We start from the raw sequence: 144,179 nt of genomic DNA on the forward strand, positions 1-144,179 counted from the left end.
AAATGCAAATCTCCAGATTCAGAGATAGTTTCTTCCCAGCTGTTATCAGACAACTGAACCATCCTATCAACAATGAGAGAGAGGTCCTGACCTAAGTCCTACCTCATTGGAGACCCTTGAATTATCTTTAATCAGACATTACTAGACTTTATCTTGCACCAAACGTTATTCTCTTTATCCTGTATCTGTACACTGTGAATGGCTTGATTGTAATCATAGATTGTATAGTCTTTCCGCTGTGGATAGCACGCAACAAAAAAAGCTTTTCAGTGTACCTTGGTATCTGTGACAAGAAATTAAACCAAATTAAACTAAAATCTTACAGGCCTGATCAAGGACATAGTGTGAAGTTAGAGGAAAACATTTCAGGAACCCTGGACTAGATATACAAATCATCATTAGACACAGGTGATTGCTGGAAGACTGGAAGATATAGACAATAGACAATAGACAATAGACAATAGGTGCAGGAGTAGGCCATTCAGCCCTTCGAGCCAGCACCGCCATTCAATGCGATCATGGCTGATCACTCAATCAGTACCCCGTTCCTGCCTTCTCCCCATACCCCCTCACTCCGCTATCCTTAAGAGCTCTATCCAGCTCTCTCTTGAAAGCATCCAACAAACTGGCCTCCACTGCCTTCTGAGGCAGAGAATTCCACACCTTCACCACCCTCTGACTGAAAAAGTTCTTCCTCATCTCCGTTCTAAATGGCCTACCCCTTATTCTCAAACTGTGGCCCCTTGTTCTGGACTCCCCCAACATTGGGAACATGTTATCTGCCTCTAATGTGTCCAATCCCCTAATTATCTTATATGTTTCAATAAGATCCCCCCTCATCCTTCTAAATTCCAGTGTATACAAGCCCAATCGCTCCAGCCTTTCAACATACGACAGTCCCGCCATTCCGGGAATTAACCTAGTGAACCTACGCTGCACGCCCTCCATAGTAAGAATATCCTTCCTCAAATTTGGAGACCAAAACTGCACACAGTACTCCAGGTGCGGTCTCACCAGGGCCCGGTACAACTGTAGAAGGACCTCTTTGCTCCTATACTCAACTCCTCTTGTTACGAAGGCCAACATTCCATTGGCTTTCTTCACTGCCTGCTGAACCTGCATGCTTCCTTTCATTGACTGATGCACTAGGACACCCAGATCTCGTTGAACTCCCCCTCCTCCTAACTTGACACCATTCAGATAATAATCTGCCTTTCTATTCTTACTTCCAAAGTGAATAACCTCACACTTATCTACATTAAACTGCATCTGCCATGTATCCGCCCACTCACACAACCTGTCCAAGTCACCCTGCAGCCTTATTGCATCTTCCTCACAATTCACACTACTCCCCAACTTAGTATCATCTGCAAATTTGCTAATGGTACTTTTAATCCCTTCGTCTAAGTCATTAATGTATATCGTAAATAGCTGGAAGACTGGAAGATGACTTATGTTGTGCCTTTATTTAAGAAGGGATGCAAAGACGGAACTACAGGCCTGTGAGCCTAACATCTGTGGTTGTCCAGACTGCACTTGGTCTCGCCGAATTATAGGAGTCCACACCGAGAACAATGGATACAGTAGATGAGGTTGGAGGAGATGCAAGTGAATCTCTGCCTCACCTGAAAGGACTGTCAGGGTCCCTGGATGGAATTAAGGGGGGAGGTACAGGGATAGGTGTTGCATCTCCAGTGGCTGGGGAGGGGGTGGTTTGTGTGGGAAGGGATGAGTGAACCAAGGAGTTGCGGAGGGAACGTTCTCTGTGGAAGACAGAAAGGGGTGAAGATGGGAAGATGTGAGTAGTGGTCGGATGTCATTGGAGGTGGCGAAAATGTCAGAGGATTATGTGCTATATGTGACGGCTGATTGGGTGAGTGAGGACTAGGGGGACTCTGTCCCTTTTCAAACTGGGAGGGGGATCAAGAGCGGAGCTACAGGATACTGAAGAGACACATGTGAGAATATGTTAGAAGAGGGGAACCCCAATCCCCTAAACAATGAGGACATCTCGGATGTCCTGGTATGGAACATCTCATCTTGGGTGCAGATGTGCCGGAGACGGAGGAAATGGGAGTAGGGGAAAGAGTCTTGGCAGGAGGCAGGGTAGGAAGAAGTGTAGTCTAGATAGCTGTAGGAGCCGGTAAGTTTGTAATAAACATCAGTCGATAGTCTATCTTCTGTGATGGCGATCAAGAAAGAGGAGGAAGGAGTCGGACATGGTCCATGTGAATTTGAGTGTAGGATGGAAATTGTTAGTGAAGTTAATGATGTCCATGAATTCGTCATGGGTGTAGGAGGCAGCCCCGATGCAGTCGTCAATGTAGCTGAGATAGAGTTCATGGATTGGGCCAGTGTAGGCTGGAATATGGATTGTTCGACATACCCTAAAAATATTCAGGCATAGCTGTGGCCCATATAAGTGCCCATGGGTCTGCTTTTGATTTGGAGGAATTGGGAAGAGATGAAGGAAAACTTGTTGAGAGGAGAGTGTTTGTAGAGGGACATTGGCTGGTACTGTGGTCGAGGAAGAAACGGAGGGCTTTAAGGCCTTCCTGGTGGGGGTTGGAGGTGTAAGAGTGACTGAATGTCCATAGTAAAGCTGAGGGAATGGGGGCCTGGAAAATGAAGAGTGTGTGAGGTGTCTTGGACATAGGTCAGAAGGGTATAGAATAGAATTAAAATAGAATATAGAATAGAGGGTTGAGTATAAAAGTTGGGATGTTATGTTACAGTTGTACAAGATGTCGGTGAGGCCACACTTGGAATATTGTGCTCAGTTGTGGTCACCCTGATATAGGAAGGATGTCATTAAGCTGGAAAGAGTGCAGAGAAGATTTATGAGGATATTGTCAGGACTAGAGGGCTTGAGCTATAGGAAAAGATGGGCAGGCTAGGTCTTTATTTCTACGAGCACAGGAGGCAGACGGGATCTAATGGCTGTGCAAAGCATCAATGACCTGAATGTAGTGTTAAATGATGATCAAAGTCATTAAGTCATGTCTCTCAACAACCTCACCACTGTGCGTGCCATTTTTACTCTAATATTACATAACTTGATTAAGCGCCAGCCATTTTCTCTATTATTATGTTCCCCACTCTGAAAATGAATTTTGGAAGCATAGTTATTAACAACATTGTTTTAACAACCACTAGATTTTGTCCTGCCTCCCATCAGTCTGAAGAAGTGTCTGAAACGTTACCTATCCATGTTCTCTAGTGATGCTGCCTGACTCGCTGAGTTACTCTAGCACTCTGTGAAAGTCACCAATCCATGTTCTCTAGTGATGCTGCCTGACCCGCTGAGTTACTCCAGCACTGTTTTTTATTTTGTTGTTAACTAGCATTTGCAGTTGCTTGGGTGTTCGTCTTGTTTACTGCCACAGCGTGGCTGGCCCATTGAAACTTGGGAGTGAACTTTGAGGGAGGGCCGGGCTGCATTGGGATGCGGGTGCTGGGCAACCACCAGCACGCTCCCGATGCTGACGCTGCTCCCGACGCCAACGCCAGCAAGGGGGCACTTGTCCGCCCACTGTTGGAATATTGCCAGACAATATGGGACCCTCACCAGAAAATAACATTGACACCCTTGACAAGGTTCAGGGGCATGCAGCACGGTTTGTTTGTGACGACTATTCAAGACAGTCAAGCGTCTCCAATATGTTAAATCGCCTTGGAATTGGCTGGGAGTCGCTGGAGTCAAGACACACCAAAGCCCACTTATGTACTGTCTACAAAGAGACCCATGGCATCATCCCCAGTAACATATCTCACTTCATTCAATCCAATACCAAGAAATTTACAAGACAGTCCTCAGGTCACTTCATTTATACTAGAATTAGAGCAAATAAAAATAGCTACCTACAGTCACTATCCCAGATGGACTATCCCAGAGTGGAACATCCTTCCCAACACCGCCAGATGTGCCCCAACCTTGTCACTCTTCAAGTCGCAGCTCGACAACTTGGACATGGATCATCATCTCACCAAACCTGCCCACATAAACATCTAAATAACCCTTTTGTAACCAGTACCCACGCCAGCGAAACCTGCACCAGATGGCCCAGCTGTTGGCGGTTGTGCAGCAGAAAGCAGAAAACAGTCTGAAGAAGTGTCTGAGACGTTACTTATCAATGTTCTCCAGAGATGCTGCGTGACCCGCTGAGTTACTCCAGCACTGTCTTTTTTTTGGTGTTGTTAACCAGCATTTGCAGTTGCTTGGGTGTTGGTGTTGTTCACTGCTCCAGCATGGCCCATTGAAACTTGCACTTGCAAGTTTGAGGGAGGGCCTGTATTGGGACGCGGTTGCTGGGCAACCACCAGCGCGCGCGCTCCCGACGCGGTCCACGGTCTACGCCTGGCGTCAGCATGCGCGATGACGTCGGCGCGCCGCGGGCGGGGGTCGCCATGATGATCGCGGTGAGGAGCGGCCTGTTCCTGGGGGCAGCCGGCGACGTGGCGCAGCCTCGCAGTCTCCCGGAGCGCGGCATCTCCCACGTCCTCACCGTGGACTCGCAGGAACCGCCGCCTCTCGGGGACGTTTGCGCGAAGTTCGTGCAGGCGCTGGACGATCCGTGCACCGACCTGCTCAGCCTCCTGGACGAGTGCGTGGGCTTCGTGCAGCAAGGGGCGGCGGGCGGCGCCGTGCTGGTGCACTGGTACGGCAACCGCATCCGACCTCGCTGCCCCCCGCAGGGCAGGGCAGGCCTGCAGCACACACCCATCCTCGCTGCCCCCCGCAGGGCAGGGCAGGCCTGCAGCACACACCCATCCTCACTGCCCCCCGCAGGACAGGGCAGGCCTGCAGCACACACCCATCCTCGCTGACCCCCGCAGGGCAGGCAGGCCTGCAGCACACCCCCCATCCTCGCTGCCCCCCGCAGGGCAGGCAGGCCTGCAGCACACACCCACACACCCATCCTCACTGCCCCCCACAGGGCAGGCAGGCCTGCAGCACACCCCCATCCACGCTGCCCCCCGCAGGGCAGGCCTGCAGCACACCCCCCACCCCCCATCCTCGCTGCCCCCCGCAGGCAGGGCAGGCCTGCAGCACACCCCCATCTTCGCTGCCCCCCGCAGGCAGGGCAGGCCTGCAGCACCCTCATCCACACTGCATTCACAGCCGGCAACCACAGCTTGGATCCAATAAGCCGTTGTTCGCAGTTGCAATTCCAAAGTTTCAATGCTTTCAGAAAGCAGTCATTTTCAGTGTAAAAGCTTCCACGAATTCAGCCGCAAAACACATTGCTGAAGTGTTGATGTTGAACCGACAATAAAAGACGGTCTCAGTGAACTGATCCCGTTTATCCGGTGGTTTCCACTTCTTGATGAAGAATGAGTTCAAAGATGAAATCTTAATCCCTTTCAATGGACAAATATCTTGCAGATCATTGATGGGTAGCTATTATTAGACAAAAACAAAGCAAGAGTATTTGTCATGTGTAGTGAGATACAAAATACAGTTTTGCGTGCTCTTCAGGCATCTCGCATACACGAGTTAAAGTCACCAAACATGAGTATAGCAGGTAAGGCAAAGGAAAAGAAATGCAGTGAAGAATACGGTGTTACAGTTACAGAGAAAGTAAAATAAGGGCAAGGGCAGCAACGAGATCAGGAAAATTGAGAAATTATCCTTGGGTTATGAGAGGTCAAGAATCTGATAACAACAGGGATGAAGCTGTTCTTGAATCTGGTGGCATGTGCTTTCAAGCTTTTGAATCTTCTGCCCAAAGGGCGAGGGCAGAAGTGAGAATGATCAGGGTGTAAGTGCTTCATGATTATCTTGGTTGCTTTCCCCCAGGTTATGTGAAGTGAGGATAAGAGTGATGGGGAAAGGTGTGCAGGTAGACTGCTTTGATGGGCTGGTGCAAGGACAATACTGCAATTTCTTGCTTTCTAGGGCAGAGCTGTTGCCATGCTTAGCTGTGATGTATCTTAATAGGACGCTTTCTATGGTGTATCTGTTGAAAGTGGTAAAAGTTATTGGAGTCATGTTGAATTTCCTTAGACTTCTGAGCAAGTGGAGGCATTAGTGTGATTTATTGGCTGTATTGTCGATGTAGTTGGACCAGGTCAAATTGCTGCCTTAACACTGCTCTGCAAGCTCTCTATCTCCTTTCTATACTCTGTTTTGTCATTGTTCAAGGTCTGGCCCATTACAAAGATGTCATCAGCAAACTTGCAAATGAAGTTAGAGCTGAATATAGTCGCACTGACGTGCGTATAGGGAGTAGAATAAGGGGTTGAGAACCCAGCGTTATGGAGTACCAATGTTGAGAATTATTGTGGATAATCTTTTGTTGCCTGTTCTTACTAATTGCAGTCTATGGGTCAGACAGTCAAAGATCCAGTTGCAAAGGGGATGCTGAGATTTAGATTCAGGAATTTAGAGATGAGTTTGTTTGAAATCATGCTGTTGAAGGAAGCTATCTCTATACTAAAACTCTCGTTTGCTTGTTTGTTCCTGAACTACAGCCAGGGAGGGGAGAGGATGCTGCACCAATGCAGGAGAGGTTGGATCCAACGGGTCCACTTTGTCTAATAGTCAATAAATGGGAGTTTGACATAGATGTCCTTGTCCAGGTGCCACAGAAATGAGTATAGGGCCAGAGAAATGCCACCTGCCACTGACCTGTTGCGGCGGTGGGTAAAATTGCAGTCGATCTAGACTGCCTGGGAGGCAGGAGTTGATGTGACTAGCATCGCAAAGCACTTGATGATGATGGATGTCAGAGCCACCAGACAGTAGTCATGAAGGCTTGCTACCTAGTTTTTCTTTGGCACCAGGATGATAGAGATCTTTTTAAAGTAGGTGGGAACCAGACTAGCAGAGGGGGAGGCTATAGATGTGTACAAATACTCCTGCTATCTGATACACGTAGCTGCTGAGGACACGTCCGTAGACTCCATCAGGCCCTGTTGTTTTCCATGGATTCACTCTCAGGAAGACTGCTCTGATGTCCACAACCGTGACTGTAGGTACAGGTGCACCTGAAACTGTTGGGGCAGGTGATACTATTTCACTGACTTTCTGTTCTATTCAAACCTAGAAAGCACTGAGCTCGATGGGGAGGGATGCGTCATTATCAGTGATACTGCTTGACGTCACTTTGTGACATGATGCAGCAGGCAAGCCTTGCCACAAGTGACGGGTGTCCATATGGATATTCTGGAACTCAAGTTTGATTAGGAATTGTCTCTTGGTGTCCTTGATAGTGTTGCAAATGTCATTTCCTGTGCTCTGGAGCTACTTTTAAAAAACACTCAAGAACTGCATACAAAACCAGAACAAAGAATCTTGCTGATAAATAGAATTTGATACGTACCTTATTTGGTCATTTCACCACAGTAGAACTATGTCACCCCTGGGATGTGATGGGGCTGGACTATCATATTTTCTGGACCATTGGATACTCCAACACACTTTTCTTTCACTTTTTTAAAATCTTTAATGCATTTAGCAGTGAATCCATTAAGTATAAGGACTGGGAAATGTAACCTGATGAGTTTCATCTTTCAGATTGTATGTTATAACTCTGGTTACAAACCTACCCATGTTCCTGATCCCTGTGTGTTCCTAAGTCTGACCCCAGCTCCAGTTTCTTGTGCAACCCACAAGCTGGTCTCACCCTTCAGCCACCCAACCCACTTGCACTCTCTGGCTCACATCAGGGACCAAGGAGTGAGATAGATGTCGAACCATCGAAAGGATTGCTGATGAGCAGAGTTAAAGGGAAAATGGCAGAGACTTAGTTGAATTATGTTGCAGAACTTTTAAGTCATAGTAAAATTATTTTGTTTCACAGTCATGCAGGAGTCAGCAGAAGTGCCGCTGTGGTAACTGCTTATATCATGAAAACTGATAACCTGAGTTTTGAAGAGGCATATAGTAAACTTAAAGCCATTAAACCAGATGTCAGGTAAGGTTGATGTAATCACATAAGTATCCATTTTATTGCTATTTTAATTAATTTTGGGGGAAAGATTATAAAATGTTTTGTGTCTTCCGTTTTTAGGATAAATGATGAGTTTGTGAAGCAGCTAAAACTGTATGAAGTAATGGGCTGCAAAGTGGATTTAACAAGTGCTGATTACAAACAATATCGACTTCAGAAAGTCACTGAGAAGTACCCAGGTAATCTGTCACTGCTGTCAGCCAGATTTGGGCACGTACAAGAAAATCATTCAAATCATGAGATGATTTAAATTGCCACCTAATTATTTTACGTTTTCTATCTCAAATCTGCTGTCTTATTTTTGCTAAATTGTAAAATTAGCTCTTTCATTCAGAATGTAGCAGGTGTCCGCATTAATGGTGCCTAACAGCAGAGGTTTTTGCTACTTAATTTGCATTAAGTTTCTTGTTTTCATCATTACACTCATGGTTTTGAACAAAGCACATTTCCGCACCCACTTCTCCAATTTCTGTAACACTCACATTTGTGAACGTTATTTCACTTGGCCTCTGACTTAAATTCTTGAATATTTTGCAATTAATAATTTCGAATTCTCAAAATGAAGTTCTTTGCATGGCTCATTAAGCCCTCTCTGTCCTATTTATTTCACCTTGTGGATTCAGCAATATTTAACAACAGCACGTAAAAACAGTTACTTTGTTCTTGTCTTACAAACCAGAAACTTTTAATCCTGCCATCTAATCATTCTTCAACAAACAGCATGAGGATCATAAATGATCCTGGTCTTAAACTATAAAAAATATACACTTACATGTGACAAAAATCAAATTATATTTTATAATGTATGTAACATTAGGTTAATGTGATTCATGTTTTTTGTGTGCAAGAAAAGTATTTCAATTGTTTGTAAATACCATTTTGTATATATGTAGAACTCCAGAATTTACCAAAGGAATTATTTGCATTGGATCCCATGAGCCTGGGGGAAACCAGCGAAGCAATCTACAGGTGCAGAAAATGTAGGTGAGTGGAATTTCTTTGATAATCAGACAACGCTGAATGATTTTAGGCAATAAACCACTTGAGCATCTCCAAATATTCTTTGGGCTCCTGACTGATCTGTGCCCATGTGTCTTAATACATTACATACCAGAAATCTATCAATCGCAGATTTAAAAATTATCATCAACCCCATGTTCGCATTCATTTGAGGAAGTGAGTTCCAAAGTTCTACCGCCTTTGGCATGTAGAAATGTTCCCTGGCCTTCTCCTTGGAAATGTCGCTTTCTGATGTTTAGAATGTGGCCATTAGCCTTAAAACTGCAGAAAATATCCCTGTCCACCCACTGTATCATTTCAACTTAACATGGAGTCATACAGGGTGGAAACAGGCCCTTTAGCCCAACTTGCCCACACCAACCAACATGTCCCATCCACATTAGTCTCACCTGCCTGCGTTTGGCCCATATCCCTCTAAACCTGTCCAATCCATATACCTGTCCAAATGTTTCAGAAATGTTGCAATAGTATCTAGCTTAACTTCCTCCTCCGGCAACTCGTTCCATACACCCGCCAACCCTTGTGTAAAAAAGTTACCTCACAGGTTCCTATTAAATCTTATCCCCCTCACTGTAAAACTGTGTCCTCAGGTTCTCGATTTCCCCTACTCTGGGCAAGAAACTGTGTCTACCCGATCTATTCCTCTCATGATTTTGTACATCTCTATAAGATCACCCCTCATCCTCCTCTACTCCAAGGAATAGAGTCCTAGCCTGCTTAAACTCTCCTTGTAACTCAGGCCCTTGAGTCCTAGCGACATCCTTATAGATTTTCTCCATGCATTCACAAAATGTCAAAGGAATGCATTAGGACATTAGGACACCAATACATGGGGTTTGGGTTTTTCTATGCACTCTCTCCAGATTGACAGCATCTTTCCTATAACATGGTGCCCAGAACTGAACACAATACTCCAAATGCAAGGTCAACAGCGTCATGCCAGCCTCCAGTCTTCCGGCACCTCGCCTGTATTTAAGGACGACTCGTAATTCTCAGCCAGGGCTCCTGCAATTTCCTCTCTAACTTCCCACAGTGTCCTCGGATATATCTGATCAGACCCAGAAGATTTGTCTACCTTCATAAGCGTCAGGACATTCAGCACCTCCCCAACTATAATATTTACTGCTCTCAAGACACTTCCAGTGACTGCCCCAAGTTCCTCCGTCCTCCTGTCTTTCTCCATGCTAAAAACAGAGGAGAAATACTCATTGAGGACCTTGCCCATCTCCTGTGGCTCCACACAGAGTTGACTACTTTGATTCTTGAGGGGTCCCGCTATCTCTTGCCCTTTTTACTTTTTATGTATTTGTAAAATCTCTTGGGATTATATTAATTATATCTGCCAGAGCTATCTCCTGTCCCCTTTTTGCCCTTCTGATTTCTGATTGCTAATGCTCTGGGCATTTAGCCTTTTTGATTTTTTTGTAACTGACATGTTGGTGGACTGCCACTATTTTTAGTATTTCATTATTTAAATTGCATTCTCCTCTCTCCTTTAGGATCCAAATGTTATGACCTTGCACTTGTCTATATTGAAGTCTAGTTGGCATTGTTTTGGGAATTTACTTAATCTTTTCCATTCTTTTTGTATGAATCACACAATTTCAGCCAGCAAATGTCCATTTTGTTCAAATGAGTTTGGCCAGTCTTGATGCTCAGTATGAGCCCCATACTTTTTCATCTAATCCTTCTCATACAAATATTGTGATGTTGTTAGACGTACTAAAGCTATAAACTTAACAGTTCAATATCATTAAACCTTTCATTTGTGCAAAGACTATAATTTTAGTTATTGTTACCATTTTCAGTGTCAAATATGTAGATGATCTTGGTAAAGTTGCTCCTTCCAAAATCTAATTTCAGGCGTGGTTTATTTCGTGGCTCAAGTAATTTGACTCATGTACCTGGAACTGGACCGGCAGCTTTTGGTCGCAAGAGATTGACTCAAACCGGACGTGGTGATCAGACTAAATGTACATCCTATTTCATTGAACCAGTGCAATGGATGGAGCCTTCACTACTTGGTGTTTTGGATGGACAGGTAAGGCACAACAGATAGATAACTATCTCTAATAGCTCCAAGTATGTATATTATAATACATATGGGAGTATATCTGCGCTATACACTTTGAGTTGGGAATATATAATATATACAATGTGTTGGCGACCAAACAAAAATAGATACCTGGAGTTTTCAGTATGAAATATTAGATAATTTAAGTTGACCAATTAACAGTGTAGATTATATTTGATAATCTTACGTTAAAGTACATCCAGTATAATTCCATTAATATAGTTGAGTTACTTTGACGAACTCATTTCAATGTGATTTTTGATGCAGGAAATCAAAATCAGTGGATAAATTACAAATATACCTTTGAAATATCAAAATTTAACAATTAAAAATATGCTTCCAGCATGTAAGCAAGATAAATGTGGATAAGTTATTAAAAATGATATACTTAGTACTAAGTAAAAGATGTAAAGATACATATCGATTTATTCACAAAATGCTGGAGTAACTCAGCAGGTCAGGCAGCATCTCGGGAGAGAAGGAATGGGTGACGTTTCGGGTCGAGACCCTTCTTCAGACTGATGTCGGGGGTGGGACAAAGGAAGGATATAGGTGGAGACAGGAAGATAGAGGGAGCTCTGGGAAGGAGGAGGGGAAGGGAGGGACAGAGGAGCTATCTGAAGTTGGAGAAGTCGACGTTCATACCACCGGGCTGCAAACTGCCCAGGCGAAATATGAGGTGCTGCTCCTCCAATTTCCGGCGGGCCTCACTATGGCACTGGAGGAGGCCCATGACAGAGAGGTCAGACTGGGAATGGGAGGGGGAGTTAAAGTGCTGGGCCACCGGGAGATCAGTTGCGTTAATGCGGACCGAGCGCAGGTGTTCAGCGAAGCGATCGCCGAGCCTGCGCTTGGTTTCGCCGATATAGATCAGTTGACATCTAGAGCAGCGGATGCAATAGATGAGGTTGGAGGAGGTGCAGGTGAACCTCTGTCTCACCTGGAAAGAATGTTTGGGTCCTTTGATGGAGTTGAGGGGGGAGGTAAAGGGACAGGTGTTGCATCTCGTGCGGTTGCAAGGGAAAGTGCCCGGGGTTAGGGTGGTTTGGGTAGGAAGGGACGAGTGGACCAGGGAGTTGCGGAGGGAACGGTCTCTGCAGAGAGGGGAGGGGATGGGAAGGTATGGCCAGTGGTGGGGTCCTGTTATAGGTGACGGAAATGTTGGTGGATGATATGTTGGATCCGCTGGCTGGTGGGGTGGAAGGTGAGAACGAGGGGGATCCTGTCCTTGTTGCGAGTGGGGGGATGGGGAGCAAGAGCGGAGCTGCGGGATGTAGAAGAGACCCTAGTGAGAGCCTCATCTATAATGGAGGAGGGGAAGCCCCGTTTTCTGAAAAACGAGGACATCTCGGAAGCCCTAGTCTGAAACACCTCATCCCGGGCGCAGATGCGGCGTAGACGGAGGAATTGGGAGTAGGGGATAGACTTTTTGCAGGGGACCGGGTGGGAAGAAGTGTAGTCCAGATAGCTGTGCGAGTCCGTGGGCTTGTAATAAATGTCCGTCACTAGTTTTTCTCCTGTGATGGAGATGGTGAGGTCCAGAAACGGGAGGGAGATGTCAGAGATAGTCCAGGTATATTTAAGGGCAGGATGGAAATTGGAGGTGAAGTGTATAAAGTCAGTGAGTTCTGCATGGGTGCAAGAGGTAGCACCAATGCAGTCGTTGATGTAGCGGAGGTAGAGTTCGGGGATGGGGCCAGTGCACGTCTGGAACAGGGATTGTTCGACGTACCCGACAAAGAGGCAGGCGTAGCTAGGGCCCATGCGAATGCCCATAGCTACGCCTCTGGTTTGGAGGAAGTGGGAGGAGTCAAAGGAGAAGTTGTAAAGATATATGTAAAGATACATATGTTTGCTAACTCTACGATTCTGGATATTGAAAATATTTATTATCTGCTGGTATTAGGATGATGGTGCAGATTATGTTTTTATGTCTACATTTTTAATTTATTGATCCAAATTTACTCATGCCCATTTCCTGTCCTTCAGCTTTCAGCATGATTATTTGTGAACAGGAAAGTAGCCTGAATGGTGTCATGTCTAGCTTGGCAGACCACTGTCACCTCTCCATCTCACGCCAAGTTTCACCAGACGGCTTCCACGCTTTTCTGCCTCTACAACAAAATAACTTAATTTCACTCTCGTTAGAGGTTGAAGCTTGACCCAAACCGTGTGTGTATTAGTGTCAGAGTAAAGTATTCCTTTGACGTTTTGTGAATGCTTGGAGAAAATGGCAGAATAGAATAAAATGAGAATCAATCTCATTAACTTCAGATGGTCCCTGCTTTCCCTCTCTATCGCCTCCCCTTCCCAGTTCTCCCACTAGTCTTCCTGTCTCCGACTACATCCTACCTTTGTCCCGCCCCCCAGGGCCATTTTTACAGCATTATGGGCCCCCGGGCAAAGCAGTGTACTGGGGCCCCTACCGTTACTCTCCCCCACCCCCCTTTCCCTACCAGCCCCCCCCCCCGTCGTGCCGGCAAAAAGCACTTACCGAAAAGCACTTAGCGATGGACTTAGGGTGCTACATTGTTGCGAAAAGCACTTACAGATCACTGTGAGAAGCACTTAGGGGCCGAAAATGTTGCGAAAAAAGCACTTATTGAACCTACATTTTTAAAGTAGTATTTATTTATTGCAAGTCACTTAACATACACAGATCAACATGGGGCCCCTATGCTCGTGGGGCCCCGGGCAAGTGCCCATCAGGCCCATGCGTTAAGACGGCCCTGCCGCCCCCTCCCCTGACATCAGTCTGAAGACCCGAAGCGTCACCCATTCCTTCTCTCCAGAGATGCTGCCTGACCCGCTGAGTTACTCCAGCATTTTGTGTCTCATTAACGAAGTGTCTGTATCTACCTGAGAAACGAAGGCCAGATTCTTTGGTCTCTCTCTGGGTGTGTCTCACTGGCGGTGTACTAAATCTGTGCACAGATACCTCGAATGAACAAGTTGATGTCTAAGTCGACAGAACCTTGCCCCCCTCCCCCCCCCCCCCCCTGCCCTTGGCTATTCATGCTATCCAAGCATGTCAGCACTAAAATCCAATACAAGGTTGCATCAGCAAGCATGGTGTCAGAATGTACAATAACCTAGTTCTACTGTGTGATCAGTCTGAAGAAGGGTATCGACCCAAAACGTCACCCATTCCTTCTCTCCCGAGATGCTGCCTGACCCGCTGAGTTACTCTAGCATTTTGTGTCAACCTAGTTCTACTAGCTGGCACATTTATTTATCACTGTTGCTCACTTTTGCTGACACAAAGTAGAGAGAGTCGTGGCTACCAGATTTACCCAACCCGAAAGCACCTTTCTTATTGACCATTCGACCAAACATACACCCAGCTGACATGAATAGGTGTTGTTAAACTTTTCCAAACTTGCATTAGCCAGTTCAGATGGTCCACCTGTGATCATATCATCATATCATATCATATATATGCAGCCGGAAACAGGCCTTTTCGGCCCTCCAAGTCCGTGCCGCCCAGCGATCCCTGTACATTAACACTATCCTACACCCACTAGGGACAATTTTTTTTTTTTTTACATTTACCCAGCCAATTAACCTACATACCCGTATGTCTTTGGAGATAATCCCTTGTCCAAAACTCGTAGTGTCTCATATCATTAACATTTTACAACAGTTCAACTTGGAGGGAAAGGTGATGGAACTAAACACTTGTGTGGTGTCGCTTTAGTATTGCTTAGATGAATAAACATAGAAAATTAACATTTCAGTAAATGTGGGATAATTTCTGTTTTGAAGATGCTGTGTAAAACCAAGCTATTTTGCAAGTTTCTAAATCATATACTGACCTTGCATCTCCTCCTGCTGACACTATTTTTGATTAGCAATTCTGCCCCAGAAAGCTTATTTTGACCCTTTGCCCACAACCTGGTCCAGAGCTGTGCCTGTTGTTCCTCTTGCAACAGATGAGCTGCTATCTATATACCTTTAAGGAGATAAATAACCTTGGTACCACAAGATGCCGTCTTCCCTGGCACAGAGAAAGAAAACTGGAATTATTCCGTGGCAAAATTGTTTCTGGTATCGGTGCAGAAGTGAAATACATGCAGCAGTGGAGGAGAAGATTGTGAGGGGGAGTTCAAAAAGGGTTGGAATTTGAAGGTTGAAAGCAGATCGATATTATAAAGGATCATTATGGGACTGAAATAGGAAAACAGCGTACGTCAAAACCTAAAATAGTTTAAAGTAGTTTTGAATATGTGTGCATCCTATGGAATTGTCATTTATTGCACTTAAGAACTACAATGCATAGGAAAGTTGCACTGATGGCAACAAAGATGGCCTTGCAATCAAATTCTGTTCATTTTCCTCCCCCCAAAAAAGCAGTAAACGTTGTTTCCGAATGGTTGATTACTGGCTATGGTGCACCGTATAACTGTCGGTAAAATTGAAATAAGATGTACACTAATTGTTTTCCACATTTTCATGTTTTTTTCCTAGTTGCTTTGCCCAAAATGCAACTGCAAGTTGGGATCTTTTAACTGGTACGGTGATCAGTGTTCCTGTGGACGTTGGGTGACTCCTGCTTTCCAGATACACAAGAATCGAGTTGATGAAATGAAACATTTAAATCTCGCCAGTGTTGAAAATGTAATTAGTTGAATAATACACCTGTTTGAATGTACTTGCAAAGCTGGTTAAGTGAAGAAAAGTTTACTCCTTATTTCATCTTAACTTAAACAGCATAACCTGATCAAAAAAAGGAAATAGCGGCATTACTTAGGGTAGTTAACATATTTCCGGCAAATATTATCTAAATATCCACCGTTGTACTGCAAACTATTTAAATATGTATGAAGGAACTGCAAACTATTTTAATAAATGCACCAAGAATTGTTTGAAAAAAATACTTTAAGCAGTTATAGTTTCATATTAGCTCTTGATAAATTTCAAATGGACAGCTTTGCAGTACCAAAGATTAAAATGTTTCATCTTTCATGATTGAAACCCACAGAAACAAACGCTGAGGCTGTCAATGTTATAAAGATAATGAAGCGGGTGCATCTGAAGCCTCCGTAAGTGCAGTTAATTTTTGTAAATCTTGTAAACTTGCTGTCCTGCCCCTGTACAAGTTACATTTCCATTTTTGGGTGTGTAGAGTTTAACAATATATATACAAGGTGGCACTGCAGTGATGTGTACACCGGAATCATCTGTTTAATCATATACTTAAACTACCATCTTCAGACCGAGAGGCAAAACTACAATTATTGAGCCAACCCCATCACCAAGTATAAGAAATTTTTCATATTTATTATATTACACAGAAAATGAGTTTAAATTGTGTTAAACTTTAAATGTGTTTCCAGCAGCAGACAGTGCACATTATTGATGTGGATCTTGCAATATTTGTGCTACTAATAGAAAACTATTCATTAACATGGCCTTTCATAAGTAGTAATAGTGTAAAGAAACATTCACAAAAATTTTTTTGGTAAAAGGTAAGAGGACATGTTGAAGAATTAACCAAGTCACATCTTGACCATTGACATTTGCAACCTGCAATAACACTACGAGTAACCATATAACCATATAACCATATAACAACTACAGCACGGAAACAGGCCCGTTCGGCCCTTCCAGTCCACGCCGACCACTCTCCCTGACCTAGTCTCCTCTACCTGCACTCAGACCATAACCCTCTAATCCCCTCCTATCCATATACCTATCCAATTTACTCTTAAATAATAAAATCGAGCCAGCCTCCACCACTTCCACCAGAAGCCCATTCCATACAGCCACCACCCTCTGAGTAAAGAAGTTACCCCTCATGTTACCCCTAAACTTTTGTCCCTCAATTCTGAAGCTATGTCCCCTTGTTGGAATCTTCCCCACTCTCAAAGGGAAAAGCCTACCCACGTCAACTCTGTCCGTCCCTCTCAAAATTTTAAAAACCTCTATCAAGTCCCCCCTCAACCTTCTACGCTCCAAAGAATAAAGACCCAACCTGTTCAACCTCTCTCTGTAGCTTAAGTGCTGAAACCCAGGCAACATTCTAGTAAATCTCCTCTGTACCCTCTCCATTTTGTCGACATCTTTCCTATAATTTGGCGACCAGAACTGCACACCATACTCCAGATTCGGCCTCACCAATGCCCTGTACAATTTCAACATCACATCCCAACTTCTATACTCGATGCTCTGATTTATAAAGGCAAGCATACCAAATGCCTTCTTCACCACCCTATCCACATGAGATTCCACCTTCAGGGAACAATGCACAGTAGTGGTACAATGGACAGTGAGGAAGGATATCTAAGATTACAACAGGATCTAGATCAGTTGGGAAGGTCGGCCAAGAAATGGCAAATGGAATTTATCTCTGACAAGTGTGAGGTGTTGCACTTTGGTAGGTATATCAAACCAGGGCAGGAGTTGCACAGCAAGTTATACAGCCCTGGAGAATATTGCAGAACACAGATCTGAGAGTACAGGTGCATCTATATACTAAAACTCATTTGTTTGTTTGTTTCTGAACTACAGCCAAAATGGTACACGATAGTGCGACAATTTTAGGCCTACCTTACTGTCGTGCTAATGGAAGAAATTTCATTGAAATTGGTGTTAGATTTTTATAAGTTATTCACATTTTAAAGTTTAAATCTATCTCCGAGGGAGGGGGAGGAGGGAGGATGAGGGGGGATGGAGTGGGAGGGGAAGGGGAGGGGGGGATGAGGAGATGCTGCACCAATGCAGGAGAGGTTTGGGCCCAACGGGTCCACTTGGTCTAGTGATTCCCTAAAAATGGTGGAACAGGTGAACAGTGTGGTTAAGACGGCCTTTGAAATGCTTGCTTTTATTGAGAAGGATATTGAGTACAGAAGTTGGGGCATCTTGATGTGGGCGGCACAGTGGTAGATTGTTTATGGCAGGTTCTGCCTTTTCATTGGATTGGGGACAGGTGATCATGCAGTCGCAACTTGGTTCAGGGGCACGTCAGTCTGGTTTAGGCTAGAATTGAACTCTCGCGAGCAATGGTCATGTTTTTATGTGCTGGAGTTTGTGGCGTGTTTATTTGCGCCTTATTTTCCCCTTAGCAATTTGGCTGGGTATTTTGGATTTTTTTTTTACAGCATGTTCTGCCTTTCTATTGAATTGGGGACAGTGTGGTGATCATGCTGTCTCAACGTAGCAACAAACTGCACTCATCTACAGCAGATTGTTACTGCTTCGTCTGGAATACTGTGTGGCAGAATGAGCCTTCCCCTTGTGAATGATAGCTGATGATGTGGTTGAATCTATTTCCAGGAAGTTGGAAAATCCATCACAATGCTGGTTTTTATCTTCGGCTGCTCGCATTACCCTAGATCCATCCAGCACCTCATGTTCAAACGCAGTCGTCTTCTGCTCTCGTATATCCACAGATCTGAACACATCACCTTTTTGTGTGAAGTTTTTTACTTTGATGCCAAAGGATGCATGATCTAACATCTAAGCAGTAAGAGAAGTAAATTGCAGATGGACTTCTGCATTCATTCCTGGCTAGTTGGGGTGGCACAGAGACGCAGCAGTAGAGTTGCTGCCTCACAGCGGCGGAAACCCAGGATTGATCCTGACAACGGGTGGTGTCTGTACAGAGTTTGTATGTTCTCCCTGTGATGGCATGGGTGTTCCTCCCACATTGCAAAGATGTGCAGATTTGTAGGTTAATTGGCTTCTGGAAATTGTCCCTAGTGTATAGGTCAGAATTAATGTGTGGTGATCATTGGTTGGCGAGGACTCAGTTGGCCATGGGGCCTATTTCCATGCTGTTTATCTAAACTAAACTAGTTAAATAATTTGTCAGCCGTTTCCCAAATCGGATGAGTGCATGTACTGTTGAATTTCTCCTCTCGATGATTTTAGTGCACCTACTTTGAAAACCCATCCTCAGCAAAACAACTCAACTCAAACGTAGAAGTGCCCAGCGGGAACTCCTGTTGCTTCTCTGGCCACTACCAGTAGATGCATACAATTCTTGAGGGTTGTATTATGGTGTTCCTACCTACAGATTCTTCACCACAGCTCTGCAATAGATCTTTCTTATTTCTGACATGTGACTGTTTATGCTCAACAAATACGAGAAAGTTCCCAGGACTTGGCCTGAGCTATAGAGAGGTTGAGCAGGCTAGGACTCTATTCCTTGGAGCACAAGAAGATAAGTGGTGATCTTGTAAAGGTGTACAAAATCATGAGAGGAATAGATTAGGTAGAAGCACAGAATGTCTTACCCAGAGTAGGGGAATTGAGAACCAGAGGACACAGGTTTAAGATGAGGGGGGAAAGATTTAATAGGAACCAGAGAGTAACTTTTACACATAAGTGTGGTGGGTATATGGAACGTGTTGCCAGAGGAGGTATTTGAGGCAGATATTATCGCAACGTTTAAAAAACATTTGAACAGGCACATGGATAGGACAGGTTTAGAAGGATATGGGCCAAACGCAGGCAGGTGGGACTAGTGTGGATGGGACATGTTGGTCGGTGTGGACAAGTTGGGCCGAAGGGCCTGGGTCCATGCTGTATGACTCTATGACCACATCTATGACTCTTTTTCATGCTCAACCTGCTTTCTTTGTATCTAGCTCCTTGTTTTTGCTTTTAGTAAACTAAACTTTGCTGCATTTTTCATTTCATGTTTGGGTCACATTATAAAATGTCTCTGCTACTTTACAAGATGCATTAAGTTTGGTCTAGAGCTTCACAGAACATTCTGAAATCTGACAATGCCTTATGCCAGGAGATGGCGCTAGAAGCTATTCGCCAGCGTTCAGATTGTGTGGATTTGCTGTGAACATGCAATAGTCATAAGGCCAAACAGCATGGAAACAGGACCTTCAGCCCAACTTGCCCATGCTGAACAAGATGCCCAATCTACACTAGTTTCACCTGCCCACATTTTGCCCAAATCCCTCTAAATGATTCCTATACATTGCAGAGAATGACAATGACATTGTACACAACAGGTACACAAGTTGAGCCGAAGGGCCTGTTTCCACGCTGTATGGCTCTATGACTAACTATCTGTCCATTGGTAACAGTATTTTGCTGCACCTCTCTCTCATATATTCCATGTATGTATATAACAGAGAAGGTCAAATTGCCAATCCAGTTTATGCTCGGAGAACAATCCCATCCCCTACTAATTTTCCCTGTCGCCTACATTCCCCAGTCTCACCAATTCTCCCGATTCTATCACTCACCTATAGATAAGGGATATTTACAGTGGCCAGTTAACCTAACAGCCTACACTTCTTTGGGATGAGGGAGGAAACTGGTGCACCTGGAGAAACCCCACACAGTCACAGGAAGAATGTGTATATTCCATCCAGGCAGCAGGGAGATCAGGACTCCAAGTGATGTGGATTCCTTGTCTTGCCCATCCAGCTTTCTTCCCCACACTCCCCCCCCAGCACCCTCACACAATCAGTCTGAAGAAGGTTCCCGATCTGAATCGTCACCTATCCATGTTCTCCAGATGCTGCCTGACCCGCTGAGTTACTCCAGCACTTTGTGTCTTTTCTGTAAACCTGCCTCTGCAGTTCCTTGTTTCTCCCTGGATATCAGGGTGGATTTTCGCTGTGTGACAACTCCAAAGAAAATGAAGCACCATCCTTTGTATTGTACATAACCTTTTGTGGGCTCGCTGGCACCTTGACTCCATCAAAGTCAACAGTACAAAGTAAATTTACAGAAAGGTAGACACAAAATGCTGGAGCAACTCAGCGGGTCAGGCAGCATCTCCGGAGAGAAGGAATGGGTGACGTTTCGGGTCGAGACCTTAGGACCCTAGGTCTTGACCCGAAACATCACCCATTCCTTCTCTCCAGAGATGCTGCCTGACCCGCTGAGTTGCTCCAGCATTTTGTGTCTACCGTCAATTTAAACCAGCGTCTGCAGTTTTCTTTCCTGCAAATGTACAGAAAACTGGTTTTAAGTGTCGAATAGGTCAGGAGGACACATTATTGGTAACCATGCAAAATGCAAGATTCAACTGTCAGCTTCTTATGCCAATGTACCCAGATTTGTTTCTGGTTTCTTGGGTTTTGCAATGATTCACCTAGAGGCAAAGATTCTCCTGGAGCATCACCCCTACATCAAGATAATCAGTGGGAAAAGACTGTGTAACATCCTCAAAAAATTTAAGAACTTACAGAAAAGCATCTCCACTTTCAATTTTCTTCATGGTGGCTTGGAAGCTATGAAAAGAGACATCAATTACACAATTCGCCACAACTTCAAATGGTCAGTACAGCCCTTGGTAAATTGAGGGAAAGGTTATTTGAAAATCAAAAGCTTAAAACTCTTGATTTACCATGCAGCAGAGATCCCTGGCCTTGTCTATGCTTCTGAGATCTGGTGTACCCATAAGCAGGCATCTTGAGCTTTGCAGAGATACCATCAGAGCTGTTTATAGAATCTTATGGGATCTTATAGAAACATATAGAATTATAAAAGGACTGGACAAGCTAGATGCAGGAAAAATGTTCCCAATGTTGGGGGAGTCCAGAACCAGGGGACACAGTCTAAGAAACAATGGGAGGTCATTTAAAACTGTTTTACAAGTGGATTGGTGAAAAGATTCACCACTAGCCTTTGTCCACCCATCTGCCAATCAAAATCCTCACCTGTATCCACCTATCGCTGCCAGGCTATGGCCCACCCCCATCTCTGATCCAGCTTTCACCCCCGACTACAATCAGTCTGATGAAGGGTCCCAAACTGAAAAGTTGCCTATCCATTTCCTCCACAGATGCTGCCAAACCCGTTAGGTTACTCCAGCACTTTGTGTTTTGAGAAAATATTCAACAATATAGTCAAATGCAGATAATACAAAAGTGGATGGTTTTTCAGATAGTGAAGATGGTTGTGAAAAATTGCAGCAGGATCTGGATCGATTGGCCAAGTGGGCTGAGGAATGGTTGATGGAATTTATTGCAGAGAAATTTGAGGTGTTGCAATTGGGGACGTCTAACATGGGCAAGACCTACACAGTGAATGGTAGGGCTCTGGGGAGTGTTGTAGAGTAGAGGGATCTAGGAGTGCAGCTCCCTGAAGGTGGAGTCGCAGGTAGATCGAGCGGTCAAAAAGGCTTTTGGCACATTGGCCTTCATCAGCCAAAGTGTTGAGTATAGAGGTTGGGAGGTCATGTTGCAGTTGTATAAGACGTTGGCGAGGCCACATTTAGAGTTTTGTGTTCAGTTCTGAGCACCGTGTTGTAAGAAAAATGTCAAGCTGGAAAGGGTACAGAGGAGATTTACTAGGATGTTGCCGGGACTAGAGGGTCTGACAGGTTGAGAGGGCTGGGACTCTATTCCTTGGAACACAGGAAGATGAGGAGTTAGCTTATAGAGGTGTATAATATCGTGAGATGAATAGATCAGGTAGATGCACAGTGTCTCTTGCCAGAGAAGGTGAATAGAGGACCAGAGGACATAGGTTTAAGGTGAAGGGGAAAAGATTTAATAGGAATCCGAGGGGTAACTTTTTCACACAAAGGGTGGTGGATGTATGGAACAAGCTGCCAGAGGAGGTAGTTGAGGCAGGGATTATTGCAACATTTAAGAAGCAGTTAGATAGGCACATGAATAAGACAGGTTTGGAAGGATAAGGACCAAATGCTGGCAGGTGGGACTAGTGTATCTGGGACATATTGGCCAGTGTGGGCAAGTTGGGCTGAAGGGCCTGTTTCGACATTGCATCACTGGAGTGGATGCAAGTCACCCCGATGATGAGGGTCTGCCTGAGAAGAAGATAATTGCGATACAGATCCACCCAAACTGACCTAACTCATGTGCAGGAAGGAACTGCAGAAGCTGGTTTAAACCAAAGAAAGACACAAAATGCTGGAGTAACTCAGCGGGACAGGCAGCATCTCTGGAGAGAAGGAATGGGTGACGTTTCGGGTCGAGACCCTTCTTCTGACCTAGCACATGTTCATCGTGCCGGTATCTTATAAAATAATTAACAACAAATGTATTTATGCCCAGCATATGTATTTTATTAGAATTGTATTCACAAATTATGTCAATCAGGAAAGGTATGAACTAATCAGTGACAGATATGCAACTATCTTATTTAATATTTTTGTATAATAATATCAATTTGTGTATAACTTTGAAAAAATACTTTAAATGGCAGTAGCTTCATAAATAAATTGCAAACAATATTTAAACTTGCACCAAAAATCTCTTATTTTCATCGTTATTACAGTGAGGGATATCACAACTGCGAGTGGAGTCTATTCCAGTGTCCATAAAATATTAATATTACATTAACTTAATACCATTTTTGTTCTATAGTGGAATCCCAAACTAGCTTGTTTATTACAGTCAGTTATCATGTTATCAAACTGCATGGGCTAAATGCAGCTTTGTTATCATTCAAGTTGTTCAATATGGATAACTTTGAAGCAAAAGATGAAGATCAACTGTGTTGTCTTTCTTCACTCCAGATTATTTGTGCCTAATTTTTATACTTCATTATTTCTTAATAAATTAAAGGATCAGGAACAGATAATACAAAACCTATCATCTCTCCAATAAAAAAAGTGCATTTAATGAGCTCATGAATTTGGAAATGAGAATTGGCTGCAGGTTAACAAGACAACAGCACAACATAACAGAAATATGGAACTACATGGATAACAAAAGCTCACAAACTGATGCACACTGTCAGTGCAGTAAACCCGATGAAACAATTAGATAGATCTATCACATTTCAGATAATAATTAAACACATCCCATTGGGAGGAAATAAATACTTTAGTAATAAATATTAATTGCACACACATTTATACGTCAATATGTACAGAGACAGTCAACATTGTGGAATGTAGCAACATATTCAACGGCCTTGTGCAGTTTCACAACTTCCTGAGAGGACCCAGCACAATTATTTTTGTTAATTCTGTTGACACTAAGGAATTTTACATGCCTTGCCATTCAGTCCGTTCTGTACTTTGCCATCTTTATTACGAGTAAATTTAATCTTTTCATTAACCGGGGTTGTACATGATTTATGGGAACATAATTGCTTTGGATTCTGTTGAAGGTAGACATCGCAAAACTTAATATCTGATGCCATGCGTTTATATATCCTTGATCATGCCATTCGAATTGTCAGCCATTAATTCATTCACAATTTTAAAATATTGGGATTGCCAGGAGGGGAGAAAAAGCGGGCAAGAGTTGGGAGTTAGGGAGTAAGTGAGGACATTGTTCCAAGTTAGACATCATTGCTTATAAGCATGCTTAGACAGCCTATAGGCTGTCTTCTCACACTCATTGAACGTGAAGTCACAAAAACTCTAAAGGCAGCTTTAACTTTAAAAATGTATTAAATAAACTTGCCTAAGTCCATTATCACAGATAATTAGTTACCTCCACCTTTGGTGGCTTTGTCTTTACGATTCATCTCCATGATGGAGCACAAATGTAAACAGATATAGTTAACATCATAGCTGTACGTATCAACACAGCACACAATGCAAGGTTGTGCTGAATCAAATTTGGCAGCATATCCAGTGATCTGACAAATAGTTGCTTGTGTCTCCTTTATATGGAGGTCTGGCATTATCAGAATGCCCATTATCAGAATCTCAATTCCGGCTATTTTATTTGCTACAGCAACGCCCATAAACATTGTCCTGGGGCTTAATTCCATGAAAGAAATCATATAACACAAGTCTATGGATCGAGGAATGATGGGTTGTACAGGAAGCTCTGCTGTTTCACCCATGTTATTTGACAGTCAGAAAAATGAAGGATGTATTTGAACGAAGATTAAAGATGTTGTGTTGAGCTCTCCAGCAAAGGAAATCCATCCATTCATGATGTTGTACCGACTAATTGCAATTCCAGTGATATAAGAAAATATTTCCTCAATCCTTTCATTTCTGGTCATTCTTTCAATGAAGGTATGAAAAGCCTGAAAAATAAAATGTACGGCACAATTAGAGGTGCTGGGACTGCCCTGGATTCTTATATCTTTAGAATCAAAAAACCGAATCAGCTTTAAACTTAATCAGAAACAGTATGATGGTGGCAATGTGAATATCTCACTAATAACGTGCAACTGTGATGAATTAAACACAGGTCACCCACCTGAGTAATGTTGTCACTAGACTTCTTCATTCAACTTGTAAGTACCTGATGTTTTCTGTGCTTCTTTGCTGTAAAGATAGGAAATTAAAAAACTTTATTAGCATTAAACTGGAATTCATAAATTTAGTGAGGCATAATCGATTTCTACCCTGGCTGTTGCCAAGACCCAAGGACCTGAGCTACAGGGAAAGCTAAGATGTCATTCCTTGGCTAGGACTTTATTCCTTGGAGTGCAGGAGGTTGAGGAGTGATCTTGTGGAGGTGTATAAAATCATGAGGGGAATAGATAGGGTGAATGCATAGAGTCTTTTACCCAGTGTAGGGGAATCAAGAAACAGAGGACATAGGCTTACGGTGAAAGTGGTAAGTGGGTAGGAATCTGAGGGGCACGTTTCTCACTCAAGATGGTTGGTGGGTATATGGAATGAGGAGGTAGAAAAAAAAGATACAAAGTGCTGGAGTAACTCAGTGGGACAGGCAGCAACTTTAGAGACCGTAGAAGGGTCCCCGACACAAAATGTCACCTATCCATGTTCTCCAGGGATGCTGCCTGACCCACTGAGTTACTCCAGCACTGTGTTTATTTTTGCCAGGGAAGCCATCCTTAGTTCCTGCATATCTCATGACCCAGTGTGAACCAACACCACTGGAATTCTCTCTGATTTCCTTTGCCCAGCTGCTCCTAATGTTCCCAGATGAAACAGGCTGAGTGGCTGAGGCTGGAACCTTCTTATTCTTGGAGTCTCGGTTCCACATTGAATGCTGGCTTTAGCAAATAGTGTATGAGGAAATGCTTTTACTTTCATGTGAAAGGTTTGCTCTTTCTGCTGCAATAAATGCAATCTTATCACCTTGGTAACATAGAGCCACAGATAATACTGAAGAAAACTATGTATGAAAATAATCTTACAACAAGCCAATAAAAAAAAAATCTAGAATTCTTACCTCAAGAGTGAGAACGTTTTTCCTTGTGCTAAAAGTAAAAGAGAGAAAGGAAATTAGTTTTTTTTCCCCCATGGTCAATTGACAGCCAGCTTTGCTTACAGTTAGTTATTCAAATTGTCAGCAAAGCAAACACATTAGATCAAATTAGTTTCATGAGATGGTTTGCTACAGAACAGCATTTGCTCAGAGCCAACATTTTCACTACCTGCAGGTTTTTAAAAAATGAGTGGTACATGAATACCAAATTGCATAATCAACAAGTGTAAGGATTTGTTGGATTTGCCACGAGGTGCCAGATCACTTTCACCAGGCAACAAAAACACAATCGTGATGATCTCGAATTTTGTCCTCCCACTTGGCAACGATAATATATCATCAGTTGGTAGTTCATTATAATTGATTTGTCAGATGCATCAGAATACATTGCAATATGTATGGGAAACCAGATCTTCAGTAAAACTGAAGTAGAGTAGAACACACAGCCGCACTTGTGTGGAATGTGTAGTGTTGACAACGAGGGTTCTTGGTAAGAATCATTTCTTGACATGATTATACTCCAGGGAGCTATTTCCATGCAGTTACTTACTCTCACAATAAAAGGGTAAATTCAATTGGATTCTGCAGTTAAGCAATTGTCAGCCGAGCCCTGGATGTGGACTTGATCCTAGTGAGAAGAATGTGCTTTTCTCCATCCATCCATCCCGCCCTCTACCTCTGTACTGTTTTCTTTTTCATTTTTGATCAACAGGGTGTTTACTCTTTGTAGATTTCTATCTGTGGTACTTCACCCCAAGAGCAGGAAATTCTCATTATTTGTCAGCTCAACCACCTGTTTGTATGCACGTACGATGCTCCGCTAATTAACCGCACTTTCAGACAGTTAGTGGTAGCATGTTAAATGAATGTCAATAACATCATCATATTTGTAGAAAATGTCATTGAATGGTATTTGAGTAAAATTGTACATTTAGTAACTTGTTAGTTAAGCAAGCAAAAAGGTTTTCTTTGAATATGCTCCTTGAGGGTGGAAAAGTGGTGCAGTGGTAGAGTTGCCGCCTCACGGTGCCAGAGATACAAGTTCACAATCCTCACTACGGGTGCTGTCTGTATGGAGTTTGTACGTTCTCCCTGTGACCGTGCGGGTTTTCTCCGCATGCTACGGTTTCCTCCCACAGTCCAAAGACGTACGGGTTTGTAGGTTAACTGGCTTCTGGAAATTGTAAATAATCCCTTGTGTTTGGGATAGTACTGATGTACTGGGTGATCGCTGGTCAGCGCAGGCTCAGTGGGCCGAAGGGCCTGTGTCCATGCTATATAGATAAAGTCTGAAGTCTAAAAGTTGGCCACTCATGTTACAGAGCATGATTTCAATTTCTACAGTTCTTATTGCGTTATACTTAATTCATTGTATCTTTATCAAGATTTTTTCATTTGATTCCCATCCCACTAGTAATTGTAATGTTTACCTTTATCGGTCCAAATATCAGGACTTTTTCTAAAGCAATAAGACTGTCTATTAATGAAATACCTCTCACACAATGAAAGTACTCCAGATGATCAAAGCAACATTATCAAGTGAAAATTGAAGACAAAGTAGTAAGGAGATATAAGGACCAGTGACTAAAAATCCTCATAATATAATGGGTTTTAAGGCATCCGAAAATTCAGCTTCTTTCTCCACAAACAGGGTCTGAACTACTGCTCATTTCCAGTATTTTGTGTGCAAGTTCTGATTTAAGGTAATGCCATTGTTTGAAATACTTGAGCTTTCAGTGTTATGGTAGTTGATTTGATTAGGTCTGTTAGTAATGACACGTTTAAATTTGGATGTGATCTCAAGATCTTGGGGAGTTGTAGGATGGGAGGAGGTCGGGTAGAGGCAAGAACAAACTGAGGAAAAGGAAAGGGTATTTTACTGCTACGTTTTCAGTTATAATCTGGAGACAACTTAGTTCAGAGACGCCAAGAGTAATGAGTAAATGGGAATTTGGGAATTAGTCCAAGTTCAGACAAGGCGGAGAGTTTAGGGTTATTCCAACTTTACGTGGGCTGGAATGAGGGTGGCAGGGAGTGTGTGGGGATAACAGAGTCTGGATGAGGCTTTCAGCAGCCGATGAGTTGAGCAGGTGAGGAATCAACTGTCTTAGCCCTGGGTTGGGTTTATAGTCTGAAGCTGAAGGGCTGGCAGTTAGGAAACAAAACTTGTGCCAACGACAATCATCTGGATCTCACCAATACTTCACTGGGGAATATTTGTGCTCATTTAAAACGCTAGATGTCAGACAAGCAATTGGCATTTTGGAAATTGTGAAGATAGAAGGCTGACTTGGAATTGTTTTTAGTGATCTAACAGCAATGACAAACCATTAAAAATGTGTCTGGGAGATAGTTGTGGCCCCCAAGGTATTTTGAAAGGACATGTCATGAAGTTAAAGGAAATTGGCTGTGAAAAGCTTCTCAATTCAGCAGAAATATCTGATTGGTAATCAAAAATGAATACAGAAAGCCATAAAATAATAAATGGAATATCTGAGACATTATTTACCCTTCTTTCTGAGTTGCCTCGCTATCCAGGCGATCATCATCAAGCCCGAGACACCAGATGCCACAGCAGATGAAATTATTATCGGTGTGGAATTTTCATGAATTGGTTGTGGATTGGAATCTGAGAACAGTCAGAAAAACCAACAATAAATAACTGTTGTAGAATAAACATCATTATTTAATTTTAAGGAATTAGTTCCAGAATGCTCCAATTAATTCTTACCAGCTTAAAGTTCTATCATTAAGTGGCCATGTTTAAAATGAAATGTATTCAACGTACCTTCACAGGTTGGGATTGGCGATGACCATTGCCCAGAGCCATCACATTCTACGCTCACTGATCCATTCAACAAGTACCCCTCCAAGCAGTCAAATTTGCAAACTGAGCGGTGACGTAAGTTGTCCATTGGATGGGAACAATGAATCTTCCCATTTTCAGGAATCTGTAGTACACCACATTTCACAGCTGGAATGAAAGGGGCAAGAACTGAGTACAAATGATCACAGAATCCTTGACGTGCGTAAAATGACATCCGTGACTTTGTTTATTTTAAACCCCACTCTTTTCAGTGCTCCTTTTAAGTCAAGACATGCATTTTAAATTGTGTACATACTTTAAAATAATTTGATATACATGAAACATTTTGCCCAAGGATTGTGGAAAATACATTATCTAATGGGGATTAATAATGGGAAGTTGATGGTACGTGTGTGTACAAGCTGACATGCGTGGTATACTGTATGTAGCTTCAGAGGTTGGAGTGTGCAATGTCCATAGGCCTGTAGCTCTACACTCCAGCTCCTTTGATGGTTTTAATATGAATCATTCAGCACAACTAAAGAAAGAGGTCAAGTTGTATGTGGATTCATCAACAGGGTGGCTACACTTCATGGTGGCTTATTCTGGGGTCTTCAGAATGTTACATGGTACTGATGCAATAAAACAATTTAAATGTATTTACTGAATTTCAGAATCTGGGTGTCACTATAAAGTCAGCATTCATTACAACGGTCTGGTAACAGGTACAACTAGGTCTTGAACATAGTGTTGAGTTGGGCAGCAGGGATGTTGTCTGGCCCCACAGCCTCTACTGTAGCCAGTGCTCTCGGTCATTTCTAGATAACATCTGGAGTGAATCAAATTAGCTTGAGAAAGGTATCTGGAACTGGGGGAATCTCAGGAGGAAGTTAAAACGGTTGAATGGCTGAATATGGTTATAACAGCTTCAGCCTTTAGCACCCACATCAAAAAAAACATGTTGGGACCTTTAATTTATTGCATGCGAGTCTTTGTGAGCAATCTTAAAGCAGATAACTATGACTGAGTAAGTCTTTGAGATGTGGTTAGTTAACAGACTGCTACACCATGCTGAACTACAGGCATTTCACTGCCACACCCAAGATATTGAGCATAGAATAATACAGGTAAAGAGGAAATAAACAGAGTGGTGTCAAAAAAGATTTATATTGACAATAACAACTCTGCAACAAAATAACATGGAGATTATTATTATAATCATTTTGCAGGATAGGACTATAAATAATGCATGATTGTATTGAAATCTAATGACAGAGTCATCCATGGTTTTGTGCATCCTGGGCATGTTCCTGCAACACTCTCCAGCCTCTGTGAGCCTTTGAGTTCAAAGCCTGCAGCTCAGTGGACCTTACACTGTGTTCTCCAGCAATGCTGCCCACCTCACTGAGTTACCCCAGTACTATGTGTCTGTTTTTGTAAACCTGCACCTTGTGTCTCAAAATACCTCAGACTTGCTCAGTTTACAACTCCAAGGCAATGTTTTCATTGAACATCATGATGCAACCATGCAGAAATTTAGCATTGACGAGAGTACATTAATCTTCAGGTACCTTCACAGTGAGGGGCCGCTGCAGACCACTGACCAGTTGCTCCACACTCCAGCTGCTCTGACCCTCGGAGTTCAAAACCGTCGGCACAGCTGAATTCGCACGTTGTGTTGTAACTGAATGGTGCACGTGGTTTTGAGCAGGTCATGGTCATCTGTTCCTGATCCTCCAGAGTTGCACATTGTACAGCTGCAGGAAGCAAAGGAGAATTAGTCAAGTTTTAAACCCAATCAAATATACCTCAGAAAAAGGCACAAAGTGCCAGAGTAACTATGCGGCTCAGACAGTATTTTTGGAGAACCTGGACAGGTGACGTTTCGGGTCAGATATATCACCTCTCCATGTTCTCCAGAGATGCTGCCTGAGTTCAAAGCCTGCAGCTCAGTGAACCTTACACTGTGTTTTCCAGCAATGCTGCCCAACTCACTGAGTTACTCCAGTACTGTGTCTGTTTTTGTAAACCTGCACCATGTGTCTCAAAATACCTCAGACTTATTGATGCTGCTGCATGATTACTATCTCCGGTGTAGTCTGAATAGTTTGGGCTTTGTAGTGTCCTCTTGTCACCACCTGCCAATCTCAGAAGGACACATTGAAACCCACACTTGGTTTTCTATCTGTTTGGCGACTCACAATCCACAACGTTACTAACACCTCCACGTGCACTGACATTGTTTAACAATCTGCCGTGTGGGATCTTAAAGAAAGCTTTCTGAAAATCCAAGTATATTACATCTACTGGCTTCCCCTCTTCACAGCTGATACAATCTCCAATTGATTACTGATTTATACATTTAGTCAAATATGCAATTAGTTTAGTTTAGTTTATTGTCACATGCACCAAGGTACCGTGAAAAGCTTTTATTGTGTGTAACTAGTCAGCGGAAAGACAACACATGATTACTATTGAGCCATCTACAGTGTAGAGATACATGATAAGGGAATAACATAAATAACCTTTAGTGCAAGTAAAGCCAGTAAAGTCCGATCAAAGATAGTCTGAGGGTCTCCATTGAGGTAAATAGTAGCTCAGGATTACTCTCTAGTTGTTGGTAGGATGGTTGAATTGTCTAATGATAACTGGGAAGAAACTGCCCCTGAATCTGGAGGTGTGTATTTTCACACTTCTGCACCTCTTGCCTGAGAGAAGAGGGGAGAAAAGTGAGAGGCCGGGGTGCAGCACATCATTGATTATGCTGATTATGCTAATGGGCCGTGCCTTTGCGATCAATAGTGGAACCATTGATTTGGGCTTTTTTTTCCATTGGAGTTCATTAATCTACAGTTATATTCACAGTGAGGGGCCAGTGCTGAGCAGTCCTGTGTTGCTACACTCTCCAGCCTCTGTGAGCCTTTGAGTTCAAAGCCTGCAGCTCAGTGGACCATACAGTGTGTTCTCCAGCAATGCTGCCCAACTCACTGAGTTACCCCAGTACTCTGTGTCTGTTTTTGTAAACCTGCACCTTGTGTCTCAAAATACCTCAGACTTGCTCAGTTTATAACTCCAAGGCAATGTTTTCAGTGAACATCATGATGCAACCATGCAGAGATTTAGCATTGACTCGAGTACATTAATCTTCAGGTACCTTCACAGTGAGGGGCCGCTGCAGACCACTGACCAGTCGCTCCACACTCCAGCTGCTCTGACCCTCGGAGTTCAAAACCGTCGGCACAGCTGAATTCGCACGTTGTGTTGTAACTGAATGGTGCACGTGGTTTTGAGCAGGTCATGGTCATCTGTTCCTGATCCTCCAGAGTTGCACATTGTACAGCTGCAGGAAGCAAAGGAGAATTAGTCAAGTTTTAAACCCAATTAAATATACCTCAGAAAAAGGCACAAAGTGCCAGAGTAGCTCAGACAGTATTTTTGGAGAACTTGGACAGGTGACGTTTAGGGTCAGGACCCTTCTTTATTTGAAGAAAGGACACTGACCAGAAATATCACCTCTCCGTGTTCCCCAGAGATGCTGCCTGAGTTGGAATAGGAGCAACAAGTAAACAACTGAAGGAACGCAGAAGGTCCTGCAGCATCTGCGGGCCAAAGGGGACGCAGAAGGTCCAGCAGCATCTGCAGGGCAATAGGAACGTTGAGCATTCAGGTCAAGACCCTGCATCAGGTCCTTTCCCACAAATAGATGCCTCAGGTCCTGTCAGTATTCCCCAGCAGTTTGCTTTGTGCGTGTAATCTTCACAGATTAGCCAACTACTGAAAACTGGAGAGTTTCCAAGCTTTCTTGCATTTTCTCATTCATTTTCATGCAAAGGAAGAGCTTCCTTTCAGACGTGAAGTGTCAGCTGACTTAAACTAAGGTAGCAATTGCCACCCAGACGTTGGGCCCTGGGCACATGACCTGGACAATGGGGTGATGGTGGTGAGGGGAATGAGTGAACCCTGCTGCATTTGTTCATGCTCCCTTCTGGAAAATAACATGGTCCAAGACATGAACTTGCCCTCAGTGCTTTGGGATAATAAGTGAAAAGTGACCAGTTGGAGGAAATAATTGATATGACAAGTGCCATATGATAATCCATATGATAATATGGCAAACGCAATGTTACCATTTATTTCAAGAGGGCTAGAATACAAAAACAGGGATGTAATGCCGAAGCTCTGTAAGGCGCTGGTCAGACCACATTTGGAATCTTGTGAGCAATTCTGGGCACCATATCTGAGGAAGGATGTGCTGGCCCTGGAGAGGGTCCAGATGAGCTTTATGAGAATGATCCCAGGAATTAGTGGGTTAACATTTGATGAGCATTTGACGGCACTGGGCATGTACTTGCTGGAGTTTAGATGAGGCGTTTCCACTAGTGGGAGAGTCTAGGACTAGAAGCCATAGTCTCAGAATTAAAGGATGTTCTTTTAAGAAGCAGATGAGGGAATTTCTTTAGTCAGAGGGTGGTGAATCTGTGGAATTCTTTGCCACAGAAGGCCAAATCAATGGCTATTTTTAAAGCAGAGATAGATAGGTTCTTGATTAGTACGGACGTCAGGGGAGAAGGCAGGAGAATAGGGTTAAGTGGGAGAGATAGATCAGCCATGATTGAATGGTGGAGAAGACCTGAAGAGCTGAATGGCCTAATTCTGCTCCTTTCACTTATGACGTTATGACCTTATAATAAACGGCAATAATGTCTCCACTAACTGAAGGAAGAACTGGAATGTAAAACAAAAAATAAGGCAAAAAACTATTTTAATTGAAAGTAATGATTTGTCTTTGATTTGATTTGACTATATATCTCACATAATATATCATGTCTTTTTACACAAGTAAATTCTAACCCTCTATAAAGGCACTTACCATGTTCACACTCTGGTCCATAGAATCCATCATTGCAGAGACATGAGTAATAACCAATGGTTTCTATACATTCTCCATTATTACTGCAGGACTTGGGACTGCATGAAGCTTGAACAAATAACATAAATCATTGCCTGTTAAGAACTTTTACACATACGGAAGAATATCTGTTAGAAGTGATGGTGAACTAGCAAGGCATTTAGTTTAGCTTAGTTTAGTTTAGTGTAGAGATACAGCGCAGGGACAGGCCCTTTGACCCACGAGTGCTCGCCGACCAGCAATCCACGTACACTAACTCTATCTTACGCACATCTTTAATTTTACTAAGCCGACCTGTACGACTTTGGAGAGTGGGGGGAAACTGGAGCACCCGGAGAAAACCCACGCAGGTCATGAGGAGAACGTACAAACTGCTTACAGACAGCACCCGTAGTCAGGATTGAACCCGGGTCTCTGGTGCTGTAAGGCAGCAACTCTACCGCTGCCCAACCGTGCTGCCCAACATTATCGCCGTGAATATTGTAATTTCCAAAATTCCATTTTATCACATTTACAGTGTAATTAGCAAGTATTTTTTCCATGCTCAAATTCCAAATTGGGTCATTCTTAATGGCTATTCTTATGTTTTGTTGCTCATGAAGTTATGCTTTTTTTCTCAGAAAGGACACAATTGATGAATTAACACTGGATTAGGAATGTATGCAAAGAATTACTTTCGCAAAGGTTTGGGATATATATATATATATATAAAACCTTTAGTTTAGATGTGACTCTGAGTTTAAAGATGAATGTGATGAGAATATGAACATCTTTTTATTCTTACCTGTGTAACACAAAGGTCTTTTCTTTTTGCCACAAGCAATATCATTCCATTTCCCTGGATCAAGTTTTCTCTTTATGTACATTTCCACACAATCTTCCTTCCCAGTTTTTCCTACGTTATTCGGTTCACCTTTAGCCCAGTTCTCTGCTTCTTTGTTGAGTGGCTTTGCGGTGCCAACCCAGATCCAAGTATCATTAACTTTCCTGATTCCAATCCAGTAGTAAGACTTTGCAAAAGGAACATTTTCATTCAAATATTTGATTTCTTCTGCATTCTGGATTGCAACCATGTCAGTATATTTTTCTTTACAAAATTTCCTTGCATTATTCCAAGGCATTTCCTCCTTGCTATGATTATAGGTCCAGCCATAGATTCCTTCCACAAGCAGTAGTTCTGTGAGGAAAGAAGAACTCCAATAAATCAGTTCCACTGTTTGGCTCAAGCATTTTCCCCTTTTTTTCATGTTTCATGTTGTACCTCCCAGGTAAATTTCATGCCAAAATCTAAATGCTGAAAATCTAAAATGGAATAACAGAAAATGCTGTAAATACTCAGCAGGTCTGGTTGTATCTATTAGAAGCGAAGTAGACCCTTCTTCAATCTGAAATGTTAGCCGCTTCGCTGCTCATAGATGTCACCTGACCGGCTGAGTAATTCCAGCATTTTTTGTTTTTAATTGATACTAGACGACCCGTGTACCCATTGGGTTCCAGTTGAGACGCCAGCGATCTCAAAATATATATATATATGCATGTTCCCGAAATACAGCCAAAACGGTACACGAGAACGCAGCAACTTGAACAAAACTTGATGCTGCACCCCGCAGGCGAATGGTGAGTAAGGTGCCCCTAAAATTGATGAGACTTTTAGTTATATATAGATTATTGCCATTTTATGGAAAATGTAAGTCTTCTATTTCTGCCACCCATAAAGTTATCCGGAATCTGTTTAGGAGCTAGGGTAAGGTGTTTCTTTCTATCCCAATTGCAACAAAGAAACCCATTCTCTTTCTTTGTGACATGTTTTGATTTTCTGCAGAAGACTTCCCATGGCATTTTTGAATGCAATTTTAGCTTAAGGGCAAATAATGTGGAATACATGTTGGATTGGATGAAAAAAGGATTGGATTGAGACCAAATAAGCTCCATTTAGTATGGCCTTTATAGCCATTAAACAGAGGAATTTGGGCAGATTTGAACCCCTCTCCATATGAAAGTCCTGCATCTGACATGCTGAAATACCAAGTGTATTCTTCTTTGCTAGTTGTCACTGCACCTTGTTAGTATCATAATGCCTTAATCCGTATTTAAGGGAATGGGACGCAGCTGCTGCAATCGCAGTGTTAAAATGCAATACGATATCCTTGTATTTTACATCACTACCATCTTACCAAGTACAACAATGGCGATGAACTGCATTCGACTTCCACTTCCCAGTATTTGTGAGGTTTGTTGGGTGACTTTCATTGCCATTTTGTTGTATCTACAGATAATAAGGTGTGATTGATAATTGTTGTCAATTAGAAATGACGACATCTTAAATGTATATCACAAATTTTACTCAATAACGCATTATGTTTAATAATCGATTGTAAGGCTTAATCTTCATGTATGTCACAAATATGAAATTATGGCATACAATGTTCATATTTCGCAGCCTAGTAGCTTCTGTTACACAATTTCACACAAACATGTTAATGTCATAATTTAAAAAACATGATTCTTCATGAAACATATCTATGACTCAGTCTCCTCAACTCGTAGAGACATCAAGCTTTGGGCTGGAAAAGCCATAGTCCTGACGGGACTTTCCTCCTGAGTGACTATTATTGTACAGAATCATGCTTGCTATTCCCTCCAGTCAGGTACAGCAACCACTAGCAAAATTCTGGTTGCAACCAATACAGAGCAAAATGTAATAACTTTCCAGGTTTTAAGGCCCATATATATTTTTTTAAATTGCATGAGCAAACTAATTTCTCCCTTGACTAAAATTTATCCCTTGAATAAGCAATGGTAGATGAACCCTACAAAGTCTTCAGTTTTCATATGATATATATATAGGCATATATCATATCATATGATATATGCTATGATACCTGGCAGCATAACCTGTGGCTGCTCGATCTGTATTGCTCTTCGGAGATACCGATCTGCTCTAAAGCTGTCATTTGCTCATGGAGTCATAGGGTGATATAATGTGGAAACAGGCACTTCGGCCCAACTGGCCAACATGTCCAGCTATACTAGTCCCACCTGCCTGCGCTTGGTCCATATCCCTCCAAACTTGTCCTATCTATGTACCTGTCTAGCTGTTTCTTAAATGTTGAGATAGTCCCAGCCTGAACGACCTCCTCTGGCAGCTTGTTCCATGCACCCACCACCCTTTGTGTGAAATTGTGAAATATTTCTGTGCTGGCTGCTGGTACTGTTGAGAGTGGGATCCATCTAGGATTTATATTATGAGTCAGGACATATTTTATAGTTGGCTCTGCATTGCCAAATAATTATTTTTATTATAAACCTGTTCCTTATAGCTGGCTGTTTTGCCAAGTGGCTGTTTTGGGTTCATTCTGTCCCAAACAACGATTACTTTGGCAGCAACTCATTATTTCAGAAGAAAAGGTTCTGAAGAGAATCTTATCTGGAGAAAAGGTTTGTCAATGTTATTTTCAGACGAGAAAATTTATGTTGAAGAATAGAACAAAAATTGGATTTAATATCAGATTTTAGGATGACATTGGTTTTGGCATCATAAGTTTCACATTTCCCAACATTGTATCTGTGCCATGAATAGTATTAATCTTATCTCTGAGTGAGTAGGTTTTGTGTTTAAGTCCCACGGTGGAGGTTTAAACACATATATCTAGGCTGGCACCGAGGCAGTGAAAGAGCACTGTGCTGTTAAATGCGTTGTTTCTCAGGTGAGTTGTTGGTTTGAGTTCATGCCTGCTATCTGAAGCAGGTCTCAAATATCCAACACCCGCAATAACCTGCCCAGTGGATATCTTTCAATCGCCATCCCAAATCAATAAGTATCTGATCTCGATTGAATGGGGGAACTTGCTGCGTGTGATTTCAGCACTACTTTACCAAAATAATCACACTTTGAACTGCACCGTAAAGCACTTTGGGGTCTTGCCAAAATATATTTTCTCAAGTGCTGATTGTTACAGATTGGGACTGAGCTAGCTTGCATCAGCATATATGTGGTAACGTGCTGTCGGTACCAGCACATTTGCTCATCACCTCCACAAAGGTAGCAATATCTAACCTGCCATGACCCTCACGTACAAATTTGATTTACTTGGCCTTTTTATATGCTTCCCTTCCGAATTTAAAAAAAAATTTCATTAACTGCAAATCATCTCTTTCTCTGATTCCATTGTCCTATGAACCAAAACTGAACATCCTACAGCACATCGAATAAAAGATAATTTGAAGGAATTGTCAAGTTTTAAGAAATTAGCACGTTATGGTGTCAGTAAAGAATCTTATACTCTTCCAAATATAAGATTTGATAACGTCAACAACTTTCCATGCAGAAAACACAGTAGCCTATATTATGATATAATATATTATGATATAATATATATATTCATAATATCCCAGATCCAGTATCAATATATATCAATATATCCCTTACCAGGTCCCGACACAGAGCACCGCAGTTGATTCTTCGGCTTTGTGAATGTTCACTTGAAGGTTGGATGAACCGAACTTAGTTGTGTCTGTTGAACTGCTGTGGGAAAGAACACTGCCGTTTCACTGTAGCAGGTGGCCTTATATCTTTATTCACAGTTTCCTGTCCTTTTCCGGAAAGTTTCCCCATGTCATGAACTAATTAGAATAAAATGGACGGAACTCTATTTTTAATGGCCAAATGTTTATGGACAGACATCAAAGATTTTATCTGTCGCCTGCCTTGAAAGAGAATTCCCATCAGTTCCTGCGTTACAGATTTGTCCATCTTTGGTGTAATGTTTCAATTATTTAATTTGCCAGTGTAATATGCTTTCCAAAAAATGTTAGCTGTGGTTATGAGAGAGATGCCACAACTGACCAGGCTACCAAAAAACCTTGTTTCACAAGTTCAGCCTTATTCAAATTATGAAGTGACCACTGTGCACCAGTCTTCCTTATCTTTCTCACACCACTTGCACCCCTTTAACATTGCTGGTTGTGCCATTCTCCTTCAAAGCCTTTTCTATGTTTAATGGCCTCGGTTGCTTCCACTTACTTCACGCATATCTGGTCATAACAAGAGAATGGCCTGAAAAGGTGAGTGTGCCCTCAGCTTCACCAGGGAGTGACCTTGGCTACTTATTTCACAGGCTCATTCCGTTCTTTGGTCTGAAGATGTCTCTGGTTCCATTCCTGTTTCTAGTATATCTCACCATCATTCATTGCCCCAGTAAGGTCAAACCATTTGATGAGCTAAGGTTTCTGCTAGTTGAATATTGAGAAGTTATTGCCTTTGGCCCCTATGTTCAATGGCCACCAATTCCATTCCCCTTTCCTACCAGTGTCTCAGGCTGAACGAGGTTGTTTCAATCAGTAATGCTCACGCTCACACTGAGGCAGGCTTCCAGACCAATAATGTTTCCTTCTCAGACAGCCACAAACCATCTACTACAGTCTGGTGGGATTGCTGGAGATCCCCAGACGTGACTTCTTGGGCTTCCTCACATCTCACCATTACAGTCATGGAGTCATAGGGTATAAAGCTATACAGCACAGCAACAGGCCCTTCAGTCCAACTCATCCAAGGTACCTACCCGAGCTAGTCCCATTGGCAAGTGTTTAGTTTAGTTTAGTTTAGAGATACAGCGCGGAAACAGGCCCTTCGGCCCACCGGGTCCGCGCCGACCAGCGATCCCCGCATATTAGTCCTATCCTACACACACTAGGGTCATTTTTTACATTTACCAAGCCAATTAACCTACATACCTGTACGTCTTTGGAGTGTGGGAAGAAACCGTAGATGTTGGAGAAAACCCATGCAGGTCACGGGGAGAACGTACAAACTCCATACAGACAGCGCCTGTAGTTGGGATCGAACCTGGATCTCCGGCGCTGCATTCGCTGTAAGGCAGCAACTCTACCGCTGCGCCACCATGCCACCCTGTGTTTGGCCCTTACTCCTGGGATGGCAATGTCTTCGGCATTTATCTCTGCAATTCCTTTAGGAACCACCCTGTATCGCAGCTTCTTTTTCTCTGATATTTGGCCAACCTTTCAGTCGGCGGTCTTAATATTCTCATCTGGGGCCAACGATTCTTTGTGATACCACTCCTGTGAAGAACCATGGGCCACGTTATCATGTTAAAAACTTTATGTAAGGGCAGAGTGTGGACATGCAGGATAAAACTAATGACAAAGTTACCGCCTGACTTGCTGAGTGTTTCCAGCATTTTCCGCTTTTGATCACCAACACACATTATTATCATTATTGCAGTTCTGTTTGTGGGAGCTTTCTGTGCATGAATTTCCACATTCCAACAATGTCCACACTTCTTTGGGTGCAAACAGTTTTGAGAGATCTTGAAAGGGACGTGGAAAATGCTTTCTAAATGCAAGTGGCTGCGTTCACATGCAAGGCCAAATAATGAGTGTCAGCTAGCAATCATCGCCTTGGCGGCAGCACCATATCCTGCCGCCACAAGCAGGAGTCATTAGGTGCGATGTCAAAATATGAACTCTCGCCAGCTTTCTTCCCTCGCTGAGGTGTGAAGCTTCTGTCGCCACTCTGGCTCAAATGCTGCCAGTGTTGTCCAGGAATCGAGACTGATCTGTGTTATTCATCACAAACAGGATGATGCATTTTCCACCGTGACAATCAAGGAGCTGCCTTTAAAAAGAGCACCTATTGACAGAAGACATTTCCTCTCTTTTATAATCATTTCCACACTCACAGCCAGAAGTGTGACTCGTGACGAGAACTAAAGCTTTTCCAATAAGGAAGGAAAGTGCCGTATTCTGTCCAAAAAAAGGCTTCTGTGCCTCTTCTTGTCAGATAACCTAGTGCCAGAATCGACTAGAAAATATGGGACCGTGCCGGTAACTGACTACTTTAACCCCTTTTGAAGTTAGCACAAGGTTCATATACAGTAAATATTTTTGTTGGTTTTGTATGCAGCAGGTGAGAACTAAATTAAATCAGTATTTACTAAACATGCACTTGACACCAACTGGTTATTCCATGAGCAGCTGATCAGACTCTCTGAAGCTAATGTAACCCGAAAGGGATGGACAGCACCTAACTGAATACGCTGCATCTACACTCCCTACAAAGTTCCGTCAGTATATCCATCTATTCTTTTCCTTCATCCACTTTAGCTTCCCTTAAGTGTATCAAAAGTGTTTTATATAGGACATATACACCGATCAGTCAAAACATTATGACCTGAAGAGCCAAAACATTATGACCACCTGCCTAATATGCTGTTGGTCCTCCGTGTGCAGCCCCATAGGCAGCAGGGTGCGATGCACTGTGTATGGTGACACATTCCTCCCGTGACCACCATTAAAATTTTCTGTGACTTGTGCCACAGTAGACCTTCTGTCGGCTCGGACCAGACAGGATAGCCTTCATTGCCCTCGCGCATTGATGAGCCTTGGGCACCCAACACCCTGTCGCCGGTTTGTGGTTTGTCCCTCCTCGGACCACTGTCGGTAGGTACTCACCACTGCTGACTGGGAGCACCCCACAATCCTTGCCGTTTCAGAGATGCTCTGACCCAGTCGACCGGCCATAACAATTTGGCCCTTGTCAAAGTCGCTCAGGTCTTTACTCCTGCCCATTTCTCCTGCATCCAACACATCAACTTCATGAACTGACTGTTCACTTGCTGCCTAATATATCCCACCGCTTGACAGGTGCCATTGTAACAAGATAATCAATGTTATTCACTTTGCCTGTCAGTGGTCATAATGTTTTGGCTCGGTGTATCATGGGGTCCCAGGTGTTCATTGGAAGCAGGAAGATCCCAAAACATGGCCCCATACATGAACAATGGTAGCAAACAATGTTTCCTACATTCCATTAATGTTTGGAATATTGTGCCTTAAAAAGGAATAGTTTTTTTTTTTAATTACTCAATCAGCACAGGACAAAAGAACAACAGGATGTTATCTGAGACAGATCCCCAATCAAGGGCTCACAACGGGCAAGGCAGAGGTAGCCTTAAGCTAATGCGTAGAGAGGCAGCAGCAGACAGCAGGTGAAAGCAAAGCCTTACAATGCTTCATGATTACAGTGCCCCATACTTAATGAGACACAACACAATTTGTGCTCTCATGGGTCTTGACTCGAAACATTGACAATTCCCTCCACCTCAACCTGCTGTGTTGCTCCAGCTTAAAACAAAGTGCTGGCACAACTCAGCAGGTCAGGCAGCATCTGTGGCGGGAAGTGGAGAGATGACGTTTCGATTGGAACCCTTTCTCAAGACCCAAAACGTCACATGTCCATTTCTCCTGAGTACAAATGTAGATACAAAATACTGGAGTAACTCAGCGGGTCAGGCAGCATCCCAGGAGACAAGGAATGGGTGAGGTTCCGGGTCGAGACCCTTCTTCAGACTGAGTACATCCAGCAGTACATTCTCGGGCAGCCTTGTCTGTTTCAGATACTAATGTCCTCCCAATTTTAACCATTTTATTTCACATGACTGGCATTTCTGAATTTATTTTTAAATATCCGTGTCCAACAAAGGTGAAATGAGCAGAAAAACTATGCAGGGCGCAATTTCAAATCAGATTACATATTTTGATCAAACATTACATTAATTTCCCTTATTTTAATTTCATCTTGTGAAATTAAAACATGTGAAAAGTTCTAAATAAAACATTTCCTGTTATATGTCGTCATGCGATAAATAACTGTAAGTCTGACGTTGTTTTACCATATTAGTAACTTTATCTCAACGTCTGTCCAATCCATCACGCGTATGAGACTATTCATCGGACGTTCAGGCTGTAATGCTTCCGCTGTAGAACAGCATCTCTGGAGCGAAACACCACAATGAGTCACCACCCTTAGGACAGAAAAAGAGGACAGTTCCCAAAGAGATAAACAAATTGCCAGTCAAAATAGATATTTGAGCGTAAGTGAAAAATTCGCTTTAAATTTTTTGTATTAAAATTTTGTAAATTTTAAATATTGTGTATTATTTTATTGAATGTTCACTTAGGGATTCAAGGAGGCGTTTTTGTCAAGTTCTCTCTCTCCTGAGACTTGTTTTAAATCCCACAAATATATGTGTCTGAAAGATAATCAGGCGATCCAAGACGTTGGGGAATAACTTAGCAAGGCCGACGCTCCGGAAAACTGATGACTTCATGAGTGAATTACTTGTCATGAGTCAGAATCAATACAGAGTCAAATAGGCCCTTTGGTCCAACTTGTTCATGCCAAATAAAATATCCCTATATACCAGTCCCATTTGCCTACATTTGCCCCATATCCCTTTAAACATTTCCTATCCATATACCTGTCCAAATGTCTTAAATGTGATTTTATCTGCTCAACCACTTTGACTGGCAACTCGTTCCATATATCTATCACCTTTGTATGGAAAAAGTTGCCTCTCATGTTCCTATTAAATTTTAACCCACTACCTTAAACATGGAACAGTGTAGCGAAAGAACAGACCATTTGGCCCACAAAGTCTGTGCGAACATGATGCCAACCCCATCACTTAACTACGTGCATATAACCCATATCCCTCCATTCCCTGCATATCCACCAAGCATGACATTCGGAGGCTGCAACAAATCGTTCGATCAGTTCAGAAGGTTGTCGGCTGCAATCTTCCCCCCAATGACGAACTGTACACTGCAAGGGCCAGGAAGCGAGCGAGCAAGATCACCTGTTCAGTACTGCCTTCAACCACTGAAGGTCACCTCACCTTCTGTCTCCTTTCTCTGTTCATTTATTTATTTACTTATTTATCTATTTATTCATTTCCCTATGTTCTCAAAATCTCTGTAAAGCGTCTTTGAGTATATGAAAAGCGCTATATAAATAAAATGCATTATTATTATTATTATCTCTGACCCCTCTCACCCTGGCCACAAACTCTTTGAAGCACTTCCCTCTGGAAGGTAGAGGCACTTCCATCTGTCAAAGCAGCCACAGCCAGACATAAAAACAGCATTTTTCTGAGAGTAGTAGCTCTACTCAATAACCAAAAGTCTGTAGTCTCTTTTTGCTCTGGTTTATTTCACTCACATGTTTAAACTAATGCTGCATTCTTAATATTTTAATGTTTTATGCTTTATTCTTAATTGTTTACTGTATGTTCGTGTTGTTACTTGCGAGCGGAGCACCAAGGCACATTCCTTGTATGTGTATATACTTGGCCAATAAACTTATTCATTCATTCATATGCCTAACCAAAAGTCTTTTAAATACCACTAATGTATCAGCTTCAACCATGGGATTGATAATGCCCATTTGAGAAACATAGATTCTGCCACATTGGCATTTACAACGGGCTTCTGCCACCTTGGCATTTACAACAGGCTTCTGCCACCCTGGCATGTGTAACAGGCTTCTGCCACCCTGGCATTTACAATGGGCTTCTGCCACCCTGGCATGTGTAACAGGCTTCTGCCACCTTGGCATTTACAACGAGCTTCTGCCACCCTGGCATGTGTAACAGGCTTCTGCCACCCTGGCATTTACAATGGGCTTCTGTATCACCCAATGTTGTAAATGCCATCTCAAAAAGCTCTTTCTCTACTTTGGACAGTTATTGGCTGGAGATTCCCGAAAGTCAATGGAGATGTTGTATTTTTTGCCTTTGTCTCAGGTAAGCTCTTCCTGTTAAGTGAGCTGACAATCGTATTAGTATGTTTTCCCTGAGCCAAAATGGAATCAATATGTTCAGGGACTGGAGTGGGAATAGGTTTCCACGACTGGTCTCTGATGTTGCAAGTTAAGCTGGACTTTCAACGGCTCATAGTCGACTGTTTCATAATCCTGGTCGTCTGTCCCTGTCTTTTCCTGAATTTCACTTTTTTCCCAGCTGGGACTTTCCGAAACAATGGGCTTAAAACATTTCTTGAAGAACAAAGTCGAGCAAATTTAATTTCAACAGTCTGTGGGGAAATGACATCAAAGCTTGTTTATTATAATGTAATTAGTCATCGCCTCTGAACAATCATTTAAGAATCGTCTTTTTTCCCTGAGGAAGAGTGATTAGTAAAATCCCAGTAAAAGACATAATGTGCTGGAGTAACTCAGCGGGTCAGGGAGCATCTCTGGAGAACATGGATAGGTGACATTTTAGAGTGCTGGAGTAACTCAGCGGGTCAGGCAGCATCTCTGGAGAATATAGATTGGTGACATTTCACAGAGTGCTGGAGTAACTCAGTGGGTCAGGCAGTATCTCTGGAGAACATGGATCGGTGACGTTCCGGGTTGGGACCCTTGAAGAAACATGTGTCATTTTTTCTAAACAAGCATCTGCAGTTCCTTGTGTAATATCTCAGAACAGCTACATATAAGGCCGTAGCTGGGCGATTCTGATGTGGTCTCACATGCAGTATTAGAGTTAGACAGCACAGAAACAGGTCCATTGGTTATTGAATCGTTGAGAGCCCATCTAGCAACACTTAATCAACTCCACCTAGATTCTACCACTCACCTGTACTTGAAAGGCAATTTAGAACAACTAATTAATGTGCCAAATCAAATGTCTTTAGGGTGTGGGAAACAACCAGAGGTCCAGGGAAAATCTCATGTGGTCACAGGGAGAACATGCAAACTCCTCACAGGCAGCATCTGGAATTAGGATTGAACCCTGGTTGCTGGAACTGTGAGGCAGCAGAACTACTTGATATTAGTGTTACCCTAACCTGCACAATTATCACATATTTTTGTGCAAAGTCAATTTTGTTGTACATCGTTGCAGACCAAACCAGAAGCTCACAACAAAAGGGGCTTCTTGTTAAAACCAGACAAAACAGTAGGCAATATGAGTGGCATACTTTGGGCAATAAAATACCTTTCTGAAGCATTTTTACTGTCGAGAAGCTATCGAAAGAAAAATAGATGCTGCCCAGGATTCGTGGCACTGAGATTGTGATCTGACTTTTCATTTCAGTACTTTGGTGGGTTTCCTCTTTTTGCCCTGTGCACCCATCAAGTGAAAGTGCACCAGCAAACCAAAGCTGCACTCAGATAGGAGAACAGAATAGAAACTGTAACTAACTGAGATTGGTACACCTCATTAACCCACAGATGCCACTTCCTGAGGTTGGTAATGCCCATTATATTATCAGAAAGATGCCTAGAACATGATGTGTCCTAAGTCAGTTATGTTTCTTATCAGGATCCAGCTTAGAGATAGTCATAGATATAGTGTGGAAACAGGCCCTTCGGTCCAACTTGCCCACAACGGCCAGCAAGTCCTAACTACACTAGTCCCGCCCGCCTGTGTTTGGCAAAGATATGATGTGATGTAAAAATGTTCAACTCCAAACGTCTCTATCTCCTATGTTTCTGTGCCCATTTCTTCCCATGATATTCAAATTCTGATCATTCTTGAAGGTGCGAGCAAAAGTAATTCCATTTATGAAAACTTGAGTCTAGTCTTTCCTCCATTAAAGAGGAAAGAGGGTGTCTGAGGAAATCAGTGGGTGAAACCTTAAGAACTACTCTCAGATTTAGTCACCGCCATTAGCGTGGTATCTTCAGTGACTTTAGTTTAGTTTAGATTACAGTGTGGAAACAGCCCCTACGACCCACCAAGTCCGTGCCGACCACTATCACCCTTACACTAGTTCTTTCCTGGACACTAGCGACAATTTTACATAAGCCAATTAACCTACATCATTCCAGCCTCACTAAAGAGAAGACGAATCAAAAAGAAAGCTCTGGCTTGGATGAAAGATTACTTCATGCCGAAAGTCTGATATGTACTGTTTTGGGATAATAAGTCCTGAAACATTCATTCTTGTTTCTCTTCCAAGTTAGGAAAAGGAGACGTACAACGAGATCTGGGTGTCCTAGTGCATCAGTCACTGAAAGGAAGCATGCAGGTACAGCAGGCAGTGAAGAAAGCCAATGGAATGTTGGCCTTCATAACAAGAGGAGTTGAGTAAGTTGAGTATAGGAGCTAAGAGGTCCTTCTGTAGTTATATAGGGCCCTAGTGAGACCACACCTGGAGTACTGTGTGCAGTTTTGGTCTCCAAATTTGAGGAAGGATATTCTTGCTATTGAGGGCGTGCAGCGTAGGTTTACTAGGTTAATTCCCGGAATGGTGGGACTGTCATATGTTGAAAGACTGGAGCGGCTAGGCTTGTATACACTGGAATTTAGAAGGATGAGAGGGGATCTTATCGTGACATATAAGATTATTAAGGGATTGGACACGTTAGAGGCAGGAAACATATTCCCAATGTTGGGGGAGTCCAGAACCAGGGGCCACAGTTTAAGAATAAGGAGTCGGCCATTTAGAACGGAGATGAGGAAAAACTTTTTCAGTCAGAGAGTTGTAAATCTGTGGAATTCACTGCCTCAGAAGGCAGTGGAGGCCAATTCTCTGAATGCATTCAAGAGAGAGCTAGATAGAGCTCAAGGATAATGGAGTCAGGGGGTATGGGGAGAAGGCAGGAACGGGGTACTGATTGAGAATGATCAGCCATGATCACATTGAATGGTGGTGCTGGCTCAAAGGGCTGAATGGCCTACTCCTGCACCTATTGTCTATTGTCTTCGATATACACTGTCTGACCCACTGAGTGTTTCAGTATTTTCTGTTTTTGTTACAGGAAAATCAAACCTTCTTTGTCTGATTGTTTTTTTCTAATGCAGCAACATCCAAACATACACTATGAATATGAGTGGGGAAAGCTGAGCAGTATTATGTTTTTTGAGGGAAGTAGTCATTCTGGTTTAATCTTGCTACGTGGTTATCTTCAAACCTCATCGTATCTTCCTGTTATTTTGATTAACGATGAGTTCTTGCAGCATATCTCGTCTTGTTTACCTGCGGTTTCAATTTTCTTCCTGAAAGTGTGCACAAGGGCAGGATATGACTCAGCACTTAAACTCCCACTCCCATTCCCAATCTGACCTTTCGGTCCTGGGCCTCCTCCATTGTCAGAGTGAGGCCCAGCGCAAACTGGAAGAACAGCACCTCATATTTCGCTTGGGTAGCTTACAGCCCAGCGGTATGAACATTGACTTCTCTAACTTCAGGTAGCCCTTGCTTTCTCTCCCTCTCCACTACCTCCCCATTCCCAGTTCTCCCACCAGTCTTACTGTCTCCGACTACATTCTGTCTCTGTCCCGCACACTCCCCTGACATCAGTCTGAAGAAGGGTCTCGACCCAAAACGTCACCCATTCCTTCTCTCCAGAGATGCAGCCTGTCCCGCTGAGTTACTCCAGCATTTTGCATCTGCCTCCGGCAGGATAGAACTACCAGGCCCGTCAAGCCTGCCACATAATTCCATATGATCATGGTTGATATACAGGTGCTCCTCAGCTTACGACGGGGTTCCGTTCTGAAAAACCCATCGCAAACCGAAAATATTGTAAGTCGAAATGCATTGAATACACGCGATCACGTGGCCGGAAGCGAGCTGCAGCTCGCTAAGGAGCGCTGCCGTTTGCACCATCGCAAAGTCGAACTATCGCAAGTGGGAGCATCGTAAGCCGGGGAGCACCGGTATGCTGGCCTCAGCTACACCTCTTGTACCACTTCCCCTTGTCCTCTTTTTATTCATCTTTCAACTATTTAGTTATCTTCATCTCAAGTATAACTAATGATCTGGCCTCTGCCATCCTAAAGGGCAGAGATTTCCAGAGATTCACTATCCTCTTGAAAGATTTTAAATGTAAACACACCAGTTTTAAATGGACGGCCTCTTATCTTGACGCTATGTTTGTTAGTACAGCGCTTTCAGTGCCAGAGACCCGTGTTCAGTCCCGACTACAGGTGCTTTTCGTACGGAGTTTGTACGTTCTCCCCGTGACCGCGTGGGCTTTCTCCGAGAGCTTCGGTTTCCTCCCACACTCCAAAGACGTGCAGGTTTGTAGGTTAATTGGCTTTGTATAAATGTAAATCGTGTGTGTAGGATAGTGTTCGAATGCATGGATCACTGGTCGGCACGGACCCGGTGCGTCTAAGGGCCTGGTTCCGCGGTGTATCTCTAAACGAAACTAAATTAAACTACATTTTATTCTGTTCACTAAGAACTGGGAGCCAGAAACTCTCAGTTGTAACATCCTCTACTAGTTGTATCTCTCCAGCCTGAAACTTGGTAATCATTTTAAAACCATGAATTGATAAGAATCACACACAGTCATAAATAGAGGTAAATAGTTCACTGGTCTTAAAACATTCGTATGGTTAAACTCAAAGGTTTAGGGAACTCAAATAATAAATATATCAGCAGGTTAGACTGGAAACATCTCGAGATCCGTCAAGCTTTCTCTGCTCGCCGGGGATTGTGTTTAAGTAAAATAATTAGATGATCAATTCTTATAAATAAATAGGGCATAAAAATCTTACAGAATTGTTCAAATGATGTTGTTAATGTGAAATCCTTGTCCCCAAAGCCGCAATGACTCATGATTACTCATATTGTCTCATACTATGATTCAGCCCATCGTGTCTGTGGCAGTTCTCAGGTCAATCAATCCCTCCTGTTCCCCCGGTTATTGCCTGTAAATTATTTTCCATCCTAAATTAACCTTTTGTTGTCCAAATACCCACCTGCGTTGTGGGATAAAGGATGTACCGGTGGGCTATCATGGCCAATTAACCCATCAGTACACATTTGTGATGGGGAAGGAAATCGGAGCATCTACGGGGAACCCACAAAGTCACAAGGAAAGGCTAGAAACTCCACCCAGATGACACTAAAGTTCAGGATTAAACCCACGTCACAGGAGCTGTGAGGCAGTGGCTCTACCAGCTGTACCACTGTAACACCATTTGTACAGTGGCACCACCATAAGGATAGCGGAGTCAGGGGGTATGGGGAGAAGGCAGGAACGGGGTGCTGATTGAGAATGATCAGCCATGATCACATTGAATGGTGGTGCTGGCTCGAAGGGCCGAATGGCCTCCTCCTGCACCTATTGTCTATTGTCTATTGTTTTCCTCTTCTGTTTCTCCTAAATAAGTTGTGCATCATGAACTTTCTGTTTTCGGCTTGGCGTCAGCTAGCTGATATTTCAGTATTTAGCTTGGTGTCTCCCCCAGTTTGGTGTTGAACATGGTGGCATTGTTTGGTGTTGAACATGGTGCCATTGTTGGATACCTGACGTGCAAGCTGTCAAACAGACCTGTAACTCTCAAACCTAGAGTTCCAACTGCCTGCGCGATCCAACTTCTGGATCATTTTGACTTCATTTGTTAACTCTCACATTTCCCCCAGCACCTTGGTTTGATCCTTTTGGTGTTGGTCAGCTTCGCAGTTCTGACCTGAAGAAACTCAGTTTGCTTCTTTTGTTTTTTCCCAGCAACTATCTCAAAACGCCAGGTGGAACTCCTGCCTCAGAAAAAACTTCCCTTGATGAGGAATCTGTTCAGCATCTCTCCCAAATTGCCAGGACAGAGATCAGGAGCTGTTGGTGCAAGGCTGCTTGGGGACATGCAATAGAGAAGGCCACATTTTATTTAGCTTTTTGATCAAATCCTGTCTGTGTTGGCTGTTGCTTTTCTGCCAAGTTGTTTCAATGAGGAGAGAGGAAGTCATGCAGGGTACTCTGGAGGATGAAAATAAGAGAGAAAGCCTTGAAGGATCTGCCAAAGTGTCTAAATGTTGGATAACAAGGGGCATTTTCTACTGGATATCTGCTGATTTGCCACACATCCATTGAAGGGCAATATTGTATTCCTTCCCCGCACCCTTGAAAAGTGGCAGGCCCTCAATAACAGAACTGGTGGAATCAGACAGTGGAGGAGGCCAGGGGCGAGTTAGCCATTGCTAGTGCTTCTCCACTCATGGGCCTCGAGCTTGTAATGTCAATCAGCGGGCCATGTGTAGGAAGCAACTGCTGATGTTGGTTTAAACCAAAGATAGACACAAAAAGCTGGAGTAACAGTGGGTCAGGCAGCATCTCTGGAGAAAAGGAATGGGTGACGTTTTGGGTCGGTTCCCTCTTCAGACAGCAAGCCATCTTCATTTGATGCCACTCGTACAAAGTTCTACCAGGCCTACACATAGCAAGGGTCTTGAGTAGTGCAGGTGACTTAAACTGGAAGTGTGAGGCCCCTCGGGTGTTAGCTGAGGGATCTGACTTTGCCTAAGTCGCTGTGAGAGAATTTCCAGAGTCCCCCTTACTGTGACTTGATGTCCTCTTCCAAGTTTTCTCTCTTGGAAGACTCCTCCCCACGGCTACCTCACCTGATAAGCACTTCCTCAACATTCAGCTGGGAATTTCCACAGAGGAGAGACGGCTATTTTGACCATGCTTACGGTAAAGTTAAGAGTTTAGGCTCCCTATGCAGGATAAGACCCTCAGCCTGCCCTCGACTTACAATAATAAGTTGGCAGCTTAGCTGCAACATTTCCACTTGAAATTTTCAGGAGGAAGTTTGGCTTTGATTGCTTTTTATGTGAGAGCACAGATAATCTTTTTTTGCCAACCGTCTGTCTGTCCCTTCCTTCTTTTGTTTGTTTGTATGTGTTAAATGTATGTTTTTAGTGTTCTTTAGCTTGTTTTATGTTGGGAGGGGGGGCAGTTGGGGGAAACCTTTTCTAATCTCTTACCTCGACGGAGAAGAGATTTTTTTCCATATCGTATCTCCGTCCGCACTGCGGCCTAACATCGAGGAGTTGGCGGCCTTTGCTGGAGACTGATTTCGAGAGCTCCACCGCAGTCGCCTGCGGACTTAACATCACGGAGCCCGCGATCCCTTTGCCAGGGATTGACCTCTGAGCTCCACCGCAGAAGTCTGCGGGACTTTAACATCGCGGAGCTCGCGGTCCCTGGTCAGAGACCGACTTCAGGATCTCCAAGTCGCGGGAGCTTCGACCGACCCAAAGCGGAGGCTTCAATGCCAGCTGGGGCAGCTTCGACTGCCCCGACACGGGGGTTTCGATCGCCCCGACGCGGGGGCTTCGACAGCCAGCTGGGGTAGCTTCGATCGCCCAGACTGTGGATGATTTGACTCCCCTGACCGCGGGAAAATAAAGAGGAAGAAGTTTGGACTTTTTTGCCTTCCATCACAGTGAGGAATGTGGGGAATCCGCTGTGGTGGATGTTTATGTTAACTTTTATGTAGTTGTGTGTCTTGTTGCTTTTTTTTAGTATGGCTGTATGGTAATTCGAATTTCACTGTGCCTTAATTGGCACACGTGACAATAAACTGACCTTGAAACCTTCAAACCAAGGACTTATTGTCCTTGTCATGAAATAAATGATGAACATGAATATTTCTGAAGAGTTATTGGGAATTTTGGGGAGGTGTTTATGGCAAAGATAAACTTTTTAAATGCACTTGTGTCCTTAGTGTTTTTGGAGTACACTTTACAAACTTTACAAATAAATTAAAACATTGCCATTTCATCTGCATTTTCCATGTTCCAACAGTGGCAGGATTTCAAACATATTTCCTTCCGTGTGTCAGCAGTGAGCAATATTCCAGTTAGATAATTTTTTTAAATTTGAACAAGATTAACAACAATCTTTTAAAGCATAACACTGTTTTATTTACAGACATGAATGAATTGCCATAATGTTACGTTGTTAGTGATGGATTGCCGATGTCTGTGTGGAAAGTCCTTTATTGCTCAACAGAGTTGAGAGTTGGTTGTTTATTTACTTGTACTTTCCCGGATACGCAGTGGCAAGTGTGATAATATCTAACTCACATTATTCCTACTTAGACCGTGAACAGCACATCAGTAACACAGGAAATTTATGTTGGCTAATGCAGTTCGCATTGGACCGAGGAACGGGTTGTAATATTTAAACTGAGTCAAGTATAAGCACTGTTAAACGAAGGAAAAAGTATCCACAGACCCTTTCTACACATAATTAATAAATTAATCTATTCCCTTCGCAAGATAAAAGCATGGTGGCAAAGGATTAGAGCCACTGGCTACTATTTAGAAATATTTGTCCAACCACTTCTCAGTGGTAGAAGCCAGATACTTGGGTGCACGTTCATCCCAGTCATTGAAAGCAAATATGTAGATGCAGCAAGTATATAAGAAGGCACGTAGAATGCACAAGGAATGTAATGCCTTGTTTTTTATTAATGCAGGCCCCGGGTAAGGTCATGCCTGGAGTACTGTGTGTGGTTTTGATCTCTTTATCCAAGGCTGTACTTTTCGTAGGGAGATTGCAACAATGCTTCACCGTTCCCATTCCAGGATCGTTGCGTGAGGAGAGATGTCAGTATTCGCCAGAGTTTAGAAAACTGAGAAGGAATCTCCCTGAAACATGCAAAATTCTGACGGTCTGAATGCAAGGAAGATAGCACACTGCTTGTTGCTGAGAGCCAGGGGGGCACAGTCTCGGGATACAGGGTAAATTATTGCGGACTTGTTGAGGAGAAATGTCTGCGTGCAGAGGGTGGAGAACGTATGGCATTCTCACTATGAGAGGTACAGTAGCTGAGAACATGTGGCTGAATATTTTTAAGGAGATAGCTTTCTAGTTACAAGTGGCATCAAGGGGTTTGAAGAGTGTGTGAGAATATGGTGTTGAGATGGCATAATCACATCAGGTAGAGGAGCAAGTTCAAGAGTTGAATGGCCAACACCTGCTATTTTCTACATTCCTGTAATTATCCCGATATTGCGGACAATGGCAATTTGAGTCTTGGACCTTCCTGGCCTGTATGGTTCAACTACTTATTTGGAAGAGCCTTTCAATTTGGATGTCTAATGTTGACCTTCAGGCAATGTTTATTAGAACAACGGGATCATCTGCTGAGAGGTCTGTGCCTGATGGTGACATCCTCCAATTCTGTCATTCTGACAGTTAGGAGTTCAAAGGGCAATCTGCCACACCAACAAATTAACTTTTATGAATAATTGATTTTAATAAGGCAAAAACCTATTTAATTTTCACAGGGAATGTAATAGCAGTTTTAATTCTCAAAAGGTATTCTCACATCTTAAAATTCTTTCTAATGTATTATTTGCCAACATTTATTGATCACCTTCACCACTCTTTGATGGACTCAGATGAGGTAAAACTTTTTCACCCAGAGTGTTGTGAATCTGTGGAATTCTGTGCCACAGAAGGCAGTGGAGGCCGATTCACTGGGTGTTTTCAAGAGAGAGTGAGATATAGCTCTTACGGCGAATGGAATCAAGGGATATTGCAAGAAAGCAGGAATGGGGTACTGATTTAGGATGATTTGCCATATATATATATATTTTTTTCATATTTCAGATACAGCGCGGAAACAGGTCTTTTCGGCCCACCAAGTCCGCACCGCCCAGTGATCCCCGCACACTAACACTATCCTACACACTAGGGACAATTTTTACATTTACCCAGTCAATTAACCTACATACCTGTACGTCATTGGAGTGTGGGAGGAAACCGAACATCTCGGAGAAAACCCACGCAGGTCACGGGGAGAACGTACAAACTCCTTACAGTACAGCACCCGTAGTCAGGATCGAACCTGAGTCTCCGGCGCTGCATTCGCTGTAAAGCAGCAACTCTACCGCTGCGCTACCGTGCCGCCATGATCATATTGAATGGTGGTGCTGGCTCAAAGGGCGGAATGGCCTACTCCTGCACCTGTTTTCTATGTTTCCACAGAAGGTGGCTTACCTGCTGAGTGTAGTTTTAGATTTCCACGATCTACAATTTTTTAAAACTTTTATTTTTAGTTTTAATTAATTGGATTCAGATTATCCAGATTTGAACTCACACTCCCAACCTTAGGAGAACAGAAAACTTGTCCAGTAAAATAACATACATGGTGTCAAGTAGTAACTTTGGTACCCCTATGGAAACCAAATAATTAAAATACAGTTGCACAAGATTGTAGCATCAGTTTGGGTGCAATGTAATAGCTGTTTTTAAAGCTGTAGAATTTAAAGTATCCATGTATTGCTCAGTTTATTAATTTAGGAAGTACGACATTTTTTGCTCACATAACTATTTCTTATTTGAGTGGAGTTAACCAAAATTCAGGTACATCTTTCACTGGAATAATTCACTGAGAATATAGCCATGATTTGTTTTCCATGGTCTAACCTTCTTCAGTTGTCACGCAAAGATAAACAACAGATGAACAATTAAACACCACCACCAGGAAGCTATTTGGCGTCTTGGAGACAAGTTCAGTAAATTTATGAACTCTCTGGAGATTTGTCATATACCGTAACAAGATGTCATTTCTTGATGCCTCTTATGTTTTGTTTAGCAATCAAGTCATTGTTCAGTACCCCACCCCGTTTCCGTCAGTTAAGGCTAGTGATGTTTTTTTAACAAGTCCGTCTCTCAAGAGGCTTGGCAAAGAGAAGGAAATAACACATGCGGGAAGCTGTAGTCTTGAAGTGGCTACTGCCACTTAAAATGCCCAAAACACATCTATCAACAGAGAGGGAAGTCACCAAAATACTTCTCTTCCCCTGAGCATTTCTCGAAGAAAACTTACACAATCCAAAAAGAAATTTCCCTGATTTCCAACACAGCAAAAGCTGTAATTCTCCATTAGTTTCTCAAAAATAAATAAACTCTTGTTACTTTAAGTTGTCCGTTTGAATTTAATTCAATTCTCCAAGCATAAGAAGAGCAAAGCACATCAGGTCTGAAAAGCAGAGATTAATCAATTCAACACCAAAATCCAGTCTCATCCAGGCAGTATACAGACAGCATCTCTGGAGAGAAGGAACGGGTGACGTTTCGTGACAAGATGGGTCTCGACCTGAAACGTCACCCATTCCTTCTCTCCAGCCATGCTGCTTGTCCCGCTGAGTTACTCCAGCATTTTGTGTCTGTCTTCGGTTTAAACCAGCATCTGCAGTTCCTTCCTACACATGCAGAGTTTGGGTTTGAAACATTTAGTCGCAGGTCAGATGATGCTCTAGTTTTGCAAGTTGTGCAGGTTACAGACAATAGACATGGAATCAGTTGTTAAAAGAGTTCATTAATGTTCTCAGTGAACTCACTGTTTTCTGGAGCAATCAGTACGCGTTGTCATAATATTCTGTGTTAAATTTTCATTGTCCGGAATTAGAAATCATTTTCTTTGGAAAACTTTCAGAGAATCAGATCTATTCCATTCATGCTACATCACAAGCAACATGAAGAACACGATTTGACCAAATCTGAATTTGGACTCCAAGAAGAGATTGGATTAACTGAAAGTAAAATAGGACAGAAAAAGAATGGATCGTTTGGTCTCTTGTGCATGATCTACCATTGTATGATGATTAATGAATGAATGAATGAATGAATGAATGAATGAATGAATGAATGAATGAATACGTTTATTGGCCAAGTATGTACACACACAAGAAATGTGCCTTGGTGCTCCGCTCGCAGGTAACAACACAAACATACAGTAAACAATTAAGAATAATTGTTTAATAAGTTAAACCAGTACTTTGGATCTGTCTTCACTGAGGAGGATACAAACAATCTCCCAGATGTTCTTGTGGCCAGAGATCCTAGGGTGACAGAGGAACTGGAGGAAATCCACATTAGGCAGGAAAAAGTTTAGGGTAGACTAATGGGACTCAAGGCTGATAAATCCCCAGGGCCTGATGGTCTGCATCCCAGGGTGCTTAAGGAGGTGGCTCTAGAAATTGTGGACGCATTCGTAATTATTTTCCAATGTTCTATAGATTCCGGGTCAGTTCCTGTGGATTGGAGGGTAGCTAATGTTATCCCACTTTTCAAGAAAGGAGGGAGAGAGAAAACGGGAAATTATAGACCAGTTAGTCTGACATCAGTGGTGGGGAAGATGCTGGAGTCAATTATAAAAGACGAAATTGCGGAGCATTTGGATCGCAGTAACAGGATCGTTCCGAGTCAGCATGGATTTACGAAGGGGAAATCGTGCTTGATTAATCTACTGGAATTTTTTGAGGATGTAACAAGGAAAATTGACAGGGGAGAGCCGGTGGATGTGGTGTACCTCGACTTTCAGAAAGCCTTCGACAAGGTCCCACATAGGAGATTGGTGGGCAAAATTAGTGCACATGGTATTGGAGGTAGGGTATTGACATGGATAGAAAGTTGGTTGACAGACAGAAAGCAAAGAGTGGGGATAAATGGGTCCCTTTCAGAATGGCAGGCAGTGACTAGTGGGGTACCGCAAGGCTCGATGTTGGGACCGCAGCTATTTACAATATACATCAATGACTTGGATGAAGGGATTAAAAGTACCATTAGCAAATTTGCCGATGATACAAAGCTAGGTGGCAGTGTGAACTGTGAGGAAGATGCTATGAGGTTGCAGGGTAACTTGGACAGGTTGTGTGAGTGGGCGGATGCATGGCAGATGCAGTTTAATGTGGATAAGTGTGAGGTTATCCACTTTGGTGGTAAGTATAGGAAGGCAGATTATTATTTGAATGGTGTCAAGTTAGGAAAAGGGGAAGTACAACGTGATCTGGGTGTCTTAGTGCACCAATCACTGAAAAGAAGCATGCAGGTACAGCAGGCAGTGAAGAAAGCCAATGGAATGTTGGCCTTCATAACAAGAGGAGTTGAGTATAGGAGCAAAGAGGTCCTTCTGCAGTTGTACAGGGCCCTAGTGAGACCGCACCTGGAGTACTGTGTGCAGTTTTGGTCTCCAAATTTGAGGAAGGATATTCTTGATATTGAGGGCGTGCAGCGTAGGTTTACTAGGTTAATTCCCGGAATAGCGGGACTGTCATATGTTGAAAGACTGGAGCGACTAGGTTTGTATACACTGGAATTTAGAAGGATGAGAGGGGATTATTAAGGGGTTGGACATGTTAGAGGCAGGAAACATGTTCCCAATGTTGGGGGAGTCCAGAACCAGGGGCCACAGTTTAAGAATAAGGGGTAGGCCATTTAGAACAGAGATGAGGAAAAACTTTTTTAGTCAGAGAGTTGTGAATCTGTGAAATTCTCTGCCTCAGAGGGCAGTGGAGGCCAATTCTCTGAATACATTCAAGAGAGAGCTAGATAGAGTTCTTAAGGATAGCGGAGTCAGGGGGTATGGGGAGAAGGCAGGAACGGGGTACTGATTGAGAATGATCAGCCATGATCACATTGAATGGCGGTGCTGGCTCGAAGGGCCGAATGGCCTACTCCTGCACCTATTGTCTATTGTCTATTGTCTACCCATTTTCTGTTCCTGAAGATTTATTTTTTAAATAGATGGTTGTCTCGTGTATGACTGCTGCTGAGACTGAATCAGTTTCCACAAGTGGGGTTCAGGAAACAGGGCAGTTTGCCGCCCGCACTCCCTCCTATTGTCTGCTGTCTGTAGATGGTGCAGTAGTTTAGTTGCTCATCCTGTTCCTTATGTAGTGGAATGCCATGGCCAATTCACCAAGTGATGACGGTTGCGCAGCAGCCCAACGGTAGAGTTGCTGCCATGCAGCGCCAGAGACCCAGGTTCCATCCCGACTAGGGTGCTGTCTGTACGGAGTTTGTACGTTCTCCCTGTGACCTGCATTGGTTTTCTCCGAGATCTTCGGTTTTCTCCCACACTTCAAAGACGGACAGGTTTGTAGGTTAATTGGCTTGTTTTATGTGTAAATTGTTCCTAGTGTGTGTTAATGTGCGGGGATCGCTGGTCGGTGCGGACTCAGTGGGCCAAAGGGTCTTTTTCCGCGCTGTATCTCTAAACTAAACTAAAGCGTGGCCAGGCTTATCGCAGTGCAGGTGGTGGTGTTTGGGAAGCTAATATTCTGACCACCTTTTCTAAGTTTACCATACATCTATTGCTGATTGTGGTACAATTGTATCGTGTAGCCCATCTGGATCATTTGCCTCCATGGACTCTTTGACTTACTTCCTTTTGTCCAGAGCCTTTTTGTGGATGACAAACATCTGGCTTTAAACGAATTGGAGGTTCTTTGGAAAGACGAGAAACACCAGTTAAAGTGCTGCTGCAGCAAGGTGTGGCTGCCAACCATTGGGAGGTGGAAGTGGTGGGCTCCTGTCAGGACCTGACTTTGGTACAGGACTTAGATTTTCCCACCACTCTGTGTTTAGCCATGGTTTTTGTGACCAGTCCAATTGAGTCTCGGGCTAATGGCAAGTCCAAGGAGGCTGGTGCTTGGGGACTGATAGCGATAATAATACCATTAAATATCAAGGGTAGGTGACCAGTCTTACTCTTGTTTAAGTTCGTCATTGCCTGACACTTTCCCAGCACAAGCTTTAACAGGCCTGACCCGAGGGTCCTCTTGGTCTTGTCGCAAATGCGGCATCATTTGCTAGGCAGTTGCAAATGGAGTTGAACACTGCGCAAACATCAGCGAACATCCCCATTTCTGACCTGATGATGGAAAGAGAGTCATCGATGAAGCCTAGGACATTGCTCTGAGGATGTTCTGGGGATGGGATGATCGGCCTCCAACACCTACAACCATCTGGAGTCAAGAGTCAATGTGTGTTTTATTGTCATGTGTCCCAAAACTGAGCAATGAAATTCTTCCTTGCAGCAGCACAACAGATATTTAAACATCGTACTCTGTAAAACCAATAATAAACAACAACAAAAATGTTCAGTATATATTTTTTAAAACAGACATTAGTAGGGAACAAGCTGCTCCTGAACCTGGACGTTACAGTTTTCAGGCTCCTATATCGCCTTCCCGATGGTAGGAGTGAAATGAGAGCGTGGCTTGGGTGGTGTGGGTCTCTGATGATGCTGGCTGCCTTTGTGAGGCAGTGACTCCTGTAGTTCCCTTCGATGGTGGGGAGGTCAGTACCCGTGATGGATGGATTGGATAATACCAGGTGTCACCTGTAGTGGGTGTCACCTGTAGTGGGTATCACCTCGTTGAGGTACCTGGAGAGGGGGGTCACCTCCCAGTGGGTGTGAGGAATGGCATGTGGAGAAGTGTTTTCACTGTCACTCAGTGCTTAAAGGGAGGGTCTGTCACATTAACCGCAAGTCATAAAAACTCTTTAGAAATCCTATGCCAAGCGAGCAGGACACAGATTGAGATAAAAATCTGCAGGAAATTGTGGTTAAAAAAAAATAGAAATGGTGTAAAATTTGATTAATACCTTGAGATGAAACTGTATTCTGTAATATGCCATGTGCATATTGTGTTCATTTATTATTTACATGGAAGATTCTAATGTATATTTTTTCTTTTCTATCAATGGGCCTTTCATGTCAAACTCTGTAAAAAGCATTGGATTCAGAAGGGCATTTCTCAGGCTTGGATTTTGGTTGTGATATATGGTAAGTTTTTATTCTTCTATTTCTCTACAAATGTTGTAATTTTGGCATAGATTATTTTCCTCCAGGAGAGGAGGGAAGTTAACACCTGCACATTTTCCTTCCTCCAATGTTTATGATTTCAAGTCCCATCTAAAGACATGAGCACAAAATTTAGGCTGAATCTCCAGTGTAGTGTCAGCGGGGTAATGCATTTTTGGATGTGGCTTATTTCAGAAGTTGTGTTCTGAGGCTCTGTCCTCTGGCTCAGATGGACATACAAGACTTCAAACAAATTCTTTACAAAAGAGAATGGGAATTATCTACAATCATGATCAATTTTTTACTCTCACAAGAGGAAAGAAAGAGGAATAGGAGTAAATGGCCCTTCTAGCTTGCTTCAGCATTCAATAAGATCCAGGTAGATCTGATGATCTTGGCTTGTCTTCATTTTTTTGTCTAATCCCCATAACCCTTATTTCCCCCAGAGTCATGAATATAGAGTCATGAAATTATGGAGTCATGGAGTCATATCGCTTGAAAACTGGCACTTGGCCCACTGCGTCTATGTCAATCATCGATTATCTATCTCCATACTTGATAGCTCATCCATCGATGATTGATAACCCTTCTCTCAGTCTCAGGGGTCAACTGCTTATCCTGAGCCTAGACTCACTATTTCTGACCAGGAGACATATCCTCACAGCATCTACATTGCCAATTCCCCTCAGAATCTTCCATATTCCAATCAATATGATAGATTATCTGGCATATGCCACGTTGATGGCTTGTGGGAGTTTACTGTTTGGAAATTGGTCTCTTTGTGGTTCATGCTACACCAGTGGCCACAATCCATGAAGAGGTTCACTAACTCTAAATTGCTTTGATATGTGCTGAGATAGTGTAAAATGCTCTATAAATGTAATTATTCCAATATTTCCTTTTTGATGGATTACCTCGTTAACTTTCTCACTTCAACAGACTCTGCAATCACCTCTTGCATTACATACATCTATTTGTTTTTGTTACCATTATCTTGCCGATTCAAGCTTGTTCCCACATTTTAACATCTCGCTATTACATAATGCGTTGCCAATTGAATAATAACTTTCTCCTCAAGTCAGGCAATTCCTCTTCATTGTTTGTAACTTCAGTTTGAAACACTTTCGACACCAGAAAGTTTTCTTGTTAATCAAATGACATCTCAGTACTAGTTGTCAGGCATCCTTCACCATAATTCTCCACCATGGCTGATGGTCTATGGCTCTGTGGTCTATGGTACTTGATTTGTCACAGGTATAGGTACGTGTCACAATTATCACGTTGTCACAGGGGTACAGTGAAATTCATTTTTGTTAACAGTTCAGTACAGGTATCACGATACATAACGACTTAGATACATATCAGATAAGCATCTCAGATACAGTTAAAATGTACAACAGTAGTACACTAATACAGTGCACAGCATCCCCTGTTAGGCGCCATTTTCAGGTCCCAGTTGTTGTAAGTCCAGGGATCTTGATCTGACCATGAAGGTCTGTTGTCCTGGTGGCGTATAAAATGAAGACACATCACGTGGGTCACTTTAAAGACAACACTGCTACTGATGCAAAAATCCTACATAATAACTTTTGGATCGACTGGGCTTACAATGGATGGACTGGGCTTATATTCACTGGAATTTAGAAGGATCTTATTGAAACATCTACATACTATTAAAACTCAGATCTTGTATCAGGATTTGTGTATATATCAGTGATTCCGGCAAAACGGTAAACCGTGGCGCCACGGTTTTTGCACCGCCTTGATCACCAACCTCCCGGCTGACCGGCCGCGATATTTTCATTTAATTTGTTCGTATGTTTTTAAAGTTACAGAGGTTTTAAAGCGCTGCCCCCCCTTATTGAAGTTTCTATAGGGGGCGCTGCGGTGCGGATTTAGTCTTCAGCGTGTGACGTCACAATGGACAAGCAGCTGCTATTGGGTGTCTGCTCTTTACAAATTTACATCTTTTTTTTTTTTTTTTTTTTTTTAAAGGTCTTCAGCTTGTGACGTCACAATGCTTGTGTGAGATGGTAGCAACATTGTTGCGAAAGGCAGCTGATTGTTTTTTAAAGTTGTGTTTTTTATTGCAAGTCATTTAACATACACAGATCAGCATGGGGCCCCTATGCTCGTGGGCAACCAGAGCAAGTGTTTCGAAAAAAGAAAGGGGAGGTCCCCCTTCCCCCCTCAACCCCTTCCTCCCCACTCAATCCCACCTCCATCCCCACTCCCTCCCCCCTCCCTCCAACTCCACCCTTCCCCCTCCCCTCCCACCCCTTCCCCCTCCCCTCCCACCCCTTCCCCCTCCCCTCCCACCCCTTCCCCCTCCCCTCCCCTCCCCTCCCCCCTCCATCCCCCTCCCCTCCTCCCTCCCTCCCCCCTCCCTCCCCGCCTCCCAGTTACAATGGAAACCCTACGGGGACGGGCCCAACGGGGAAAGAGGGGTACTGGGGAAAGAGGGGTACTGGGGAAAGAGGGGTACTGGGAAAAGGGGAGGTCCCCCTCCCTCCCCCCTCCCCCCCTCCCCTCCCCTCCCCCCTCCCCCCTCCCCCCCTACCCCTCTCCCTCCCCCCTCCCCTCCCTTTCCCCCTCCCCTCCCCCCTCCCTCCCCCTCCCCTCCTCCATCCACACCTCCCTCCCTCCCCCTTCCCTCCCTCCCTTCCTCCGGTTACAATGGAAACCCTACGAGGACGGGCACAACGGGGAAAGAGGGGTACTGGGAAAAGGGGAGGTCCCCCTCCCTCCCCCCTTCCCCCCTCCCCTCCCCCTCCCTCCCCCTCACCCCCCCCCCTCTCCCTCCCACCCTCCCCTCCCCCCCTCCCCCCCTCCCCCTCCCTCCCCCTCCCCTCCCCTCTCCCTCCCCCTCCCCTCCCCTCCTCTCTCCACACCTCCCTCCTCCGTCCCTCCCCCTTCCCTCCCTCCCCCTTCCCTCCCTCCCCTCCTCCCGGTTACAATGGAAACCCTACGAGGACGGGCCCAACGGGGAAAGAGGGGTACTGGGAAAAGGGGAGGTCCCCCTTCCTCCCCCCCTCCCCTCCCCCTCCCCTCCCCCTCCCTCCCCCTCCCTTCCCCCTCCCTCCCCCCCTCCCCTCCCCTCCCCTCCCTCCCTCCCCCCTCCCTCCTCCCTACCCCCTCCCTCCTCCCTCCCTCCTCCCTACCCCCTCCCTCCCCTCTCCCTCCCCCATCCCCCCCTTCCCCCCTCCCTCCCTCCCCCTTCCCTCCCCCTTCCCTCCCCCCACCCTCCCCCTTCCCTCCCCCCACCCTCCCCCTTCCCTCCCCCCCCACTCCCCTCCCGTTTACAATGGAAACCCTACGAGGACGGGCCCAACGGGCACACTTGTGCTAGTACTATATAAAATTCGTAAGGAGTCGGACAGGTTAGATGCAGGAAAAACTTTCCCGATGTTGGGGGTGTCCAGAACTCGGGGTCACAGTTTAAGAATATGGGGTAGGCCATTTAGGACTGAGATGAGGAAAAACTTTTTATAGACAATAGACAATAGACAATAGGTGCAGGAGTAAGCCATTCAGCCCTTCTAGCCAGCACCGCCATTCAATGCGATCATGGCTGATCACTCTCAATCAGTACCCCGTTCCTGCCTTCTCCCCATACCCCCTCACTCCGCTATCCTTAAAAGCTCTATCCAGCTCTCTCTTGAAAGCATCCAACGAACTGGCCTCCACTGCCTTCTGAGGCAGAGAATTCCACACCTTCACCACTCTCTGACTGAAAAAGTTCTTCCTCATCTCCGTTCTAAATGGCCTACCCCTTATTCTTAAACTGTGGCCCCTTGTTCTGGACTCCCCCAACATTGGGAACATGTTTCCTGCCTCTAATGTGTCCAATCCCCTAATTATCTTATATGTTTCAATAAGATCCCCCCTCATCCTTCTAAATTCCAGTGTATACAAGCCCAATCGCTCCAGCCTTTCAACATACGACAGTCCCGCCATTCCGGGAATTAACCTAGTGAACCTACGCTGCACGCCCTCCATAGCAAGAATATCCTTCCTCAAATTTGGAGACCAAAACTGCACACAGTACTCCAGGTGCGGTCTCACCAGGGCCCGGTACAACTGTAGAAGGACCTCTTTGCTCCTATACTCAACTCCTCTTGTTAAGAAGGAACATTCCATTGGCTTTCTTCACTGCCTGCTGTATCTGCATGCTTCCTTTCATTGACTGATGCACTAGGACACCCAGATCTCGTTGAACTCCCCCTCCTCCTAACTTGACACCATTCAGATAATAATCTGCCTTTCTATTCTTACTTCCAAAGTGAATAACCTCACACTTATCTACATTAAACTGCATCTGCCATGTATCCGCCCATTCACACAACCTGTCCAAGTCACCCTGCAGCCTTATTGCATCTTCCTCACAATTCACACTACCCCCCAGCTTAGTATCATCTGCAAATTTGCTAATGGTACTTTTAATCCCTTCGTCTAAGTCATTAATGTATATCGTAAATAGCTGGGGTCCCAGCACCGAACCTTGCGGTACCCCACTGGTCACTGCCTCCCATTCCGAAAGGGACCCATTTATCCCCACTCTTTGCTTTCTGTCTGTCAACCAATTTTCTATCCATGTCAGTACCCTACCCCCAATACCATGTGCCCTAATTTTGCCCACTAATCTCCTGTGTGGGACCTTGTCGAAGGCTTTCTGAAAGTCGAGGTACACCACATCCACTGACTCTCCCTTGTCAATTTTCCTAGTTACATCCTCAAAAAATTCCAGTAGATTTGTCAAGCATGATTTCCCCTTCGTAAATCCATGCTGACTTGGAATGATCCCGTTACTGCTATCCAAATGCTCAGCAATTTCGTCTTTTATAATTGACTCCAGCATCTTCCCCACCACTGATGTCAGACTAACTGGTCTATAATTACCCGTTTTCTCTCTCCCTCCTTTCTTAAAAAGTGGGGTAACATTTGCTATCCTCCAATCCACCGGAACTGATCCTGAATCTATAGAACATTGAAAAATGATCTCCAATGCTTCCACTATTTCTAGAGCCACCTCCTTAAGTACCCTGGGATGCAGACCATCAGGCCCTGGGGATTTATCAGCCTTCAGTCCCATCAGTCTACCCAAAACCATTTCCTGCCTAATGTGGATTTCCTTCAGTTCCTCCATCACCCTAGGTTCTCCGACCCCTAGAACATTTGGGAGATTGTGTGTATCTTCCTCAGTGAAGACAGATCCAAAGTAACGGTTTAACTCGTCTGCCATTTCTTTGTTCCCCATAATAAATTCCCCTGTTTCTGTCTTCAAGGGACCCACATTTGCCTTGACTATTTTTTTCCTCTTCACGTACCTAAAAAAACTTTTGCTATCCTCCTTTATATTATTGGCTAGTTTACCCTCGTACCTCATCTTTTCTCCCCGTATTGCCTTTTTAGTTAACTTTTGTTGCTCTTTAAAAGAGTCCCAATCCTCTGTCTTCCCACTCTTCTTTGCCATGTTATACTTCCTCTCCTTAATTTTTATGCTGTCCCTGACTTCCCTTGTCAGCCACAGGTGTCTCTTACTCCCCTTAGAGTCTTTCCGCCTCTTTGGAATAAATTGATCCTGCAACCTCTGCATTATTCCCAGGAATACCTGCCATTGCTGTTCTACCGTCTTCCCTGCTAGGGCCTCCTTCCAGTCAATTTTGGCCAGCTCCTGCCTCATGCCTCCGTAATCCCCTTTGCTATACTGTAATACCGACACTTCCGATTTTCCCTTCTGCCTTTCCATTTGCAGAGTAAAACTTATCATGTTGTGATCACTGCCTCCTAATGGCTCTTTTACCTCTAGTCCCCTTATCAGATCAGGATCATTACACAACACTAAATCCAGAATTGCCTTCTCCCTGGTAGGCTCCAGTACAAGCTGTTCTAAGAATCCATCTCGAAGGCACTCTACAAACTCTCTTTCCTGGGGTCCATTTCCAACCTGATTTTCCCAGTCTACCTGCATGTTGAAATCTCCTATAACCACCGTAGCATTACATTTTTGACACGCCAATTTTATCTCCTGATTCAACTTGCACCCTATGTCGAGGCTACTGTTTGGGGGCCTATAGATAACTCCCATTAGGGTCTTTTTACCCTTACAATTTCTCATTTCTATCCATACTGATTCAACATCTCCTGATTCTGGAGTTGTGAATCTGTGGAGTTCTCTGCCATAGAAGGCAGAGGAGGACAATTCACTGGATGTATTCAAGAGAGAATTAGATAGAGCTCTTAGGGCTAATGGAATGAAGGGATATGAACAAAAAAAGCAGGAACAGGGTACTGATACTGGATGATCAGCCATGATCATAAGGGCCGAATGGCCTACTCCTGCACCTACTTTCTATGTTTTCACTTTACTGCCATGCTGGTGTTAACTTGCCTCTTTCCAGTATATTCCATTTTTTTATTACATGTTTGTTGTTTTCACAGAACTTGTGAGTTGGGAAGGAGTCCAGACGTGGAATTATGAATATTCTCTGACAGAAATGACATGGCCAGCTGCCAGAGAGTACTGTCAAAAGTCCTTCACTGACCTAGTTGCCATTCAGAACGAAGAGGAAATTAATTATCTCAATCAGATGTTGCCAAAAAGCCCAACTTACTACTGGATTGGAATCAGGAAGATTGGTGGTGTTTGGACCTGGGTTGGAACAAATAAATCACTGGGTGAAGAAGCAGAAAACTGGGCTGCAGGTGAACCAACTCTCGGGGGCGAGGATTGTGTAGAAATTTACATAAAAAGAGCAAAGGAAGCGGGCAAATGGAACAATGAACCGTGCACAGAAAGAGAGAAACGGGCTTTATGCTACCTAGGTAAGGCCCAGTTCACCTCTTTCTTTGAAATATATTTAACTTTAAAAATTAGTTACTAAACGTTTACTAAAAAAAAATGGGCGTGCAGTGCTGATTTGATGCCAGGACTGCCAAATGGATCTTAATGGTTCAGCTGTCTCAACCTTCGGTAGGTAATCATATGTTCAGCAGCAGCAAGTACATCCCAGTGACGGTGAGTTGCTGATTAGTTTACATTAAATGGTGAAATAAATGAAGAAATGTGTGGTGTTTTTCAGGGGAGGATAAGGTGGTTTTCATCCATTCAAGATTCAAGAGATTCAAGATATCTTTATTTGTCATCCAAAAAACAAGTTTTTTGAACGAAATTTCGTCACCCACAGTCCAACAATAAGAGCAATAAAATAAGCAAATTACACAACCCCAACCAACACAAAACCCCCCAAAAAGAAACATCCATCACAGTGAGTCTCCTCCAGTCCCCTCCTCACTGTGATGGAAGGCCAGAATGTCTTTTCTCTTCCCCTGCCGTCTTCTCCTGCGGTCAGGCTGTTGTCGTTGCCATGTTCCAGGCTGCGCCGGACGGTGAAATGTCCGCAACGGGCCGACCCAAGCCCCGCTGCAAGTCGGGGCGGTCGGGGCTCCCGACATTGAAGCCCCCGCCCAGCAGAGAAAATTCCGTGGCCTATTTTAGGCCGCGCCGGACGGTGAAATGTCCGTGACCCAAGCCCCGCGATCTGGGGCGGGCGAACACGCTGCCGCTGCCGGAGCTCCCGATGTCGGCATCCACGCGGCCCGAGCCTAAGGCGAGTCGCAGCCGCTCCCGCAGCCTCCGAGAACGGCCGGCTCCGCTGATGGTGAGTCTGATCCGCGGGCTCTGCGAACCAGAGCCCTGGAGGCCGCCAGCTCCAGGAGTTTGGCCGATGGTAGGCCGCAGCAGGAACGGAGACACGGCCCAGAACACAAAGGTCGGGTCTCCGTTCGGAAGGGACAAATATACAATTTTACAGTTCCTCCCTCCCCCCCATACACACACACATAGTACACAACCACAAAAACACGACATCACATTTACAATTAAGACAAAATCCCCCAACAAAAACACAAAGACAAACGGACTGCAGGTAAGCCGCAGCTGCTAGGGCAGCGCCGCCATCTGATGCAACCATGCAGAAATTTAGCATTGACGAGAGTACATTAATCTTCAGGTACCTTCACAGTAAGGGGCCGCTGCAGACCACTGACCAGTTGCTCCACACTCCAGCTGCTCTGACCCTCGGAGTTCAAAACCGTCGGCACAGCTGAATTCGCACGTTGTGTTGTAACTGAATGGTGCACGTGGTTTTGAGCAGGTCATGGTCATCTGTTCCTGATCCTCCAGAGTTGCACATTGTACAGCTGCAGGAAGCAAAGGAGAATTAGTCAAGTTTTAAACCCAATCAAATATACCTCAGAAAAAGGCACAAAGTGCCAGAGTAACTATGCGGCTCAGACAGTATTTTTGGAGAACCTGGACAGGTGACGTTTCGGGTCAGATATATCACCTCTCCATGTTCTCCAGAGATGCTGCCTGAGTTCAAAGCCTGCAGCTCAGTGAACCTTACACTGTGTTTTCCAGCAATGCTGCCCAACTCACTGAGTTACTCCAGTACTGTGTCTGTTTTTGTAAACCTGCACCATGTGTCTCAAAATACCTCAGACTTATTGATGCTGCTGCATGATTACTATCTCCGGTGTAGTCTGAATAGTTTGGGCTTTGTAGTGTCCTCTTGTCACCACCTGCCAATCTCAGAAGGACACATTGAAACCCACACTTGGTTTTCTATCTGTTTGGCGACTCACAATCCACAACGTTACTAACACCTCCACGTGCTCTGACATTGTTCAACAATCTGCCGTGTGGGATCTTAAAGAAAGGTTTCTGAAAATCCAAGTATATTACATTTACTGGCTTCCTCTCTTCACATCTGATACAATCTCCAATTGATTACTGATTATACATTTAGTCAAATATGCATGGTTTTGTGCATCCTGGGCATGTTCCTGTCAATTAGCAAATACCTCATATTAAGACTTCTAAATAGATCCCCCATTGTCATAGTGAGGCCCAGCGCAAGTTGGAGGAACAGCATCTGATATTTCGCTTGGGTAGTTTACACCCCAGCGGTATGAACATTGACTTCTCTAACTTCAGATAGTTCCTCTGTCTCTCTCTTTCCCCTCCCCATCCCAGTTCTCCCACTAGTCTTCCTGTCTCCTACTACATCCTATCTTTGCCCCGCCCCCTCCCCTGACATCAGTCTGAAGAAGGATCTCGACCCGAAACGTCGCCCATTCCTACTTTCCCGAGATGCTGCCTGACCCGCTGAGTTACTCCAGCATTTTGTGTCTACCTTCGATGTAAACCAGCATCTGCAATGTTTTTCCTAAATAGATCGTGAATGCAATAAATCACAGATGCTCTATTTTTAATGCCAGTGAAGCGAGGGTCAAGAATCACCTTGGCAAGTTGGCACTGGTGCTGTCCACTGACCAGTAACAGCACAGTCGATCCTGCTCGCTCCACTCAATGTAAATCCATCTTGGCAGCTAAAGCTGCACGTTGAGCTGTACCTGAACTTTTCTGAGCAGGTCATAACCACCTGGTCTTGTTTCTCCAGATTTTCACATTGCACCGCTGTGGAAAGTCAAGAAGACTTAGTTCAGTTGTAATTCACAAAGCAAGCTTCTGCAGACTGAATGCACGGTATTCCTTCCAATCCTTTTTAATAGTTTGTGAATAGTGTCCTCTTGTCACCACCTGCCAATCTCAGAAGGACACATTGAAACCCACACTTGGTTTTCTATCTGTTTGGCGACTCACAATCCACAACGTTACTAACACCTCCACGTGCTCTGACATTGTTTAACAATCTGCTGTGTGGGATCTTAAAGAAAGCTTTCTGAAAATCCAAGTATATTACATCTACTGGCTTCCCCTCTTCACAGCTGATACAATCTCCAATTGATTACTGATTTATACATTTAGTCAAATATGCAATTAGTTTAGTTTAGTTTATTGTCACATGCACCAAGGTACCGTGAAAAGCTTTTATTGTGTGTAACTAGTCAGCGGAAAGACAACACATGATTACTATTGAGCCATCTACAGTGTAGAGATACATGATAAGGGAATAACATAAATAACCTTTAGTGCAAGTAAAGCCAGTAAAGTCCGATCAAAGATAGTCTGAGGGTCTCCATTGAGGTAAATAGTAGCTCAGGATTACTCTCTAGTTGTTGGTAGGATGGTTGAATTGTCTAATGATAACTGGGAAGAAACTGCCCCTGAATCTGGAGGTGTGTATTTTCACACTTCTGCACCTCTTGCCTGAGAGAAGAGGGGAGAAAAGTGAGAGGCCGGGGTGCAGCACATCATTGATTATGCTGATTATGCTAATGGGCCGTGCCTTTGCAATCAATAGTGGAACCATTGATTTGGGCTTTTTTTTCCATTGGAGTTAATTAATCTTCATGTACCTTCACAGTGAGGGGCCAGTGCTGAGCAGTCCTGAGTTGCTACACTCTCCAGCCTCTGTGAGCCTTTGAGTTCAAAGCAAGTAGCTCAGTGGACCTTGCACTGTGTTCTCCAGCAATGCTGCCCAACTCACTGAGTTACCCCAGTACTATGTGTCTGTTTTTGTAAACCTGCACCTTGTGTCTCAAAATACCTATGACTTGCTCAGTTTACAACTCCAAGGCAATGTTTTCAGTGAACATCATGATGCAACCATGCAGAGATTTAGCATTGACTAGAGTACATTAATCTTCAGGTACCTTCACAGTGAGGGGCCGCTGCAGACCACTGACCAGTCGCTCCACACTCCAGCTGCTCTGACCCTCGGAGTTCAAAACCGTCGGCACAGCTGAATTCGCACGTTGTGTTGTAACTGAATGGTGCACGTGGTTTTGAGCAGGTCATGGTCATCTGTTCCTGATCCTCCAGAGTTGCACATTGTACAGCTGCAGGAAGCAAAGGAGAATTAGTCAAGTTTTAAACCCAATTAAATATACCTCAGAAAAAGGCACAAAGTGCCAGAGTAACTCCACGGCTCAGACAGTATTTTTGGAGAACTTGGACAGGTGACGTATCGGGTCAGGACGCTCCTTTATTTGAAAAAAGGACACTACCAGATATATCACCTCTCCGTGTTCTCCAGAGATGCTGCCTGAGTTCAAAGCCTGCAGCTCAGTGGACCTTACACTGTGTTCTCCAACAATGCTGCCCAACTCACTGAGTTACTCCAGTACTGTGTCTGTTTTTGTAAACCTGCACCATGTGTCTCAAAATACCTCAGACTTATTGATGCTGCTGCATGATTACTATCTCCGGTGTAGTCTGAATACTTTGGGCTTTGTAGTGTCCTCTTGTCACCATCTGCCAATCTCAGAAGGACACATTGAAACCCACATTTGGTTTTCTATCTGTTTGGCGACTCACAATCCACAACGTTACTAACACCTCCACGTGCTCTGACATTGTTCAACAATCTGCCGTGTGGGATCTTAAAGAAAGCTTTCTGAAAATCCAAGTATATTACATCTACTGGCTTCCTCTCTTCACAGCTGATACAATCTCCAATTGATTACTGATTATACATTTAGTCAAATATGCAATTAGTTTAGTTTAGTTTATTGTCACATGCACCAAGGTACCGTGAAAAGCTTTTATTGTGTGTAACTAGTCAGCGGAAAGACAACACATGATTACTATTGAGCCATCTACAGTGTAGAGATACATGATAAGGGAATAACATAAATAACCTTTAGTGCAAGTAAAGCCAGTAAAATCCGATCAAAGATAGTCTGAGGGTCTCCATTGAGGTGAATTGTAGCTCAGGATTACTCTCTAGTTGTTGGTAGGATAGTTGAATTGTCTAATGACAGCTGGGAAGAAACTGCCCCTGAATCTGGAGGTGTGTATTTTCACACTTCTGCACCTCTTGCCTGAATGAAGAGGGGAGTAAAGGGAGAGGCCGGGGTACATCACATCCTTGATTATGCTGATTATGCTAATGGACCGTGCCTTTGCGATCAATAGTGGAACCATTGATTTGGTTTTTTTTTTCCATTGGAGTTAATTAATCTACAGTTACCTTCGCAGTGTGGGGCCAGTGCTGAGCAGTCCTGAGTTGCTACACTCTCCAGCCTCTGTGAGCCTTTGAGTTCAAAGCCTGCAGCTCAGTGGACCTTACACTGTGTTATCCAGCAATGCTGCCCAACTCACTGAGTTACCCCAGTACTATGTGTCTGTTTTTGTAAACCTGCACCTTGTGTCTCAAAATACCTCAGACTTGCTCAGTTTACAACTCCAAGGCAATGTTTTCAGTGAACATCATGATGCAACCATGCAGAGATTTAGCATTGACTCGAGTACATTAATCTTCAGGTACCTTCACAGTGAGGGGCCGCTGCAAACCACTGACCAGTCGCTCCACACTCCAGCTGCTCTGACCCTCGGAGTTCAAAACCGTCGGCACAGCTGAATTCGCACGTTGTGTTGTAACTGAATGGTGCACGTGGTTTTGAGCAGGTCATGGTCATCTGTTCCTGATCCTCCAGAGTTGCACATTGTACAGCTGCAGGAAGCAAAGGAGAATTAGTCAAGTTTTAAACCCAATTAAATATACCTCAGAAAAAGGCACAAAGTGCCAGAGTAACACCACGGCTCAGACAGTATTTTTGGAGAACTTGGACAGGTGACGTTTCGGGTCAGGACCCTTCTTTATTTGAAAAAAGGACTCTACCAGATATATCACCTCTCCGTGTTCTCCAGAGATGCTGCCTGAGTTCAAAGCCTGCAGCTCAGTGGACCTTACACTGTGTTCTCCAGCAATGCTGCCCAACTCACTGAGTTACTCCAGTACTGTGTCTGTTTTTGTAAACCTGCACCATGTGTCTCAAATTCCTCAGACTTATTGATGCTGCTGCATGATTACTATCTCCGGTGTAGTCTGAATACTTTGGGCTTTGTAGTGTTCTCTTGTCACCACCTGCCAATCTCAGAAGGACACATTGAAACCCACACTTAGTTTTCTATCTGTTTGGCGACTCACAATCCACAACGTTACTAACACCTCCACGTGCTCTGACATTGTTTAACAATCTGCTGTGTGGGATCTTAAAGAAAGCTTTCTGAAAATCCAAGTATATTACATCTACTGGCTTCCTCTCTTCACAGCTGATACAATCTCCAATTGATTACTGATTATACATTTAGTCAAATATGCAATTAGTTTAGTTGAGTTTATTGTCACATGCACCAAGGTACCGTGAAAAGCTTTTATTGTGTGTAACTAGTCAGCGGAAAGACAACACATGATTACTATTGAGCCATCTACAGTGTAGAGATACATGATAAGGGAATAACATAAATAACGTTTAGTGCAAGTAAAGCCAGTAAAGTCCGATCAAAGATAGTCTGAGGGTCTCCATTGAGGTAAATAGTAGCTCAGGATTACTCTCTAGTTGTTGGTAGGATGGTTGAATTGTCTAATGACAGCTGGGAAGAAACTGCCCCTGAATCTGGAGGTGTGTATTTTCACACTTCTGCACCTCTTGCCTGAGAGAAGAGGGGAGAAAATGGAGAGGCCGGGGTACATCACATCCTTGATTATGCTGATTATGCTAATGGGCCGTGCCTTTGCGATCAATAGTGGAACCATTGATTTGGGCTTTTTTTTCCATTGGAGTTAATTAATCTACAGTTATATTCACAGTGAGGGGCCAGTGCTGAGCAGTCCTGTGTTGCTACACTCTCCAGCCTCTGTGAGCCTTTGAGTTCAAAGCCTGCAGCTCAGTGGACCATACAGTGTGTTCTCCAGCAATGCTGCCCAACTCACTGAGTTACCCCAGTACTCTGTGTCTGTTTTTGTAAACCTGCACCTTGTGTCTCAAAATACCTCAGACTTGCTCAGTTTATAACTCCAAGGCAATGTTTTCAGTGAACATCATGATGCAACCATGCAGAGATTTAGCATTGACTCGAGTACATTAATCTTCAGGTACCTTCACAGTGAGGGGCCGCTGCAGACCACTGACCAGTCGCTCCACACTCCAGCTGCTCTGACCCTCGGAGTTCAAAACCGTCGGCACAGCTGAATTCGCACGTTGTGTTGTAACTGAATGGTGCACGTGGTTTTGAGCAGGTCATGGTCATCTGTTCCTGATCCTCCAGAGTTGCACATTGTACAGCTGCAGGAAGCAAAGGAGAATTAGTCAAGTTTTAAACCCAATTAAATATACCTCAGAAAAAGGCACAAAGTGCCAGAGTAGCTCAGACAGTATTTTTGGAGAACTTGGACAGGTGACGTTTAGGGTCAGGACCCTTCTTTATTTGAAGAAAGGACACTGACCAGAAATATCACCTCTCCGTGTTCCCCAGAGATGCTGCCTGAGTTGGAATAGGAGCAACAAGTAAACAACTGAAGGAACGCAGAAGGTCCTGCAGCATCTGCGGGCCAAAGGGGACGCAGAAGGTCCAGCAGCATCTGCAGGGCAATAGGAACGTTGAGCATTCAGGTCAAGACCCTGCATCAGGTCCTTTCCCACAAATAGATGCCTCAGGTCCTGTCAGTATTCCCCAGCAGTTTGCTTTGTGCGTGTAATCTTCACAGATTAGCCAACTACTGAAAACTGGAGAGTTTCCAAGCTTTCTTGCATTTTCTCATTCATTTTCATGCAAAGGAAGAGCTTCCTTTCAGACGTGAAGTGTCAGCTGACTTAAACTAAGGTAGCAATTGCCACCCAGACGTTGGGCCCTGGGCACATGACCTGGACAATGGGGTGATGGTGGTGAGGGGAATGAGTGAACCCTGCTGCATTTGTTCATGCTCCCTTCTGGAAAATAACATGGTCCAAGACATGAACTTGCCCTCAGTGCTTTGGGATAATAAGTGAAAAGTGACCAGTTGGAGGAAATAATTGATATGACAAGTGCCATATGATAATCCATATGATAATATGGCAAACGCAATGTTACCATTTATTTCAAGAGGGCTAGAATACAAAAACAGGGATGTAATGCCGAAGCTCTGTAAGGCGCTGGTCAGACCACATTTGGAATCTTGTGAGCAATTCTGGGCACCATATCTGAGGAAGGATGTGCTGGCCCTGGAGAGGGTCCAGATGAGCTTTATGAGAATGATCCCAGGAATTAGTGGGTTAACATTTGATGAGCATTTGACGGCACTGGGCATGTACTTGCTGGAGTTTAGATGAGGCGTTTCCACTAGTGGGAGAGTCTAGGACTAGAAGCCATAGTCTCAGAATTAAAGGATGTTCTTTTAAGAAGCAGATGAGGGAATTTCTTTAGTCAGAGGGTGGTGAATCTGTGGAATTCTTTGCCACAGAAGGCCAAATCAATGGCTATTTTTAAAGCAGAGATAGATAGGTTCTTGATTAGTACGGACGTCAGGGGAGAAGGCAGGAGAATAGGGTTAAGTGGGAGAGATAGATCAGCCATGATTGAATGGTGGAGAAGACCTGAAGAGCTGAATGGCCTAATTCTGCTCCTTTCACTTATGACGTTATGACCTTATAATAAACGGCAATAATGTCTCCACTAACTGAAGGAAGAACTGGAATGTAAAACAAAAAATAAGGCAAAAAACTATTTTAATTGAAAGTAATGATTTGTCTTTGATTTGATTTGACTATATATCTCACATAATATATCATGTCTTTTTACACAAGTAAATTCTAACCCTCTATAAAGGCACTTACCATGTTCACACTCTGGTCCATAGAATCCATCATTGCAGAGACATGAGTAATAACCAATGGTTTCTATACATTCTCCATTATTACTGCAGGACTTGGGACTGCATGAAGCTTGAACAAATAACATAAATCATTGCCTGTTAAGAACTTTTACACATACGGAAGAATATCTGTTAGAAGTGATGGTGAACTAGCAAGGCATTTAGTTTAGCTTAGTTTAGTTTAGTGTAGAGATACAGCGCAGGGACAGGCCCTTTGACCCACGAGTGCTCGCCGACCAGCAATCCACGTACACTAACTCTATCTTACGCACATCTTTAATTTTACTAAGCCGACCTGTACGACTTTGGAGAGTGGGGGGAAACTGGAGCACCCGGAGAAAACCCACGCAGGTCATGAGGAGAACGTACAAACTGCTTACAGACAGCACCCGTAGTCAGGATTGAACCCGGGTCTCTGGTGCTGTAAGGCAGCAACTCTACCGCTGCGCCACCGTGCTGCCCAACATTATCGCCGTGAATATTGTAATTTCCAAAATTCCATTTTATCACATTTACAGTGTAATTAGCAAGTATTTTTTCCATGCTCAAATTCCAAATTGGGTCATTCTTAATGGCTATTCTTATGTTTTGTTGCTCATGAAGTTATGCTTTTTTTCTCAGAAAGGACACAATTGATGAATTAACACTGGATTAGGAATGTATGCAAAGAATTACTTTCGCAAAGGTTTGGGATATATATATATATATATAAAACCTTTAGTTTAGATGTGACTCTGAGTTTAAAGATGAATGTGATGAGAATATGAACATCTTTTTATTCTTACCTGTGTAACACAAAGGTCTTTTCTTTTTGCCACAAGCAATATCATTCCATTTCCCTGGATCAAGTTTTCTCTTTATGTACATTTCCACACAATCTTCCTTCCCAGTTTTTCCTACGTTATTCGGTTCACCTTTAGCCCAGTTCTCTGCTTCTTTGTTGAGTGGCTTTGCGGTGCCAACCCAGATCCAAGTATCATTAACTTTCCTGATTCCAATCCAGTAGTAAGACTTTGCAAAAGGAACATTTTCATTCAAATATTTGATTTCTTCTGCATTCTGGATTGCAACCATGTCAGTATATTTTTCTTTACAAAATTTCCTTGCATTATTCCAAGGCATTTCCTCCTTGCTATGATTATAGGTCCAGCCATAGATTCCTTCCACAAGCAGTAGTTCTGTGAGGAAAGAAGAACTCCAATAAATCAGTTCCACTGTTTGGCTCAAGCATTTTCCCCTTTTTTTCATGTTTCATGTTGTACCTCCCAGGTAAATTTCATGCCAAAATCTAAATGCTGAAAATCTAAAATGGAATAACAGAAAATGCTGTAAATACTCAGCAGGTCTGGTTGTATCTATTAGAAGCGAAGTAGACCCTTCTTCAATCTGAAATGTTAGCCGCTTCGCTGCTCATAGATGTCACCTGACCGGCTGAGTAATTCCAGCATTTTTTGTTTTTAATTGATACTAGACGACCCGTGTACCCATTGGGTTCCAGTTGAGACGCCAGCGATCTCAAAATATATATATATATGCATGTTCCCGAAATACAGCCAAAACGGTACACGAGAACGCAGCAACTTGAACAAAACTTGATGCTGCACCCCGCAGGCGAATGGTGAGTAAGGTGCCCCTAAAATTGATGAGACTTTTAGTTATATATAGATTATTGCCATTTTATGGAAAATGTAAGTCTTCTATTTCTGCCACCCATAAAGTTATCCGGAATCTGTTTAGGAGCTAGGGTAAGGTGTTTCTTTCTATCCCAATTGCAACAAAGAAACCCATTCTCTTTCTTTGTGACATGTTTTGATTTTCTGCAGAAGACTTCCCATGGCATTTTTGAATGCAATTTTAGCTTAAGGGCAAATAATGTGGAATACATGTTGGATTGGATGAAAAAAGGATTGGATTGAGACCAAATAAGCTCCATTTAGTATGGCCTTTATAGCCATTAAACAGAGGAATTTGGGCAGATTTGAACCCCTCTCCATATGAAAGTCCTGCATCTGACATGCTGAAATACCAAGTGTATTCTTCTTTGCTAGTTGTCACTGCACCTTGTTAGTATCATAATGCCTTAATCCGTATTTAAGGGAATGGGACGCAGCTGCTGCAATCGCAGTGTTAAAATGCAATACGATATCCTTGTATTTTACATCACTACCATCTTACCAAGTACAACAATGGCGATGAACTGCATTCGACTTCCACTTCCCAGTATTTGTGAGGTTTGTTGGGTGACTTTCATTGCCATTTTGTTGTATCTACAGATAATAAGGTGTGATTGATAATTGTTGTCAATTAGAAATGACGACATCTTAAATGTATATCACAAATTTTACTCAATAACGCATTATGTTTAATAATCGATTGTAAGGCTTAATCTTCATGTATGTCACAAATATGAAATTATGGCATACAATGTTCATATTTCGCAGCCTAGTAGCTTCTGTTACACAATTTCACACAAACATGTTAATGTCATAATTTAAAAAACATGATTCTTCATGAAACATATCTATGACTCAGTCTCCTCAACTCGTAGAGACATCAAGCTTTGGGCTGGAAAAGCCATAGTCCTGACGGGACTTTCCTCCTGAGTGACTATTATTGTACAGAATCATGCTTGCTATTCCCTCCAGTCAGGTACAGCAACCACTAGCAAAATTCTGGTTGCAACCAATACAGAGCAAAATGTAATAACTTTCCAGGTTTTAAGGCCCATATATATTTTTTTAAATTGCATGAGCAAACTAATTTCTCCCTTGACTAAAATTTATCCCTTGAATAAGCAATGGTAGATGAACCCTACAAAGTCTTCAGTTTTCATATGATATATATATAGGCATATATCATATCATATGATATATGCTATGATACCTGGCAGCATAACCTGTGGCTGCTCGATCTGTATTGCTCTTCGGAGATACCGATCTGCTCTAAAGCTGTCATTTGCTCATGGAGTCATAGGGTGATATAATGTGGAAACAGGCACTTCGGCCCAACTGGCCAACATGTCCAGCTATACTAGTCCCACCTGCCTGCGCTTGGTCCATATCCCTCCAAACTTGTCCTATCTATGTACCTGTCTAGCTGTTTCTTAAATGTTGAGATAGTCCCAGCCTGAACGACCTCCTCTGGCAGCTTGTTCCATGCACCCACCACCCTTTGTGTGAAATTGTGAAATATTTCTGTGCTGGCTGCTGGTACTGTTGAGAGTGGGATCCATCTAGGATTTATATTATGAGTCAGGACATATTTTATAGTTGGCTCTGCATTGCCAAATAATTATTTTTATTATAAACCTGTTCCTTATAGCTGGCTGTTTTGCCAAGTGGCTGTTTTGGGTTCATTCTGTCCCAAACAACGATTACTTTGGCAGCAACTCATTATTTCAGAAGAAAAGGTTCTGAAGAGAATCTTATCTGGAGAAAAGGTTTGTCAATGTTATTTTCAGACGAGAAAATTTATGTTGAAGAATAGAACAAAAATTGGATTTAATATCAGATTTTAGGATGACATTGGTTTTGGCATCATAAGTTTCACATTTCCCAACATTGTATCTGTGCCATGAATAGTATTAATCTTATCTCTGAGTGAGTAGGTTTTGTGTTTAAGTCCCACGGTGGAGGTTTAAACACATATATCTAGGCTGGCACCGAGGCAGTGAAAGAGCACTGTGCTGTTAAATGCGTTGTTTCTCAGGTGAGTTGTTGGTTTGAGTTCATGCCTGCTATCTGAAGCAGGTCTCAAATATCCAACACCCGCAATAACCTGCCCAGTGGATATCTTTCAATCGCCATCCCAAATCAATAAGTATCTGATCTCGATTGAATGGGGGAACTTGCTGCGTGTGATTTCAGCACTACTTTACCAAAATAATCACACTTTGAACTGCACCGTAAAGCACTTTGGGGTCTTGCCAAAATATATTTTCTCAAGTGCTGATTGTTACAGATTGGGACTGAGCTAGCTTGCATCAGCATATATGTGGTAACGTGCTGTCGGTACCAGCACACTTGCTCATCACCTCCACAAAGGTAGCAATATCTAACCTGCCATGACCCTCACGTACAAATTTGATTTACTTGGCCTTTTTATATGCTTCCCTTCCGAATTTAAAAAAAATTTTCATTAACTGCAAATCATCTCTTTCTCTGATTCCATTGTCCTATGAACCAAAACTGAACATCCTACAGCACATCGAATAAAAGATAATTTGAAGGAATTGTCAAGTTTTAAGAAATTAGCACGTTATGGTGTCAGTAAAGAATCTTATACTCTTCCAAATATAAGATTTGATAACGTCAATAACTTTCCATGCAGAAAACACAGTAGCCTATATTATGATATAATATATTATGATATAATATATATATTCATAATATCCCAGATCCAGTATCAATATATATCAATATATCCCTTACCAGGTCCCGACACAGAGCACCGCAGTTGATTCTTCGGCTTTGTGAATGTTCACTTGAAGGTTGGATGAACCGAACTTAGTTGTGTCTGTTGAACTGCTGTGGGAAAGAACACTGCCGTTTCACTGTAGCAGGTGGCCTTATATCTTTATTCACAGTTTCCTGTCCTTTTCCAGAAAGTTTCCCCATGTCATGAACTAATTAGAATAAAATGGACGGAACTCTATTTTTAATGGCCAAATGTTTATGGACAGACATCAAAGATTTTATCTGTCGCCTGCCTTGAAAGAGAATTCCCATCAGTTCCTGCGTTACAGATTTGTCCATCTTTGGTGTAATGTTTCAATTATTTAATTTGCCAGTGTAATATGCTTTCCAAAAAATGTTAGCTGTGGTTATGAGAGAGATGCCACAACTGACCAGGCTACCAAAAAACCTTGTTTCACAAGTTCAGCCTTATTCAAATTATGAAGTGACCACTGTGCACCAGTCTTCCTTATCTTTCTCACACCACTTGCACCCCTTTAACATTGCTGGTTGTGCCATTCTCCTTCAAAGCCTTTTCTATGTTTAATGGCCTCGGTTGCTTCCACTTACTTCACGCATATCTGGTCATAACAAGAGAATGGCCTGAAAAGGTGAGTGTGCCCTCAGCTTCACCAGGGAGTGACCTTGGCTACTTATTTCACAGGCTCATTCCGTTCTTTGGTCTGAAGATGTCTCTGGTTCCATTCCTGTTTCTAGTATATCTCACCATCATTCATTGTCCCAGTAAGGTCAAACCATTTGATGAGCTAAGGTTTCTGCTAGTTGAATATTGAGAAGTTATTGCCTTTGGCCCCTATGTTCAATGGCCACCAATTCCATTCCCCTTTCCTACCAGTGTCTCAGGCTGAAGGATGGCGGCCTGAGTTCTTTCCCACAGGGATGGCGGCGCTGCCCTAGCAGCTGCGGCTTACCTGCAGTCCATTTGTCTTTGTGTTTTTGTTGTTTTTGTTGTCTTAATTGTAGTTGTGATGTGGTGTTTTTGTGTTTGTGTACTATGTGTGTATGTGGGGGGGAGGGGGGGAACTGTAACATTGTAAATATGTGTCCCTTCCGAACGGAGACCCGACCTTTGTGTTCTGGGCCGTGTCTCCGTTCCTGCTGCGGCCTACCATCGGCCCAACTCCTGGAGCTGGCGGCCTCCAGGGCTCTGGTTCGCAGAGCCCGCGGACCGGACTCACCATCAGCGGAGCCGGCCGTTCTCGGAGGCTGCGGGAGCGGCTGCGACTCGCCTTAGGCTCGGGCCGCGTGGATGCCGACATCGGGAGCTCCGGCAGCGGCAGCGTGTTCGCCCGCCCCGGATCGCGGGGCTTGGGTCGGCCCGCCGCGGATATTTCACCGTCCGGCGCGGCCTGAAATAGGCCACGGAATTTTCTCTGCTCGGCGGGGGCTTCAATGTCGGGAGCCCCGACCGCCCCGACTTACAGCGGGGCTTGGGTCGGCCCGTTGCGGACATTTCACCGTCCGGCGCAGCCTGGAACATGGCAACGACAACAGCCTGACCGCAGGAGAAGACGGCAGGGGAAGAGAAAAAGACATCCTGGCCTTCCATCACAGTGAGGAGGGGACTGGAGGAGACTCACTGTGATGGATGTTTCTTTTTGGGGGGTTTTGTGTTGGTTGGGGTTGTGTAATTTGCTTATTTATTGCTCTTATTGTTGGACTGTGGGTGACGAAATTTCGTCCAAAAAACTTGTTTTTTGGATGACAAATAAAGATATCTTGAATCTTGAACGAGGTTGTTTCAATCAGTAATGCTCACGCTCACACTGAGGCAGGCTTCCAGACCAATAATGTTTCCTTCTCAGACAGCCACAAACCATCTACTACAGTCTGGTGGGATTGCTGGAGATCCCCAGACGTGACTTCTTGGGCTTCCTCACATCTCACCATTACAGTCATGGAGTCATAGGGTATAAAGCTATACAGCACAGCAACAGGCCCTTCAGTCCAACTCATCCAAGGTACCTACCCGAGCTAGTCCCATTGGCAAGTGTTTAGTTTAGTTTAGTTTAGAGATACAGCGCGGAAACAGGCCCTTCGGCCCACCGGGTCCGCGCCGACCAGCGATCCCCGCATATTAGTCCTATCCTACACACACTAGGGTCATTTTTTACATTTACCAAGCCAATTAACCTACATACCTGTACGTCTTTGGAGTGTGGGAAGAAACCGTAGATGTTGGAGAAAACCCATGCAGGTCACGGGGAGAACGTACAAACTCCATACAGACAGCGCCTGTAGTTGGGATCGAACCTGGATCTCCGGCGCTGCATTCGCTGTAAGGCAGCAACTCTACCGCTGCGCCACCATGCCACCCTGTGTTTGGCCCTTACTCCTGGGATGGCAATGTCTTCGGCATTTATCTCTGCAATTCCTTTAGGAACCACCCTGTATCGCAGCTTCTTTTTCTCTGATATTTGGCCAACCTTTCAGTCGGCGGTCTTAATATTCTCATCTGGGGCCAACGATTCTTTGTGATACCACTCCTGTGAAGAACCATGGGCCACGTTATCATGTTAAAAACTTTATGTAAGGGCAGAGTGTGGACATGCAGGATAAAACTAATGACAAAGTTACCGCCTGACTTGCTGAGTGTTTCCAGCATTTTCCACTTTTGATCACCAACACACATTATTATCATTATTGCAGTTCTGTTTGTGGGAGCTTTCTGTGCATGAATTTCCACATTCCAACAATGTCCACACTTCTTTGGGTGCAAACAGTTTTGAGAGATCTTGAAAGGGACGTGGAAAATGCTTTCTAAATGCAAGTGGCTGCGTTCACATGCAAGGCCAAATAATGAGTGTCAGCTAGCAATCATCGCCTTGGCGGCAGCACCATATCCTGCCGCCACAAGCAGGAGTCATTAGGTGCGATGTCAAAATATGAACTCTCGCCAGCTTTCTTCCCTCGCTGAGGTGTGAAGCTTCTGTCGCCACTCTGGCTCAAATGCTGCCAGTGTTGTCCAGGAATCGAGACTGATCTGTGTTATTCATCACAAACAGGATGATGCATTTTCCACCGTGACAATCAAGGAGTTGCCTTTAAAAAGAGCACCTATTGACAGAAGACATTTCCTCTCTTTTATAATCATTTCCACACTCACAGCCAGAAGTGTGACTCGTGACGAGAACTAAAGCTTTTCCAATAAGGAAGGAAAGTGCCGTATTCTGTCCAAAAAAAGGCTTCTGTGCCTCTTCTTGTCAGATAACCTAGTGCCAGAATCGACTAGAAAATATGGGACCGTGCCGGTAACTGACTACTTTAACCCCTTTTGAAGTTAGCACAAGGTTCATATACAGTAAATATTTTTGTTGGTTTTGTATGCAGCAGGTGAGAACTAAATTAAATCAGTATTTACTAAACATGCACTTGACACCAACTGGTTATTCCATGAGCAGCTGATCAGACTCTCTGAAGCTAATGTAACCCGAAAGGGATGGACAGCACCTAACTGAATACGCTGCATCTACACTCCCTACAAAGTTCCGTCAGTATATCCATCTATTCTTTTCCTTCATCCACTTTAGCTTCCCTTAAGTGTATCAAAAGTGTATCAAAAGGACATATACACCGATCAGTCAAAACATTATGACCTGATGAGCCAAAACATTATGACCACCTGCCTAATATGCTGTTGGTCCTCCGTGTGCAGCCCCATACGCAGCAGGGTGCGATGCACTGTGTATGGTGACACATTCCTCCCGTGACCACCATTAAAATTTTCTGTGACTTGTGCCACAGTAGACCTTCTGTCGGCTCGGACCAGACAGGATAGCCTTCATTGCCCTCGCGCATTGATGAGCCTTGGGCACCCAACACCCTGTCGCCGGTTTGTGGTTTGTCCCTCCTCGGACCACTGTCGGTAGGTACTCACCACTGCTGACTGGGAGCACCCCACAATCCTTGCCGTTTCAGAGATGCTCTGACCCAGTCGACCGGCCATAACAATTTGGCCCTTGTCAAAGTCGCTCAGGTCTTTACTCCTGCCCATTTCTCCTGCATCCAACACATCAACTTCATGAACTGACTGTTCACTTGCTGCCTAATATATCCCACCGCTTGACAGGTGCCATTGTAACAAGATAATCAATGTTATTCACTTTGCCTGTCAGTGGTCATAATGTTTCGGCTCGGTGTATCATGGGGTCCCAGGTGTTCATTGGAAGCAGGAAGATCCCAAAACATGGCCCCATACATGAACAATGGTAGCAAACAATGTTTCCTACATTCCATTAATGTTTGGAATATTGTGCCTTAAAAAGGAATAGTTTTTTTTTTAAATTACTCAATCAGCACAGGACAAAAGAACAACAGGATGTTATCTGAGACAGATCCCCAATCAAGGGCTCACAACGGGCAAGGCAGAGGTAGCCTTAAGCTAATGCGTAGAGAGGCAGCAGCAGACAGCAGGTGAAAGCAAAGCCTTACAATGCTTCATGATTACAGTGCCCCATACTTAATGAGACACAACACAATTTGTGCTCTCATGGGTCTTGACTCGAAACATTGACAATTCCCTCCACCTCAACCTGCTGTGTTGCTCCAGCTTAAAACAAAGTGCTGGCACAACTCAGCAGGTAAGGCAGCATCTGTGGCGGGAAGTGGAGAGATGACGTTTCGATTGGAACCCTTTCTCAAGACCCAAAACGTCACATGTCCATTTCTCCTGAGTACAAATGTAGATACAAAATACTGGAGTAACTCAGCGGGTCAGGCAGCATCCCAGGAGACAAGGAATGGGTGAGGTTCCGGGTCGAGACCCTTCTTCAGACTGAGTACATCCAGCAGTACATTCTCGGGCAGCCTTGTCTGTTTCAGATACTAATGTCCTCCCAATTTTAACCATTTTATTTCACATGACTGGCATTTCTGAATTTATTTTTAAATATCCGTGTCCAACAAAGGTGAAATGAGCAGAAAAACTATGCAGGGCGCAATTTCAAATCAGATTACATATTTTGATCAAACATTACATTAATTTCCCTTATTTTAATTTCATCTTGTGAAATTAAAACATGTGAAAAGTTCTAAATAAAACATTTCCTGTTATATGTCGTCATGCGATAAATAACTGTAAGTCTGACGTTGTTTTACCATATTAGTAACTTTATCTCAACGTCTGTCCAATCCATCACGCGTATGAGACTATTCATCGGACGTTCAGGCTGTAATGCTTCCGCTGTAGAACAGCATCTCTGGAGCGAAACACCACAATGAGTCACCACCCTTAGGACAGAAAAAGAGGACAGTTCCCAAAGAGATAAACAAATTGCCAGTCAAAATAGATATTTGAGCGTAAGTGAAAAATTCGCTTTAAATTTTTTGTATTAAAATTTTGTAAATTTTAAATATTGTGTATTATTTTATTGAATGTTCACTTAGGGATTCAAGGAGGCGTTTTTGTCAAGTTCTCTCTCTCCTGAGACTTGTTTTAAATCCCACAAATATATGTGTCTGAAAGATAATCAGGCGATCCAAGACGTTGGGGAATAACTTAGCAAGGCCGACGCTCCGGAAAACTGATGACTTCATGAGTGAATTACTTGTCATGAGTCAGAATCAATACAGAGTCAAATAGGCCCTTTGGTCCAACTTGTTCATGCCAAATAAAATATCCCTATATACCAGTCCCATTTGCCTACATTTGCCCCATATCCCTTTAAACATTTCCTATCCATATACCTGTCCAAATGTCTTAAATGTGATTTTATCTGCTCAACCACTTTGACTGGCAACTCGTTCCATATATCTATCACCTTTGTATGGAAAAAGTTGCCTCTCATGTTCCTATTAAATTTTAACCCACTACCTTAAACATGGAACAGTGTAGCGAAAGAACAGACCATTTGGCCCACAAAGTCTGTGCGAACATGATGCCAACCCCATCACTTAACTACGTGCATATAACCCATATCCCTCCATTCCCTGCATATCCACCAAGCATGACATTCGGAGGCTGCAACAAATCGTTCGATCAGTTCAGAAGGTTGTCGGCTGCAATCTTCCCCCCAATGACGAACTGTACACTGCAAGGGCCAGGAAGCGAGCGAGCAAGATCACCTGTTCAGTACTGCCTTCAACCACTGAAGGTCACCTCACCTTCTGTCTCCTTTCTCTGTTCATTTATTTATTTACTTATTTATCTATTTATTCATTTCCCTATGTTCTCAAAATCTCTGTAAAGCGTCTTTGAGTATATGAAAAGCGCTATATAAATAAAATGCATTATTATTATTATTATCTCTGACCCCTCTCACCCTGGCCACAAACTCTTTGAAGCACTTCCCTCTGGAAGGTAGAGGCACTTCCATCTGTCAAAGCAGCCACAGCCAGACATAAAAACAGCATTTTTCTGAGAGTAGTAGCTCTACTCAATAACCAAAAGTCTGTAGTCTCTTTTTGCTCTGGTTTATTTCACTCACATGTTTAAACTAATGCTGCATTCTTAATATTTTAATGTTTTATGCTTTATTCTTAATTGTTTACTGTATGTTCGTGTTGTTACTTGCGAGCGGAGCACCAAGGCACATTCCTTGTATGTGTATATACTTGGCCAATAAACTTATTCATTCATTCATATGCCTAACCAAAAGTCTTTTAAATACCACTAATGTATCAGCTTCAACCATGGGATTGATAATGCCCATTTGAGAAACATAGATTCTGCCACATTGGCATTTACAACGGGCTTCTGCCACCTTGGCATTTACAACAGGCTTCTGCCACCCTGGCATGTGTAACAGGCTTCTGCCACCCTGGCATTTACAATGGGCTTCTGCCACCCTGGCATGTGTAACAGGCTTCTGCCACCTTGGCATTTACAACGAGCTTCTGCCACCCTGGCATGTGTAACAGGCTTCTGCCACCCTGGCATTTACAATGGGCTTCTGTATCACCCAATGTTGTAAATGCCATCTCAAAAAGCTCTTTCTCTACTTTGGACAGTTATTGGCTGGAGATTCCCGAAAGTCAATGGAGATGTTGTATTTTTTGCCTTTGTCTCAGGTAAGCTCTTCCTGTTAAGTGAGCTGACAATCGTATTAGTATGTTTTCCCTGAGCCAAAATGGAATCAATATGTTCAGGGACTGGAGTGGGAATAGGTTTCCACGACTGGTCTCTGATGTTGCAAGTTAAGCTGGACTTTCAACGGCTCATAGTCGACTGTTTCATAATCCTGGTCGTCTGTCCCTGTCTTTTCCTGAATTTCACTTTTTTCCCAGCTGGGACTTTCCGAAACAATGGGCTTAAAACATTTCTTGAAGAACAAAGTCGAGCAAATTTAATTTCAACAGTCTGTGGGGAAATGACATCAAAGCTTGTTTATTATAATGTAATTAGTCATCGCCTCTGAACAATCATTTAAGAATCGTCTTTTTTCCCTGAGGAAGAGTGATTAGTAAAATCCCAGTAAAAGACATAATGTGCTGGAGTAACTCAGCGGGTCAGGGAGCATCTCTGGAGAACATGGATAGGTGACATTTTAGAGTGCTGGAGTAACTCAGTGGGTCAGGCAGCATCTCTGGAGAATATAGATTGGTGACATTTCACAGAGTGCTGGAGTAACTCAGTGGGTCAGGCAGTATCTCTGGAGAACATGGATCGGTGACGTTCCGGGTTGGGACCCTTGAAGAAACATGTGTCATTTTTTCTAAACAAGCATCTGCAGTTCCTTGTGTAATATCTCAGAACAGCTACATATAAGGCCGTAGCTGGGCGATTCTGATGTGGTCTCACATGCAGTATTAGAGTTAGACAGCACAGAAACAGGTCCATTGGTTATCGAATCGTTGAGAGCCCATCTAGCAACACTTAATCAACTCCACCTAGATTCTACCACTCACCTGTACTTGAAAGGCAATTTAGAACAGCTAATTAATGTGCCAAATCAAATGTCTTTAGGGTGTGGGAAACAACCAGAGGTCCAGGGAAAATCTCATGTGGTCACAGGGAGAACATGCAAACTCCTCACAGGCAGCATCTGGAATTAGGATTGAACCCTGGTTGCTGGAACTGTGAGGCAGCAGAACTACTTGATATTAGTGTTACCCTAACCTGCACAATTATCACATATTTTTGTGCAAAGTCAATTTTGTTGTACATCGTTGCAGACCAAACCAGAAGCTCACAACAAAAGGGGCTTCTTGTTAAAACCAGACAAAACAGTAGGCAATATGAGTGGCATACTTTGGGCAATAAAATACCTTTCTGAAGCATTTTTACTGTCGAGAAGCTATCGAAAGAAAAATAGATGCTGCCCAGGATTCGTGGCACTGAGATTGTGATCTGACTTTTCATTTCAGTACTTTGGTGGGTTTCCTCTTTTTGCCCTGTGCACCCATCAAGTGAAAGTGCACCAGCAAACCAAAGCTGCACTCAGATAGGAGAACAGAATAGAAACTGTAACTAACTGAGATTGGTACACCTCATTAACCCACAGATGCCACTTCCTGAGGTTGGTAATGCCCATTATATTATCAGAAAGATGCCTAGAACATGATGTGTCCTAAGTCAGTTATGTTTCTTATCAGGATCCAGCTTAGAGATAGTCATAGATATAGTGTGGAAACAGGCCCTTTGGTCCAAATTGCCCACAACGGCCAACAGGTCCTAACTACACTAGTCCCGCCCGCCTGTGTTTGGCAAAGATATGATGTGATGTAAAAATGTTCAACTCCAAACGTCTCAATCTCCTATGTTTCTGTGCCCATTTCTTCCCATGATATTCAAATTCTGATCATTCTTGAAGGTGCGAGCAAAAGTAATTCCATTTATGAAAACTTGAGTCTAGTCTTTCCTCCATTAAAGAGGAAAGAGGGTGTCTGAGGAAATCAGTGGGTGAAACCTTAAGAACTACTCTCAGATTTAGTCACCGCCATTAGCGTGGTATCTTCAGTGACTTTAGTTTAGTTTAGATTACAGTGTGGAAACAGCCCCTACGACCCACCAAGTCCGTGCCGACCACTATCACCCTTACACTAGTTCTTTCCTGGACACTAGCGACAATTTTACATAAGCCAATTAACCTACATCATTCCAGCCTCACTAAAGAGAAGACGAATCAAAAAGAAAGCTCTGGCTTGGATGAAAGATTACTTCATGCCGAAAGACTGATATGTACTGTTTTGGGATAATAAGTCCTGAAACATTCATTCTTGTTTCTCTTCCAAGTTAGGAAAAGGAGACGTACAACGAGATCTGGGTGTCCTAGTGCATCAGTCACTGAAAGGAAGCATGCAGGTACAGCAGGCAGTGAAGAAAGCCAATGGAATGTTGGCCTTCATAACAAGAGGAGTTGAGTAAGTTGAGTATAGGAGCTAAGAGGTCCTTCTGTAGTTATATAGGGCCCTAGTGAGACCACACCTGGAGTACTATGTGCAGTTTTGGTCTCCAAATTTGAGGAAGGATATTCTTGCTATTGAGGGCGTGCAGCGTAGGTTTACTAGGTTAATTCCCGGAATGGTGGGACTGTCATATGTTGAAAGACTGGAGCGGCTAGGCTTGTATACACTGGAATTTAGAAGGATGAGAGGGGATCTTATCGTGACATATAAGATTATTAAGGGATTGGACACGTTAGAGGCAGGAAACATATTCCCAATGTTGGGGGAGTCCAGAACCAGGGGCCACAGTTTAAGAATAAGGAGTCGGCCATTTAGAACAGAGATGAGGAAAAACTTTTTCAGTCAGAGAGTTGTAAATCTGTGGAATTCACTGCCTCAGAAGGCAGTGGAGGCCAATTCTCTGAATGCATTCAAGAGAGAGCTAGATAGAGCTCAAGGATAATGGAGTCAGGGGGTATGGGGAGAAGGCAGGAACGGGGTACTGATTGAGAATGATCAGCCATGATCACATTGAATGGTGGTGCTGGCTCAAAGGGCTGAATGGCCTACTCCTGCACCTATTGTCTATTGTCTTCGATATACACTGTCTGACCCACTGAGTGTTTCAGTATTTTCTGTTTTTGTTACAGGAAAATCAAACCTTCTTTGTCTGATTGTTTTTTTCTAATGCAGCAACATCCAAACATACACTATGAATATGAGTGGGGAAAGCTGAGCAGTATTATGTTTTTAAAGGGAAGTAGTCATTCTGGTTTAATCTTGCTACGTGGTTATCTTCAAACCTCATCGTATCTTCCTGTTATTTTGATTAACGATGAGTTCTTGCAGCATATCACGTCTTGTTTACCTGCGGTTTCAATTTTCTTCCTGAAAGTGTGCACAAGGGCAGTATATGACTCAGCACTTAAACTCCCACTCCCATTCCCAATCTGACCTTTCGGTCCTGGGCCTCCTCCATTGTCAGAGTGAGGCCCAGCGCAAACTGGAGGAACAGCACCTCATATTTCGCTTGGGTAGCTTACAGCCCAGCGGTATGAACATTGACTTCTCTAACTTCAGGTAGCCCTTGCTTTCTCTCCCTCTCCACTCCCTCCCCATTCCCAGTTCTCCCACCAGTCTTACTGTCTCCGACTACATTCTGTCTCTGTCCCACACACTCCCCTGACATCAGTCTGAAGAAGGGTCTCGACCCAAAACGTCACCCATTCCTTCTCTCCAGAGATGCAGCCTGTCCCGCTGAGTTACTCCAGCATTTTGCATCTGCCTCCGGCAGGATAGAACTACCAGGCCCATCAAGCCTGCCACATAATTCCATATGATCATGGTTGATATACAGGTGCTCCTCAGCTTACGACGGGGTTCCGTTCTGAAAAACCCATCGCAAACCGAAAATATTGTAAGTCGAAATGCATTGAATACACGCGATCACGTGGCCGGAAGCGAGCTGCAGCTCGCTAAGGGGCGCTGCCGTTTGCACCATCGCAAAGTCGAACTATCGCAAGTGGGAGCATCGTAAGCCGGGGAGCACCGGTATGCTGGCCTCAGCTACACCTCTTGTACCACTTCCCCTTGTCCTCTTTTTATTCATCTTTCAACTATTTAGTTATCTTCATCTCAAGTATAACTAATGATCTGGCTTCTGCCATCCTAAAGGGCAGAGATTTCCAGAGATTCACTATCCTCTTGAAAGATTTTAAATGTAAACACACCAGTTTTAAATGGACGGCCTCTTATCTTGACGCTATGTTTGTTAGTACAGCGCTTTCAGTGCCAGAGACCCGTGTTCAGTCCCGACTACAGGTGCTGTTCGTACGGAGTTTGTACGTTCTCCCCGTGACCGCGTGGGTTTTCTCCGAGAGCTTCGGTTTCCTCCCACACTCCAAAGACGTGCAGGTTTGTAGGTTAATTGGCTTTGTATAAATGTAAATCGTGTGTGTAGGATAGTGTTCGAATGCATGGATCACTGGTCGGCGCGGACCCGGTGCGTCTAAGGGCCTGGTTCCGCGGTGTATCTCTAAACGAAACTAAATTAAACTACATTTTATTCTGTTCACTAAGAACTGGGAGCCAGAAACTCTCAGTTGTAACATCCTCTACTAGTTGTATCTCTCCAGCCTGAAACTTGGTAATCATTTTAAAACCATGAATTGATAAGAATCACACACAGTCATAAATAGAGGTAAATAGTTCACTGGTCTTAAAACATTCGTATGGTTAAACTCAAAGGTTTAGGGAACTCAAATAATAAATATATCAGCAGGTTAGACTGGAAACATCTCGAGATCCGTCAAGCTTTCTCTGCTCGCCGGGGATTGTGTTTAAGTAAAATAATTAGATGATCAATTCTTATAAATAAATAGGGCATAAAAATCTTACAGAATTGTTCAAATGATGTTGTTAATGTGAAATCCTTGTCCCCAAAGCCGCAATGACTCATGATTACTCATATTGTCTCATACTATGATTCAGCCCATCGTGTCTGTGGCAGTTCTCAGGTCAATCAATCCCTCCTGTTCCCCCGGTTATTGCCTGTAAATTATTTTCCATCCTAAATTAACCTTTTGTTGTCCAAATACCCACCTGCGTTGTGGGATAAAGGATGTACCGGTGGGCTATCATGGCCAATTAACCCATCAGTACACATTTGTGATGGGGAAGGAAATCGGAGCATCTACGGGGAACCCACAAAGTCACAAGGAAAGGCTAGAAACTCCACCCAGATGACACTAAAGTTCAGGATTAAACCCACGTCACAGGAGCTGTGAGGCAGTGGCTCTACCAGCTGTACCACTGTAACACCATTTGTACAGTGGCACCACCATAAGGATAGCGGAGTCAGGGGGTATGGGGAGAAGGCAGGAACGGGGTGCTGATTGAGAATGATCAGCCATGATCACATTGAATGGTGGTGCTGGCTCGAAGGGCCGAATGGCCTCCTCCTGCACCTATTGTCTATTGTCTATTGTTTTCCTCTTCTGTTTCTCCTAAATAAGTTGTGCATCATGAACTTTCTGTTTTCGGCTTGGCGTCAGCTAGCTGATATTTCAGTATTTAGCTTGGTGTCTCCCCCAGTTTGGTGTTGAACATGGTGGCATTGTTTGGTGTTGAACATGGTGCCATTGTTGGATACCTGACGTGCAAGCTGTCAAACAGACCTGTAACTCTCAAACCTAGAGTTCCAACTGCCTGCGCGATCCAACTTCTGGATCATTTTGACTTCATTTGTTAACTCTCGCATTTCCCCCAGCACCTTGGTTTGATCCTTTTGGTGTTGGTCAGCTTCGCAGTTCTGACCTGAAGAAACTCAGTTTGCTTCTTTTGTTTTTTCCCAGCAACTATCTCAAAACACCAGGTGGAACTCCTGCCTCAGAAAAACCTTCCCTTGATGAGGAATCTGTTCAGCATCTCTCCCAAATTGCCAGGACAGAGATCAGGAGCTGTTGATGCAAGGCTGCTTGGGGACATGCAATAGAGAAGGCCACATTTTCTTTAGCTTTTTGATCAAATCCTGTCTGTGTTGGCTGTTGCTTTTCTGCCAAGTTGTTTCAATGAGGAGAGAGGAAGTCATGCAGGGTACTCTGGAGGATGAAAATAAAAGAGAAAGCCTTGAAGGATCTGCCAAAGTGTCTAAATGTTGGATAACAAGGGGCATTTTCCACTGGATATCTGCCGATTTGCCACACATCCATTGAAGGGCAATATTGTATTCCTTCCCCGCACCCTTGAAAAGTGGCAGGCCCTCAATAACAGAACTGGTGGAATCGGACAGTGGAGGAGGCCAGGGGCGAGTTAGCCATTGCTAGTGCTTCTCCACTCATGGGCCTCGAGCTTGTAATGTCAAACAGCGGGCCATGTGTAGGAAGCAACTGCTGATGTTGGTTTAAACCAAAGATAGACACAAAAAGCTGGAGTAACAGTGGGTCAGGCAGCATCTCTGGAGAAAAGGAATGGGTGACGTTTTGGGTCGGTTCCCTCTTCAGACAGCAAGCCATCTTCATTTGATGCCACTCGTACAAAGTTCTACCAGGCCTACACATAGCAAGGGTCTTGAGTAGTGCAGGTGACTTAAACTGGAAGTGTGAGGCCCCTCGGGTGTTAGCTGAGGGATCTGACTTTGCCTAAGTCCCTGTGAGAGAATTTCCAGAGTCCCCCTTACTGTGACTTGATGTCCTCTTCCAAGTTTTCTCTCTTGGAAGACTCCTCCCCACGGCTACCTCACCTGATAAGCACTTCCTCAACATTCAGCTGGGAATTTCCACAGAGGAGAGACGGCTATTTTGACCATGCTTACGGTAAAGTTAAGAGTTTAGGCTCCCTATGCAGGATAAGACCCTCAGCCTGCCCTCGACTTACAATAATAAGTTGGCAGCTTAGCTGCAACATTTCCACTTGAAATATTCAGGAGGAAGTTTGGCTTTGATTGCTTTTTATGTGAGAGCACAGATAATCTTTTTTTGCCAACCGTCTGTCTGTCCCTTCCTTCTTTTGTTTGTTTGTATGTGTTAAATGTATGTTTTTAGTGTTCTTTAGCTTGTTTTATGTTGGGAGGGGGGGCAGTTGGGGGAAACCTTTTCTAATCTCTTACCTCGACGGAGAAGAGATTTTTTTCCATATCGTATCTCCGTCCGCACTGCGGCCTAACATCGAGGAGTTGGCGGCCTTTGCTGGAGACTGATTTCGAGAGCTCCACCGCAGTCGCCTGCGGACTTAACATCACGGAGCCCGCGATCCCTTTTCCAGGGATTGACCTCTGAGCTCCACCGCGGAAGTCTGCGGGACTTTAACGTCGCGGAGCTCGCGGTCCCTGGTCAGAGACCGACTTCAGGATCTCCAAGTCGCGGGAGCTTCGACCGACCCAAAGCGGAGGCTTCAATGCCAGCTGGGGGAGCTTCGACTGCCCCGACACGGGGGTTTCGATCGCCCCGACGCGGGGGCTTCGACAGCCAGCTGGGGTAGCTTCGATCGCCCAGACTGTGGATGATTTGACTCCCCTGACCACGGGAAAATAAAGAGGAAGAAGTTTGGACTTTTTTGCCTTCCATCACAGTGAGGAACGTGGGGAATCCGCTGTGGTGGATGTTTATGTTAACTTTTATGTAGTTGTGTGTCTTGTTGCTTTTTTTTAGTATGGCTGTATGGTAATTCGAATTTCACTGTACCTTAATTGGCACACGTGACAATAAACTGACCTTGAAACCTTCAAACCAAGGACTTATTGTCCTTGTCATGAAATAAATGATGAACATGAATATTTCTGAAGAGTTATTGGGAATTTTGGGGAGGTGTTTATGGCAAAGATAAACTTTTTAAATGCACTTGTGTCCTTAGTGTTTTTGGAGTACACTTTACAAACTTTACAAATAAATTAAAACATTGCCATTTCATCTGCATTTTCCATGTTCCAACAGTGGCAGGATTTCAAACATATTTCCTTCCGTGTGTCAGCAGTGAGCAATATTCCAGTTAGATAATTTTTTTAAATTTGAACAAGATTAACAACAATCTTTTAAAGCATAACACTGTTTTATTTACAGACATGAATGAATTGCCATAATGTTACGTTGTTAGTGATGGATTGCCGATGTCTGTGTGGAAAGTCCTTTATTGCTCAACAGAGTTGAGAGTTGGTTGTTTATTTACTTGTACTTTCCCGGATACGCAGTGGCAAGTGTGATAATATCTAACTCACATTATTCCTACTTAGACCGTGAACAGCACATCAGTAACACAGGAAATTTATGTTGGCTAAATGCAGTTCGCATTGGACCGAGGAACGGGTTGTAATATTTAAACTGAGTTAAGTATAAGCACTGTTAAACGAAGGGAAAAGTATCCACAGACCCTTTCTACACATAATTAATAAATTAATCTATTCTCTTCGCAAGATAAAAGCATGGTGGCAAAGGATTAGAGCCACTGGCTACTATTTAGAAATATTTGTCCAACCACTTCTCAGTGGTAGAAGCCAGATACTTGGGTGCACGTTCATCCCAGTCATTGAAAGCAAATATGTAGATGCAGCAAGTATATAAGAAGGCACGTAGAATGCACAAGGAATGTAATGCCTTGTTTTTTATTAATGCAGGCCCCGGGTAAGGTCATGCCTGGAGTACTGTGTGTGGTTTTGATCTCTTTATCCAAGGCTGTACTTTTCGTAGGGCGATTGCAACAATGCTTCACCGTTCCCATTCCAGGATCGTTGCGTGAGGAGAGATGTCAGTATTCGCCAGAGTTTAGAAAACTGAGAAGGAATCTCCCTGAAACATGCAAAATTCTGACGGTCTGAATGCAAGGAAGATAGCACACTGCTTGTTGCTGAGAGCCAGGGGGGCACAGTCTCGGGATACAGGGTAAATTATTGCGGACTTGTTGAGGAGAAATGTCTGCGTGCAGAGGGTGGAGAACGTATGGCATTCTCACTATGAGAGGTACAGTAGCTGAGAACATGTGGCTGAATATTTTTAAGGAGATAGCTTTCTAGTTACAAGTGGCATCAAGGGGTTTGAAGAGTGTGTGAGAATATGGTGTTGAGATGGCATAATCACATCAGGTAGAGGAGCAAGTTCAAGAGTTGAATGGCCAACACCTGCTATTTTCTACATTCCTGTAATTATCCCGATATTGCGGACAATGGCAATTTGAGTCTTGGACCTTCCTGGCCTGTATGGTTCAACTACTTATTTGGAAGAGCCTTTCAATTTGGATGTCTAATGTTGACCTTCAGGCAATGTTTATTAGAACAACGGGATCATCTGCTGAGAGGTCTGTGCCTGAGAGTGACATCCTCCAATTCTGTCATTCTGACAGTTAGGAGTTCAAAGGGCAATCTGCCACACCAACAAATTAACTTTATGAATAATTGATTTTAATAAGGCAAAAACCTATTTAATTTTCACAGGGAATGTAATAGCAGTTTTAATTCTCAAAAGGTATTCTCACATCTTAAAATTCTTTCTAATGTATTATTTGCCAACATTTATTGATCACCTTCACCACTCTTTGATGGACTCAGATGAGGTAAAACTTTTTCACCCAGAGTGTTGTGAATCTGTGGAATTCTGTGCCACAGAAGGCAGTGGAGGCCGATTCACTGGGTGTTTTCAAGAGAGAGTGAGATATAGCTCTTAGGGCGAATGGAATCAAGGGATATTGCAAGAAAGCAGGAATGGGGTACTGATTTAGGATGATTTGCCATATTTTTTTTATTTTTTTTCATATTTCAGATACAGCGCGGAAACAGGTCTTTTCGGCCCACCAAGTCCGCAGCGCCCAGTGATCCCCGCACACTAACACTATCCTACACACTAGGGACAATTTTTACATTTACCCAGTCAATTAACCTACATACCTGTACGTCATTGGAGTGTGGGAGGAAACCGAAGATCTCGGAGAAAACCCACGCAGGTCACGGGGAGAACGTACAAACTCCTTACAGTACAGCACCCGTAGTCAGGATCGAACCTGAGTCTCCGGCGCTGCATTCGCTGTAAAGCAGCAACTCTACCGCTGCGCTACCGTGCCGCCATGATCATATTGAATGGTGGTGCTGGCTCAAAGGGCGGAATGGCCTACTCCTGCACCTGTTTTCTATGTTTCCACAGAAGGTGGCTTACCTGCTGAGTGTAGTTTTAGATTTCCACGATCTACAATTTTTTAAAACTTTTATTTTTAGTTTTAATTCATTGGATTCAGATTATCCAGATTTGAACTCCACACTCCCAACCTTAGGAGAACAGAAAACTTGTCCAGTAAAATAACATACATGGTGTCAAGTAGTAACTTTGGTACCCCTATGGAAACCAAATAATTAAAATACAGTTGCACAAGATTGTAGCATCAGTTTGGGTGCAATGTAATAGCTGTTTTTAAAGCTGTAGAATTTAAAGTATCCATGTATTGCTCAGTTTATTAATTTAGGAAGTACGACATTTTTTGCTCACATAACTATTTCTTATTTGAGTGGAGTTAACCAAAATTCAGGTACATCTTTCACTGGAATAATTCACTGAGAATATAGCCATGATTTGTTTTCCATGGTCTAACCTTCTTCAGTTGTCACGCAAAGATAAACAACAGATGAACAATTAAACACCACCACCAGGAAGCTATTTGGCGTCTTGGAGACAAGTTCAGTAAATTTATGAACTCTCTGGAGATTTGTCATATACCGTAACAAGATGTCATTTCTTGATGCCTCTTATGTTTTGTTTAGCAATCAAGTCATTGTTCAGTACCCCACCCCGTTTCCGTCAGTTAAGGCTAGTGATGTTTTTTTAACAAGTCCGTCTCTCAAGAGGCTTGGCAAAGAGAAGGAAATAACACATGCGGGAAGCTGTAGTCTTGAAGTGGCTACTGCCACTTAAAATGCCCAAAACACATCTATCAACAGAGAGGGAAGTCACCAAAAGACTTCTCTTCCCCTGAGCATTTCTCGAAGAAAACTTACACAATCCAAAAAGAAATTTCCCTGATTTCCAACACAGCAAAAGCTGTAATTCTCCATTAGTTTCTCAAAAATAAATAAACTCTTGTTACTTTAAGTTGTCCGTTTGAATTTAATTCAATTCTCCAAGCATAAGAAGAGCAAAGCACATCAGGTCTGAAAAGCAGAGATTAATCAATTCAACACCAAAATCCAGTCTCATCCAGGCAGTATACAGACAGCATCTCTGGAGAGAAGGAACGGGTGACGTTTCGTGACAAGATGGGTCTCGACCTGAAACGTCACCCATTCCTTCTCTCCAGTCATGCTGCTTGTCCCGCTGAGTTACTCCAGCATTTTGTGTCTGTCTTCGGTTTAAACCAGCATCTGCAGTTCCTTCCTACACATGCAGAGTTTGGGTTTGAAACATTTAGTCGCAGGTCAGATGATGCTCTAGTTTTGCAAGTTGTGCAGGTTACAGACAATAGACATGGAATCAGTTGTTAAAAGAGTTCATTAATGTTCTCAGTGAACTCACTGTTTTCTGGAGCAATCAGTACGCGTTGTCATAATATTCTGTGTTAAATTTTCATTGTCCGGAATTAGAAATCATTTTCTTTGGAAAACTTTCAGAGAATCAGATCTATTCCATTCATGCTACATCACAAGCAACATGAAGAACACGATTTGACCAAATCTGAATTTGGACTCCAAGAAGAGATTGGGTTAACTGAAAGTAAAATAGGACAGAAAAAGAATGGATCGTTTGGTCTCTTGTGCATGATCTACCATTGTATGATGATTAATGAATGAATGAATGAATGAATGAATGAATGAATGAATGAATGAATACGTTTATTGGCCAAGTATGTACACACACAAGAAATGTGCCTTGGTGCTCCGCTCGCAGGTAACAACACAAACATACAGTAAACAATTAAGAATAATTGTTTAATAAGTTGAACCGGTACTTTGGATCTGTCTTCACTGAGGAGGATACAAACAATCTCCCAGATGTTCTTGTGGCCAGAGATCCTAGGGTGACAGAGGAACTGGAGGAAATCCACATTAGGCAGGAAAAAGTTTAGGGTAGACTAATGGGACTCAAGGTTGATAAATCCCCAGGGCCTGATGGTCTGCATCCCAGGGTGCTTAAGGAGGTGGCTCTAGAAATTGTGGACGCATTCGTAATTATTTTCCAATGTTCTATAGATTCCGGGTCAGTTCCTATGGATTGGAGGGTAGCTAATGTTATCCCACTTTTCAAGAAAGGAGGGAGAGAGAAAACGGGAAATTATAGACCAGTTAGTCTGACATCAGTGGTGGGGAAGATGCTGGAGTCAATTATAAAAGACGAAATTGCGGAGCATTTGGATCGCAGTAACAGGATCGTTCCGAGTCAGCATGGATTTACGAAGGGGAAATCGTGCTTGACTAATCTACTGGAATTTTTTGAGGATGTAACAAGGAAAATTGACAGGGGAGAGCCGGTGGATGTGGTGTACCTCGACTTTCAGAAAGCCTTCGACAAGGTCCCACATAGGAGATTGGTGGGCAAAATTAGAGCACATGGTATTGGAGGTAGGGTATTGACATGGATAGAAAGTTGGTTGACAGACAGAAAGCAAAGAGTGGGGATAAATGGGTCCCTTTCAGAATGGCAGGCAGTGACTAGTGGGGTACCGCAAGGCTCGGTGTTGGGACCGCAGCTATTTACAATATACATCAATGATTTGGATGAAGGGATTAAAAGTACCATTAGCAAATTTGCCGATGATACAAAGCTAGGTGGCAGTGTGAACTGTGAGGAAGATGCTATGAGGTTGCAGGGTAACTTGGACAGGTTGTGTGAGTGGGCGGATGCATGGCAGATGCAGTTTAATGTGGATAAGTGTGAGGTTATCCACTTTGGTGGTAAGTATAGGAAGGCAGATTATTATTTGAATGGTGTCAAGTTAGGAAAAGGGGAAGTACAACGTGATCTGGGTGTCTTAGTGCACCAATCACTGAAAGGAAGCATGCAGGTACAGCAGGCAGTGAAGAAAGCCAATGGAATGTTGGCCTTCATAACAAGAGGAGTTGAGTATAGGAGCAAAGAGGTCCTTCTGCAGTTGTACAGGGCCCTAGTGAGACCGCACCTGGAGTACTGTGTGCAGTTTTGGTCTCCAAATTTGAGGAAGGATATTCTTGATATTGAGGGCGTGCAGCGTAGGTTTACTAGGTTAATTCCTGGAATAGCGGGACTGTCATATGTTGAAAGACTGGAGCGACTAGGTTTGTATACACTGGAATTTAGAAGGATGAGAGGGGATCTTATCGAAACGTATAAGATTATTAAGGGGTTGGACATGTTAGAGGCAGGAAACATGTTCCCAATGTTGGGGGAGTCCAGAACCAGGGGCCACAGTTTAAGAATAAGGGGTAGGCCATTTAGAACAGAGATGAGGAAAAACTTTTTTAGTCAGAGAGTTGTGAATCTGTGGAATTCTCTGCCTCAGAGGGCAGTGGAGGCCAATTCTCTGAATACATTCAAGAGAGAGCTAGATAGAGTTCTTAAGGATAGCGGAGTCAGGGGGTATGGGGAGAAGGCAGGAACGGGTTACTGATTGAGAATGATCAGCCATGATCACATTGAATGGCGGTGCTGGCTCGAAGGGCCGAATGGCCTACTCCTGCACCTATTGTCTATTGTCTATTGTCTATTACAGTTTAAATGTGTGAGTGAAATAAACCAGAGCAAAAAGAGACTACAGACATTTGGTTATTGAGTAGAGCTACTCACTTAACTCCAAGCCCTTGGTCAACAAAAGTAGGCTCTGTTTAATGTGGATAAAGAGATACTCACCTGACTTCCTGACTCTATTTGCGGGTGAGTTTCTAGATTTTCGTCTTTTGACAGTAGCCCATAGTTGTCTTTTCTGCTGAGTCTATTTCCCTTTAATCACATCAAATGAAGAGGAGGACAGGCAGTACCTGTGGGGAAAGATAGGGAATTGAAGGTTCAAAATAATGGCCTTTCGTCAGAACTTGGAAAAGATCAATGGGTCTTAAGATGTGGAGGAAGCAGGGGAGCAGAGGCCAGTTAATGGCAAAAGCTGGAAGAGATGACAAAATGTGTGATGGTGCTAAACAGGACAGTGCAGATGGAAGGTAGTGATGACAAAATGTGTGATGGTGCTAAACAGGACAGTGCAGATGGAAGGAAGACACAAAATGCTGGAGTAACTCAGCGGGTCAGGCAGCATCTCGGGAGAGAAGGAATGGGTCACGTTTCGGGTCAAGACCCTTCTTCAGACTGATGCATTTTGGTGCAAATGGAAGTTCTGCTTTGGTTTTACTGGAGCATCGGAATTAGGACTTTGCGCATTTTTTGCACGAGTATTTATTTTTTCATTTTTGTTTATTATATATTATCTCTGCGTATTATATTTACATGCCTTTTATTCTGCCTCAAGTAATAATTTCATTATTTTGTTGTTGGTACATAAGATAATTAAACACTTGACTCTTGACATGACTTGACCCTTGTCTGAAATTGTCAGATATCAACCCTTCCTTCACCCCTGCTTTGACCAATTTTATGGAAATAACATTTATTTTATGCCATTACCAATTTGCACAATCAAGTTGCTCATCCCAATGTTTGAATAGAAATCAGCAGAATATTTCTGTCAACATCTACAGATATTAGGGACAGATAAACGTTTTAAAATATTGCACCTTTCATCAAGGTTCTGAACCTCAGCGATCAGGAATGAATTCAGGATATTATTCTTTCTGAATTCGACTTTCTTTGCTTATTATTTTTTTAAAGATTCAAAGTACGTGCTGCAGTCTCCGTTACATAGCAGCAGCTAAAGGTATCGCACCATATTTCTATGCATTCATTAACGGGCTGTCAGCAAACTTTGCTTGATTAAATATGTTTTTAAATGTAAAAGATTTACTAATTGACTCAAATTGGTATTCAGTAGCAAAAGCGAATTATCCGCATTGAGAAAAAAAAAACTGTCCCCTCAGGTTTTGCAGGATGTTTGCTCATCAGAGAATTTGATGTCAGTCAGGGAAGTTACATTTGTGGGTTGAAACTACAAACGCAGAGAGCCGCAGTGCTGCACTGCACAAACAGACTAAAGAACATGAAGCTCGTATAACTATCAAAACATCAGCGACGAGAACAACTAGAGAGAAGAAAGCAAAAAAGAAACACAGAATTTTCCTAAAATGGTAGGTTATGTTATTTTATCTTTTACCCAGTGAAGAAAGCGAATGGAATGTTGGCCTTCATAACAAGAGGAGTTGAGTATAGGAGCAAAGAGGTCCTTCTGCAGTTGTACAGGGCCCTAGTGAGACCGCACTTGGAGTACTGTGTGCAGTTTTGGTCGCCAAATTTGAGGAAGGATATTCTTGCTATTGAGGGCGTGCAGCGTAGGTTTACTAGGTTAAGTCCCGGAATGGCGGGACTGTCATATGTTGAAAGACTGGAGCGACTAGGTTTGTATACACTGGAATTTAGAAGGATGAGAGGGGATCTTATCGAAACGTATAAGATTATTAAGGGGTTGGACACATTAGAGGCAGGAAACATGTTCCCAATGTTGGGGGAGTCCAGAACCAGGGGCCACAGTTTAAGAATAAGGGGCAGGCCATTTAGAACAGAGATGAGGAAAAACTTTTTTAGTCAGAGAGTTGTGAATCTGTGGAATTCTCTGCCTCAGAGGGCAGTGGAGGCCAATTCTCTGAATACATTCAAGAGAAAGCTAGATAGAGCTCTTAAGGATAGCAGAGTCAGGGGGTATGGGGAGAAGGCAGGAACGGGGTATTGATTGAGAATGATCAGCCATGATCACATTGAATGGCGGTGCTGGCTCGAAGGGCCGAATGGCCTACTCCTGCACCTATTGTCTATTGTCTATTGTCTACCCATTTTCTGTTCCTGAAGATTTATTTTTTAAATAGATGGTTGTCTCGTGTATGACTGCTGCTGAGACTGAATCAGTTTCCACAAGTGGGGTTCAGGAAACAGGGCAGTTTGCCGCCCGCACTCCCTCCTATTGTCTGCTGTCTGTAGATGGTGCAGTAGTTTAGTTGCTCATCCTGTTCCTTATGTAGTGGAATGCCATGGCCAATTCACCAAGTGATGACGGTTGCGCAGCAGCCCAGCGGTAGAGTTGCTGCCATGCAGCGCCAGAGATCCGGGTTCCATCCCGACTAGGGTGCTGTCTGTACGGAGTTTGTACGTTCTCCCTGTGACCTGCATGGGTTTTCTCCGAGATCTTCGGTTTTCTCCCACACTCCAAAGACGGACAGGTTTGTAGGTTAATTGGCTTGGTTTATGTGTAAATTGTTCCTAGTGTGTGTTAATGTGCGGGGATCGCTGGTCGGTGCGGACTCAGTGGGCCAAAGGGTCTTTTTCCGCGCTGTATCTCTAAACTAAACTAAAGCGTGGCCAGGCTTATCGCAGTGCAGGTGGTGGTGTTTGGGAAGCTAATATTCTGACCACCTTTTCTAAGTTTACCATACATCTATTGCTGATTGTGGTACAATTGTATCGTGTAGCCCATCTGGATCATTTGCCTCCATGGACTCTTTGACTTACTTCCTTTTGTCCAGAGCCTTTTTGTGGATGACAAACATCTGGCTTTAAACGAATTGGAGGTTCTTTGGAAAGACGAGAAACACCAGTTAAAGTGCTGCTGCAGCAAGGTGTGGCTGCCAACTATTGGGAGGTGGAAGTGGTGGGCTCCTGTCAGGACCTGACTTTGGTACAGGACTTAGATTTTCCCACCACTCTGTGTTTAGCCATGGTTTTTGTGACCAGTCCAATTGAGTCTCGGGCTAATGGCAAGTCCAAGGAGGCTGGTGCTTGGGGACTGATAGCGATAATAATACCATTAAATATCAAGGGTAGGTGACCAGTCTTACTCTTGTTTAAGTTCGTCATTGCCTGACACTTTCCCAGCACAAGCTTTAACAGGCCTGACCCGAGGGTCCTCTTGGTCTTGTCGCAAATGCGGCATCATTTGCTAGGCAGTTGCAAATGGAGTTGAACACTGCGCAAACATCAGCGAACATCCCCATTTCTGACCTGATGATGGAAAGAGAGTCATCGATGAAGCCTAGGACATTGCTCTGAGGATGTTCTGGGGATGGGATGATCGGCCTCCAACACCTACAACCATCTGGAGTCAAGAGTCAATGTGTGTTTTATTGTCATGTGTCCCAAAACTGAGCAATGAAATTCTTCCTTGCAGCAGCACAACAGATATTTAAACATCGTACTCTGTAAAACCAATAATAAACAACAACAAAAATGTTCAGTATATATTTTTAAAAACAGACATTAGTAGTGCAAAGTCAAAAATAATGGCCCCAGGTCTCTATAGTATTTGGAGGTTGTAGTGTTTAACAGCTTGTTGGTTGTAGGGAACAAGCTGCTCCTGAACCTGGACGTTACAGTTTTCAGGCTCCTATATCGCCTTCCCGATGGTAGGAGTGAAATGAGAGCGTGGCTTGGGTGGTGTGGGTCTCTGATGATGCTGGCTGCCTTTGTGAGGCAGTGACTCCTGTAGTTCCCTTCGATGGTGGGGAGGTCAGTACCCGTGATGGATGGATTGGATAATACCAGGTGTCACCTGTAGTGGGTGTCACCTGTAGTGGGTATCACCTCGTTGAGGTACCTGGAGAGGGGGGTCACCTCCCAGTGGGTGTGAGGAATGGCATGTGGAGAAGTGTTTTCACTGTCACTCAGTGCTTAAAGGGAGGGTCTGTCACATTAACCGCAAGTCATAAAAACTCTTTAGAAATCCTATGCCAAGCGAGCAGGACACAGATTGAGATAAAATCTGCAGGAAATTGTGGTTAAAAAAAAATAGAAATGGTGTAAAATTTGATTAATACCTTGAGATGAAACTGTATTCTGTAATATGCCATGTGCATATTGTGTTCATTTATTATTTACATGGAAGATTCTAATGTATATTTTTTCTTTTCTATCAATGGGCCTTTCATGTCAAACTCTGTAAAAAGCATTGGATTCAGAAGGGCATTTCTCAGGCTTGGATTTTGGTTGTGATATATGGTAAGTTTTTATTCTTCTATTTCTCTACAAATGTTGTAATTTTGGCATAGATTATTTTCCTCCAGGAGAGGAGGGAAGTTAACACCTGCACATTTTCCTTCCTCCAATGTTTATGATTTCAAGTCCCATCTAAAGACATGAGCACAAAATTTAGGCTGAATCTCCAGTGTAGTGTCAGCGGGGTAATGCATTTTTGAATGTGGCTTATTTCAGAAGTTGTGTTCTGAGGCTCTGTCCTCTGGCTCAGATGGACATACAAGACTTCAAAAAACTACTTTACAAAAGAGAATGGGAATTATCTACAATCATGATCAATTTTTTACTCTCACAAGAGGAAAGAAAGAGGAATAGGAGTAAATGGCCCTTCTAGCTTGCTTCAGCATTCAATAAGATCCAGGTAGATCTGATCTTGGCTTGTCTTCATTTTTTTGTCTAATCCCCATAACCCTTATTTCCCCCAGAGTCATGAATATAGAGTCATGAAATTATGGAGTCATGGAGTCATATCGCTTGAAAACTGGCACTTGGCCCACTGCGTCTATGTCAATCATCGATTATCTATCTCCATACTTGATAGCTCATCCATCGATGATTGATAACCCTTCTCTCAGTCTCAGGGGTCAACTGCTTATCCTGAGCCTAGACTCACTATTTCTGACCAGGGGACATATCCTCACAGCATCTACATTGCCAATTCCCCTCAGAATCTTCCATATTCCAATCAATATGATAGATTATCTGGCATATGCCACGTTGATGGCTTGTGGGAGTTTACTGTTTGGAAATTGGTCTCTTTGTGGTTCATGCTACACCAGTGGCCACAATCCATGAAGAGGTTCACTAACTCTAAATTGCTTTGCTATGTGCTGAGATAGTGTAAAATGCTCTATAAATGTAATTATTCCAATATTTCCTTTTTGATGGATTACCTCGTTAACTTTCTCACTTCAACAGACTCTGCAATCACCTCTTGCATTACATACATCTATTTGTTTATGTTACCATTATCTTGCCGATTCAAGCTTGTTCCCACATTTTAACATCTCGCTATTACATAATGCGTTGCCAAGTGAATAATAACTTTCTCCTCAAGTCAGGCAATTCCTCTTCATTGTTTGTAACTTCAGTTTGAAACACTTTCGACACCAGAAAGTTTTCTTGTTAATCAAATGACATCTCAGTACTAGTTGTCAGGCATCCTTCACCATAATTCTCCACCATGGCTGATGGTCTATGGCTCTGTGGTCTATGGTACTTCATTTGTCACAGGTATAGGTACGTGTCACAATTATCACGTTGTCACAGGGGTACAGTGAAATTCATTTTTGTTAACAGTTCAGTACAGGTATCACGATACATAACGACTTAGATACATATCAGATAAGCATCTCAGATACAGTTAAAATGTACAGCAGTAGTACACTAATACAGTGCACAGCATCCCCTGTTAGGCGCCATCTTCAGGTCCCAGTTGTTGTAAGTCCAGGGATCTTGATCTGACCATGAAGGTCTGTTGTCCTGGTGGCATATAAAATGAAGACACATCACGTGGGTCACTTTAAAGACAACACTGCTACTGATGCAAAAATCCTACATAATAACTTTTGGATCGACTGGGCTTACAATGGATGGACTGGGCTTATATTCACTGGAATTTAGAAGGATCTTATTGAAACATACTATATAAAAGTCGTAAGGAGTCGGACAGGTTAGATGCAGGAAAAACTTTCCCGATGTTGGGGGTGTCCAGAACTCGGGGTCACAGTTTAAGAATAAGGGGTAGGCCATTTAGGACTGAGATGAGGAAAAACTTTTTATAGACAATAGACAATAGACAATAGGTGCAGGAGTAGGCCATTCAGCCCTTCGAGCCAGCACCGCCATTCAATGCGATCATGGCTGATCACTCTCAATCAGTACCCCGTTCCTGCCTTCTCCCCATACCCCCTCACTCCGCTATCCTTAACAGCTCTATCCAGCTCTCTCTTGAAAGCATCCAACGAACTGGCCTCCACTGCCTTCTGAGGCAGAGAATTCCACACCTTCACCACTCTCTGACTGAAAAAGTTCTTCCTCATCTCCGTTCTAAATGGCCTACCCCTTATTCTTAAACTGTGGCCCCTTGTTCTGGACTCCCCCAACATTGGGAACATGTTTCCTGCCTCTAATGTGTCCAATCCCCTAATTATCTTATATGTTTCAATAAGATCCCCCCTCATCCTTCTAAATTCCAGTGTATACAAGCCCAATCGCTCCAGCCTTTCAACATACGACAGTCCCGCCATTCCGGGAATTAACCTAGTGAACCTACGCTGCACGCCCTCCATAGCAAGAATATCCTTCCTCAAATTTGGAGACCAAAACTGCACACAGTACTCCAGGTGCGGTCTCACCAGGGCCCGGTACAACTGTAGAAGGACCTCTTTGCTCCTATACTCAACTCCTCTTGTTACGAAGGCCAACATTCCATTGGCTTTCTTCACTGCCTGCTGTACCTGCATGCTTCCTTTCATTGACTGATGCACTAGGACACCCAGAACTCCCCCTCCTCCTAACTTGACACCATTCAGATAATAATCTGCCTTTCTATTCTTACTTCCAAAGTGAATAACCTCACACTTATCTACATTAAACTGCATCTGCCATGTATCTGCCCACTCACACAACCTGTCCAAGTCACCCTGCAGCCTTATTGCATCTTCCTCACAATTCACACTACCCCCCAGCTTAGTATCATCTGCAAATTTGCTAATGGTACTTTTAATCCCTTCGTCTAAGTCATTAATGTATATCGTAAATAGCTGGGGTCCCAGCACCGAACCTTGCGGTACCCCACTGGTCACTGCCTCCCATTCCGAAAGGGACCCATTTATCCCCACTCTTTGCTTTCTGTCTGTCAACCAATTTTCTATCCATGTCAGTACCCTACCCCCAATACCATGTGCCCTAATTTTGCCCACTAATCTCCTGTGTGGGACCTTGTCGAAGGCTTTCTGAAAGTCGAGGTACACCACATCCACTGACTCTCCCTTGTCAATTTTCCTAGTTACATCCTCAAAAAATTCCAGTAGATTTGTCAAGCATGATTTCCCCTTCGTAAATCCATGCTGACTTGGAATGATCCCGTTACTGCTATCCAAATGCTCAGCAATTTCGTCTTTTATAATTGACTCCAGCATCTTCCCCACCACTGATGTCAGACTAACTGGTCTATAATTACCCGTTTTCTCTCTCCCTCCTTTCTTAAAAAGTGGGGTAACATTTGCTATCCTCCAATCCACCGGAACTGATCCTGAATCTATAGAACATTGAAAAATGATCTCCAATGCTTCCACTATTTCTAGAGCCACCTCCTTAAGTACCCTGGGATGCAGACCATCAGGCCCTGGGGATTTATCAGCCTTCAGTCCCATCAGTCTACCCAAAACCATTTCCTGCCTAATGTGGATTTCCTTCAGTTCCTCCATCACCCTAGGTTCTCCGACCCCTAGAACATTTGGGAGATTGTGTGTATCTTCCTCAGTGAAGACAGATCCAAAGTAACGGTTTAACTCGTCTGCCATTTCTTTGTTCCCCATAATAAATTCCCCTGTTTCTGTCTTCAAGGGACCCACATTTGCCTTGACTATTTTTTTCCTCTTCACGTACCTAAAAAAACTTTTGCTATCCTCCTTTATATTATTGGCTAGTTTACCCTCGTACCTCATCTTTTCTCCCCGTATTGCCTTTTTAGTTAACTTTTGTTGCTCTTTAAAAGAGTCCCAATCCTCTGTCTTCCCACTCTTCTTTGCCATGTTATACTTCCTCTCCTTAATTTTTATGCTGTCCCTGACTTCCCTTGTCAGCCACAGGTGTCTCTTACTCCCCTTAGAGTCTTTCCGCCTCTTTGGAATAAATTGATCCTGCAACCTCTGCATTATTCCCAGGAATACCTGCCATTGCTGTTCTACCGTCTTCCCTGCTAGGGCCTCCTTCCAGTCAATTTTGGCCAGCTCCTGCTTCATGCCTCCGTAATCCCCTTTGCTATACTGTAATACCAACACTTCCGATTTTCCCTTCTGCCTTTCCATTTGCAGAGTAAAACTTATCATGTTGTGATCACTGCCTCCTAATGGCTCTTTTACCTCTAGTCCCCTTATCAGATCAGGATCATTACACAACACTAAATCCAGAATTGCCTTCTCCCTGGTAGGCTCCAGTACAAGCTGTTCTAAGAATCCATCTCGAAGGCACTCTACAAACTCTCTTTCCTGGGGTCCATTTCCAACCTGATTTTCCCAGTCTACCTGCATGTTGAAATCTCCCATAACCACCGTAGCATTACATTTTTGACACGCCAATTTTATCTCCTGATTCAACTTGCACCCTATGTCGAGGCTACTGTTTGGGGGCCTATAGATAACTCCCATTAGGGTCTTTTTACCCTTACAATTTCTCATTTCTATCCATACTGATTCAACATCTCCTGATTCTGGAGTTGTGAATCTGTGGAGTTCTCTGCCATAGAAGGCAGTGGAGGACAATTCACTGGATGTATTCAAGAGAGAATTAGATCGAGCTCTTAGGGCTAATGGAATGCAGGGATATGAACAAAAAAAGCAGGAACAGGGTACTGATACTGGATGATCAGCCATGATCATAAGGGCCGAATGGCCTACTCCTGCACCTACTTTCTATGTTTTCACTTTACTGCCATGCTGGTGTTAACTTGCCTCTTTCCAGTATATTCCATTTTTTTATTACATGTTTGTTGTTTTCACAGAACTTGTGAGTTGGGAAGGAGTCCAGACGTGGAATTATGAATATTCTCTGACAGAAATGACATGGCCAGCTGCCAGAGAGTACTGTCAAAAGTCCTTCACTGACCTAGTTGCCATTCAGAACGAAGAGGAAATTAATTATCTCAATCAGATGTTGCCAAAAAGCCCAACTTACTACTGGATTGGAATCAGGAAGATTGGTGGTGTTTGGACCTGGGTTGGAACAAATAAATCACTGGGTGAAGAAGCAGAAAACTGGGCTGCAGGTGAACCAACTCTCGGGGGCGAGGATTGTGTAGAAATTTACATAAAAAGAGCAAAGGAAGCGGGCAAATGGAACAATGAACCGTGCACAGAAAGAGAGAAACGGGCTTTATGCTACCTAGGTAAGGCCCAGTTCACCTCTTTCTTTGAAATATATTTAACTTTAAAAATTAGTTACTAAACGTTTACTAAAAAAAAATGGGCGTGCAGTGCTGATTTGATGCCAGGACTGCCAAATGGATCTTAATGGTTCAGCTGTCTCAACCTTCGGTAGGTAATCATATGTTCAGCAGCAGCAAGTACATCCCAGTGACGGTGAGTTGCTGATTAGTTTACATTAAATGGTGAAATAAATGAAGAAATGTGTGGTGTTTTTCAGGGGAGGATAAGGTGGTTTTTCATCCATGGGAGGTGATGTGATAAGTGCTGAACGATCTTAACCCACAACTTGCTGTTTAGTTTAGTTTAGAGATACAGCGTGGAAACAGGCCCTTCGGCCCACCGGATCCGCACCGACCACCGTTCCCCACACATTAACACTATCCTACACACACCAGGGACAATTTTTATATTTACCAAGCCAATTAACCTACGTCTTTGGAGTGTGGGAGGAAACCGAAGATCTCGGCGAAAACTCACGTAGGTCACGGGAAGAAAGTACAAACCCCGTACAGACACCACCCGTAGTCGGGATTGAACCCGGGTCTCCGGCGCAGCAAGCGTTGTAGGGCAGCAACTCTACCACTGCGCCACCGTGCCGCCCTGTTACTTTGTACAGATCTTCCAAGGGCTTATTTGCAGCCTAAAGGCTGCTCCACCCTCACAGCAAGGCCCCCATTGCACGACAACAGGATGTTACGTAAACCCAGGGTATTCAGGAACCTTCAGAAAATGCTACATGTGAGTTGTGTGCACTCCAGTTAAAAAAAAATCCTCGATCAAACTTGCCACCTGACCCAGCAACAACCGTAATGCCAAGGCTCTCCATGAGCATTTATGCACTGAAGTAAAAGCAGCCTAGAGCCAGAGATATTCACAGCACTTTGCAATTGATCATCTACTGATAATCAGGCAGCTTTTAATGTTTTAGATTTTTTAGATTTACAGATACAGCGCGGAAACAGGCCCTTCGGCCCACCGGGTCCGCGCCGCCCAGCGATCCCCGCACACTAACACTACTAGGGACAATTTTTACATTTGCCCAGCCAATTAACCTACAAACCTGTACGTCTTTGGAGTGTGGGAGGAAACCGAAGATCTCGGAGAAAACCTACGCAGATCACGGGGAGAACGTACAAACTCCGTACAGACGGCGCCCGTAGTCAGGATCGAACCCGGGGCTCCGGCGCTGCATTCGCTGTAAGGCAGCAACTCTACCGCTGCGCCACCGTACATGAATACATGAATCGTCCAGGCTGATTGTCCTCCCACAATATCCACACATACACTCGCTGAAGGCATCCCTGAGCAATGAGGGAGCGGGAAACTGGGAATACAACATTACTCGAGGGTTTTGATATTAATTGTAGTTCCACTACAATTTTCGAGGCAGAGATACCCTATTAAACAAAAGAATGGGATTGAAGCTATCCTAACCCTAATCCAAGGACACACAGCGAGTACTTAAAAATAGTGCTCTTCTGTTTAACTTCCAGTGAGGATGATGAAAACTATACTGGAGACACAAGGAACTGTAGATGCTGGAATCTTGAGTAAAACATAAAGTGCTGGAGTAACTCAGTGGGTCAGGTAGCAGGAAATGGATAATCGTTAATTTGGGTCAAAACCCAAACCATCACCCATCTATTCCCTCTGTAGATGCTGCCTGCCCTGCTGAATTACTCCAGCACTTTGTCTTTTACATAAAACTATGCTTCTTTACTTAAAGAATATTAAATGGTAGGATTACTTTTTTCAGATACCTAACTAAGATTGGTCAACTGACCTGGATAGAGAAGGTAGTAGGCTGTAGAATTAGAAACTGCAAGTCAGGGCCGGTACACTGATCAACAGAAAATAAACATTGGTCACATCTGTGTGTCAAACTGTATTGATACCATGTAGCTGTAGACATAAGGTGCAGGATCTTCCTCTGAAGGAGCATCCATTAGAAATGTGGGTGTACACTGCCGACGACAATCCCTTTTAAAGTGTGTTGGAAATATGGGAGGTACATGCTCAAATTAGTCAAAATGTGCTCCCATGATGTGAGGCTCATGGTCATGTGCGCAGATGTGAAAAGAGTCGTTTAGGATTACAATTTCCTTGCCGGAGATGCGATTGTTTTCCGGATCGTATCTCCGGTCGCTCTGCGGCTTAACACCATGGAGCAGGAGGCCTTGCCTGGGACTGACTTTGAGCCCCACCGAGGGGCATGAACTTACCATCTGAGCGTGTGATTCCTTGCCTGGGATCGACGCTCCAACCGCGGCCTTCGGACTTTAACATCGAGGAGCTCGCAATCTTGGGTTGAGACCGGTCGGGAGCTCCAAAGCTGCACAAGGTTTGACAAGCCCCGACCAGGGGTAGATCGCCCGGGGTGGGGGAGCTGAGACCCCCTCCACCCAATGCAGGAGCTTGATCGCCCCGACAAGGAAAGCTCGCCGCCGGCTACGGGAGTCAAGATCGTCCCGTCAACGGAAGGTTAGAGGCCCCTGACCGCTGGAGGACAAAGAAGGGAGAGATTGAACTTTTTTTCGCCTTCCATCACAGTGAGGAATGTGGAGGAGTCACTGTGGTGGATGTTCATGTTAAAATGTATTTTGTGTGTCCTGTTGCTTTTTATTGTTATGACTGTATGGCAAAACAAATTCCTCATATGTTGCAAAAACATACTTGGCTGATAAAGTGTGATTGTGGTTGTGATTGATTGTGATTAATGCATTTGCTTTCTTTTGACAGCTTCGTGCAAAGCTGCATCGTGCAGTGGAAATGGAGAATGTGTGGAAAATATCGGCAATTATACGTGCCGGTGCAGTGAAGGGTATCATGGGTCAGAGTGTCAACATGGTAAGTGCGGCAAGCCCGTCGTGGTTGATTTTAAGATTGAAGTTCTATTGCACAGTTAAAATAAATTGTTGAAAATATTAAGAAAAAGTACTCGTGTCGTGACCTCTCTGTCGCGGGCGTTTCTGAGGTTATCTCACTGGGCTCAGGGTTACAAACCCTTTTCCCCTTCCCCTCCCCCTCCCCTTTAACACCGCTCTTCCCCCCTCCCTCCCCCAAACCAGCCCCCTCAACAACCCCACTCCCCTGCCACAGACTCTCTCACGAGAGAGAGGGTCTGCCATCTTCTACACTGCCGTGTGCTGGGGTAGCAGGGCGAAGGCCGCGGACACCAACAGAATCAACAAGCTCATCAGGAAGGCTGGCTCCGTCCTGGGGGCGGAGTTGGATTCATGGGAGGTGGTTTTGGAGGGGAGGATGCTCCTCAAACTGCGGAGCATCTTGGACAATACAGCTCACACTGGTCAACCTGAGGAGCACCTTCAGCAACAGACTGGTTCCACCAAGATGCAGCACAGAATGCCACAGGAGATCCTTTTTCCCTGTGGCTATCAAACTGTACAACTCTTCCCCTTCTGTCATGGGGTAAACTGACTCCCCCTACCCCCCCCCCCCCCAATCTTTGCACATCCCCAATCCTGGACTTTCCACTTGTCACTTTCATTTCATGTTTCATGTATCTTGTTGTGTTTTTTTAACTGTAGGCAGACCAGACTCCTGGGATAAGTAAAGATCTATCGTACGGTACCAGAGGTCAGAATTGAACCTGGGATGTTGGATGTAAGAGGCAGCAGCTTCATGAGCTGAGCCACTGTGCTACCCAAATGCAATCCAATTTCTGTAAAAAAACATCATGTGGCTTTCTAAACAAAATGGTCAATTATGATATTTCATTTTCTGGATCAATTTATTCTTTTTCCAGCACTTTTAAAATATATTTTAATAGTTAACTAAACATTTCCCTGCTTGTGAAAATTCTCTGGATGAAATCTACAATTCATCTAGTTTGCTGACAGCACAGCTACAGATGCCAGAGACCCTCTCATCTCACAACAGCAGGCACCTTAGCTGCCCTTAGGAGATCCCTCCCTCATCAGATGCTGCTCCACCCATTGAGTTTATTCAGCAGTTTATTGCTATCTTTATTCAAATTGTAATTCACAATTTTTAAATATGCTGTCAGTGATCTCTGCAAAGTTATACATCACCTAACCCATTCTAGATTCAAATCACTTAAATTATTCAACTCAAGGCAGGGCACCAAGGTGGCACAACGGTAGAGTTGCTGCTTTACAGCACTTGCAACGCCAGAGACGCAGGTTCGATCCCGACCACGGGTGCTGTCCGTACGGAGTTTGTACGTTCTCCCCATGACCACTTGGGTTTTCTCCGAGATCTTCGGTTTTCTCCGAGATCTTCGGTTTCCTCCCACACTCTAAAGACGTACAGGTTTGTAGGTTAATTGGCTTGTACACTTGGTATCAGTGTAAATTGTCCCCAGTGTGTGTAGGCTTGTGTTAATGTGCGGGGATCGTTGGTCGGTGCAGATTCGGTGGGCCGAAGGGCCTGTTTCCGCGCTGTATCTCTAAACTAGCTCATAGATCTTGTCTGAGCCTGAAGAAGGGTCCCGACCCAAACGTCATCCATCCTTTTTCTCCAGAGATGCTGCCTGACCCGCTGAGTAACTCAAGCACTTTGTGTTTATCATCAGAGATCTTGCTGATAATCAGTGATCAGCTCCTTCTCTGACTGCCATGCACATATCCAGAAGCTCATTGGACATAGGAACAGAATTAGGCCATTTGGCCCATCGAGTGTGCTCTATTATCATGGCTGATCTATTTTTCCCTCTCAACCCTATTCTCCATAATTGTCCACTGTAGCCCACCAGCACATCCTTTATCTGATAATGGAGGTGGGTATCTGGACAATAAAGGGTTAATTTAGGATGCATATGGGAAAATAATTTACAGGGAGTAACCATGGGAACAGGAGTGGTTCATTGATCTGAAATCCGCTACAGACATGATGGGCTGAATTATGGTATGAGAAAATATGAATTAATTGTTATAGGAGCAGAATTAGGCCATTCGGCCCATTAAGTCAACTCCGCCATTCAATCTTAGCTGATTTATCTTTCCCTCTCAACCCCATCGTTCTGCCATCTCATAATATCCTTTGGCACCCTTACTAATCAAGAACCTATCAACCTCCGCCTTAAAAATACCCTATGACTTGGACTCCACAGCAGTCTGTGGCAATTAATTCCACAAGATCAGCTACCTTGTGGCTAAAGAAATTCTTCCCCATCTCTATTCTAACGGCACATCCGTTCATTCTGAGGTTGTGCCCTCTGGTCCTATTTTCATACTTCCCATTCTTTATCCTCTTTGAGCATTGAAATGGATGTGTCATCAACTGTGCAGTCAGGTCCTGATTAGTTAGTTAGGCCAAGTTTTGTTTCCAGATTGGCCGTGTGTCCTTGTTTCTTTACTGTTATCTTGTCAAGAGACCAGACTGTTAGATAACGATGCGATTTGGCTTCATTAAGTCAGTCAAGGCTAGGTTCGTCAATCAACCATTTCCTGTACATGTTAAACTGCCCTTTCATTGTCACAGTTACTGCTTTACCAGTCTTTTCAAAATGACAAAACAAATCAGGCAGGTTCCTTGATAGCAGCTTGTTTTTTTTTTGTTAGGGGATCAGGAGGATAATCCCACATTAGTCCTAATGCTAATAGTTTATACATGTTGTTTAATCACAAGTTGATATGATTTTTTATTTTTTTACTTCTAAATAACTTCTATTTTTTTACAATTATTTTAGTCAAGTCAATTGATTTTAAATGTTGCTGATTATCAGAAATGTTTAATTATCTGTTAAAAAATACCTTTTTGGAAAGGTTATGTCTGCCGTTATGTCTGCCGTTATTCATTGAAGAAATATGCAATCAGCATGAACATAAAATCAAAGGGCAAACACAAGGAACTGCAGATGCTGATTTACCAAAAAAGACACAAGGTGCTGGAGTAACGTCAGCGGGTCAGGCAGCATCTCTGGAGAACATGGAATGTGACGTTTTGGGTTGGGACCTTTCTTCTGTCTGATTTTAGTCGGGGAGAAAGGTGGGGGTGGAACAAAGTCAGGCCAGTAATAAGTGGATACAGGTCATAGAGTCATAGAGTGATACAGGGTGGAAACAGGACCTTCGGCCCAACTTGCCCGCACCGGCCAACATGTCCCAGCTACACTAGTTCCACCTGCCCACGTTTGGTCCATATCCCTCCAAACCTATCCTATCCATGTACCTGTGAATGCAGGTGAGGGGGGTGGGGTTTGATTGACAGATGATTGGACAAGGGCCAAGGTGAAAAGATGAAAAATGTTAGATAAGGATAGAAAAGGTGTGAAACGTGAAGCCAGAGGTAGGAATATAGGTGGAGGGAGAGAGGGGGGAGGGAAATGGAGAACTGGGTATGCATGCAGGTGGGGCACAGGGAAGAAAAGGGAATAAAAGGGGACATGCAAAAGAGAGGAAGATTGATTACCTAAAATTGTAGAATTCAATATTCATCCCCCCTGGGTGTAAGCTCTCCAATCAGAACATGAGGTGCTGTTCCTCCAGTTTGCATTTCAGAGAAAACCCACGCAGGTCACGGGGAGAACGTACAAACTCCGTGCAGACAGCACCCGTAGTCAGGATCGAACCCGGGTCTCTGGCGCTGTAAGGCAGTAGCTCTACCGCTGCGCCACCCTGCTGCCCATGTAAACTAGGCCACAACAACTGCACTGAATGCAGTAAATGAGTTCAGAGGAGGTGCATGTGAACCTCTGTATCACCCAGAGGGACGGCTGAGGTTCCTGGATGGGTGAGAGACAGGAGGTACAGTGTTACATCTCCTGCCCTTGCAATAGAAAGTACCTGAGAAGGGGGTGGTTTAGCTTGGAAAGAGTTGGGTGAGCCCAGGAGTTGTGCAGGGAGAGGTCTCTGTGAAAAGCCGAAAGAGCAGGGGATAGGAAGATCTAACAAGGGATGGGATCACGTTGAAGGTGGCGGAAATGTTAGAGAATGAGGAGGCTGGTGGGGTGAAAGGTTAGGACTGGGGGAAATCTATCATGGTTCTGTCTGGGGGGAGGGGGAGCAAGAGCACAAGTACCAGACACGGAGGAGATGTCGCGGATGGAGCCTTCTACAGTTGCAGGGGAAAGTACCTGTGGAGGGGGTGGTTTGGAATCTTCTCTGTCCCGTAGTTCTGCTCTCATCCCAGACACAACAGGATAGAGTTCCCTGGTCCCCACCTTTCACCCCACCAGCCTCCTCAACCAACACACAATTCTCTGCCATTTTCGCCACCTTCAATGTGATTCTGCCACCAGTCACATCTTCCCGTCTTCACCCGCTTTTCACTTTCCGCAGAGACCACTTGCTCCACAACTCGTTGGGTCACTCATCACTTCACGCCCAAACCACCCCCTCCCCAGGTCCTTTCCGCTGCGGCCACAGCTGTCCCCATGTCTCCTCCCTCACATCCTTCCAGCGACCCCTGCAGCCTTTCCAGAGGTTCACATGCATCTCCTCTAACATCGTTTTACTGCATTCAGTACTCCCGGTGTGGCCTCCAGGACATTGGCAAGGCCAAGCAGAGACTAGGCAAAGACAGTGTTCAGTTTTGCTGAAAACTGGCACTTTATATAAGAGCAGGAGATACCACCATAGCAATCATGTTCAACTGGGATCCGACAAGACAAACGTACTGCACCAATAGACAATAGACAATTGACGATAGACAATAGGTGCAGGAGTAGGCCATTCGGCCCTTCGAGCCAGCACCATCATTCAATGTGATCATGGCTGATCATTCTCAACCATTTTGCCTGCCATTAAATCTCCAGATCAGTTCTACTGATAAATTCTATTTTCAATGGATTTCAGAATGCAATGATCCATATTCTGAAATAAATATGTTTATTACTATTTTTTAATGGCAACCTAGAATTATAACTAATTCACAGTTTAACTAGTTATTATCCTCTTCTCAACAAAAATGAAGAAAACTCAATCTTCTATAAAAATCGTGGAAGTGTGTGGGAAAAATAATTTATGTAAAGCAGTGTTTGTTATGATGAGTGACCCCATTATTCCCTTATTATGTATCTGTACACTGCAAGTGGCTCCATCGTAATCATGTGTGTTCTTTCCGCTGGCCGGTTACCACGCAACAAAAGCTTTTTGTTGTACCTGGGTACACGTCACAATAAACCTAAATTAAACTAATTGTTCATTGGAGGACTTTAGGTTGATCATGACTCTTTGATGGCACCACATGAGTGCATGTGTGGACCATAGTGATTCGCCAGTGCAGTCATGAAGGTTGGGTACAATCTCCAAAGATGCACGAGGTGTCATGGTTTTCCTTGCAACTGCCCATTTTGGAGCAGATGTTAAAATACCCTGGCAATGAGGTGTAGTGTCCTCCAATTACCCTCATGTTTATGAGATGTCCAAACTCCATATGTTGTCGGTTTGCCTGCCCAATGCCGTTTTACTTTGATATGTGCTTTGTGGATTTACAACAGAACACATTTATATAAAAGTGCAATTATTATTCATTTCTCCGCTTTCTGTTCCAGCTGTGAAATGTGATGATCTGCAGCTTCCCAGGAATGGATATCGGAACTGTTCCCCTTTAGGTGGAAGCTTCACTTACACATCAGTCTGTAACTATAGCTGTGTGGAAGGGTTCTCATTGAACGGGGTGGAGAGTCTGCAGTGTGACAGCTCTGGAAGATGGTCATCACCCAGACCAACTTGTGAAGGTAGTCTGTGTTTAACATGCATTTACATCATTCTGACCATTCCATGAATGTTGAGACCCACCAGGGTACTGACAAGTACTGATTTTGAATATTTGTTTTGAGGAATAGCGTGAAAATATAAAGGGCTTAAATGTATCTTCACCATTCCAGTGGTTCAATAGTGGTTTACTTGTCACATATGCAACTGCACAGTGAAATTAATTCTGCATAGATTACAAGGCGCTGCCATTTCTGGCGCCAGAATTCAAAGTCCAAAGTCCGGTCGGCCCGCGTGCACGCTGTTCTGAAGCAGTTGCTATGAGCCGATGTCCCTCCCCTCCCCTCCCCTCCCCTCTCCTCTCCTCTCCTCTCCTCTCCTCTCCTCTCCTCTCCTCTCCTCTCCTCTCCTCTCCTCTCCTCTCCTCTCCTCTCCTCTCCTCTCCTCTCCTCTCCTCTCCTCTCCTCTCCTCTCCTCTCCTCTCCTCTCCTCTCCTCTCCTCTCCTCTCCTCTCCTCTCCTCTCCTCTCCTCTCCTCTCCTCTCCTCTCCTCTCCTCTCCTCTCCTCTCCTCTCTTCCTCTTCTCTTCTCTTCTCTTCTCTTCTCTTCTCTTCTCTTCTCTTCTCTTCTCTTCTCTTCTCCCCTCCCCCCCTCCCCCCCCCTCTCCTCTCCTCTCCTCTTCTTGCCATATTCGTGCCCTGCAGCGGTGGAGGGAATGACCTGCTTCACCCTCCCACCAGCCCTTGCTTCTGGGAATGGACATTGAGCCGATGGACCTCTCCTCTCCTCTCCTCTCCTCTCCTCTCCTCTCCTCTCCTCTCCTCTCCTCTCCTCTCCTCTCCTCTCCTCTCCTCTCCTCTCCTCTCCTCTCCTCTCCTCTCCTCTCCTCTCCTCTCCTCTCCTCTCCTCTCCTCTCCTCTCCTCTCCTCTCCTCTCCTCTCCTCTCCTCTCCTCTCCTCTCCTCTCCTCTCCTCTCCTCTCGTCTCTTCTCTTCTCTTCTCTTCTCTTCTCCCCTCCCCCCCCCTCCCCTCCCTCTCCTCTCCTCTCCTCTTCTTGCCATATTCGTGCCCTGCAGCGATGGAGGCAATGACCCGCTTCACCCTCCCACCAGCCCTTGCTTCTGGGAATGGACATTGAGCCGATGGACTTATTTCCGTGCTGCATGACTCCATGACTCTATGACCATGATCGATATTACAGATGCCATTTTTTAGCTGGTGGGAACCTGCTTTAAACTGTTCGCTGTAAGCCTGAAAACTATAATGTCCTGGTGCAGGAGCAGCCTCTTCCCTACAGCCACTAGGTTATTAAACTCAACAACCTCAAATAAGCTCTGAACTACATAGACCATTATTTTTATTATTCCACTATTATTGTTTGTTTGTTTTTTATGTGTGTATGTGAGTGTGTATACACACACTGAACTTTTTTTCTCATTTATGATATTGTTTACAGTGCACTATGTTTACATATTCTGTTGTGCTGCTGCCAGCAAGAATGTCATTGTTCTATGTGGGACAGATGACAATAAAACACTCTTGATTCTTAATGTCAGGCCTCAATTATGAGAGGCTGTAGATGTCCACAAAAACCCCAGCCAGTTGATCCTGGTAGAGTTTTAGAACGTGGCCAGGTAGACCATCAGGCCCAGTCGCTTTTCCAAGGGTTCACTCTGGTGAAGGATCTTCTGACGTCAGCCTCGGTGACTGAGACTACGATGCCATCGTGGACTATGCGGGCCGGAGAAGACACACCAGTCACTCCATTTTGAAGCATGCGTAGAATGTAATGACCTCACCCGGGCGTGCAATGACCTCGCCCTGGAGCGATGCTTTGCTGTCGCCTGAGCTGCCGCTCGGTGTCTCCTTGCAGGACGTGATGGCGTGCAAGACCTGCCACAGCTGCCAAACGGCCTTCCCGTCTTCCAATTTAGGGTGAAAGTGTGTCTTAGGCTTTTTGCTCGCCTTATCCAGGTCTTCTTCTTCTTCTTCTTCTTCTTTCTTCTTTCGTGTCCATCATCCATGTTTCAAATGTTGACATCGCTGTCATCGTCCGTCCTGAAAAGGACGCAGGCTTCCGGCGACAATCAGTGGGAGCCTTCACCGTACCTGGACTTACTGTATTAATCAGTATTTTGCGATGATATAGCTCAGAGAGAAACAATCCAAGGTTCCTGCCAAGGGAAACAGCTGTCCGCGCTCCATCTGAACATTTCTGCTTATCTAGGAATCAAGAAAATCATGTACTTGCTGTTCTTACATTTCTACCTCTTTACGACCATTTAAATCTAGTTTAACTGTTTTAAGTGTCTCGAGGCATCAGAAACATGAACAAAGTATTCAAATTGATAGCGATGTATGGTCAAACTTAGAATGCTCTTCTTCTTAACAAAGATTAAGGAAACCCCATGATACAATATGTTGTAGGTGTGTGAAAACCCTAATTTCACGCAAAGCATTGTTTTTAGGATGAGTGATTTCATTTTTCATTGGGGAGCTCGGGGTTGATGGTGGCTCACTGACAACACAGCATGACTACGTACAGGGCCCAGAGTGCAGGCTCTGCACTCTGATGGATGCTTTGAGGATTTCCAGTACAAAACACATTTTATAAAAGTCCAATTATTATTCATTTCTCCGCTTTCTGTTCCAGCTGTGAAATGTGATGATCTGCTGCTTCCCAGGAATGGATATCGGAACTGTTCCCCTTCAGGTGGAAGCTTCACTTACACATCAGTCTGTAACTATAGCTGTGTGGAAGGGTTCTCATTGAACGGGGTGGAGAGTCTGCAGTGTGACAGCTCTGGAAGATGGTCATCACCCAGACCAACTTGTGAAGGTAGTCTGTGTTTAACATGCATTTACACAATTGCTTACTATATTACAGCGAGCGCTAAAACCTACTGATGAGCACTGATTTTGAATATTTAATGTGAGGAATAGCATGAAAACGAAACAGTTTTACATTTACCATCATTGTTTGTCCCCGTGATTATGCCAGTGCTTCATATAATGGTATGAAATATCGTTGATTGAGAGCGTGTGGCGCTAATCCCTTTAAATAGCATCATCGTTCTTTATTATTAATAATTAGCTGATAAGATATCCTTCTCTTTCTGCTTTAGAAACACGCCATAATTATCCTTAGTGTAAGAAAATAACTGCAGATGCTGATACAAATCGAAAGTATTTATTTCACAAAATGAATGAAGAAGGGTCTCGACCCGAAGCATCACCCATTCCTTCTCTCCTGGGATGCTGCCTGACCTGCTGAGTCACTCCAGCATTTTGTGAAATAAATACCATAATTAACCTTATTTTATTCTGGGTGTGATCGGGGTCGTATTTCTCCTAATTTATGCTGTGAGAGCAACCAGTTATTTTCACTTGAGTTTTTCGGACTCAGCTGACTAAGCTGTAAGTGACCTTTCTGCTCTGTCCTTCTGTCTCTCACATCTTTCAGTTGATTTTGCAAAAGATCAGGCAGATCCAGGAAACAGCTTGCTACGTTTTCGAATTATCAAATCGATGTAGTCAAAATAATCGTAAAATAATCGTAGCTGGGGCACAAACAGCTCCACAAGAAAGAACTGGTTGTTTCCACTGACAACAGGACAAGTGAAAATAACTCCAATGTTTACCCACAATCTGGACTGGTGTGGTGCTCGACCAGGTTCATGATCCCCTAACCACCCTGGACCTGCTCTCTTTATGCTTCGTGAATTGCAAAATTGCCTTTCAATTAGTTCAGGTTTTTTTTTAGTTTGGAGATAAAGGCCCTTCAGCCCGCTGAGTCTGCGCCGATCAGCGATCCCTGTACATTAGCTCTGTCCGACACACTAAGGAACAATTTACCATTTTTGCCAACGCCAATTAACCTACAAACCTGGACGACTTTGGAATGTGGAAAGAAACCGGAGCACCCAGAGAAAACCCGTGCAGTGAGGGAGAGAAAGTACAAAACTCCCTACAGACAGCTCCCGATGGAACCTGGGTCTCTGGTGCTGTCAGGCAATAACTCTACCGCTGCATGCCGTTGTTAGGAGTCACCGACACTTCAGCAGCGTGTTTTTCGTCACTTCTCTTAGACACATCCCTGGGGTGAAGAATAACTTGCTTCCACTCAGTTTCTCTTGGTTCTGAAGAGGTTGATGAGCCTTTTGTGGGATCCATAGACTGTCAGGAGTGAGGCAGGAGACGCTTGAAGGAATGGATGGGATGAGGGGTTAGTGAGGCAGTTCACTCCTCTTGCCATTTATATTGGCCCTCCATGTGCAGCCAACGTCTGGTCGTCAGATTGGTATCACCACTCCAGATGCTCTTATTTAATGTTGTGAGATCGCAGGCCAAGAATTTATACGAGGAGAACGTTATACTTTCCAAGTTGAAAACGTGTTTGGAATATTGCCTCAGTAAACTCTTACCATTACAGATCTTGGGTAAAAGGGCCATTTTGGGAGCATGGTGTTGGGCAATAAAAACTGTGGCCCGCACATCAGAGCCAACTGAATGCAAGTCGGGCATTGCTCTCTTCCCCTGCCAGTGGATTTAGAGGATTTTGATTGGATTTAGAGTGTTTATGGTTTCTTTCCAATGTTTTGTGATGCCTGTTGTACATACTCTAGTTCTCAGATGAGTCCAGGAGACCAAGGACCATAGGCCATGAGCTTTGTGCCAGGTCTGAGGCCATGATCATCAGTCTTTGCTGAAAAATGACTATTGAGATATGGGAGGATGTCCGTGTTTTCCAGAATCTCATTGTGAAAACATTATTACAGGGGGCCGTGTTGGTTGTGGGGATGAGTGGCTAGGGGCCTTTGTTTTGTAGATGCTAAGTGTGAGACCACACTCTCTCGGTTGCTTCAGGCAGCAATAACTTGGAGCTCGGCCTCAGAACATGTACAGATGCAAGTGTCTTTACACTGCCACACAGTGCCTGAGGTCGGGGTAACCTTGGTTCTGAAGAGAAGGTTGCATAGTTTCCCATTTTCGTATAGATTGGCTCAACTCGACTTGTTGGAGGTGAAGCTCAATATTGCAGCTAGAAAATCTGCGGGAAGCCCATTTGTGTCCTGCATGAATCCTTGGCTGGAATGTGTAGCACTGCCAACACACTGATGACATCAATTTGTGTCACCGAGTCAGTTCAGAATCCTTTGGTTAAGGCCACAGCCTGTATGCCTGCATGTAGCAGACACTAGACGGAAATGACTTTCTGCAGCAGTCAAACATTTGTCAGCTGCCCCACATTTCGCCTCGTTTTGTTTAGAGATACAGCACGGAAACAGGCCCTTCGGCCCACCGGGTCCGCGCCAACCAGCAATCCCTGCACATTAACACTATCCTACACCCACCAGGGACAATTTTTACATTTACCAAGCCAATTAACCTACAAATCTGTACTTCTTTGGAGTGTGGGAGGAAACCAAAGATCTCGGAGAAAACCCACGCAGGTCACGGGGAGAACGTACAAACTCCGTGCAGACAGCACCCGTAGTCGGGATGGAACCCGGGTCTCAGGCGCTGCATTTGCTGTAAGGCAGCAACTCTACCGCTGCGCCACCGTGACCGTTTGACAGAGTGATGTCAAGCAGGTCATGATTGGTGATTGATATTATCTCTGCATTGGGCTTGTGGTGAAGATTGTATCCATCGTGCCTTAGGGTGGGGGAAGTATACATTGTGCAACTCTGCAGCCAGAAGGAGGTGGCATTCGTGGTGGACTAGGCAAGCAGAGAGACCTTCCTGTAGGTACACAAATGGATTTCGCTCCTTCCCTGAAGAGGACCATGATCACCAGCATCTCACGTCCGCTGACATCTCTTCCTCTTCGCGGTGCGGGAGAATAGAATTTGTGTTGGTGTTGCTCAGAGAGAAATGGTCTAAGCTTCCCGACACTTACGTAATCTGCACTTCCTGCTGCACTTACGTAATCTGAATGTTTTTATCCATTTTGCAAATCAGGGGGATTGTCAGCCTTACTGCTTTTCTGTTCATTACACATATCTTCAAGAACATTTATTAATTTCAACTCCTTAAGATTCAAGATTCAAGATCAAGATTCAAGATATCTTTATTTGTCATCCAAAAAACAAGTTTTTTGGACGAAATTTCGTCACCCACAGTCCAACAATAAGAGCAATAAAATAAGCAAATTACACAACCCCAACCAACACAAAACCCCCCAAAAAGAAACATCCATCACAGTGAGTCTCCTCCAGTCCCCTCCTCACTGTGATGGAAGGCCAGAATGTCTTTTTTCTCTTCCCCTGCCGTCTTCTCCTGCGGTCAGGCTGTTGTCGTTGCCATGTTCCAGGCTGCGCCGGACGGTGAAATGTCCGCAACGGGCCGACCCAAGCCCCGCTGTAAGTCGGGGCGGTCGGGGCTCCCGACATTGAAGCCCCCGCCGAGCAGAGAAAATTCCGTGGCCTATTTCAGGCCGCGCCGGACGGTGAAATGTCCGCGGTGGGCCGACCCAAGCCCCGCGATCCGCTGCCGCTGCCGGAGCTCCCGATGTCGGCATCCACGCGGCCCGAGCCTAAGGCGAGTCGCAGCCGCTCCCGCAGCCTCCGAGAACGGCCGGCTCCGCTGATGGTGAGTCTGGTCCGCGGGCTCTGCGAACCAGAGCCCTGGAGGCCGCCAGCTCCAGGAGTTGGGCCGATGGTAGGCCGCAACAGGAACGGAGACACGGCCCAGAACACAAAGGTCGGGTCTCCGTTCGGAAGGGACACATATTACAATTTTACAGTTCCCCCCCCTCCCCCCCACATACACACATAGTACACAAACACAAAAACACCACATCACAACTACAATTAAGACAACAAAAACAACAAAAACACAAAGACAAATGGACTGCAGGTAAGCCGCAGCTGCTAGGGCAGCGCCGCCATCTTGGTTACATCTGATTTGACCTTTTTTAAATGTCCCCAGATTACAAAACTATTTACAAAGCATTAGACTTGGCAGCAGTGAGATGCCAAACCTAGCATTGTGCTTCTTATTTTTTTTTTTTTTTTTTTTTCTTTTTTTAAGTACGGTAAATTACAATAATACAACAGGTATATCTTAATACATTTTTTATACCGCTTCCTTTTTTTGAGCTTTAAGAAAAAGATAGAAGTAAAGAAGTAAAGAAAGAAAGTGCGCAAGAGTCGTGAAGTGCAAGAGAGTGTTGGGAAAAGAAAGCCCCTTGGAAAAGAAGTTAGAGAAGGAAGTAAAGTAAGAAAGTAGACCCTAGAAAAGAAAGAAAAAAAAAAAAAAAAAAAAAAGTAGAAACAATCGCTCTATTATAACATTAAACTCCGCAGGAAGGGGACTACCAACCAAGTCTGTTTTGTTGTTTTACCTCCCGTTACCAGGTCCTGATACCATTTATTTATTTATTTCTTTGTAAAATTACTATTGCACCTCATGCTTGTAATAGGTCCAGAAACGTAGACCACGTCTTTTGGAATTGGTCTGCTTTACCTGCTAAGAGGAATCTCATCTCTTCCAAATGTAGTGTTTCAAACATATTTGATATCCACATTTTTATTGTTGGTGTGGGCGCATTTTTCCAGAATTTCAGTATGAGCTTTTTTCCCATTATTAGCCCGTAATTAAATAAATTCTTCTGAAACACGTTTAATTCAGGGTTACCTTCCGATATTCCAAAAATGATCCATTCTGGTTTTGGTACCAGTTTTATTTTGATTAATTTTGAAAAAATATCAAATATTTCATACCAGAATTTTTGGATTTTTGTACAAAAAACAAAAGAATGCGCTATAGTAGCTTCTTGACACAGACATTTATCACAAATTGGTGAAACATTCGGGAAGATTTTATTTAATTTAGTTTTTGAATAATATAATCTATGTAATGTTTTGAATTGGATGAGCGTATGTCGTACGTTGATCGAACATTTATGCACCTGTAGTAAATGATTATCCCAACTCTCTTTTGAAATTTTTATAGCTAATTCTTGTTCCCAGTCTCTTCTAATTCCATCTGTTGTGGGTATTGCTATGTTTAAAATGATATTATATAAATACGATATTAGATTAGCTGATTCCGCCTTTGTCTTCATTGCTTCATCCAGTAAGTCGGAAGGCATATTATAATAATCTTTTGTATATTTTTTCAGATAATCACGAATTTGAAGATATTTAAAATATTGGTTATTTTTCAAATTATATTTCAGTTGTATTTGTTGAAATGATAGTAATTTTCCCAATTCATACAAATCTTCGAGCGATTTGATTCCCATTCTTTCCCATTGTATAAATGATTTGTCTATAATTGATGGTTTAAACGATGGATTATTGACTATTGGTATTAAAAGAGATAAGTTTCTTAATTTTAGATTCTGTTTTATTTGTTTCCATGTTCTAATTGTGCTATGTATAATTGGATTTTTATTATAATTTTTATTATTCAGATTTATTGGTGAGAGGATAGTCGCTCCTATATTACTCGGGGAGCAGTCCCCTTTTTCCATTAAGATCCAGGCCGCCTGATGGGCAGAATTGTCCAGCAGGTGAATCATATTTTTAATATTTACTGCCCAATTATAATACATAAAGTTAGGGAGCGCTAGACCCCCCAACTCTTTTCGTTTATTAAGGTGTGCTATTTGTATTCTATGGGATTTATAATCCCATATAAAATTTGTAATATCTGAGTCCAATTTTTTGAAAAACCTTTTAGGAAGATATATAGGTATTGATTGAAATAGGTATAGGATTTGTGGTAAGAAAATCATTTTTATAGCATTTATTCTGCCTATTAAGGACATCGGAAGTGTTTTCCAGAATTTAATCAAATTATTTAATTTCTTAAGTAGGGGATTATAATTGGCTTTAAACATATCCTGGTAATTTCTAGTAATTTCAATTCCCAAATATTTGAATTTTTCTGTAGCTATTTTAAAAGGGAATTTCCGGAGGTGTGTTGAGTCTTTTGGATTTATCGACATAATTTCACTTTTGTTCCAATTTATTCTATATCCTGAAAAGGATCCAAAGTCCTCAATTAAATTTAATATGTTTGGTATACTAATTTGTGGTTTTGTGATGTACAGTAGTACATCATCGGCATATAGGGATATTGTGCTTCTTATGAACAAAGACTAAGAAAATTCTGTCTTCGATTAAATATTTTTTTTGCACGTTTATGTGAAATCTAATTTAATGCACAGCATTGACGCAATATGCTGGAGTAACTCAGCGGGTCAGGCAGCATCTTTGGAGAGAAGGAATGGGTGACCTTTCGGGTCAAGACACTTCTTCGCGACCCGAAACGTCACCCATTCCTTCTCTCCAGAGATACTGCCTGACCCGCTGAGTTACTCCAGCATACCTCCAAGCTCATCAGAGGAAGGCAGGATAGAAGTGAGTACGTGGATTGGCTGATCAATTAAATTAGAAGTTTGGTGAATTGGCCAATTAGACAATTTAGTGACTGATATAAACAAGGCTTGCACAAGGGGTGCAGTCCTGTCTGGCTGAGGTGAGGAGGTTACACTTGTTTTTGACACTAAAGTAATGGAGTAATGGCGGACAAGTTGGTGCAGTGTGTTTCCTGCAGGATGTGGGAAGGTAGGGACACCGCTGGAGCTTCTGGGAGCTACACTTGCAAGAACTGTGTCCAGGTGCAGCTCCTGAATGAACGTGTGGTGGAGTTGGAAAAGCAGTTGGATGACCTCAGGGCCATCCGGGAATGCGAGAGTTTCCTGGACAGGACCTACTGTGAGGCTGTCAAGCCGAGGGTCCAGGTTGAGCGAAAGCGGGAGACCGTTTCAGGGGGGAGTGAACGTGGACTACAGGAGACTCCGGTAGCTGTGCCTATTGCAAACAGGTACACCCTCTTGGGAGCTGTCGGGGCAGATGACGCTTCCAGTCCGAGCGGCGGACAGGTTGGCAGATCTAATCCAGGCAAGGAGACCCGACCGGGGAGACCAAAGTCGGGAAGAGCCATAGTAGTGGGTGACTCCATTGTCCGAGGTACGGACAGTAGATTCTGTGGCCGCAGGCGGGACTTGAGGATTGTCTGTTGCCTCCCTGGTGCCAGAGTTCAAGACATCACGGACCGGCTTCAGAACATCCTAGTGAGGGAAGGCGATCAACCGCAAGTAGTTGTGCACGTGGGCACGAACAACGTCGGGAGGAAGAGGAAGGAGATACTGCAACGTGAGTTTAGAGAGTTAGGAAGAAGACTGAGAAGGACGACGTCAAAGGTGGTTGTCTCTGGATTGCTTCCTGTACCTCGTGCTGGTGAGGGCAGGAATAGAGAGATCGGGGAAATGAATGTATAGCTGAGGGGCTGGTGCAGGGAGCAGGGATTTAGATTTCTAGACCACTGGGATCTCTTCTGGAGTAGGGGTGACCTGTACAAATTGGGAATATGGAGATGGAGTTAAAGGGGAAGCGAATACAGGAGAAATTGCAAAGGACTCTCGAATGAATGAGAAGGGAAGTTCTAGAAGGGATAAGAGAGTAAGGTCAGGGCCAATTGTGACCGGTGTGAGAGGGGAGGTGAATACCGAAGTTAAAGTGTTGTATTTAAATGCACGAAGTATAAAAAATAAAGTGGACGAGCTTGAGGCTCAGTTAGACATTGGCAAGTATGATGTTGTGGGAATCACAGAGACATGGCTACAAGAGGACCAGGGCTGGGAACTGAATTTTCAGGGGTACACAATGTATAGAAAAGACAGACAGGTGGGAGGAGGGGATGGGGTCGCTCTGTTGGTAAGGAATGATATTCACTCCCTTGCAAGGGGTGACATAGAATCAGGAGATGTAGAATCAGTATGGATAGAAATGTGGAATTGTAAGTGTAAGAAGACCCTAATGGGAGTTATCTACAGGCCCCCAAACAGTAGCCTCGACATAGGGTGCAAGTTGAATGAGGAGCTAAAATTGGCGTGTCGCAAAGGTAATGCTACGGTGGTTATGGGAGATTTCAACATGCAGGTAGACTGGGAAAATCAGGTTGGTAATGGACACCAGGAAATGGAGTTTGTGGAGTGCCCCCGAGATGGATTCTTAGAACAGCTTGTACTATAGCCTACCAGGGAGAAGGCAATTCTGGATTTAGTGTTGTGTAACGATATTCTTGCTATTGAGAGTGTGCAGTGTAGGTTTACTAGGTTAATTCCCGGAATGGCGGGACTGTCGTATGTTGAAAGACTGGAGTGACTAGGCTTATATACACTGGAATTTAGAAGGATGAGAGGGGATCTTATCGAAACATATAAGATTGTTAAGGGGTTGGACATGTTAGAGGCAGGAAACATGTTCCCAATGCTGGGGTAGCCCAGAACCAGGAGCCACAGTTTAAGAATAAGGGGTAGGCCATTTAGAACGGAGATGAGGAAAGACTTTTTCAGTCAGAGAGTTGTAAATCTGTGGAATTCACTGCCTCAGAAGGCAGTGGAGGCCAATTCTCTGAATGCACTCAAGAGAGAGCTAGATAGAGCTCTTAAGGATAGTGGAGTCGGGGGGTATGGGGAGAAGACAAGAACGGGGTACTGATTGAGAATGATCAGCCATGATCACATTGAATGGTGGTGCTGGCTCGAAGGGCTGAATGGCCTACTCCTGCATCTATTGACTATTTTGTGTCTACCTTCGATTTAAACGAGCATCTGCATTTTTTTTCATGCAAAGCATTTTGTCCCTGCACTCTGATGGGTTGGCTTTGAGAATTTCCAGTATAAACACATTTTATAAAAGGTGCAATTATTATTCATTTCTCTGCTTTCTGTTCCAGCTGTGAAATGTGATGATCCGAAGCTTCCCAGGAATGGATATCGGAACTGTTCCCCTTCAGGTGGAAGCTTCACTTACACATCAATCTGTAACTATAGCTGTGTGGAAGGGTTCTCATTGAACGGGTCGGAGAGTCTGCAGTGTGACAGCTCTGGAAGATGGTCATCACCCAGACCAACTTGTGAAGGTAGTCTGTGTTTAACATGCAATTGTACAATTCTGCCGCATTCCACAACAAGTGTTGAGACTTACTGGGGGACAGAAAGGTACGGATTTGAGTATGTGTTTCTGGGTAGAGTGTGAAAATACAAAAGTCTTAAATTCATTTCCATACTTTTACAATGAGCAAGAGTGTGCGATGCAGTCCTTTTAAATATTATACCATTATCTATTATTAATAATTGGCATGGAATATATTCTCTTCTTTCTGCTTTAGAAGCACAGCACAATGAACCGAACTTTGTCCTGAATGTAACCAGGGCCATATTTCTAACAATGTATGGTGCAGGAGCAACCAGTTATATTTTCTTGAATTTTCCCGACTCCTCTGACTAATTATAATGATATAGAGACGTATAAAATTACAAAAGGACTGGACAAGCTGGATGCAGGAAAATTTTTCCCAATGTTGGGGGAGTCCAGAACCAGGGGCCACACCGTTTAAGATTAAAGGGGAGGCCATTTAAAACTGAGGTGAGAAGAAACCTTTTCACCCAGAGAGTTGTGAATTTGTGGAACTCTCTGCCACAGAAGACAGTGGAGACCAATTCACTGGATGAATTTAAAAGAGAGTCAGATAGAGCTCTAGGGGCTAGTGGAATCAAGGGATATGGGGAGAAGGCAGGCACAGGTTACTGATTGTGGATGTTCAGCCATGATCACAATGAATGGCGGTGCTGGCTCGAAGGGCCAAATGGCCTCCTCCTGCACCTATTTTCTATGCTTCTATGTTTCTAATTGTAAGTGAGATTCTCTGTTCTGACCCACACAGCCCAATGGTACAACTTTCAGTTAATTAAAAAAAATATCAGGAAGGGTCTGGAAACAGCTTGCTCCTCCATGTTTAGAAAGTAGCCAGATTATCAAAATAATCTTCAAGTAATCGTAGCCAGGGCATATGTTTCTCCAAGAGAAAGAGAACAGGTTGCTTTTTCTGAGAACAGGACCAGTGTAAATAACTCGCACTGATTCCCCTCGATCTGGGCTGATGCAGTGCTGGATCAGCACATGATCATCCACCCACCTTGGACCTGTTCTCCTTACTGAGTAGTTGACTGTACCATGTCTCTTTGTTGCTATCCTGTCACATGAGATAGGTTGTGAACAGTGTTGGTCAGACATCACAAGTTTTATCAATGTACAGCTGAATTAGAAATTGGCTTTCAATTGACAGGAGTCACCACTTCAGCAGTGTGTTTTATATTACTTCTCTTAGACACTCTCTTTGGGTGTATATGAGCTGAGAGGAATGTTATACTTTTCTAAGGGAGCACTGAAAATATCTTTGGAATGTTACCTCTGTGTAGGGGTGCCAACGATCTCACTCCCAAATACGGGACAAGGTGACGTCACCGCCCCACGTGACCTCTCCCAACCAGCGGCCACGTGCTCCTACTCCACCAATGGCGGCCGCCCAGGCAGGGAGGCGGGTTGCTACGCGCTACGCGACCTCGGTTAGGCGGTGCCCAGGCCTCAGGACCTAGAGTGTCGGAAACCTCGAGTGTCGGGGCCTAAACTGTCGGGGCCTACAGCGCTCCCCGGGCCTAATACGGGACAAGGTCAGTCCCGTACGGGACAAACCAATTTAGCCCAAAATACAGGATGTCCCGGCTAATACGGGACAGTTGGCAATGCTACCTCTGTACCTCTAGTGATCTTTTACTATTATAGTTCTTGCATTAAAGTGCCCATTTTGGAAATGTGGTGATAGGCAATCAAAAGTGTGCCCCACATGTCAGTCACGTGAGTGCAAGGCAGGGATTGAGGGTTGGCTTGTTGCCCTGAGAGACGATACAAATGTTCCTGGTGTGGGGGAGCTGGCATTGACTTTCCCCACGCCAGACAGCAGGGACACCTTCCTTTCGTCACCACAAATGGGTTTCTCCCTTTCCTTGAAGATGATCATGATCACCCGCCTCTCAGGGTCATTGACACCTCCTCCCGCCCACGGTGCAGGAGATGAGGATTGTCCCTCGTTAGTGTGTAGGGTAGTGTTAATGTGCGGGGGGTCGCTGGTCGGTGTGGACTCAGTGGGCTGCAGGGCCATTTTCCGTGCTGTATCTCTAACCTAAACTAAACTAAACAATAACTTGCAGCTTGGCCTCACAACAGAATGAAAAAAACAATCCAAGGCTGTGGACAGGAATTGTCCATTGTGCTGGCTGCATCTGAAAGTTTTTGGATACCAGAGAATCAGGAGAATAGTCATAAGATCATAAGTGATAGGAATAGAATTAGGCCATTCGGCCCATCAGGTCTACTCCGCCATTCCATCATGCTGATCTATCTCTCCCTCCTAACCCCATTCTCCTGCCTTCTTCCCATAACCTCTGACGCCTGTACTAATCAAAAATCTACCTATCTCTGCCTTAAAAATAACCACTGACACACAATCATCCTGTATAAGAAAGAACTGCAGATGTTGGTTTACACCAAAGATAGACACAAAATGCTGGAGTAACTCAGCGGGACAGGCAGCATCTCTGGAGAGAAGCAATGGGTGTCGTTTCTGGTCAAGAAGCTTCTTCAGACTGAGAGTCAGGGGAGAGGGAGACACAGAGATAAGGAAGGGTAAAGTGTGAAAAGGAGACATCGAGCTGGATAGCAGGAGGAATCACAGAGGGGGAGCAGCGAAAGAGGATGTTGCAGAACTCTTGGTGGAGAGAGGAGGAGAATGTCTTCAAAGTAGGCGTACCTTGAGATTTTGCAGTGGAGCAGACGAAATATGGAGAAAGGAACTACATATGCTGGTTTACACCGAAGATAGACACAAAATGCTGGAGTAACTTGTAGACAATTAGTAGACCATTTGGCCCTTCAAGCCAGCACCGCCATTCAATGTGATCATGGCTGATCATTTACAATCAGTACCCCGTTCCTGCCTTCTCCCCATACCCCCTGACTCTGCTATCTTTAAGAGCTCTATCTTGCTCCAATACTCAACTCCTCTTGTCATAAAGGCCAACGTACCATTAGCTTTCTTCACTGTCTGCTGCACCTGCATGCTAACTTTAAGTGACTGATGAACAAGGACATCCAGATCTCTTTGTACTTCTGCCTTCCTGTTCTTTCCACCAAAGTGGATAACCTCACATTTATCTACATTAAACTGCATCTGCCATGCATCTGCCCACTCACACAACTTGTCCAAGTCACCCTGCATCCTCATAGCATCTTCTTCACAGTTCACGCTGCCACCCAGCTTTGTGTCATCCGCAAATTTGCTAATGGTACTTTTAATCCCTTCATCTAAGTCATTAATGTATATTGTAAATAACTGTGGTCCCAGCACCGAGCCTTGCGGTACCCCACTAGTCATTGCCTGCCATTCTGAAAGGGACCCGTTTATCCCTACTCTTTGTTTCCTGTCTGCCAACCAATTTTCTATCCATGTCGGCACCCTACCCCCAATACCATGTGCTCTAATCTTGCCCACTAATCTCCTATGTGGGACCTTATCAAAGGCTTTCTGAAAGTCCAGGTACACTACATCCACTGGCTGGGACAGTCAGCATCTCTGGAGAGAAGGAATGGGTGACCTTTCGTGTCGAGACCCTTCTTATTGTTTTTCTGCTCAATAAACATATTTTCTAACAAAAATTAAATAAATTTCCACTCCTTACGATCAGTTAAATCTAGATTGACTATTGTTAAATGTCCCTAGATTACAGAAACATTTACAAAGCATTAAACGTGACAGCAGTGAGATGCCAAACTTAGAATGTTCCTCTTATGAACAAAAATTAAGAAAATTCAATCTCTATAAAATATTTTGCATGTGCATGGGAAATCTAATTTTATGCTAAGCATTGCTTGTTAGGATGGGCGATACCATGTGTGATGTATACATGCAACAATATGGTAAAGCTGCTATGTGATGTATACATGCAACAATATGGTAAAGCTGTGCCTGCGCATTTGCTAAAATAGACAATAGACAATAGGTGCAGGAGGCCATTCGGCCCTTCGAGCCAGCACTGCCATTCAATGTGATCATGGCTGATCATTCTCAATCAGTACCCCGTTCCTGCCTTCTCCCCATACCCCCTGACTCCGCTATCCTTAAGTACACAGTTAAAATGGCGATCTTGTGTCCAGACGTGTGTTGTTTTGGTCTCCCACTCAATGCATGCTTTTGAGAATAATACTGAGTAGAACATATCACCGTGTTTCATCAGAGAGTTTGGGGTTGATGGTGACTCGCTGACTCAGCGTGACTGCATGCAGGGGCCAGTGTGAAGATTGGGTGCAATCTCCAAAGTACAATGGATGAGGTGCCAAATTACAGTTTCCTTCCATCTGCACATGTAGCAGATATTAAAATACACAAGGCAACGAGGTGCAGTTTCCCCAGTTCCCCTCTCTATTGTGGGATGGTCACGTTCAATATGGTGCGGGTCGGCCACATACTGATTGTCTCTGCACTCTGATGGATGCTTTGAGAATTTCCAGTACAAAACACATTTTATAAAAGTGCAATTATTATTCATTTCTCCGCTTTCTGTTCCAGCTGTGAAATGTGATGATCCGTCGCTTCCCATGAATGGATATCGGAACTGTTCCCATTCAGATGGAAGCTTCACTTACACATCAGTCTGTAACTATAGCTGTGTGGAAGGGTTCTCATTGAACGGGTCTGAGAGTCTGCAGTGTGACAGCTCTGGAAGATGGTCATCACCCAGACCAACTTGTGAAGGTAGTCTGTGTTTAACATGCATTTACACAATTCCATACTATACTACAAGTGTTAGATCTTACTGAGGTACCTGAGATGAGTATGTGTTTTTTCAGGAACAGTGTGAAAACGATAAGTGTTTTGATTTTATTATGTTGGTTTTATATAATTACCTGAAATATCAGTGCTTAGTGGAGTGTGTGTTGTCACTGCCTTGAAATATTATCATCAATGGCTTTCATTAATAATTAGTTTACTTTAGTTTAGTATTCTCACAAGTACTGAGGTACAGCGAAAAGCTGCAAATGTCAAAAGTTGCTATCCAGTCATCAAAAAATCTTTGCATGATTAAAATCCAGCAATCCACAGTGTACAGATACTGGAAAACACGGTATATTATTTAGTTGAAGATAAAGCCCGATTACAGATAGTTCAATGGAGAAATGGGAGTGACTGAGGTGAGGCAGGTCCTTGATTATGCTGCTGGCCTTGGCGAGGCAGCGTGAGGTGTAGATGGAGTCCATGGAAGTGAGATTGGTTTGCGTGATGGTCTGGGCTACATCCACATCTCTCTGCAATTGCGTGCGGTCTAGGGTGGAGCTGTTCCCAAACCAAGCTGTGACGCGACCCGAAAAAATGCCTTCTACGGCACATCTGTAAAAGTTGATGCGAGTTGTTTGGAACATGCTGAACTTCCTCGGCCTAGAAGTAGGAAGTAGAGATGTTGGTGTGCTTTCTTTGCCATTGCTTCGATGTGGCTGGTCCAGGACATATTGCTGGGGGGGGCCGTACGATGGCAGCCTCGCCAATGGTCTGTCTCGTCTGCTTCCTTCATTGCGTTTTTAGTTTGTTGTAAAATGTATGTTTGTTTTAGGTTATCTTTAGTTTTGTATTATGTGGGGTGGTGGGGGAAACTTTTTTACTCTCTTTCCTCGACGGAGACGCGACATTTTCCGTGTCGTATCTCCATCTGCACTGCGGCCTAACATCGTGGAGCTGGCGGCCTCTTGCTGGGACCTCGGAGCTCCAACCGCGGGAGCCTGCGGACTTTAACAGCGTGGAGCTCGCGGTCCCTGGTTAGGGATCGACTTCGGGAGTTCCAAGCCGCAGGAGATTCGACTGCCCCGATTGCGGGAGTTTCGATTGCCCCGACGCGGGAGCTTCGATCACCCCGACCGCGGATGGTTCGACTCACCCGACCGCGAGAGAAAAAGGAGGAAAGAAGATAAGACCGTTGCCTTCCGTCACAGTGGGGAATGTGGAGGAGCCGCTGTGGTGGATGTTTGTCAAATTTGATGTAGTTGTGTGTCTTGTTGCTTTTTTGGTATGACTGTATGGCAAACCAAATTCCTCGTATGTGGCAAAACATATTTGGCTCATAAATTACGATTATGATTATGATTATTTTTACTCAGCAATATGATGGTTATAAGAACTTGAAGCTTTTGACCATCGCTACTTTGGCGCATCAATGTATCTCACAATCGAGTACTACTTCACTTCCTGAAGATTACTCCCATAATGAACAGAGAATATATCCTCCCCTTTCTGCTTTAGAATCCACTATAATTAACCTTGTTTTTTTCTAAAAGTTATCCTGTCCTTATTTCGAATAAATTTATCCTGCGGATGCAAACAAATACTTTTCGTTACAGCTAACTCCAATCGTAAGTAGGTCTTTCCTGGTGGGTCTGACACAGCCCACATCTCAGCTTTCAGTATCATATATGTGTATATATATATTTTTTAAACTTTTGTTTTAGGTGCTGAGCAAAGGCAATATGCAACTAAAGTGGCCATCGGCACAGCCAGTGGGGCTTCAGCTTTGTTACTGTCCCTGCCTTTTCTTGGTTACATAATCAAGCAGTATCGAAAGAAAGGTAAGGCTCCAAAATTCTCACTTTTCTTTATTGCGCTAGCATCTTATGTAACTTGAGTGTGTTCTGAGTCTGGGAGAGTACAAATACCCATCTGCTTTGAGTTGAGGTGAGTTTAGTTTATTGTCACGTGTGCCGAGGTACAGCGAAAAGCTTTTGTTGCCTGCTAACCAGACAGAGGAAAGACAATACATCACTACAATTAAATCAACCACAGTGTACAGCTACATGTTACAGGGAACAGCGTGAATAACGTTTGGTGCAAGATCAAGCCAGTACGGTCTGATCAAAGGTAGTCCGAGGGTCTCCAATGAGGTAGGTGGGAGTTCAGGACTGCTCTGTCGTTGTTGGTAGGATGGGTCAGCTGCCTGATAACAGCTGGGAAGAAACTGTCCCTGAATCCGGAGGTTTGTGTTTTCACACCTATACTTTTTTCCCGATGGGAAAGGGGAGGAGAGAGAGTGGCCAGATGACTTTCAGGAGCAAACTGGGCCTTGATTCAGTGCTTTATAGCTGGTGCAACCCAGTCAAACATAGCTGCTGTTTTGCGATTGGGGTGTTAGTTTACTAGACTCGCGTATGCCTCGGATGGGAATTGGACAGCAAATTATTGCCAGAAGGTCCAAATACAGCAGTACTCTCAGTAATGCACCTGGGACCTATGTCAACATGGCAAGCAACTCCTTAATTATTTATCTCCTTAATGATTGAACTGAGGAATCTGTACTGGGCTGCACAGAATCAGACCCAGGAGAGACAATACTCAGCTCAATGTCAAATTATGTACAGGTTAAAAAAAAAAATAGGGGAGAGAAAGTTTTGATTGAGAGAGGGAGATGTAAAAGAAAAATCAATCTAAAGACAAAATGTATTCAATATTTCATTTTCCTTTCATTTCCAACAATACTTGGCTGATGCATTCAGATCCATCTTGTAAAACTTTGAGTAGTAATAGTGTGTTTTGGAGTTGGACCAGTTGTTTGCAGTAATTAAACGTAAAACATGTTAATATATCTACTTCGTTAGAATAGTAGCATCAAGTGGTCCCTTAAATCCAAAGGGGGAAGCAGACACCATTTATGCAAAGATCAGGCAACATGGGCAGAAACGTGTGGAGTTTTTCACTGAACTCTCAAATTGCACTCACCAGAAGTTGCTATCCTGGTTAAACTTGGATAACAAGAAGCCTTTGTTTGTGGACTAGTTTGATGATTTTAGCTGCTTCATTAAATGCCATATCTGCTTCGCCTGGCATTCCTTAATCTTTTTCTTCTTCTGGCGTATGGCGTGCACAGCCTAAAGTTGTAGGTCAAGGGTGGACATCCAGGCCAGGGCAGCATCAGTTGCTGGGTGGATGGCCTTGATGACACCAGGGAAAAGCCTCAGTGAGGAGTCATTCACGATGTGTGGGATGGTCTGGTCTGGATATCCGCAGTCACAAGCAGGGCTTCCTTAATGGTACTCTAGATTATTTTCTCACCCCTGTAATGTAGCTCTTTTGTCCATGTTTGAACCAAGCTTGAAATGAGGCCAAGAACTGAGTGTTGCAGGCAAAGTCTAAACTGGACATTTGTCAGCATGTTACTGCTGATTGGAAATCTATAAGCATCAATATTTGAGATTTGAGACAATTGATTGGACCTCCAGTATAGAATAGAGTTTGATAGCTAAAAAGATGATGAAAGATGATGATTGAGTAATGAGTGGAGCGAATTAAACGCTGACCCATAATGCCAAATTGATCTCATGTTACAGAACATAACAACATAACAAGTGAGAGAGAAATAATTTCACAAACAAATTCCTTGATCTCCAACAGTCTATCTGCCACTTTTCTGAACTCCAACAGTCTATCTGCCACTTTTCTGAAATTATACCCCTTGATCTTTATATATTTTGTGAAAATGAAAGAGGAATCGTGGCATAACCTTTTTTTCGGGACTTTTATTTGTATATTGGAAGGCAAGGTAGCATGAAGAAATATGCAGAAAAAGATCTTGGCCTCACTTGCTCGTGTCTATTTTGCTATTGCTTAATTGTTCATAGTGGCACCTAGATTGCCTTCCACAATAAATAAGTTCCCGTTGAAAATCCTAAGAACTCTCTAAATTTTAATTTTGTTGACCTGAAATGTTAACCTTTGTTTTGCTCGTCACTCGTTAACCTGCTGAGAATTACCAGTATTTTCTGTTTTTATCTCAAAATTTGAGTGCTGGGTATGTGGCTGAGCACTGGCCTTGGTCATGTGAATATAAATATAGATGTGCAATTAACACGATTGAAATACATTTTAGACAAGTTCCAGTTAGATGGCAGCAAATTGGGTTGGCCAGAATCGCAGCGCCTTGTGCAAGGCTTTTTTATCGTTGAGGTCTGCTGTCTATTTACCTATTTACCTAATGATTTGAGCTAATTGCAGTCATTTAAGGTCAAGCTTCACTGACCACAGTCGGCAGCTTTAAACATCATCCATTTTACACGTTTAGCAGTTTGTAACAAAACAACTGATAGCACTTTTAGTTCTCATGAGCTGCAATGTTTCCTGCTGATGATTCTGCTGATATTTCTTTTTAACTGTCTCGTAGTTCCCCTTATCACGATATAGCAGAGATATATTTAACTAAGCATCAGATACGTTCTGTTAAGGATCTCACCACAATATTGACTGACACCTATGAAAAAGATTCAGATCTTTCACACCATGAAATTTGTAATGTATTTTCGAAACCCAAAGGTTCACTTATCATTGAGTATGTTGTTGATGGTAAGTGCTCGGGCTTTGACTCGAGGGGCTTTGGTGAAGCGGCAGAGCAGAGGATGACAGCAGGTCAGGGCACGGTCTATTGTTTACTCTGTGTGATTTCCTTTTTTTCCCTTGTACTTGGTCCAATAGTCTAATACTTAGTCCAATTGTACTTATTTTCTTGATTAGTACGGGTGTCAGAGGTTATGGGGAGAAGGCAGGAGAATGGGGTTAGGTGGGAGAGATAGATCAGCCATGATTGAATGGCGAGTAGACTTGATGGGCCGAATGGCTTAATTCTGCTCCTACTACTTATGATCTTATGAAAAGCGATGACAGGTGAGAGAGTGAATGCTCCTCCTGGAGGATTGACACAAAATGCTCAGCGGAACAGGCAGATTTTGTGATTGAAACAGATTTTGTGTCTTCGGTGTAAATCAGCATCTGCAGTTTCTTCCTACGCATCCCCCTAGAGGATGTTGGAAGTCAGGGATACTTCCTGCGACCATGAGTACTACACATGCAAGAGGTGCATTCAGCTGCAGTGCCTGTCGGACTGCATTAGGGAACTGGAGCTGCAGCTGGATGACCGCAGGCACTTGTGGGAGATGTGAGCATTACAGAGAGGTGGTGATGCCTCGGGTGCAGGCAGAGAGTAGATGGTGACCACTAGGAAAGAGAGTAGGCAGAGTGCAGAAACCCCCAGTGGCCATTCCCATCTAAAACAGCTCTACCCTTCTAGATACTCTTGGGGTGTGACTCCGAATCTGAGGCAATGCAGGAAAGGGTGAAATCAAGCAGAGCCAGAGTGATAGGAGACTCATTAGAACAGGATATTCTCAATGAGGTTCTGTGGCAGCAAACGAGACTCCAGGATGGTGCGTTGCCTCCCTGGTGCCAGGGTACAGGATGCCTCGGAACGGCTGCAGAATATTCTCAAGGGGGAGAAGAAGCAGCCAGATGTTGTTGTGCATGTTGACACAAATGATATAGGGAGGAAAAGGGAGAAGGTCTCGATGAGTGATATGGGGGAGTGATGATAAGAAGTTAGGCAATAGGATAAAAAGCAGGACTTTGAGAGTAGTTACGCCCGGATTATTCCCTTTGCTATGTGCTAGTGAGAGTAGGAAGACTAATGAAAGCGTGGCATCGGAGTTGGTGCAGTGGGCAGCATTTCAGATTTTTGCACCATTGGGATATCTTCTGGATCAGAGGTGACCTAAACAAGAGGGAGGGGTTGCACTTGAACTGGAAGGAGACCAATATCCCTGCAGGGATATCGTTAGTGCTGCTTGGGAGAGTTTAGACTCGAGTGGCGGAAGGTGAGAACCAGAGTAGTACCTCTGCAAATGGAAGAGCTGATGGGAAGGTAAAGGTTAGGATCAGTAATTCTCCAAGGAATGACAGACAGGGAGAGGTGATGGAATACGGTGAAGCTGAAAGTGTGTTTATTTTAAGTGTGTGAATTATTTTTAGAGGGGAGGAGAGAAAGTGGTGTGAGTCTAGGTGAGGCACAGGGAAGAGGGGGGACAAGGGGGGCAGGGAAGGAACACGATGTTTGGTTAGTTATCTCAAATTGGAGAATTGGGGAAAGGGTCGATATTTAAAGATGTGCAGATCACATTGTTTTGCACAGAGGGTGCTGGGTGCCTGCAACGGGCTGCTGGGTCAGTGGTGGAGGAGGAAACGATGGTGGCATTTAGGAGGCTTTTACATGGACACGTGGATGTGCATGGAATGGCAGGGTATGCATCATGCGCAGATAGACAGGATTATTTCAGCACGGCATCATTTTCAGCACAGACGTTGTGGGCCGAAGGGCCTGTTCCTCTGTTCTACATTTCTATGTTCAATGTTCTATGTTCAAATACACCGAGATGTTTAAAAATAATAATAGGAATTTATTTCTGCTTTTGTTTTCTAGTAATGATGGAACGTTTGTCACTATAAGGTAATTCTACATTTTCCATGATGTGTCCCCTTTGATCACTCGTTTTCACACCTTTCCCTTCCATATCTCTGTCTCCCTCTCCCCGACTCTCAGTCTGAAGAAGGGTCTTGACTTGAAACGTCACCCGTTCCTTCTCTCCAGAGCTGCTGCCCATCCCGCTGAGTTACTCCAGCATTTTGTGTCTATCTTCGGTGTTCCTTCCTACACGTAGCAAATCCCCAAACTGACACCTTGTTAGGCTTCAAGGAATGAGCTCTACTGATTATATCTAAACACTATTTTTTAATGTGCTCTGCTGAAATAATGATCACAATTCATCACCTTTTGTACCTTAATTACAGGACACAAAGAAAGTGGGAAATCACAAGTGTCAACCAGACAAAAAGTGGAAAGCTTAAGCATGCTTGAAATATTTTTACTTCACAAACAACCTGAGGCCTTCGGTTACAATGATTGTCTGAACAAAACAAATGGATTAAGTATTGAAATACCAAATAATGTTATCATTGAAAGATGCACCATTCTAAGCTTAAATATGAACATGAACCATTCTATGTTTCTAATCATAGTTGCTAGAAAACACCAATGTTTGCATCTCCACTAATTATTATGAATCAATTTTGTTGATGCTATTTAAATGCATAAAATACCTGCAAAATTATATATATTTTAAATCAATTAGCTTGTTTGGTTAATGCACAAAGATGAAACTGTCCTTGAACAACCAGAATATTAGCTTCCATTTATATAGTGCTCGTATGTAGCAAAATATTGCAGGGTTATTTTTCATTAGAAAAATATGACATTCAGAAAAAAAAATCAAATTGTTCTTTTTGCAAGATTTCCTTTTGTAGAGTTCAACTACATTTGATGTTAAAATTAAGAATTCAAGAGGGTGAAGAGACCAAAGTCAGAGATTCAAGAGTCTAAAGTCAAGAATATTTAATTGTCATAGGTACCAAACAGTGAAATTCTTATTTGCAGCAGCAGAACAGGCCTGCAAACACAATACACATAGATAATATATAATCAAAAAAAATTTAAATGGATAACTGCAATCCTAGTGCAAATAAACCGAAAGTGCTTAGTGCAACCAAAGACTATCCATTGAAGTTCATAGTTGAGGTTCGTGTTGTGTATTGTTCAAGAGCCTGATGGTTGTTGGGAAGATGCTATTCTTGAAACTGGTGGCCATGGTTTTCAGACTCCTATACCTTAATTCCAATGGTAGGTGTGAAATTAGATCGTGGCCAGGGTGGTGTGGGTCTTTGATGTTGGCTGCCTCTTTAGGCAGGGTCTTCGATGGAGGAGAGATCAGTACCCCTGATGAACTGGGTGGTGTCTATCGCTTTCAGTAATCTCCTTCGTTCCCCAGCGTGCAAGCGGCCGAACCAGACCATAATGCAGTCAATATGCCCCCTACCATACAACTGCAGAAGTTCAAGACATATCATAATTCTGTAATACTGTTATTAATGTGACTGAATGTTCAAAACTCCCTAGACAGTTTGCAGCAGGATAGCTTAAAATACATTTAGCTGGGCAGTCTACAATGCGATACCTTAAAGAGAGAAAAACCCCACAAAGTGCTGGTGTAACTCAGCAGATCAGGCAGCAACTCTGGAGGACATTGATTGGTAAAATTTTGGGTTGGGATCCTTTGATTCGTTACCTCTACTGAGATGTAATGTTAAAAGGTGCTTGAACACCTTTGCTGGAGGGAAGGAAATGAGCAGATATCGCCTCTGTTTAATATCTAGTGATCTCTGGTGGAAAGTGTCTGTGACAATCACCGTTTAGCCTCCCACATTTAAAGCAGTACCAAATGATATTCAGCATCAGTCAAATCAGACAGCGGAAGTTAGCAAATGCTTGAACTGTAGGAAGAAGATAAAACCTGCTGACAGACAATTGAAGGGGAAAAATTTGCTGCTTCTGATCATGAGAGAAGTGCAAGGAAACTGAAGATTTTGACTAGTTTGATAATCTGAATGGTACTAAGTTGTTCATTACTGTAAAAACCTCAACTCACGAGGAAAGGAGAACTATAACCCAGACATGTCTCATCAACTGCAATGATTTATGACATTCTACAGCACTATATAAATGCCAAACTGAATTTAGTGTACCATTTAGTCAGCTTCTTCCTGTGATAGCATTTATAGGATCTCCCCTCATTATTTCACTTCATATGTTGCCACATA

General features: G+C 43.7%; 3 protein-coding genes across 3 annotated transcripts in view; 2 read left to right on the plus strand and 1 right to left on the minus strand.

Annotated features, from left to right (window-relative positions):
- The first annotated feature begins 4,385 nt into the window (after positions 1-4,385).
- dusp12 (dual specificity phosphatase 12) lies at positions 4,386-15,925 on the plus strand. Its single transcript, XM_078407639.1, has 6 exons — positions 4,386-4,658; positions 7,806-7,919; positions 8,016-8,134; positions 8,849-8,939; positions 10,839-11,016; positions 15,517-15,925. The coding sequence occupies exons 1-6, from the start codon at positions 4,408-4,410 to the stop codon at positions 15,676-15,678; spliced, it is 915 nt and encodes a 304-aa protein (XP_078263765.1). The 5' UTR covers positions 4,386-4,407; the 3' UTR covers positions 15,679-15,925.
- Positions 15,926-23,092: 7,167 nt separating this feature from the next.
- LOC144597982 (P-selectin-like) lies at positions 23,093-77,928 on the minus strand. The gene is made up of 18 exons (XM_078407848.1): positions 77,784-77,928; positions 76,394-76,786; positions 75,571-75,678; positions 73,855-74,040; positions 72,240-72,425; positions 70,624-70,809; positions 69,308-69,484; positions 68,015-68,205; positions 36,031-36,175; positions 34,641-35,033; positions 33,818-33,925; positions 32,102-32,287; positions 30,519-30,704; positions 28,930-29,115; positions 28,651-28,770; positions 26,106-26,133; positions 25,161-25,228; positions 23,093-24,984 (listed from the first exon to the last, which is right to left on the minus strand). Exons 1-17 carry the CDS (start codon positions 77,926-77,928, stop codon positions 25,177-25,179), a joined length of 2,976 nt encoding a protein of 991 aa, XP_078263974.1. The 3' UTR covers positions 23,093-24,984; positions 25,161-25,176.
- A 14,585-nt stretch (positions 77,929-92,513) lies between these two features.
- The window catches only part of LOC144597984 (E-selectin-like), a 51,776-nt gene continuing 110 nt past the window's right edge, over positions 92,514-144,179 (plus strand). The window contains exons 1-13 of the mRNA XM_078407849.1: positions 92,514-92,585; positions 93,609-93,720; positions 103,509-103,757; positions 104,854-104,931; positions 109,694-110,077; positions 112,857-112,964; positions 118,594-118,779; positions 121,408-121,593; positions 130,512-130,697; positions 135,240-135,425; positions 137,168-137,284; positions 141,949-141,975; positions 142,317-144,179. The exon at positions 142,317-144,179 is cut by the window's right edge and continues 110 nt beyond it. Coding sequence (XP_078263975.1) covers positions 92,514-92,585; positions 93,609-93,720; positions 103,509-103,757; positions 104,854-104,931; positions 109,694-110,077; positions 112,857-112,964; positions 118,594-118,779; positions 121,408-121,593; positions 130,512-130,697; positions 135,240-135,425; positions 137,168-137,284; positions 141,949-141,974 — 1,890 coding nt within the window. The 3' untranslated portion in view covers position 141,975; positions 142,317-144,179. The remainder of the gene's footprint in view (positions 92,586-93,608; positions 93,721-103,508; positions 103,758-104,853; positions 104,932-109,693; positions 110,078-112,856; positions 112,965-118,593; positions 118,780-121,407; positions 121,594-130,511; positions 130,698-135,239; positions 135,426-137,167; positions 137,285-141,948; positions 141,976-142,316) is intronic.

This window comes from Rhinoraja longicauda, chromosome 11 (assembly GCF_053455715.1).
Source record: "Rhinoraja longicauda isolate Sanriku21f chromosome 11, sRhiLon1.1, whole genome shotgun sequence".
NCBI lineage: Eukaryota > Metazoa > Chordata > Chondrichthyes > Rajiformes > Arhynchobatidae > Rhinoraja > Rhinoraja longicauda.

Excerpts from the sequence above, each read along its gene's own strand:
- LOC144597982 (XM_078407848.1), bottom strand. The coding sequence starts at position 77,928 with ATGTCGTCATTTCTAATTGACAACAATTATCAATCACACCTTATTATC. Across the intron at positions 76,787-77,783 it reads CATCGCCATTGTTGTACTTG|AACTACTGCTTGTGGAAGGA; the intron begins GTAAGATGGTAG and ends CTTTCCTCACAG. Across the intron at positions 69,485-70,623 it reads AGCGGCCCCTCACTGTGAAG|CGGTGCAATGTGAAAATCTG; the intron begins GTACCTGAAGAT and ends GACTTTCCACAG.
- dusp12 (XM_078407639.1), top strand. The coding sequence starts at position 4,408 with ATGATGATCGCGGTGAGGAGCGGCCTGTTCCTGGGGGCAGCCGGCGAC. Across the intron at positions 7,920-8,015 it reads GCCATTAAACCAGATGTCAG|GATAAATGATGAGTTTGTGA; the intron begins GTAAGGTTGATG and ends TTCCGTTTTTAG. Across the intron at positions 8,940-10,838 it reads TACAGGTGCAGAAAATGTAG|GCGTGGTTTATTTCGTGGCT; the intron begins GTGAGTGGAATT and ends ATCTAATTTCAG.